This window comes from Ylistrum balloti, unplaced genomic scaffold, assembly GCF_031769215.1.
Source record: "Ylistrum balloti isolate Yb309-2 unplaced genomic scaffold, AGI_CSIRO_Ybal_v1 Utg370258, whole genome shotgun sequence".
In the NCBI taxonomy this organism is placed as follows: Eukaryota; Metazoa; Mollusca; class Bivalvia; order Pectinida; family Pectinidae; genus Ylistrum; species Ylistrum balloti.
Genome location: NW_026782204.1, coordinates 353,525 through 475,000, shown reverse-complemented (window position 1 = coordinate 475,000; position 121,476 = coordinate 353,525). Strand labels below are relative to the sequence as shown.

At 36.2% G+C, this 121,476-nt stretch overlaps 4 protein-coding genes across 8 annotated transcripts; 3 read left to right on the top strand and 1 right to left on the bottom strand.

The window, feature by feature from the left end:
* The first annotated feature begins 43,673 nt into the window (after positions 1 to 43,673).
* LOC132552567 (sodium-dependent dopamine transporter-like) lies at positions 43,674 to 79,841 on the top strand. Its single transcript, XM_060216747.1, has 15 exons — positions 43,674 to 44,000; positions 54,046 to 54,151; positions 66,787 to 66,945; positions 67,229 to 67,363; positions 68,148 to 68,475; positions 69,212 to 69,350; positions 70,214 to 70,348; positions 73,346 to 73,449; positions 75,288 to 75,412; positions 76,225 to 76,337; positions 76,654 to 76,782; positions 77,286 to 77,385; positions 77,957 to 78,057; positions 78,708 to 78,875; positions 79,737 to 79,841. The coding sequence occupies exons 1-15, from the start codon at positions 43,674 to 43,676 to the stop codon at positions 79,839 to 79,841; spliced, it is 2,274 nt and encodes a 757-aa protein (XP_060072730.1).
* An 11,500-nt stretch (positions 79,842 to 91,341) lies between these two features.
* LOC132552570 (mitotic-spindle organizing protein 2B-like) lies at positions 91,342 to 95,264 on the top strand. Of its 2 annotated transcripts, none has more exons than XM_060216751.1 (3): positions 91,342 to 91,382; positions 93,240 to 93,400; positions 94,381 to 95,264. In XM_060216751.1, the coding sequence occupies exons 2-3, from the start codon at positions 93,273 to 93,275 to the stop codon at positions 94,703 to 94,705; spliced, it is 453 nt and encodes a 150-aa protein (XP_060072734.1). In that variant the 5' UTR covers positions 91,342 to 91,382; positions 93,240 to 93,272; the 3' UTR covers positions 94,706 to 95,264. The 2 variants fall into 2 exon arrangements, with proteins under 2 accessions (XP_060072734.1, XP_060072733.1); XM_060216750.1 differs by lacking the exon at positions 91,342 to 91,382 and adding an exon at positions 91,808 to 91,936.
* An 896-nt stretch (positions 95,265 to 96,160) lies between these two features.
* On the bottom strand, positions 96,161 to 117,438 carry LOC132552572 (nibrin-like). Of its 4 annotated transcripts, XM_060216754.1 has the most exons (15): positions 112,873 to 112,908; positions 111,492 to 111,625; positions 109,659 to 109,801; positions 109,095 to 109,254; positions 108,502 to 108,605; positions 107,367 to 107,484; positions 106,344 to 106,534; positions 105,950 to 106,041; positions 105,113 to 105,179; positions 103,376 to 104,567; positions 101,871 to 101,930; positions 100,947 to 101,144; positions 100,267 to 100,380; positions 97,471 to 97,520; positions 96,161 to 96,949 (listed from the first exon to the last, which is right to left on the bottom strand). In XM_060216754.1, exons 1-15 carry the CDS (start codon positions 112,901 to 112,903, stop codon positions 96,907 to 96,909), a joined length of 2,697 nt encoding a protein of 898 aa, XP_060072737.1. In that variant the 5' UTR covers positions 112,904 to 112,908; the 3' UTR covers positions 96,161 to 96,906. The 4 variants fall into 4 exon arrangements, with proteins under 4 accessions (XP_060072737.1, XP_060072738.1, XP_060072739.1 ...); XM_060216755.1 differs by lacking the exons at positions 111,492 to 111,625; positions 112,873 to 112,908 and adding an exon at positions 117,287 to 117,438; XM_060216756.1 differs by lacking the exon at positions 111,492 to 111,625 and having other exon boundaries at positions 112,873 to 112,915.
* A 131-nt stretch (positions 117,439 to 117,569) lies between these two features.
* Positions 117,570 to 120,439, top strand: LOC132552573 (bis(5'-nucleosyl)-tetraphosphatase PrpE [asymmetrical]-like). The gene is made up of 2 exons (XM_060216758.1): positions 117,570 to 117,650; positions 119,302 to 120,439. The coding sequence occupies exon 2, from the start codon at positions 119,443 to 119,445 to the stop codon at positions 120,247 to 120,249; it is 807 nt and encodes a 268-aa protein (XP_060072741.1). The 5' UTR covers positions 117,570 to 117,650; positions 119,302 to 119,442; the 3' UTR covers positions 120,250 to 120,439.
* The last annotated feature ends 1,037 nt before the right edge of the window (positions 120,440 to 121,476 follow it).

Here is a 121,476-nt window from a genome sequence, read left to right as displayed (position 1 = left end):
CTTCACTAGTGTTAATGAGTAATATTAATGGAACTTTTTTTGACAGAGATTCGGGTCACAACAATGTAGCATACACCCTTAAAATAACTACAGCGTTGAAAATTCTCTTCGCAGCAAAGTACGAGTTGATAATTGGACGGTTATATAAAGTTATGTCGCCCATTGATCATTACTGGTGGTGATACTGTACATTACTGATACATTATTGCTAGGGTGGAGTGGAGTGCTTAAAGGTCATCTAGATTCTCGTAAATTACTCGCGGCAGTGTTGTAGATATACAACCAGTTACCATCACCCATCTAAGCTTCATAACGTGTTTTATATACCCAATATACGTTATTACACTATATGCTATATGCACGCAGAGTAAAGAAAAATAAGACCAACAATTTCACTAATAATTATGATAATCACCTTCAGAAATAGTATCGCGATTTATTTGTGTTTGTGTGTGTATGTGTGTGTGTGGGGGGGGGGGGGGTTATTATTATTAGCGAATTCTGGAGCATTTTCATATAAAGGTGAAACCTGTCTGGACTGACAACAACGTGTTGATCCGGAATAGACAGGAAAAAGAACGGTTTGAAAAAATGTTCAATGTTTACATAAATCGATTGAATGATTGATCGCTAAACACAGGGGAATCGAATTGCAGGGAATATGAGCTAGGATGAGAATTTGGCCCTACAGAGAATAAGCGTGACAATGATGCAGATTGCGGGATATCTCGAGCGCGCGTGAGTTCGGAACTACTGGAGTGTGTATAGTTTGTGTAATATAGATGGTTTTAGCCCAATTATCTATGATTAGCAACACGTCTGTACATTCTATAGCGGTCAGATCTCATAATAGTGCCACTTACGACACGTGCACTTCACGTGCACTTAGTACGATGCAAGACCGAGGTAAGGGAAAGGGAAAAATGAAGGGGTGGGGGAGGGGTGTCAAAGCGCGCAATGTTACCAGGAGTATGATTAAAAGATGGCAACTTGTTTGGCATAGTAGACAAAATAGGACGTCTCGCTCACTGTAAGCAAAATCGAGCGTTCCTGTAACGAAAACAGCATTTTTTCTAAGTGAATGAGGAGAATGTGCTTTGAATCGTTATATAATCCAACTATAATTGTTTATAGAGTGTTGAACGAGTGTTTACCACAAAAAAACCACGCTGGTACTCAATTTGTAATGTACAGAAATAATAGCATATTTGGCGGGATATTAAGTACTACGGTCATAGGGAGGGAAGCAGACATATTTCTGGAAATTTGACCGCCCCGTGATTGTTTAGGCGGTCGAGATGTTTAGACGTGTTTCCTTTCATTACGTGTGAGTGCTCGTGATTAACAGACTCACTAAGGATGTTTCAGATTATGACTTTGCTTGCACATAATGGTGTCCAGCGTAAATGTATTTTCTTTAAATGTAGCTCGCCAAAATTCTGATTGAGAATAACCCTTCTATATGCTAAACCTTTGTGTAGGATATGCCCATCACACATACGATGACGTCCTTGTCCAGTAGCAGGTAACCTGCTGCACGCGTTCCAAATGGAATATTTACAGTAACATGTCCACGTGATTTGTAAATTATGGGACAAAACCTTTGACGTCATATTGACTTTTCCCCCTGACAGCATTCGCAATTTCTGCGAGTTCATCCTCCACTCCTGTCAATCCGGTTATCAATACGCTGTAATTCATACTCCACTCTTGTTAATCCGGCTATCACTACGCTGTAATTCATACTCCACTCTCGTTAATCCGGATATCACTGCGCTGTATTTTATACTCCACTCTCGTTAATCCGGATATCACTGCGCTGTAATTCATACTCCACTCTCCTTAATCCGGATATCACTGCGCTGTATTTCATACTCCACTCTCGTTAATCCGGCTATCAATACGCTATATTCATACTCCACTCTCGTTAATCCGGCTATCAATACGCTGTATTCATACTCCACTCTCGTTAATCCGGCTATCACTGCGTTGTATTTCATACTCCACTCTTGTTAATCCGGCTATCAATACGCTGTATTCATACTCCACTCTCGTTTATCCTGCTATCAATACGCTGTATTCATACTCCACTCTCGTTAATCCGGCTATTACTGCGTTGTAATTCATACTCCACTCTCGTTAATCCGGATATCACTGCGCTGTATTTCATACTCCACTCTCGTTAATCCGGCTATCAATACGCTGTATTCATACTCCACTCTCGTTAATCCGGATATCACTGCGCTGTATTTCATACTCCACTCATATTAATCCGGCTATCAATACGCTGTATTCATACTCCACTCTCGTTAATCCGGCTATCAATACGCTGTATTCATACTCCACTCTCGTTAATCCGGATATCACTGCGATGTATTTCATACTCCACTCTTGTTAATCCGGCTATCAATACGCTGTATTCATACTCCACTCTCGTTAATCCGGCTATCAATACGCTGTATTCATACTCCACTTTCGTTAATCCGGCTGTCATTACTTTTTTTACCGATTTATTCACAGGTACAGTTGTTTGTATATCGACATTTGAACTCGAATTTAATTGTTGTGTCCGTTCAACTTAGAACAGTCATTTGAAGGGGTACTTTCAAGTATCTACTAAGCAAGTGTTTAGTTTTAAATCAAACTTTTAAAAAGTTTGTTTAATATATTTGCCATAACGAACACTTCCTATTTGTTACCAACGCTTCATCTCATGCAATGGTAACCAAGGCTCAAATCCAGATAACAATCTCCGTTGTTTTCGTAAAAAAATAACCTAGATCTGTCTTAGTTTTAGCGAGCGCAGTCTAGCAGAGAAAAACTGTTCTCATAAAGAAAGAATGAAAAGGTTCGATGTGCTCCGAATGAACCGTAATCTTGTCACGCGTGTTGGAATGATAGTTACTGATAATAATTCAATCAAACGATTTCACTTTATAATTTCTGTTTTTGGTCGGACTGTTTAACTTTGATATACAGATACGTTCAAAATATATCAATTAGTTAATCAAACACCATTTAAAATCAAGCCAGAGATATCAATTATTTATAAATCAAAAAATTCCGGTAGCGAAATGAAACAATTTGCTTTGACCGAGTCTTACGACCGTAGAACAGATCGAAAATCTCAGAAAGTCTTTGTCAGCGGATTTGATACACTAGAAATGCGATATTTATTTTCATTTAGCGAAGCATTTAAGCATCCAAGACATTCAACAATCTTGAGTTCCTTTCATTCATGAAATATTAATTATTCAAACAGAAGATCACTGGTGCTATGGTTGTTAGGAGGATTTACTTGGAGATTACATACTAAGAGTAAAAACATCAACTTATCCAGTCAAGGAAAACATCCGTACATTTAATAACAATATTTCTATAAAGACATTTTACCGCCTTTCCTAATACATCAAAGCAAACGGGCCGATTGGAATGTCGATCAAAGGATTCGCGGAGAAACGGCACGGACAGAAAATAAATCTATTTCTTTGAAATATGCTCTACGTTTTAAAACAAACTATGAAATCCTTCTTTTCGAATGCTCAAGTGTGCTTTTTCGCTAGCAATTTACAGAAATTGATCCAGAAGGCACTGTTCTTAAAAATCACGTAAACTATTAGTTTTCCTTTCGAATTTACTCAATGATTTCAGTCTTGACATGCAGCCTGTGAATGGGCAGAATCAAGAGATCCCAGCTTTTAGTTCAAGAGGGAAAACCTCAACCTTTTGGTAGGTAGATTGAAACCCTTTAAATGATTTCCAAAGTTTGAATAAAATCTGGTTGGTTTTATCTTTATGCTGACACGTGGTACCTTTTGTCTATATCAAATATTTAGCATCAAGTTTCAGACTCGTCAGCTGGTATCAAAAGTAATGTGTCGTGTGCAAAACGTCCATTTTCGCCATGACATGTCCCAAATTGAGAGCGGAGACATAGCATTTCGAATATGCCGTAATCTAGCTATCATTCGTAAAAATTTAAGGTAAAAGTGTACTTCATTAAATAACGACTTATTCGGATTCACTCATGCGTGTTTCGTGAAAACGGTATTCACACCAAAATAGCAGGTCACAGCCTCACGTAAGCCATAGAGTTATATTTGTATATAGTTTCAAAATGGTTTGAACACAAGACGCCGGAAATGCCGTTACAATTAATCTGGTGTCACACAATCTTAAATCGGTTCTTGATTTCAGGCCATGTCAATTTCATTGCATTTTGGCGGATATCAACATTGTCTGTGTCCAATCTCTTGTGACCGCTGTGTCTATGACACTATCTGTTGTCAATCTATTTTGTTCCTCGGCGGCACTTTATCCCTGTCTTGTCTGTCTAACACAGCATCGTCCTTCAGATTATAGCCAGATATCTCAGATTTTCCCGCATTTTCTCACGTATAGCACGCGCGAAATAGACACATGCTACGCCCATTTATGCAAATCAGGAACATATGATATGACATGATTTCTCTGTTCTTGTCAATGTTTATGAAATTAAGCGTGATTTTGATGGTTTTTTTTGTAACTTGATTTTTGTCCTTCTATCGAAGGTTTACTTTCATTGCAACAAACACTGTAAAACATTCAAATTAGCACAGGAACTTTGCCAATCAAACATATCAAAGGTGCAACGTCTGAAAAATGCTGGAACAGGGTTTAGATTTGTACTTGATTCATACCCCAATTTTGTATTTTAGCTTTCAAAATGTGACCGATGAAACAGTACATGGGGATGAACCCTCTCTTTTAATGAGATTCGCATATGATTTCAAACTTGATCGAAAAAATATATATCTAGAAGTATTCAAATAATTCTATATCATTTTGTTTGATGCCTGTATACAGTATTTGGGTATTAAACAAAGTTCAGTGGATGTTTACAATATTTGTTACGTTTTATTGTCTATTTATCTAATTTTTACTATTTCATATAATTATTTGTCTGTTTTACTTCAACTTGTTTCTTTGCTTTTTTTCACGAAAAGCTAATGGTATACCATATCGGTATTAATCGCCGTTCTGCTTCATTAAACGCGGGCTATCAATACCAAAATGACGGAAATTCTTTACGGATGTCATTTTACAGTTTGAACATAGCGCTGGCCGTTGTGAGGAAGTTGATAAAGACAGAAAAAAAAAATCGACAAACAAACAAACAACTAATCTTATCAGGTAACCAACAGAGGAATGAAAAACTCTTTCGAGTAAAACCGTTTTTTTTCAGCAGGGGGTTAGAGAATTTGGATATGAAAACAATCACGAGTTAGCTGTTATCTCTAGCAAAATAGAAAATGCAATATTTACAATCATTGATTTGATATTTTCACATATGTGTATGTTAAAATGAAATATATCTTATTAAAACAAGCTTGTGAAATCGATTACCCTTTCTCATTTCGGAGTCTTACTGGTACATGCAATCATTTCACCCTCGTTAATATATTTTTTTATATGATTTTTCCATAACAATGCAGAGTTTTAACAGTTTTATTATCATTTTGTTATATTTTATTCTTAAAGAAAATAAAACAAAAACAAAATATGAGAAAAAACCCCAGATGTTTCAGAAGTGTATGCGTCTTTTGCTTCATCGAGGACACCTGTCATATAATTCTTGCTAATGTTCTTAATATGACATGCTGTTCACACGTCAAAACTTACTGTGGTGTCACTCAAGTAAATTGTTTCCAAATGAAGACAACTCTAGGACATCGTCCAAACATAGAGTGGTATTCTTTATCAGTCGAATTGTTACGCAATTTTGGAAGTTTCCCGTTCTACGAAACTGTCCAATGTATACGTTCGTCTTCCTTGAATTGGATATAAAGCAATATTATGCTTCACATCTTTTCTATCCTATAGATCTCCATTCCTTCAAGCTCAGGTCTGTATTCTGGATGTTTTTCACTATCCTTATTCTCGTGTTTGTAAAGGTAGCTGTCTCGTCAGATATTTTCTTATCCACTGCCGTAAACAAGTAGAGGCTAGTAATGGTATTTGGAAAATCTTCAGATTTCTTTTTGGTGGAAAAGGAACATCTCTTTTTTTAATTCCTTGGCAGCATGTAGCGTTTAGAAAATTTGATATTACAATTATGTAAATACTTCTAAAAGAAGAAAAAATACACTGCAACCATCCAACCGCTTTTGGACTTTCTGAGAGTAATCAGTTTTGCGACAGAAAGAAATATGGAATTGAAGAAGCAGCGTTGATGAAATCGGAAGAAAACATTAAAGTAATGCTCTGAAAAAAGTAAGGTTTTTGAATTAATAAGGTTGAGTAATAATGTCCTTTATGGGGTTTTTTTCAGTATATTTTAGAGTTTGTTTTGGACTCGACGACAATTTCCAGTAGACTTGTGTTTCGTTTCACACCTTCCGAACTGTTCTGCTTTTTTCGGTATTTAGATTTTGTTAAACCGCCTCCGAGCTTTGTGGTCTGTTTTTCTGTTTGCTGCTCTCCATTTCATAACAATTAAACTTACTGTCCTGTGTAATTTTCTGTCTAATATATGACGTTTGTGGCCATCTCTCACCTCAGTTTTAGTTAATATTTCATTTAATATTGAAAACAAAATATACACCAGCCTGTTATATATCTCGATTTGGTTGACATTGTCAGAACGAGGACATCGACTCAGCAGTCCTTGACAGTGTGTTACGTGTAAACTATGTATTGAATGATATAACAAATAGTTCACGAATGTGATAATAAATGTGTCAAACATGTTATCGGTTGACAATTTTTTTTATGAAGCCCGTTTATCATTTAAATCATTTGAAATTATATTCGCCTCGTTCAAAATTCACATGTCAACGTTTAGTGTTTCCGATCTCGTTTTCAAGATTTCGAAGATTTTGGTATCCCTATGATCTTTAGTTATTGTGTTTAGAAATAATCTCTTGTTTCTATGTGAAACGTAAATGATGAATCTGGTCGGTGTTGTATTTTATCCCAATACACATTACATTGTCTCCGGGAATTGAAATTGACGCCGATGTTAATTGCATAGTGAAATGTAGATTAACACTAACTATTGAACCTCACGCTATCTGGAAATATATTACTGTTATCAAATTTGAGCGATCTTTTTTTAGTTGTATTTTCACAACCTGCTTGTAATTATCACAGTTCTCCGAGACCAAACAATGCTTGGCCTAAAGAACTGAAAGGTATTTGCAGATGAATATTGTTGCTGCCGGAAAACCCGGATTTAAAGAAGCGTTGACAGAGTTTAAAGTAAACTAGATTTTAAGGTCGAAAAAGGTAATACCGAAATTATATTGTGGTAAGGTCTTTTTTACAATATATTATGTTTTTACAATGTTCATTTTATTTATTGTTGTCTTCTGTTTTCTGATATTTGCTCAAACAGTGGTCAAAAAGAGATTTCCTGACTTCATTAGGTCAAAATATATTGTGCAATATGAAATTGGAAATTTCCACGTTTGTTAGTATATATACCACTATCCATGTTTTTTTCCTTTAAAACGTGACATTAATTGGACTTTGAACGCCAGACTAACAGGATGTTTTAGCTTGTTTTACAAGCCTCTGCTATACATGTACGATTGATGTTCAATATTGTTCATATTGTGCACGATTCCCATTGTGTTTTATCGCCTGAGGTCGAACAACAAAAATATGTAGGGTAGTTGGTTAGGCTGTTGGCGAATTTCTTTGCTAGACGATTTGGTGCTGTAGATCGCGTGTCCGAGGCTCGGTTAGGGCAGGAGACAAAGCCTTGTCTTCCTTCGTCAGTTGTGTTACGGTGTTAGATATACAGAAGTGTATGTTAATTCAAAATTCCCTGATTTGAATTGTACCCGTGTTTAATGCATATCTATGTACCATTCGTATCCATGTGCATATATGTATATATATACATTGCGATTCACGTGTTCATATCACAGAATACATAATTTACAACTATGATCATGGCAAAAATTTCCAGCTTTCTATCACTTAAGCTTCCAAACATCCTTTTTTAGGGAGGTCGGGGGGTGTGGTCGGTTAAGCACAAGTCAAAATTGTCTTCCTATGTCAGTTGTGTTGCTATATTCGAACTGTTGTTGATTAAATTGTCTAACTTTAATATTGTTATTGAATATTCACTTTTAAAAAATCTGATTGATTTTACTCTGCTTATTTCGAAGCATCGAGTTATCGAGAAGTTATGTTTTGATGTCAATATCTCCTTGGTCTATCTTTGGATGAAGATTAAGCGATGTATGAATACTTGATACTTGTTCTGGTCAAAATATACTGATTGACCAAAACTCCTACATTGAATTAATTATTCATGGTAGATAATTAAACACGTGGTGTATCTTGGTCTTGCAAATGTTTTGTATTTTCGTGATATGGGTTCATTTGGTACGAGTCGCCTGTCAATCATAATCATTCATATCAATTGCCTTATGTATGTGACACGTGTACTGAATAATTAAACAAACTTCTACCTATTACTATTATATACGAAATAAAACCCGCATCATTTGTAATGCAAACTTTTTATCATTTTAGACACGGAAACGTTTTGTTTCGTTTTTCTGTGTATATGTTGTTTATCTATTTAAGCCCCACGTGGTCTTTGCAATATCCAAGGTAGCTGTAGCATAAAATATTAAAACTTTGATTTTCGACAGACGAATGTGTGAAATATATTAATCGTTATAATTTGATTTCAAAAACGAAAAAAAAAGAGCACACGTGATATTAAACAAAGTTGTCAACGGTAGTCATACTTAAAACAGGTTCTCTGTTTTCACTGACAATAAAAACGCAGCTTATTTAATTGTTTCAAAAATTGACGACATTATGTAACAGTTTCAGCTTATTCAAATAAATATTTATTTGCAATTTTATTTATAACTTCTTGTGAGTTATACATATTATATTAAAATCTATTTGGTTTATCAGTGATTTTTCGGACTTGCGTTCTTGAGTTCTGGACTCCTGACTTTCCTGTTGGACCCAATCAAGTTTTGACGATTCACTTTATAGGATAGGGCGCATAAAAACTTTGGAAATGATGTTCTGGATTCGCCTGAAAAAAAATCCTATAAAAATTTAAGATGGCACATATTTCAAGCTTGTTTTCAAATCTCTCTGTCGTTTAAGCTAAACAATTGTTCCTAAATTTAGATATCACATCAAAACTGTACAGTTTGTATCAAAAGATTCATAAAAATTGAAACGACGGAATCGATGACAGCAAAACAAGATATCGAGGTTTGGTTGAAGAATTTGAATCATAAGAAATGTAAACTTTATTCAGTTAAGATATAAATGTATGCGAACGTATATATTTTTCCTGGACACATTTCATGTTTTCGAACTTAAACTCGTCGTTGTATTTTGAAATCAATAGGTACAATGTTACGAAGTTCTATACATACAAGTGTGAAATCATTGACAAAGTGGCAAAAACATTTAAGATTTTAATGGAAACAAAAACATTTATTAATGATTTGCAAATTATAACTCAGCGACATGTGGCTATGTTTCTTCGCGTTACGGTTACATACGTAAACCATATGTTCTTAAAATTTCTTTGATAATATTTCCGAACCATTCTGTATATTTTTTAACTTTTAATATAAATATATCTGCCTCTTCTAGTGCATGACTGTTCACGTGCTTGCCTCGTTCTGGGGTCAAGATGCCATAAATATCAAATTAACTTCTTGAGTGTTTATATTAGCGCGATAAGTTTTTTAGTTTGCCCCTGAAATAGATCGGTCCACAATGTTGTAAGGTGATAAAGTTTTGTTGAATGAACATTCGAGGCTTCGAAAGGGGATTTACATTTATTGCAAAACAGATTTAAATCAGTATGTGAATCGTTTTTACAAGCATACTATTTATGTATTTAAAAAAAAAAAATTTCAATATGACATTTTCAATTTTTTCATATTTTTTTTATATGTTTCTCCATTTTAATTTCTTTTTGATTTCGTTTTAATTTCACGATTTTTTAAAATTTCTTTTAATTTCTTTCAAAATCTAATCCGCTCTGTCTTTAAGAATGATTTACATTTTTACACTATAAAAAGGCGTACAAACATATACTTACAGGATCGATAATTGATTAATGTATTGTTTTGCTGCACGTTGTTATGATAAACATCAATTTAAAAAAATGTGTGTGGTGAAGGGGAAGGGGAAGGGGAAAGGGGAGGGCCGCGATAGCTCAGTCGCTTAGAGCGTTACTCTAGTTCGAGATGTCCCGTACTTAGCAGACACTGACCGCTGTGGATGGCACGCGACGGGCTTCCCTTATGGTGTTAAGTGAGGTAGACATCAGTCACTACAATGGCAATAGCTATTCATGGAATGATAAATCCAACAAACAAAACGTTTTCTACTGGAGCAAAAACAAAAAAACAGAACAAACGGGCCGGTAAAACATTTCCTTGGTGGGACCCCCTAATTATCCACATATGTTGCATCATAAGTTTATTATGTAAATAACATCCCTTATAAATAGGAAATTTGAAATGGCTCGTTAGGAAATCTGAGGTGAAGGTATCAGGGTGGTACAGCTGTTGTAGTGTTTAACGTAGAGCGGGAGAAACAAGCGTGACAGGAAAGCATGTGTTTGGCCGGCTACCCTGCCGCGATTTGACCTGTATTAGCCAAACAGATTCAGTGCAAGTTCTTTGTAGCTATTGAAGAAAAAAGATAAAGATATAGTCGGCATTTCTTTTACAGGTGAAACGTATTATATGTATCTATCCAATAGTTCTTTCTTTTTTCTTTATTCATTACTGTTATCCCGTTACGTCCAATAACATAAGGAAACATTATAATGCCAACAGGCTGTTATTTGAAAATTAGATGAAACTAGGTCCGTGGCCCTTTTCTAATACCTGGTTCTGTCCCGTCCGTCATCCTCGTTTGACTTCTTGTACTGTCCCGACAGAAATCTTTTCGTTTTGTTCCGTCCGTCGTTCCCGTCCAACTACTTGTTTTGTAACACCTGGCATTCCCATCAAACTTCTCGTCTTGTACTTTAAGAATTATCAGACAGAGTGGAGCTAAATAATTAAGACAACATACAGCTGTTTCGTCCTTCTAGGACTGGTCAGTGATGCGACATCATACAGCTGTTTCGTCCTTCTAGGACGCGTCAGTGATGCTACACCATACAGCTGCTTCGTCCTTCTAGGACGCGTCAGTGATGCTTCACCATACAGCTGTTTCGTCCTTCTAGGACTGGTCAGTGATGCTACACCAGACAGCTGTTTCGTACTTCTAGGACGCGTCAGTGATGCTACACCATACAGCTGTTTCGTCCTTCTAGGACTGGTCAGTGATGCTACATCATACAGCTGTTTCGTCCTTCTAGGACTGGTCAGTGATGCTACATCATACAGCTGTTTCGTCCTGCTAGGACGCGTCAGTGATGCTACACCATACAGCTGTTTAGTCCTTCTAGGACTGGTCAGTGATGCTACATCATACAGCTGTTTCGTCCTTCTAGGACTGGTCAGTGATGCTACACCATACAGCTGTTTCGTCCTTCTAGGACGCGTCAGTGATGCTACATCATACAGCTGTTCTGTCCTTCTAGGACGCGTCAGTGATGCTACATCATACAGCTGTTTTGTCCTTCTAGGACTGGTCAGTGATGCTACATCATACAGCTGTTTCGTCCTTCTAGGACTGGTCAGTGATGCTACATCATACAGCTGTTTCGTCCTGCTAGGACGCGTCAGTGATGCTACATCATACAGCTGTTTCGTCCTTCTAGGACTGGTCAGTGATGCTACATCATACAGCTGTTTCGTCCTTCTAGGACTGGTCAGTGATGCTACATCATACAGCTGTTTCGTCCTGCTAGGACGCGTCAGTGATGCTACATCATACAGCTGTTTCGTCCTTCTAGGACTGGTCAGTGATGCTACATCATACAGCTGTTTCGTCCTTCTAGGACTGGTCAGTGATGCTACATCATACAGCTGTTCTGTCCTTCTAGGACTGGTCAGTGATGCTACACCATGCAGCTGTTTCGTCCTTTCAGGACTGGTCAGTGATGCTACACCATGCAGCTGTTTCGTCCTGCTAGGACGCGTCATTGATGCTACATCATACAGCTGTTTCGTCCTGCTAGGACGCGTCAGTGATGCTTCACCATACAGCTGTTTAATCCTTCTAGGACGCGTCAGTGATGCCAAGCTCAACGATCACCATTTTCATAAAAAAAAGTCCTCTCTTATTTGTCTTTGAGGTTCAAGTGTATTTGTCATTTTCAAATAAACGTTTTTTGTCTCCTGGAACGCTGATAATCGCTATCGCCAGGAGAAAAAACATACTGATTGCGTCTTAATTTTAAAGGTCACATATGAGAACTTTTATCATTATGTTGGTAAGTTTTTAAACTTGTGTTTTATCCTGTTTGATTTCGTCAATAGAAGTATGTTTAATCTAATTTGGATTGTTTTCTACACTAATATGTTTATAGATAAGCAGGTATGGATCCCAGTGAGGTTAGATGTACATGTATGACGTTTTTCTCTGAATATTTTTTAAATTCCTATGTTTCAAAGGAATTCTTTACCGTTATCGTTCACGTTCCAGGTCCCCGTGTCTTTCGATTTATGATGCTTTACGTTTCAAACTCCCGTTTGCACATTGTATATACTTTGTTATCAAGTTAGTACACTGAAAGCATCTGTACCTGAACAATTACGGGTCGGCGTTTTTTGCTTTTGTTTTTTGTTTTTGTTTTTGTTTTTTTTTTCTTGTTTTTTGTTACATGAGCGAGTAAATTATCGACGCATAAAAAATGGGTCTCCGTGACGTCACGCGTTATCTGGAAAACAATTCAAAGCGCGTGCAAAATAGACAAGTGACGTTAACTGATGGACAAGGTTTGCGGGAAGTTATCTTTTTCGAATAAAAAAAATGTTTTAGAACCAGGGGTCGATGACATTCGCACCAATATAGCTTCCTTATCATCTTGGAACATTGTAGTACATAAAAACGGAAGTCTGATACTCGCGCCTAATCATACCTAAGAATGCTTGTTTGTTGGCGGGATTTTTTTCGCGTAGTACCTAATTTTCACCTTATATTTTAGAGATAGGAAAATGATCATTGAAATTGGAAGAAAAACAGACACGTGTTTGTCGATAAAGTCTAAGGTTTCGACACCTGTTGCAAATAAAAACAGACTCATTTGAATTCTTCAGGAAATAGTTTTTCGAGGTTTTGTTTCATGAATTAAGAAGCCAGCATGCCGTTATATGATTGCTTAGTTAAGCCCATTTACATCACTGACACGTTAATAAATTAATTAATTGATATATTTGTCATTTTTTCATTTTCTGTTATTAGATTTAGTTTTGTTTGTTTGTCTTGTGGTGTTTCTTTTTTTTATGATTATTTTTAAGTTCATTTCCTTGATTTTGAATCAGATAATTTCCCATTGTTTAAATTTCCACTTCACAGTAGTGACTACTTCCGGTCACGCGTCCGATTCTGATTTTTTAAAGTATTTTTTTGCGCTGTTGTATAACCTGTTTCATATTGAGCAGGAAATGTAATTGATTCCTAGAATACGTTTCCAGATTTATTTCATCATTGTCGTGTGTCTCTTGTTAGCAACATCGTAATTTAACATTGAACAGACGCTTACTGGACGATCCTGGTACAAATTACATCGATTTGAATAATAATAAAACGAAGCAGTGAAAAATCGATAATTTGCGGCCATTTTTTTCGATTTAACATGTCTTATCAGAATAATCGATTAACGAGTTTACACTGCTGATGGTTATTTTTTTTCATCGAGGTTGACAATTTGAAATTAAATAGCGATGCACAGATATCAAGAAGTGAAATATGCAAATAAATTTTCTACAGACGAAATTATAGTTTTTTTTTCACAATATCAAAATGGTTCAGAAATTCATTACTTGAAAAGACAATACTGTTGAAGTGGTGTTTTCGCCTGCGCATAACACTCCGATAACCGGAATGTGGTATATTAGTAGTATAACTATCTATGGCAGGTACTGCGGTGTTTAATCTAAATATAGAAACATCTAACCAACCATAAAAGGGAATGCTACCCTGCAATCCAAATGCTGGTAACATCCACGTGGGGAGGTATATGTTAAGTAACCTAGGACCAGACGTAAGCGCACGAAAAAGATATCTGTCTCTCATGATTTAAAGTTTTCGTTAGATTTACGTTAAATGATTCTGTGAATTAATTGTTTTACTTATAAGTATGCCATTACATGATTGGCAGGGTGCAAGAATAATTTTCGTTTACAATCACGACCGCCATTTTCTACCTAATGCAGGTTTTTGATTTCCCTGTAATTTTTTATTAAACAAATCACGTGTCGATATAGGTAACGGGAACGCTCAGAGAAGCTCGGGTCTACCATACGGAAACATTGTCTTGAAATTGAAATAATAATAAAACAATACAAATAAGCGTGCCTGCACTAACGGGCTTCCATACATTTTAATTTAGTGTAGACAAGTGTTTCCATAGTTATGTAGACAGACCGTATGCCCCATTTCTCATCACGAAATTAAAATCAAGAAATGAGATAACATTTTTGTTGTCTTGCCTCTAACAAACATCAGGTGAAATCACCATGACACGAGTTTGTCCTGGTACAAACCGCAATAAAAACACACGGGACTCTAAAGCAAATACCACTCAGAATTTACTTGTTGTGGAACTCGTAAGTTGTAAGAACCGTCATCTTGACCTGGAAATGCCGAAAACGGTTAAAACGTAGTAAGACATTTTTATTTCCTAAAAAAAAATCTCGAAATAAGTTCTGTTTTTGATGTTTGATATGTTTGTAAATTATAGAATTACACAGTTTAATGGTTTGATTAATATCACTTCTTTTATTAGTTATATTGCTTTATACGAAACTATCGAATCTTTTCCCAACCGGATGCAGACTTCGGTATGTTGACAAAATCATTCTCGTAGATCGCGTGACAGAACGAGATTACATGGCCACTAGATAACGAGACACATCACGCATGCCCAGAGAGCTGGAATAGTGTCAACGTTCTGTCATCGCTAATAAAATGGGGTAGCAAGATTTACGTTTTAAACACAAACGACTTCAGACACGCAAAGAAAACTATAAAACAATTTATCATACACATTGAATCGTTTAGGTCAAATAAGCAAATCGCAGCTCAACAACACCGGAATTTATTGTCAGCTCGATACATGTAACACCGGTTTATGCCATCTCGTGTATAAACACACAAGTTGTTGTTATTATTGATTACATGCCATCACTTGATGAAACATAGCGGGATTTTTACAATATTTCTTACGCCCAACGTTGTGTTTTTTCCATTGGAGCATGACGGAATATTATATAGTTGCTTCCTAATTATGTCGTTACATATTTGTGCAGCTGATTAGTCTCGGTCAATGCTTTTTTTCGACTTAAGTCCAGAATTCAGTTAAATTTTGATATATTTTCGTAATAAATGAATCATTTATGTTTCAGGTTACGCATATAATAGGATGATTAGAAAATTACCAGACATCGATGACTAAAATTGCTCCTATGTTACGTCATAACCATAACTTAAAAATAGTAACAGGAAATCAATCATCTTTTTCTCAAGAATGCCATTTTTTTACACACGACTATAAAGCTCACTAATTCTACTTAATATCAAATATTTCTCTTACGCTCTCCTCAAAGTTTAACATCATTAATATTGAAATACATTATGGTGTTTTAAGTGTATAATTAAAAAAAAGTGGCATTAAAAAATAAATTCGGTATATTTTTTATGAATTTTATTTTCTTTATCTGAAAAGGGGAATCCATTTCGATCGCAGACCTTCTTCCGCATATATGCTGCGGTGAATAGAGGCATTGAAAGATTTAGCATCCAACATGTCTGGCGGAAATCCCTCAGGGGAACAGTATGCTAAATGAAGCATTCTACACATACTATAGAGCTCACTCTATTTGGTAATGTTAATCCTGGAAGACGAATGTTGAAAAAAAAAACATGATCACGACCTAACGTATGTTACATTTTCGTTTCTATGGCATAAAACCATAAAACCTTTCAGATTCATCTTATATATTTACTATACAAGGAAAAATTAATGAAAAGACCAGATTATTGATGACGTCCCTATCACTCAGACGCTTTTATGTGATGGCTGATCTATATAATAGAAACGCTTGAAACGTGAAAATGGATCGTGTTAAAATTTGTCTCAATTATTATTCGTTTAAATTGTGAAAGAAATTATTTCATTAAATCATTATTATAACGTAACATAAGCATATTATTACAAATTCTATCTTAAGATCACGGAAGCGCGCTCTTTGAAGAAAAAGTTTGGATATAACGGAACTAAATTACTTTTTTTATCTGATTATGAATTTGAAATCAACGTGATTTCTTTTCGTTTTAGATTTGAACAATATGTTAAAAACAAACCTTATTATACTTTAAGAAACAGTAAATACAAGTTTTTAACAGTGGACGGTACGATCGTTTCAGCCATTTTGTTAAAACAGGAAGCACAAAGTGTACTGATGTCGCATTCGGAACATCTTCAAAATCAATACGGAACCTCTCGAAGCGTGAGGATGCTGTTTTCCGGCCAATGGATACAGACTAGTTAGTGAATAAACTACAATGCATAGCTGAAACGAATTGATGCAAGCATGGTTATCTTAAAAACGAATTCCTTAAATTTCGTAATTTCGATTTTATTTAAAGCTGTGGATGTGTAATTTTATGACAAAATTCAAAATTATGATTAAAAGTTATGTAACATGGCTTGAAAACATTTGTTAACATCTCGAAAAGAAAATAATTTTATTATTCCTATTCTAAAACATGTATTGGTCTTGTAATGTTTCTATATATTATACCGAGTCAACGTGAACATTAAATAGCAATCGACAGATAACATGTCTGATTGTGGTCAGTGTCCATCCAGTCATTGTCCATTCAGGCATTGTCACACGCGGCAACCAGCTGACCAGGCGGCATCCGTCATACCGATCCGTCAAGTTCAGTCTGACTTATTCGGAAGGGAAGGGAAGGGAGGGAGAAGGTAGAATGGGAAGAGATATGACTTAGCTGGGGTTGGATGGGGAGGGTTGACGGACAGGAATATGCTGGGGGATGGTAGCCGAAGGGAAATGTCTCATACCTTTTTCTAAAAGTAGGAGGAGTTGGACAAAATAATTGTTTTATATAGTTGAGCTTTATCGGTTGTTGCATATCTTCTTCTCATTTTGAGAACGTGACTTTACTTACTTGAATTGACCAAGATTTACATGGCGGATGTCGTCGATAAAGCATAAGAGGCTTTCTCTTCCGGAACACCCGTTTTTATTACTCTTTTACTTTTTCAGGTGTCTCCGTATAATTTCTTTTTATCATATTTTGTCCTGGTTTTATTTACTTCAGTTTGGGTTATGAATTTGTTCTCATGTTGGTATTTTCTAGTCGTTTTCAATAACATTAATAAGGCCGCTATACTGTATTGAACAATATTGGGTCCTTGGGGGTGTTTTCTAAGCGCCTCTCCTAGTTACTACTGATACTATGTGAGGTTTTATATATGTTGTGGTATTGTTCAGACTAAGATCCGTCATTCAAACCAATGACATTTATTGTTAAACGTCTTTGTTATTTCTTCATACTGAAAACAAGTCAGCTGTGACGCTTTTGTCTCAACTGGTGAACAACGTACATATTGCTTTTACAGGCGAATCTTTCTTTCTTTTGATAACTTTCATTTAAAACATATTTTGAGTATGAGCAATGTATAGGTAAAACCACATGTAACACGAATATTGTCTTACTCGAACAACATGCCAATAAGAAGGAAAGAAATATTTTGTGAGTTAGGGAATAGAGGAGTCGTTTCGAGGCGGGCAGACATTCTCTATTAACTCAATATACCAAACGGACATACTAACGGACATAAGAAAAGACAGACTGGAAAGACCGTCGGTGTAACGTTGAATCTCCATGAAACGACGTTGAATATTTTGCAACGCAACGAAATTTCAGTGTTTTTCACTAATCTTATAAACACCCAGTCTTTCAAGTGGTCGACTGGAAATTATTTTCTGATGACAGGAAATCAAATGGTTCAATCAATTCATTTTGCAATTTCTACCAATTCAACTTAGCAACAACCAGCCTCTTACACTGAAAAAGACAATTCACACTCGCGGAAGAATACAATTTCATAATCTGAGTAAATCGGCACAGGCTGGCTGCCAGACTCATTTCCTGTTTCTTGATATCACGCGAAACAAACCTCATAACGATTTTTTTATTTATTTTTAGAAAAGTGTTCTAATAACAAAGCTACAAGTGTTGTTTTATGTATCAGACAAGCTTTCAAGACAGCAGTTATCAAGTGTGTTTATTCACATCGCATACATAAAAGGACATAATTTAGCACATTTTCAAATTTAATGTTTTCATTTCATAAGTTCATTTCACTTTATGTGGACGATTTTATGTTTGAAGCAGGAAAGTAGAAATGTGTTAATTCTCTTACCGATTTTCCTCCGTAGTTTCTTGATGAAAATCACAATTCCATATCTAATGTAACATGGTTGATATTTTCATGTCGGTGAATATATCGTCATTAAAGATCAAAAAGAAATTAACAGAGGCGAAAGGTTCATACAACTGCATATGTACCTCCACACAAGTCTATAATTGACAATTATTGTGTAAATGGATTATCATGAATAAAACTAGAATTACATCTAAAGTTATCAGATGGAACGTGATGCCAATTTACTACTGTAAGTTACGTTTATAAATATTCATTTTCCAATAGTCGGGTATGTTTATTTCTTTTGTCGCTGATAACCATATCAGCAATCATAATCCGTGGACAGTTTTACGAGCACGGCTTGTAAGGACAAGCGTATTTATGACAAGTGTGATGTCGATGACATAATTTTGTGTAACTATGGAATCGAGATATTAGCTTCCCAATTGAGTAGTGTACAGACCACAAAATTATCAAGCGTGACCTGTTTAGCAATAGAAATCTCGTCTTAGCTGTCAATATGCTAATTAACAAAGCAGTGTATAAAGCTAATTTATTATTAACATCTTGCTACTCTCAAGACGTTCGTAATGAAAACATAAAATTCATTCACTGTATGGGACTAGAACCGTGAGAGATTCCTGTTTATACAGATCTATACTTAACATAACTCAGCCGCTTGCATCAATTGCTACAGGCGAATTTAACATCACCCTTAAAACATATTCTTTTTTTATGCTAGAGTTGTCCCTCGTATTTTTTTATTTGAAATGTTCTACAGTTATTAGAAAATATATGAGCTGTTAATGTGTCACTTCTTTTGAGTTAGGAAGGCAACTTCACAAGTCGATTCGTCTCTCTCAACTGTCACTTGATATTCCAAGTCAGTACTTGATCTCTCTGAACTGTCACATGACATTCCAAGTCAGTCCTTGATCTCTCTCAACTGTCACGTGATATTCCAAGTCAGTCCTTAATATCCCTCAACTGTCACATGATATTCCAAGTCAGTCCTTAATCTCCCTCAACTGTCACATGATATTTCAAGCCAATCCTTAGTCTCCCTAAGCTGTCACATGATATTCCAAGCTAATCCTTAGTCTCCCCCATCTGCCAACCCTTGGTTTCCTTCAGCTCCCACATGATATTCCAAGTCAGTCCTTGGTTTCCGTCGTCCGTCACGTGATATTCCAAGCTTACGAACATCACCGTCTTTAACATATCTAACATTTTCTCTTTACTGGTATTGCTCAGGATACAACAAACCTCCCGCATGGTGTTTGGCGAGGTAGCCACCAGATACTACATGGAAAAGCTGCTACAAAATGACACTGGCTGTTCTTGGGGCTGAATAACAAGGTGTGCATGTGCAAATTCACTTCCCATAACACAGATATGGTCTTTAAGACGTTCAAGGACATGGGATATATACATTTATTCTTTGATAATTTTTTAAAGAAACACATAGGTGCATGAATATGATCTCAATTTCACAAGTGACAGGTTGTAAGAGCGTTGGTAGAAACTTATGGATATCTTGTAATACTAACATTTGACAAAAAAACCTATTACAAAACTAAAGTCAAGACACTGATAGATTATGATTGGTAATTATGCTGTGTAAGTATTCCTGTATGTTAACCATAATACAAATCGTCATTTAACAATGCATTCTTCCGTCGTCTCTTGTAACTGACTCTGCCGGAAGTATGTTTCAAAACTCGTTGCGAGTCTTCTCATAAATTTCTCATTTTCCACTGAAGTGTACATTTCATACGAACATTCGTGATGCTGATGTAAATGAACGTGACATAATGACGTAAAACGTTTGATTGCTGAAATAACATTTTTTTGTAATATGAAATCGCTTTAATAGAAATTTTATGACGCTTTCAGTCTAAATATAGTATGGAAAACAACAGAAGTATGATAATGGAATTTCATCTCTCACCCTGAAAAAAAAATCGTGGCCTATGCAGTGGAAATGTCGTCATGGGTATTTTACATTTTAAAGTCTCAAACTTCCGTCCATTTCTGGATTTATGATGTCTGTAGGCCAGTCGTGGTTTTATCCCACACTAGGGGTCGCTACCAGGAGCCTGGGACGAAAGCACGTGCCATGGCGTAGTGATATTAGTCGAGAAACGTGACTTTGATGTGACAATCAATTGAATGAACGCTTTAATTCCTTCAAGGTTGTTACCAAATATTGCTTCTCGACTTCTAAACAATATATTTCACTGTCCATATTTCGTTGACGCAGCTATATTTGGCCCTAATGAATGAGATTTGGAGAAATAGATCTCCCAGGATCTAGTAAAATTGCTGTAATTGTATAAATTTTGGCGATTATTATATCTATTTATAATTTCAATGTAATTTGTGTGCTTAATTTCAATATAATGTAAAACTGGAGAACTAAATGATTTTAATAAGTACAATATGAGTATAATATTTCCCACGTATAAATCAGTCTGACATTGGTAATACATCTCGTCTTTGGTCTCGATGTCTAAAAGTTGATCAATTGCATTTTACATTGGTCTCGATATGTCGAAATTGATATTACAGTAAAGTGTCGTGTCTCAATACAATGTATGTTGAATTAGTTAATCGACCAAAGAATCTCCACATATGTCGATGATACTACATTGTAACGTCGGAAATCGCTATGTAGAAGTTGATTTTACGATGTACAGTTGAACTTTGATATTTGGAAATTGTTATGTACCATTTGGCTGTTGACTAGATATGTCGAAGTATGCTTTCGTGCTTGTGTCCTTCAGACAGACATTTTTCCACTGTTTATCGCCCTAACTGAAATAACTATGATTGTTCATTAGGTCCAAAACCAAACAAACAAATAAAATTTGACACCCTTTGTGTCGAAACTGATCTACCCTTCGAGTCTCTATATTTCAGAGATGATGCACCAAAGGAGGTAGTACACTGTTGAGTCAAAATATGTCAAATTTGATTTTGGAAAAGAAGCGTGACTTCGGGTCTCGATATGCCGAAACAGTCATTTCGATTTTGAAACAATGTTAACACAGTTAATTCTCGATATTTGAAATTTATTAAACAGAAAATCATCAGATGATGTCGAAATAAAAATAAAAGTACATCATTCAGTGTTGATATGTCGAAGTCTTTATGTTGTAATAGAAAATGTATCATGGATATTTCGAAGTTGACATACTACATTTTACCACCAAGTCTCAATATGCAGTCTAACTTCGTTATTGTGGGGCAGTTGAAAGAACACTTCGAGTTATCCTTGCATTCGATATAAGTGAGATCGAATGTTTGATGAAAAGTCTGGCCAGGCCAGACGACATACTTCGAATTAAATGGGATCTTCGAGCTGCACGAGTTCGAGATAACGCGGTTCGGAAGTATATTAACAGTAATGTCCTTGTGGGGCAGAATCTGATTATGTTGAGGTTGATATTCTATACTTGAAATCAAGTTTTATTATGTCGAAGTTGATTCTTAAGTATAGCCTGAAACCTTGTTATGTTGCAGCCTTTTAAGCGCAACAAATAATTTATTTTATGTCTTGCAAATAGTTATCCTGCCGGGGGCCTCAATCGATCTGCTAGGAGATGATGACCGTTAAGCTTGGAGGTCTATGGTACTACCAGTAAAAGACCCCTCTTGGGTTTTAGTGTCTATTAATTGAACCAGACGAATAGTAAATGATTTAGGTTACCTTATAATTGTGCTGCTAGGTCCAGCTATACACTTGTAACAAATTACCTAACACTTAATTACGACTGTTAACAGGTGTTTGTTTAAAGCACAATGAGATCCCGTGTCAACTCGGCAAACACAGACCACGATAGCGGGAATCTGGTTTTGATGACAAACCTCGATGCTCTGAGAGCAAAATCGAAACAAAATCTATATCTGCAATCTCATCGTATTAAGTGGAAACATATTACCCTACAGTTATTAGAAACAATTGTTGGTTTTTTTCACGATTGGATTTTTTGCTTCCTGTAATGAAACGAGTTCTTTGATCGTTATCTATGTGTTCTTCAGATGAATAAATGTGGTTAAAAAAGGAAAATGGAATACAATTAGACATTAGAAAAAATATTTTAAAAAAGGGGGGAGAGGGGCGGATGAAATTAGAGGATATATTTGAAATAGAAGGGAAAAAAACAAATTCGGATATATATAAAACAAACAGGTTTTCACTATAGCGAGCGTAGCCGTTATGTGCCGCTTGAGAAGCCAGCCTAAAGGCAAAGAATTAAAAAAATCGCACGTGCAGTCAGCCTAGAAGATATGACACTGAAGTTTTGCGCCAATTGCGAATAGCAACATGACGGACATAGCAACAGATAGTCTCACTCACCAAGAAGTTTGATTGTGCGCGCAGACAACAAGGGTATGGCTGAACAAGATTACGTGATTGGTATCTTACACAGCAAACATACTGAAATCCTCCTAAGTGATAAACTAGGAAAAATAAAACACCATGAACACAAATAAAACAAAATAAAAACAATATTCAAGGGAGGAAGATTTCCTTAAATATTCGGTTAAATGGTTATTGTCGTCAAATATTTCGTCTCGTTTGTTTACCACAATAAAACAGTTATAATAGTACGCTTGCTCCAAATACTTTTGCCTTTATTCATATTTTTTTTTTTAAATTTAATTTTGGACAAATGAAGACCACTCTTAATTCAATAAACTCACCACTGATAGATTCTATACCACATGTATCGTTATTTGTCTAAACAGTTGGCATTTTACTGAAGCAAATCATCATTCTGAGAATTCAAAAGTTTCCAAATATATTTGTTTTTTTAACTGATAAATCAAATAACTGTACACTTAACATTTTATAAACGCTGGCGAACATATCCTGGTACAATGATGTCCAGGAACTATGACGTTTGTGAATTACGTCACGTCACGTCACTAAGTACATAGACGACATTTCATTGTCATTAAAGTATGTTTTATGGAAACACAATTTAATCATCATCATCATCATCATCATCATCATCATCATCATCATCATCATCATCATCATCATCATCATCATCATCATCATCATCATCATCGTCGTCGTCGTCGTCATCGTCGTCGTCGTCGTCGTCCTATATATCTTAGGAAATATACACTTAATGTACTACTATCATGTTCCAAACACACACAACTAATTAACATCTTACAGTTAATTTTAGACTTTGATAAATTAGCCACAAATTAAACCGAATCATTGTTTCGTCATGGTAGACCTCGACAGTGGCAATAGGGGCCTACAATGTTGAAACCAAAGAAGCGATTAAGGGCAAAATCATATCGGTTGAATCAGAAACCAGCATGGAGGTGCACTGGGCCCAACAAGTCAATATATTTCGTAATATTTGCTATTGAATGACTTGAAAGTTTATGTGTATTCCCGTCCGTACCATCGTTTGAATGCATTTACACATGTTGTTCGGGTAATGACAAATCTCCAAGACTAAATTTAAACCAGCGGTAGCTAACATCTGCAATCTTGAAGACAGTTCAAAAAATAAAAAAACACATTAATTATACATTTTTCTATACACAAGACGAACCGGATAGAGGGTCAATTCAGTCTTTAATACACTAAATCATCAACATTGTTCATCTAGTTCACCCTGATGCTCAATGTAGCAGCGGCATCCATTCATGGTAGGAGGAACATCTTTGCTATTGCTAGGCATGTTCAATTATTCTCAAATTTGAAAGAAAAACTCTGCCACAGTCCCTTTAAATCGATATTTATTTCTCTGTTTTCAAAATAATGCTTTAGTTCACCTGACTGTAGAGATTGTCTCGATTATACTGGGAAGAACATCTTTGATTAACCGGCGTTCAACAACTCTCACAGACATAAAAAAAATCACTTATCCTATGCGGCACTAAACAACATGGGATATCCAATATCAAGTTTGTAACAGTGGCAGTGTTTAGTATCGACTGTTAAATCAATTGTGTACTGATCCAGTTAATGTTTTTATTTGTTTATTTTTTTCTCTCTCTTTTGTTGAGTGCTAGTGTTTTGTCCAACTCCGCTGCAGTGACTGGCGTTTATATAGATGAGAATGCTAAACATCAAAAGGAGTATGTCAGTGTTTTATTTACATTGTTTATCGTGTACAAGCCTTACTCTAAAAATCGCGTACTCACTCATATAGACGACGAAGTCAAACGTCGTAACGTCATTACGTCCGGCCGAGCCGCGATTTAATGGTAAGTGTATGATATTAATCAGAGCAGAAACATCACGAATGTCTTGTTGAGTTCCGAGTAACGCTATCTAAAACAGCACATAATACTGGTCTATTGCTGTAATACAATGTACAATGTTTGTCGTTACATTCTCGTGTCTACTTTTCCGTTGTCAGCTTTAACCTTGCCCGTAACTATTGCACCGTAAGAGGCAGGGCTTTCATATTTGGCATGTGTGTCCCTTGTAATATTTTTTGACCATGTGACCTTGACCGTGATCTCTGACCTACATTTGAAAGTTAGAAAAATCATTATCACACAGAAGACTTAAGTGTCCACAATTCTACCTGTTTCAGTTTGTGTTTCTCGGGAAACTGAGAAATGAACCGGTCGGTGCTGGCATGGCTGTAGCCTTGAGCAAGACACTTTATCCTTATTGTTCCGGATGACATGTGGTTGGCCTCCTGCATGTTGTTCAGTGCGGTGTCTACCAGCTACTACAAAGAGACTCACTACAAAATTACCCTGACTGTTGACAGTGTAATAAATAAACAAACAAACAGATCAGGAGTATGTGGTTTCGCTGTAGTTCACTCATTCAGGCGTGACATTATTTACTTCGCCTTTCCAATCGACGCTTGACTGACTCCGCCCCTAAATTAAGACGAAGTTCTATGTATTTTGGCATAACTGATAGAAACTTTTTATTAAAAACCAATGCATTGATGACGATTAGGTGACAAGGAATCATGATAAAAGAACAATAATTTGACGTCTTTAGGTAAGTCAGAAAACAAAAAATCCTTCTGTATCCCACCACAGTCTGTTGTGGGAGGCGACTTATGTGGACACACTTGCTATATTTGGAACGTGTCTGGTGTTCCAACTGTATGACTTAATCTAATAACTTCTATATCACACTTACAACGTACCCTACAGTTATGGTCTGGTGTTCCAACTGTAAGACCGAATTAGGGATATTGTTTCGAAACAACTACTTTTCCTAATATCCTCCTTGACACTGCCTAACTGTTGACATTTAGTTAAGTGTTCGGTTGTGTGGGGGAAGGCTTTTGGACATGTCTTCTGTCTTCCCACAAGCAAATACACTCACATTGCATAAACCGGAACTTCATACTTAAATTTCCATAGTTGTTGATAATACGTTAAACAATATAAACTCAGAGCTTGATTTGAAATAAGACATTTTATCATTTCTTATCTACCTGAAATATAATATTGTTTCCTTAAAAAAGACAAAGAATATTTTCTGTACACTTTACCCTATATAAGGGTTTATCACCCTTTGTCAAGGGTAATTGAAGGCGTGGTCTTTTGGAAGTAGCTGAGTGTTTTGGCGGAGGACACAACAATGATAGTTCAGAGCGACATGTTTCTAACCTTCTTGAGAAATACAACCCTGTATATGACTGTTTAGTGTTGTAAGAGTTATGCATTTTTATGTAGAAATCATACTATTGTGATAGAATTTCTATATGACCTTTAGTAATGACGCCTTTGAAGACGGTTACACGTGCTTTTCAAACATAACGGTTAAATACGCTATACGTTATTGGTAAACTCTCTAATTAGAGGTGGTCTTCATAAAACGAATTCCGTCGAATGTTTGTTCCAGCTGGCCGCTTAAGAAGGTAAACAGTCGTTTATTCCTGGAGTATATTAGAATGGCTGTTTCAAACAGGAGTCCGTAATACTCGGCTTTATTAGATGTGAAATATGAATCATTTTATTTTCAAAAGAAGTCAGTTTCCTGAACCTGATACTAAATATCACCAATTATATCATTATAAGTTGATAGATGGAAAAGATCACTTTAAAATACTCCCTGGTGTAATTCTTAAAACCATGTATCGGCAAAAATATGTTCCTTAAGCTACGTGTATCACTGACTCAAATACATACAGTACAAGGCAAATGTAAAGCTATTTTTTCATTTTCTTTTGCCTTAAAAGCCCATCCCTCCTCTTATCAAAGCCTAACTTGACGATACCTTGTTGTTGGCACGACAAGACAGCTGTCCCAGAAAAGAAGATTCCATTCAATTTTATTCGGTAAACTTACTGAACACATAAATTTTTTACAAATGGCATATAACATAACATACATTCAACGGTCCTGCTTTAATCACCATCATCAACTTGTTGAAAAGATTCAATTTTACAAATGATATTACATAACATGCATTCTAGAATAGTCGTGCATACATCACCATAGTCAACTAATGTGTACATAGTTTTCAAATGACTAAACATATTAAGTGCATCACCATCATCATCATCATCATCATCACCAACAACAACAAATACGGTGTTATTACAAGAAATGACTACAATATATATTCGTCATAATCTTATAATTTACACACAGGCGAGTTAAGATAGTTATGAGCTGTAGTAGTTATTATGTCAATTATGGTCGAACTTTATTGGCCTCAAATATATATTTAGCTAGTTTACGAAGGTCGTTCATGTTATCGACACTAAGCAATGGTAAAAATTTTAACATGGAAGGAATTTGCCAGTAAAAAGTTTTCATATTCTTAAATTTCGGTAATTCTTACATATCAAAATATATTCTTCTTCTGTATTTAAATCATAACTCGCGCAAAGTTTTTGCTCTCTCGGTATATCATTATATCTACCAATTACAATAGCCAAATTATGTGCGGAAAAACGAAGTTTAGATAAACAAATTCGATATTTTATAGGGAAAAAACTTCGTCAAATAGTGTTGTAGCGTAAAATTATTTGAAATGTGCTTATATTAAGTACATTTAGATAAGGACTCCAGTAATCCTCTCAGGTGTTGCTGACTTTGGTCAGAAACTCTTTTTTTATCAAATACAAAATACTTTTACAATCATAAGCATAGTGGTTTGTCAACACATCTCCGAAGTAGAGAGAAAAAAGACAATGTGTAACATGATTTACGCAGTTAAAACAATTACCTACATTACTACTACTTCAAAAGGAATACGCAGTGTTCAAAATACAGTTATTTGAATACATCAGTTTTGACCAGTATTTAATCATTCTATACTTTCTGATGCATTCGAATGGATATCGACCTATTTCAAAATGAGCCATTGCGTTACACGTCGACCTCTTAACTTTAACTTATGGTTAAGGGCTCTGTACCTTCAGACAATGCCTTAAAGTTGGTATATGTCGCTGTTCATTTGATCGTTTAACGTTCATCTTTAAACAAGCAGACGTGAAAATATAGGTCTATTGTCAGTATAATCTGACAGATTCATTTCCCCTTATACCATGTCTAATGTATGACATTTCAGTGTGATAACACTATTAAATGACCGCCAGTGGTTGCGATATCTGTTGACACCGTTTTCATAGGACCGTAGTTATTTCACGCTTAGAAGACGAAACAAAATTAACCGTATTCAGAGTATATTTCATGAAGAAATAGTTGGATGACATAAGACTGGAATAAAAGTAACAAATAAACAAACGAAAGTAAAAACTTGAAAATGACGAATATTGTTTTACTTTGTTTTATGTTAAATGTTATACTGTTATTTATTTTAACATGCTGAATAAAGTAATAATTGTCATCAAACATTTCAGAAGATTAGTCCGCTAACTACGCACTTCATGCTGACCGGAAGCACAATTTAAAAACAAGTAATAAGGGAGAAAAAAAGGAAAAAACAAACAAACAAAAACAAACAAAAAAAAAAAAAAAAGTTAAATGTTCTTTATGAAATTATATTACGGAATATCAACTCCATTGTTTTTCCTAAAAGACTCAATGTAAAAAAGCAGAGCTTTCATTTATATATATTTTTACATATTTTATATAAACATGTTAATTACCAAGGGGGTGTTTAACATTGGTAAATAATTATAGATCCACTTGTTCAATTATTTCAGGAAAAAAAAATATCTTCTCGCTTACTTATATCCCTTCTGCACTATATTTCCATGTTGTAATTATCCATTTACGATCTGAATTTCTGGAAATATCTCGTGTATTGTTAAAAAAAACTAAAAAAAAAAACCCACTCTTACCACATTTGAAAATTAGACTATACTGCGATACTGATGTATTTTATGATTGTTATCAGCTTTTTGTTTCGCAGTATCGGGTTATTCTGGTGTTTAAACATTTGTTTAACTCTTTATTGGAGTAACAAAAAATATCCAGACATATAGAACGCTTCATTCCTGACCAACAATAATGATTTATGTAAAGTAACACATTGTTTCTCGAATATTACCTGTATTTTACAACAATTGCGAATGAAGTTTTTCCCAACTGATATTAATCAATCATCGTTGTTGGTCCGACTGTTAGAGAGCTAGGGGTCTTACTGTGGGAGGAAACAGGAGTACCCGTGGAAAACTCACGTGAACAGGCAGGTGACCCGTTACCTTTTCACGCCCTTTGCGGGAATCGAACCGCGGACGTCTAGGCGAAAGACGAAAGCGTTACCGCAAGACCATCAATTACTGCTTATGGTTTTTTATTTGAGAACCTCACATTTAACTATTCAAATTGATACTACCCTGGTGATTTTAATACAGAATTAGGCCTTCAGATAAACATTGTATTCCCCTATGGCAGCTTAATATTCTGTAATTGATAATGTAAAGTTGTTTACATTCTGATACAATTTGCGCTGTAGAGATTAATCGATAAAACAATCCGTTTGAAATAATATTTTGAATAATGTCGATATTAGGTAAAATACACGATATAGAATTAATAAAGAGACACCTTTTAGTTCACTTTTACTTTCTATTGTTCTGATGTTGTCTGTATTGTCATTGGTTGATTTCGCCAATCCATTCCAACGGTAGATTGTTCTTTTATTGTATGTAAACGCTGAGCAGATAAAGACCTGTATCAAAGGTTGAAAAAACACTAAAGATCCTATGTACGAAATCGTAGAATTGCCGATATGACTTATCGACTGCTAATTCTGAGGCGACACAAAGGAAAATCGATACTTAACACATTAGCGATAAAAGATCCTTTCAAAAAGGCCAGTCAGAAATAAATTGAGTTAAAGTGAAAATAGATTATAATTAAAACAGTATTGATGCTGCTCAGTCTTGTTAATATTCAAAACTTTTATTTCATCTATTACAAAAACATTTGAGAGGAAATTTCCTTATTTTTTTCGATGCTTTGATTCTTTTTCAGTATCTGTGTAATTTCCCTGTGGGGAGCCCACGTTAATAACACCACTACCTCCAAAGAGCCGATAGTTCGCTTGCTTGTTTGTACGGCATAAAGTGGTCACGTGATTTATATCAATACCATCACGACTTCATTAGTTAGATTCACAGTAATGCTAAAGTATGCTTTAAAAAAAACTCATTGCATCAAACTTCACGGAATTTACCATCTGTGTTTCAGACATTGTGCAAAAAAGTTCCAGATGGACAAAACGTATGTGAACTGTGTTAACGTGACCATTCTGAGACGGAGGACACATTACTGATCGCAGAGAGAGAGTTAAAGAGGTATATTACTTTCATCAAAACGTTACTCTCAAATTCATACGATTCCTATAGATGGACTGAAAATAAGAGTTCTTTCTTCCATTATCTTGCCTTATTCGAGAAAGTATTTCTTAACAGGCACTTCACTGGCAAACATAGATAACTTTGTGATTGTAACAAGTTCTCGGTGCGGCATTGCTCTGCTCTCTTTGCTTCAGCAATTTTTCTCTCCCGTTACGTCATCTTTCTCTGTTCTATATTTCTGTCAGTCAGTCAGTCAGTCAATTTTATCTCTCTGAGTCCTCTCTCTTTTTTAATAGAATTTCATTCCGTCTCTCTATCTTTATTGATGTTAGTGCGCCGTTTCTCGCTGATGTTTCTGTATTTCAGTGTCTTTTTCTATCTCGTTTTCTCGCTTTCTCTCTCTCTGTCCAAGTTCTCTATCACTCCTTTTATATAATCTCTCTGTCTGACAGCTTATGCTTCTCACGAAAACAAGTTCTGTCTGTCTGTCTCATTACTGTTTTCCTTCTCTCAGTTTTTGCCTTTTATTCAAATCTTCGCAAACAATATTAAAACCGTTCAGGCGATACTCAAAGATGTGTGCTTTGGAAAGTTTAATTTCGGGATGTTCAAATTGCATTTATTCTCAGAAATAAATCGCTGCCGTATTTCTGATAGATACCAAATAATTACTAAACACGTCAAACAAATTAGATGGTAGGATCTGTTTCACGCTTGTAGAACCAGCAGCGATCTGTGTTACCTATAGTTGTATAGTCACACATATACCAAACTGTATTGTAACTGAACGCGGAGTGGTAGACAATGATAGACTTTAAAATCCAATCCACTGACTGCTGTTAGACGGCGTAAATATTTATTTAAGTCTTAAAATACACTTAAATTTGTAAATAAAATCTAGGAGGACACAAAAAAGATCGATTTTCGTGTTTTCCTAAATGAATCTACAGCGTTTGCCTGCTGATGTTGTTTATTGGGTGGTACTTTGCTATCGAATTTAGCACTAGGCATAAAATTAAATCTCGTTATGTCGAATAAATGTTGAGATAAAACATTATTCGAGACCTACAAATGAATTAACGTGACGGTTATCACTTAACAGTACTTTGCAGGCTACCATAATTTTTAGGCAATTAATGCGACTACAAAATGGAAAATTTCTTCGTTTTATGTTTCAAATTAACCCGCAGAAATTTTGACAAATTTGATTATAATCCATTAATCGACATTAGAGTCCAACTATCACTGTATAGCATTGAATAATACATTTAAATACAAAGTTGAAACAAGATAATGTACTGGCAAATAAGGATTCCAACGCGAGTCCTTTTTGGAAGTATTTGTATAACAGTAGCTTTGCAATATTACAAGGTGCTGCTGTACACAAGCTTGGGTAAAGATCCTGTGTGCGTTGTTCTTCGCTCCCATCCTATGGCAGTTTGTGACTTTCTGAAAACTGAGAAATGGAGATTTTTTACCTGTAGAGATTGTTTTCTTAGACATTTTGCCAATGATTGTAAATAACATGAGATGGGCCTCCGGTACACTGTTTAGTTAAGTTAGCAATTTCTGCAATGAGGTCCCGCCTCAAAATGACCCAGGGTGATGACGAGGTGATCAATTTCGTAAAATAGGTAATGTTATAATTTAAAAAAAAATAATTGAAACCAACAAAACTTTCTGCACATAACGTACTATTTTTGCGTGTGATTTAATATTTTTGTATCCTCGGGAAGAGGTAATGTCACATCAGTTAAATTACTGAGGATTTCTAATTCAGCCGTATCGTCTTTATACTTGGATTACAATACTGTTTAAGGTTATACTATATATCACGCATTGTTTGGGTAACTCGACTTTACAGAATCTGTAACAAGTTTGACAACATTGGTCCTTGTTACCGACTTTACAGAATCTGTAACAAGTTTGACAACATTGGTCCTTGTTACCGACTTTACTCTGTAACAAGTTTGACAACATTGGTCCTTGTTACCGACTTTACAGAATCTGTAACAAGTTTGACAACATTGGTCCTTGTTACCGACTTTACAGAATCTGTAACAAGTTTGACAACATTGGTCCTTGTTACCGACTTTACAGAATCTGTAACAAGTTTGACAACATTGGTCCTTGTTACCGACTTTACAGAATCTGTAACAAGTTTGACAACATTGGTCCTTGTTACCGACTTTACAGAATCTGTAACAAGTTTGACAACATTGAATCTGTAACAAGTTTGACAACATTGGTCCTTGTTACCGACTTTACAGAATCTGTAACAAGTTTGACAACATTGGTTTGACAACATTGTTTGTTACCGACTTTACAGAATCTGTAACAAGTTTGACAACATTGGTCCTTGTTACCGACTTTACAGAATCTGTAACAAGTTTGACAACATTGGTCCTTGTTACCGACTTTACAGAATCTGTAACAAGTTTGACAACATTGGTCCTTTACCGACTTTACAGAATCTGTAACAAGTTTGACAACATTGGTCCTTGTTACCGACTTTACAGAATCTGTAACAAGTTTGACAACATTGGTCCTTGTTACCGACTTTACAGAATCTGTAACAAGTTTGACAACATTGGTCCTTGTTACCGACTTTACAGAATCTGTAACAAGTTTGACAACATTGGTCCTTGTTACCGACTTTACAGAATCTGTAACAAGTTTGACAACATTGGTCCTTGTTACCGACTTTACAGAATCTGTAACAAGTTTGACAACATTGGTCCTTGTTACCGACTTTACAGAATCTGTAACAAGTTTGACAACATTGGTCCTTGTTACCGACTTTACAGAATCTGTAACAAGTTTGACAACATTGGTCCTTGTTACCGACTTTACAGAATCTGTAACAAGTTTGACAACATTGGTCCTTGTTACCGACTTTACAGAATCTGTAACAAGTTTGACAACATTGGTCCTTGTTACCGACTTTACAGAATCTGTAACAAGTTTGACAACATTGGTCCTTGTTACCGACTTTACAGAATCTGTAACAAGTTTGACAACATTGGAATCTGTAACAAGTTTGACAACATCGGTCCTTGTTACCGACTTTACAGAATCTGTAACAAGTTTGACAACATTGGTCCTTGTTACCGACTTTACAGAATCTGTAACAAGTTTGACAACATTGGTCCTTGTTACCGACTTTACAGAATCTGTAACAAGTTTGACAACATTGGTCCTTGTTACCGACTTTACAGAATCTGTAACAAGTTTGACAACATTGGTCCTTGTTACCGACTTTACAGAATCTGTAACAAGTTTGACAACATTGGTCCTTGTTACCGACTTTACAGAATCTGTAACAAGTTTGACAACATTGGTCCTTGTTACCGACTTTACAGAATCTGTAACAAGTTTGACAACATTGGTCCTTGTTACCGACTTTACAGAATCTGTAACAAGTTTGACAACATTGGTCAGTATTACCGACTTTACAGAATCTGTAACAAGTTTGACAACATTGGTCCTTGTTACCGACTTTACAGAATCTGTAACAAGTTTGACAACATTGGTCATGTTACCGACTTTACAGAATCTGTAGCGTGACCTTATTCGACACATGCATTCCATGACACCGAGTGAAGGTATGTTTGTTAATTACAGTGTCATCCTTCATAAAAAATCAGATATCCGGTGAAACTGTTATTATAACTCTTCATAAACTTCCGATGTACAGGCAAGCGTACACAACAGTCTGAAAAATATATCTACATGACGTATGTGTGTGACGCATGGACAATGTGTTTCTTGTGGTCGATTTGTCAACTGAAAATTTAAATGTGCAGCTTTTAATGTTTTTGTCTTAGTTTCCTACCCAGGTATACCGGTTTATGAGATAATCTCTTAGTAATCACTTATGATATAGCCTTTCATTTATTGATGGTTTTTTTTTTGGTTTTGAAAGTCAGGTATTAGATACCGTGGTATAAATACGAAAGATGATTGACTGTTCTTGACGCTCACCTGAGGATGAATTTACCGTAACTATTTTCCGTGAATATCTCTCGTAAAGTGAGTGGATCATGAAAATCTATCGCATTTACCTAGAATGAACTAGAAACGGTCTCACCTTTAATTAATATCAACTCGTTTTATCTCTGTGATGAAATTCTATTTTCAGGCTTCGTTAAGGGAAAGTTCCAATTACACTCAAACCATATTGATTTATACGGAAAAAAAACATAGCACATAGGTAGTAATAGCGTAGCGCCAACTGTTTATCAGTGATGGTAGCTGAGTGGCTACCTCACTGAACAACATACAGGAGACCCGTCGCATGCCATCCAGAACAATGAGGGTAAAGTGTCTGAGTCAAACAGTCACTATATATATGTAAATCACACGAAGCTTATTACCGTTTTAAGTGTAGTGTTATTTTCAATGGTTCAAAGTTTGGTTGTTTAACCAAAAGTCTTATTAAAAGAGGAACAAGTTAAGATATAAAGGTCACTTAGATTTAAATTCAGATATACTGTAAATATATAGGTCAGATAGACCATTACATATATATACTGTAAATATATAGGTCAGATAGACCATAATACGTATGTACTGTAAATATACAGGTCACATAGACCATAACACATATATACTGTAAATATATAGGTCAGATAGACCATAACACGTATATACTGTAAATATATAGGTCAGATAGACCATAACATATATACTGTTAATATATAGGTCACATAGACCATAACACATATATACTGTTAATATATAGGTCAGATAGACCATAATACGTATGTACTGTAAATATACAGGTCACATAGTCCATAACACGTATGTACTTTAAATATATAGGTCACATAGACCATAACACATATATACTGTAAATATATAGGTCAGATAGACCATAACACGTATATACTGTAAATATATAGGTCAGATAGACCATAATAGGTATATACTGTAAATATATAGGTCAGATAGACCATAACACATATATACTGTTAATATATAGGTCAGATAGACCTTAACACATATATACTGTAAATATAGGTCATGTAATGCCGTAACAAAGCTACTCACAGCGGAAAGCGTCATCACTTACACTGTGTAACTTTGCCATTATTGAATAGCATCACCGATTTTGAAAAAAAATCATGAAGCATTGGTGAATCAGTAAAGCATACAATTCACGATAATAACTTATTTTACAAAATACTGTGAGAAAACTAATCGAACACCTCTGTGTGTTGTGGACAGTGTTATCTCAAATCTCATGATATTTTATCTTATGTTTACCCTCTCGGTAAACTGGGTGATAAATTCTAAAAAAAAATACCCCTGGGTTTAGATATCTATGCCCACATTACACAGGGGAAAATACTACACACTTCTTCTTGGAGATATAAGGATAAAGATGCGAGTACATGTAACCTTTCAGGACTTCACTGAGATTAAGTTTCAGGGAGTATCTACGACCACACCCACAACTTAGATCTGGGTTACCGGTTTCCCCGATATCCAAGCGACAGCAAAAGATTGAATGACAAAGAATGACTTGTATTTCCAGTGCTTTTGAGAGAAAATGTCTGTACTATCTTTTCTGTCTAGGTATTGTGCCGATTCAATGTTGAAGAGTTGAAAGTGTATCTCTTTCTGCTTACTTTAAAAGAAAGCGTTTGGCAAAGGCAATGTTCTGTTTTGAATACGTTTTATATTTTAATCAGAAACACTAAGTACAAAGGGTATTTTGTGTAGTTGATCATTTAATGTAAGGATGCATGCGTGAATTTTTTTAAACATTAAAACCTATTTCAAACATCAAACAAATTGGGTCATCTTAAGGTCATTTAGTTATAAGTTTCTTTTTTTCGGTGAAATACATTTTAGTCAGTTTGATTCAAACTGGAGGCAATTAAAATGAGAGTTTTATTGTTAAAACACCTGCCTTTACCAGAATTGATGTATAAATCAATATTTCTAATCTTATTTCCTTTCCTTGGATTCTTGATCCAAGTCTGAGGCGCCACATGTGGTCATCAGACCTCGACTATATGAAGTGGACGTTTAATCCCTAACAAACAAACAAACAAGAACATAAAATATTTCCGGATTGGACACGCTATTCTGACAATGTCACAGATGTTTATGCTTGCCGGCATATAGAAGTAAAGCCGGCCAACGTCTACCAATAAAAATGTCCACGAAAAGTTTCATGCGAAGCTGTAGTGATCAGAAAGGTTTACACAAATAACAAAAATGTGAAGCTGTAGTGATCAGAAAGGTCTACACAAATAACAAAAATGTAGTGATCAGAAAGGTTTACACAAATAACAAAAATGTGAAGCTGTAGTGATCAGAAAGGTTTATACAAATAACAAAAATGTGAAGCTGTAGTGATCAGAAAGGTTTATACAAATAACAAAAATGTGAAGCTGTAGTGATCAGAAAGGTTTACACAAATAACAAAAATGTGAAGCTGTAGTGATCAGAAAGGTCTACACAAATAACAAAAATGTGAAGATGTAGTGATCAGAAAGGTCTACACAAATAACAAAAATGTGAAGATGTAGTGATCAGAAAGGTTTATACAAATAACAAAAATGTGAAGCTGTAGTGATCAGAAAGGTTTACACAAATAACAAAAATGTGAAGCTGTAGTGATCAGAAAGGTCTACACAAATAACAAAAATGTGAAGATGTAGTGATCAGAAAGGTCTACACAAATAACAAAAATGTGAAGATGTAGTGATCAGAAAGGTTTACACAAATAACAAAAATGTGAAGATGTAGTGATCAGAAAGGTTTATACAAATAACAAAAATGTGAAGCTGTAGTGATCAGAAAGGTTTACACAAATAACAAAAATGTGAAGCTGTAGTGATCAGAAAGGTCTACACAAATAACAAAAATGTGAAGATGTAGTGATCAGAAAGGTCTACACAAATAACAAAAATGTGAAGATGTAGTGATCAGAAAGGTTTACACAAATAACAAAAATGTGAAGATGTAGTGATCAGAAAGGTTTACACAAATAACAAAAATGTGAAGCTGTAGTGATCAGAAAGGTTTATACAAATAACAAAAATGTGAAGATGTAGTGATCAGAAAGGTTTACACAAATAACAAAAAAATATGTAGTTGTAGTTATCCATTCGAGTAGAAAGACTGAAAAGCACATCGCACGTTAAATAGTGAGTAGTTTACTTATATCAACAAAATTTTAGACTGTAATACAGCGTACAACCATTATTGAGTTGATATAAAATTGACCTCGTGTAAAACCCCCTTCCTCTCCTTCGCCGGTCCTCATGCTGCTATGTGTTAAGTGTTACTAGGTCTACAATAAAACCAGGGGTTCGGGTCCTAAATTCTAGTTTTAAAACAGGTCAAGTGGCATAGACGGTCCATCTCTACCTCATCTCTGTATCCTACTCTCTCCTATCAATCCTACGTTCCCCATACTCTTTGTCATATCATTTCTCTTCCGCTGAAAAGACCGGAAAGATCGTAAGAGTGGACGTAAAACCCGTTAGATAAAGACATATCTCATAAAACAGTGTCTGCCTACTATGGCTCATTAGTGACACTAGGAACATATACTACTGAAATGAAGGAAGCAAGTTAGACAAAAACCAAGGTGAAAAACTTGCATGTCATTCACCTAAATGAAAGTGTAAAACACGTGAGATATAGCCATAAGGTTAGAACGGATAGAGATGCTGTTTTGTTAAAAAAAAAAATAATATAACGTCTTTAAAAAGGTTTTTTTTTTTTGTCGTCGCGGTAATGTAGGGCACTGTCCTACAGTCTATATAACTCTGAGAAAGGTACCGTATTTAACACATTAACCGCTCGTAAACCGGTCCACTGTGGTCATAACAGTGGTGTATGGCAGTGTAGTCTGCCTTTAACTAATGGATTATTGTAGAAACCACGATCGATTTGCCGGTTCCATTGTCCGAATAAGGATATTCATATTTCTGACCTTCAATACAGTATTCTATTACTAGGCTGGTATCAATATTAATGGTCCTGAGGAGGTGTCGCTTTTGTTTTGACCACGGCGGTATTTAAGTGGCATGACACAGAACAAAATCATATTAAAACCAATTCCCTGGTCAACACATTCCAGTAACTCCTAACCTGATCCATCATGTAGGGATATCATCTTGGATTTTGACATTTAACGTTTCGATTCGTATAGGCCATATTGAATTTTAACGTGTGAAGCTTTTCAACAACGTATGATTACGCTTTAAATTTTAAAAATATATACTTTAGTGTCTGAAAAAATCTTTTTCGTGGACAAATGATTTAGCGCACAAATAACTATCAGTAAATCCACGAATACTTATTTTAACAGCGCGTGGACAAATGAGTTCATGGACTTAAGAGACTCGCGAAAAATGAATGATTTCAAAGTATGTTAAATAAGATAAGACTTATATAGAGGCGATTTAAGATCCTACGATTTTGAACGCCACGGGTAACTTTTGTTTCTTGAATGTACATCCTTTAGATTTGAATCGATGATTAGTTTGTTTACGGAAAATACGAAGAAGACGACAAGAATGACACAGCACCTTTTTTATATTATTTCTGCGATTGTTTAAAAACACGTTTATATAAACTGTGCCCTCTTGATATCGTCTCCACATATATCGAATTTATCTAATCAACCAAACAAATTATCGAACTTGTCGATTAAATGTGTTTTAATAAACTCGAAATCAAGGACTATACACCAATTTCTATCTTTACTTGCAAAGAGAGGAATGTTTTAGTTTAACGTGACCATAACTCCTGATTGGGTGTTATTTTGAACTTTGAAACATTTGAAATACTGAAAAAAACTGATACTTGAATCTGATTAATCTGTTTAAAATATGTAAATCTTGCGAAATTAGGTCTGTACTCCGAAACGGGCATTTCTTTTTCCTGTGAAAGAGTTTGGGAATACTGCAAAAGCGATATTTTCGAGTTTTCTAATATTCACTGTTTCAGAGGATGGCACGAAAAGAAAGAAAGTATTGTGAAGAAAAAAATGCATGACTTTTGTGAAGATAGCATCCTTTTTTTCCCCAACCTTTTGCTAAGACCGCGAAAATTTGAACCATAGGAAATAATTCCCTTTTCAGTATTTCAATGATGATATCCAATCATTAAATGATACAAATGCTACAACAGAAATGTACCAAAGGCTGTATCGGGATTATTCCGAGCAAATTAAGATATCACACTTTTTTTTTTTTTTTTTTTTGTTGCTTGTCCAACCTCACGTGCATACTTCCTCCTTTATCATACGTGCATCCTCCGACTGTAGTTTTAGAGCCAAAAACAAATTATGCGTACTTTTATCCGAAAGCAAATCCACGTTTTTGACTCCCATAACCTCAACAGGAATGTTTCAAAAAAGTTTTCAAAACAGGTTTTTATTTTAACTTTAATGTCGATCTGAATTGCCTTGAGAAGGAAGATCAGTCTTGTTTAAAGTGTTGAGATAAGGGGATCTAGTTCTTGTTTGTATTGCTAAAAATACACGATTATAGAACTTATTCAACCATAACGGAAGTAGATCTCTTTATAAAATGTGTCCTGAAACATGGGTTAGGCTTTTACATCATATGATGGAATTCAAGATAAAATGATTTGAGTTAAATCCTTTATTACAGATACAGAGAGAACTGTGAAGTCAAAAAGCATTTTTTTTCTCAAATGATTACATAAACCCGTAAAGTGGTTTTCTTAATGCCTGTGTATCTATCTTTATTGACATTTATAAGCCATATATGAGATCCTTTCATATTCCAAAAGGATTCGGTGATACAATTTTCATAGATAACAATTGTTTACACGAAGAATATAGCCTAGATATAATCTGTGAAAAAAAAGAGTTCGACATATTTTGTCTTACATCGTTATCGTGAATGATAGATCGACGTGGCTGGATTTAGAAATCGGATTTATGACGAAGTTCAAACAATATAACTAACACACCGTCCACTTTGTCGATGTAAAGAAAATCCAATAATTATGTTCTTTTGCGTACATGTATTGTGTATGGTTATTTGTTAATATACCGTAATATAGCCTTTAACAATCACACATTATAATAAAGTTTCTCTTAAACAACCATTATGGTCTAATGCTGTAGCTCTACCTCTGTGAGAGACCACTCCCATTAAGCAATTTCTCTCTTGGGCGACCAATGCTTTATATCAAAGTGTATATATTATGTAACTCTGCTTATTTATGAAAGACGACTGCCAGCAGTCCACATTTGACCTATATCTAAGGGTCTAGAATGATATAAATTTTATCTAATCACGTGATAATCGTTTTCTTCAGAGAATATTCCCGTGTATGTTTTCTTTGTATCGTTTTATGTCATATAACCAACTATGACATCATAATTAGAAAATGACGTCATATACTCGCAGATTGCATTGTGACGTTACAATGGATACCATTGTCATAAGTCGTAATGACATGACTCATCACAGAAGAAAGTGTCTTTTTTTCTAAATATTTGATAAAAAAAATCATTAATCATTGATAAATCATGTGATGAGTGGGATATTAAATTCGTTTCAATTTTCTACGTGACCTTTCCAATACGTCACAATTTTTTTTTTAATTTTGAAGTAAGGTTTGCCAAAGTGAAAAGTTCCCTAAACTCGTTGCATGCAAGATACTAAATGTTTAACATGGTATTTGAGAGATGGTGTATCGTTTTTTATTTACCATGTATCAATCATCTGGTTTAGCAAGTTGTAATAATTATGAAATTTATATAGAAAAATTAACTGGCCTGATATTACTATTTGTTTACACATTTTAGACTTTTTCAGTACAGAATAACTTTCGTCCTTAAACAAACTGAAAATTACTACGTAAAGTGATATAAATTCTGTTTATTATTTCAAAACAAAAGTACACCAACAATAAACAAATATCAACATTCAGGAATCAAATTTAGCAACCGGAAATGGAAACAATGTCATTCACAACATGAAGTAGCCGGTACAGTTTGTTCTTGATTGGAAAATGAATTGCGATGAACATATCGAAATTTGAAATCTCCATCCAGTATGACACGTGACGCATTTTTCACTTCAGCACAAAAATAATCAATATTTTCATAATGGATCGTATTTTGCATCTCCATTACAAAATACTTTCCAGCTATGAATATATATATAATATAGCCCCTGTACTATAATGCACACTGCATGTGTCCCCGGGAACTATACAAAAGTTAAAGGGCAAAAATCACGATACTCTCATCATGCTGGCTGTTTTCCAAATATGGCATGACTGTTTCCACTATGCAGCCTTATTTATTTGTGAATAACATCGCCCAGTTTTACGACTTCGTAACTGTGACGTACCACGTGGTCATTCTAGAAAGAAGTGTCTTTGTTGTTCATTATCATCCACACGGGGTATTTATATTTATTAAATATTAATCAAAAATTTTAATTTATCAGTTTAAACGTTTAAATCATATTAGTCGGTGTCCATGGCTACGATGGAGGTCAACATATGGATAAGAAATCGCTTTTGCTTAAATGACAATAAAACAAGCATATACTGTTTGTGAAGATGTTTGAAATAAGGTCAGAAATGACATGGTTTGTCATTATACCTAATAAGTCAAGCTGTTTAACTTCAATTCTTGTGGGAGCTTCTAGCGGGACAGTATCTTTCATTATCCCACTGAAAAATGCTCAAGAAGACTTCAATCTTCCTTAATCTGATTTGAATTGAAATGATCGAGAACTGGATATTATCTTGAAGTCATGAAGACAGTTGTTGATATTCTCAAAGCTACCTTTGAGGTTTTGATGTATTGTTAAATGTAGATTTTTATTTTAGTATTTCTGTAATGAAAGTGACCTAAGCTTGTTCAAGGTCGAGTTTCGATGTAATCTTACCGGTGGAGGGTAGGTTAGGATGGGGCGATCAACTCTCACCGGTGGAGGGTGGGTTAGGATGGGGCGATCAACTCTCACCGGTGGAGGGTAGGTTAGGATGGGACGATCTACTCTCACCGGTGGAGGGTGGGTTAGGATGGGGCGATCAACTCTCACCGGTGGAGGGTAGGTTAGGATGGGACGATCTACTCTCACCGGTGGAGGGTAGGTTAGGATGGGACGATCTACTCTCACCGGTAGAGGGTGGGTTAGATTGGAACGATCTACTCTCACCGGTGGAGGGTAGGTTAGGATGGGACGATCACTCTCACCGGTGGAGTGTGGGTTATGATGGGACGATCTACTCTTACCGGTAGAGGGTGGGTTAGGATGGGACGATCTACTCTTATCGGTGGAGGGTGGGTTAGATTGGGACGATCTACTCTTATTGGTGGAGGGTGGGTTAGATTGGGACGATCTACTCTTATCGGTGGAGGGTGGGTTAGATTGGGACGATCTACTCTCACCGGTGGAGGGTGGGTTAGGATGGGACGATCTACTCTCACCGGTGGAGGCTTGGTTAGGATGGGACGATCTACTCTCGCCATGGAGGGTGGGTTAGGATGTTACGATCTATTCTCACCGGTGGAGGGTGAGTTAGGATGGGACGATCTACTCTTATCGGTGGAGGGTGGGTTAGGATGGGACGATCTACTCTCACCGGTGGAGGGTGGGTTAGGATGGGACGATCTACTCTCACCGGTAGAGGGTGGGTTAGGATGGGACGATCTACTCTTATCGGTGGAGGGTGGGTTAGATTGGGACGATCTACTCTTACCGGTGGAGGGTGGGTTAGAATGGGACGATCTACTCTCACCGGTAGAGGATCTACTCTTACCGGTGGAGGGTGGGTTAGATTGGGACGATCTACTCTTATCGGTGGAGGGTGGGTTAGGATGGGACGATCTACTCTCACCGGTAGAGGGTGGGTTAGATTGGGACGATCTACTCTTATCGGTGGAGGATGATTTAGGATGGGACGATCTACTCTTATCGGTGGAGGGTGGGTTAGGATGGGACGATCTACTCTCACCGGTAGAGGGTGGGTTAGATTGGGACGATCTACTCTTGTCGGTGGAGGGTGGGTTAGGATGGGACGATCTACTCTCACCGGTAGAGGGTGGGTTAGATTGGGACGATCTACTCTTACCGGTGGAGGATGATTTAGGATGGGACGATCTACTCTTATCGGTGGAGGGTGGGTTAGGATGGGACGATCTACTCTCACCGGTAGAGGGTGGATCTACTCTCACCGGTGGAGGGTGGGTTAGGATGGGACGATCTACTCTCACCGGTAGAGGGTGGGTTAGATTGGGACGATCTACTCTTATCGGTGGAGGGTGGGTTAGGATGGGACGATCTACTCTCACCGGTAGAGGGTGGGTTAGATTGGGACGATCTACTCTTACCGGTGGAGGGTAGGTTAGGATGGGACGATCTACTCTCACCGGTGGAGTGTGTATGGGACGATCTACTCTCACCATGGAGGGTTGGTTAGGATGGGACGATCTACTCTCACCGGTAGAGGGTGGGTTAGATTGGGACGATCTACTCTTATCGGTGGAGGGTGGGTTAGGATGGGACGATCTACTCTCACCGGTAGAGGGTGGGTTAGATTGGGACGATCTACTCTTATCGGTGGAGGGTGGGTTAGGATGGGACGATCTACTCCCACCGGTGGAGGGTGGGTTAGATTGGAACGATCTACTCTTACCGGTGGAGGGTAGGTTAGGATGGGACGATCTACTCTCACCGGTAGAGGGTGGGTTAGTTTGGGACGATCTACTCTTACCGGTGGAGGGTGGGTTAGATTGGGACGATCTACTCTTACCGGTGGAGGGTAGGTTAGGATGGGACGATCACTCTCACCGGTGGAGTGTGTATGGGACGATCTACTCTCACCATGGAGGGTGGGTTAGGATGGGACGATCTACTCTCACCGGTAGAGGGTGGGTTAGATTGGGACGATCTACTCTTACCGGTGGAGGGTGGGTTAGCATGGGACGATCTACTCTCACCGGTAGAGGGTGGGTTAGATTGGGACGATCTACTCTTACCGGTGGAGGGTGGGTTAGATTGGGACGATCTACTCTTATCGGTGGAGGGTGGGTTAGGATGGGACGATCTACTCTCACCGGGACGATCTACTCTTACCGGTGGAGGATGATTTAGGATGGGACGATCTACTCTTATCGGTGGAGGGTGGGTTAGGATGGGACGATCTACTCTCACCGGTAGAGGGTGGGTTAGATTGGGACGATCTACTCTTATCGGTGGAGGGTGGGTTAGGATGGGACGATCTACTCTCACCGGTAGAGGGTGGGTTAGATTGGGACGATCTACTCTTACCGGTGGAGGGTGAGTTAGGATGGGACGATCTACTCTTATCGGTGGAGGGTGGGTTAGGATGGGACGATCTACTCTTATCGGTGGAGGGTGGGTTAGGATGGGACGATCTACTCTCACCGGTAGAGGGTGGGTTAGATTGGGACGATCTACTCTTACCGGTGGAGGGTGAGTTAGGATGGGACGATCTACTCTCACCGGTGGAGGGTGGGTTGAGGTTTGGCGATCTTTTCTCTCTGGTGTAGGGTGGAAGATGGATTCTCTCCGAACTCTGTCTTATGTATTTCCTTTCTCTAGTTATTTGGGACATTGGTACACCTTGGAAAGTCGTTGTCCCATTTATCAAATGTAGGTCACTCTCACCTCTGTTTAGACCTTTGACCTAAATAAAAGAAATTACATATGACGTTTGGGCTTAATCACCTACGCTAGTTGTCACTGGAACTTCTTACTTGATGAAGAGTATTGTCTTGGTAAGGCGTTGTGTAGTCGGGAACTGTAACCAAATTTTCTGTTTCCTACCCTCTCAATGTATTGGAATGTTGTTTCTGCAGTCCACACAAGGAGATGTACCCTATTCAAGCCTAGGAAGTGGGGTAACAAGGTGAAACATTATCATATAAAGGTATAAGTCGTAAATAATTTAAAAAAATGGGAGAGCACCTTATTATTTGTAGTGTCGTGTCAGTTGGTGCTATCATTGTACATGTATGAGATAGTGGTATGTATTAAATCGATCAACTCCTTCTGAAGAACTTTCTGATAGTATGTAGTCAAGTTAGATTTAAAACTTTATTAGTCGAGGTATGGTATCATCGACGTCTTTAACAAAATGGAAAGAAAAGTCAAACGTTGACTTAATTTCGTTTTCAATTTCTATTCGTTAACTTTCGTTTTCGCAGCAGCATACCAATCAGTTTCACTCAAGAAGTTATCACTTCAAGTTACCATATAGGTAGCTGGAATATCTTTGACGAATGGATTGCTTATAAGTAATGTTTCTGGACCCTTTCAATCTTTGATAAGTTTATCATTTCAACTTGTTTTCTTTGTCTGTTTCCATCATTTTTTTTCTTTTCCCTTATCATTTTATTTCGTTCTTAATCTCCGTTTGGAATACAATGTTATATATTTCATCACCATAGAAAGCTGACCAGCTCATTATGGTATATAAATAATTTACATGAAAGATATTTAGGCGAAAAATAGGTGTACAAGAAAAACAAATTAACATTATGTTTTAGTGAAAATCATTTTCTTCTTGGAAGTAAATATCGATACAAAAAGTATGTCAAGAGGTTCATCAAATGTTTATTACGATATGTGAAACTTTAATTGTAATCGTTAATTTCTTTTGTTTGTTTCACCGTGAAATGTTGTTTACAATCATGCTAATCTCTTATATCTATAAACAACACAAACCAATTTGTTGAAAAAGCACTCTTCGAAAATTAAAGTCTGTTAGATCCGGAGATATCTGCATTTTCCATAATCATAAACATTGCGAAGATAGCGACACCTACCGGAAGAATTGTGATGTAAGGGGATGTTACTAATTGCCTTAGGCATTATTTAAACAATAAGTACTACAAACTTGCCAGGCAGGAAGAATTGATGGGATTGATGTGGCACGAAGTTTGTGTTGACAAGGCCAAGTAATTTATGTTTTTGTCGCCTATTATGAGTCCATACTGGATAATTGCTCTCGTTTTTGATGTCGGTTGGTAGCAGACGACAACTCAGGTACTTGTACAGTGAATGTTTGTGCATAAATCTGTCAAAGCTAGGGATTTAGTGTGTTAAAATCTCTGGTAATGACTAAGATAATCACCAAGGAGCATTATGATTAGTGCTAGACAGCTTTACATTGTAATTTATATGCAATCCAGTATCACTCTCTCGCTCGGGCCAAAACTCCCGCCAAATTGATTCGGATTGATTTATTCATAGCTTTGGTGATACGCACAGATGTTTATACGTTGTGGTCTATAGAACACCAACTTCACATGTACAGAAATCAATGTTCAAAGTGGATTATACACTAAGTGTGTAGAAAGTGAATTACCATAACTTTTAATCAAGTTTATAGCACATATCATCAATGGTTTAGAGTGTATGGTTCACTGCAATTCGTTAAGTGCTGAGTATCACTTGGAATATATTTCCTTTAATCGTTATGTAGAAACACACAAATTAAAGGTTCCCTGAAGGTTAGTTTTTCTACAAGTTATAAATGACTTCATTTGACAATTGAATTTACAATCATAATAAATGTTTAGGTTACCACTTTCCCTAAAATGGCCTCTTTTACCAATACACCACATTGAGTATCATGCTTGACTTCCGGCGGAAGTGAACGTTCCTATGCTGGAAAACGATCGAAGCAAAAGGATATATTTAAAAGCTTGTAAAAGGTTGGAGTGTTGTATTGATTGAAATTATGTATGTCTATATACAATGTTACTCGACTTAGCACCTGTCGAAAGGTCCATCAACGCAAATAACGAATTCTCATTCAGCACGAGACTTCGTAGAAAATTAAACCTCACTCATCCTATGAAACACGATAGAAAACAGGGAAAACAACCACAGCGGGGAAAAAGCTTTTAAAAGGATTTCAGAGAAAAATGCTTTGGATCATGTTGGTCCCATGTATAGTTATATTGGTTTGAAATAGTGTCATACAATGGAATTTATTGACAGTTTTTTTTCAAATTTAAAATGTTATCGAAAGGATCATTCAAGACAGAAAGTGATAACTTTGTTATAAATTTGAAAGCATTTAAAAAAAAATCTTGTGTTTACATTGATTTAGACAATTCAGGAGCATAATGGTGTTTCACTTTACAAGCTATGTACTTCAGGTTGACGCATAATAAGATAATTTTGACCAACACTTTCAGGCATTAAGCAAAGACAGATGACGTTAATCAGTATCTTTGCATGAGGCTTACAATCAGCTCTTTCAATCAATAATGAACAAACCATATATCCCCGGAACGGTTACATAAAGGAACTTTATGACAGAAAAGTATGTGGACACGTAAACTTTGTTAGTTTGACAGTGATTAAAGACGGAAAATGAAAAAATAGTCATAAACGAATTGAATAGGACTGAACAGATTGTCAGTAGTCACACAAATGTTACATCAAACAAATATATACCAGCACATGAACACAATTATAAACCAAAGTGTCAAATTCAATTCAAATAAGACGAAATGTGAACAAAATAAGCGACTTCTCCTGAAAAGATCAAAGAAAATAAGACCAGGTGTTCGTGAAGAGTAAGCGTCTTCTACCTGATCGACGATACCAATCATGTAAATTTTGATCAATTCAAGTAATTGCTGTTACGTTTTGAAATGATATCCAAGGTATGTAACAACGGATTGAACAGGCAACTTAACGAGCATCAAACATATCAAGCTCATATCGCACAAAGAAGGGAAATATTCATTATCTTGACGACCCTACAACTTCCCAAAAGTTTGATCCTGTGCTGTGTCCCATACATCAATGATACAATTTGTGGAATTCAATTAGAAATTTCGAAACATTATTTCTACACTTATGTTTATTTTTAAGAAATAATTCTGCTTTTTTGAAGGTATAGAAAAATAATTATATTTTTAATTTATACAATTTTATTTAGACAATCGTAACTTATCAATGACATTAATGATTATGATGCATTGTTTTCTTGGTAACAGGAAAAATAACAATGAAAGACAAAACAAAAGACTAATTGCCACTAAGAAATCTTCTGCATTTGATAAAAGCAACATCTCTAAAACAGACGCAACGGAGTAAAAATATGAAGAGATCGGCGATATCGTCTGTCCGGCTTTATGAGACCGTCCGGCTCCTAAAGTGCATTTATTATACGCTATATTGACTAGTTGGTCTCCAGGGATGCAAAGCAATACTGCACAGTACTCAATGATTAGTGTACAGTTTCGAGTAAGTTAGCATTTGTATAGCCCTAAGCTAAGTCACACACTAATGTATGATCCGTCACTACGGGCCGAAAATCCGGGAAATTTGACGACAATTATTTGAATACACAATGATGTAAGATCAGATTACCAATATGCTTTGGTATTTAACTGATCAAACAGTATTTCGTTGAGTGTCGTATTCCATTGAGAATACAAGAGTCACGGTCTCTATTAATGTCCCATCTTGGGTCACATAACACCATGCTAATAGCCAAACACTCGTTAGTTTTATAAAGCAGGGATGCACCTCTCGGCTTGTCGACATGAATATTCTATAAGTTTGAGTAGTGTGATTAGCTGCTGACAATACAACATTTGTATTTGCCTCTGTTTAGAAATCTCGACCACTTTATACTGCGTTATTAGGAGACATCGATTATTTCTGTCAGCGTGATATGAAGTGTTTATTAGAATAGACGGATTCGACAAGGCTCTTTGTTTACACCTCTTGTATTTTTTTTTTTTTTTTTTTGAAAATTCAGACACATATTAACCCTAAAATAGATTAACCCAATATTTTATTACAAATGTAATATTCGTAAATAAAGACCATGTGTAGCTTGTGTAAGAGGCGCTGACATTAATATTCCAAATGGCACTATTAACCCTGGAGAAGGAAGCATTTGTATTGTTGTGAATAAAATGAGCTCATATTTCAGACCCGATACGAGTTAGTATTTTACTTAGCAAGCTTTTATCATTAAAACAAATGCCGTTCAATATTAAATCATCTCCAAAACATGAAATTAAAAAACGGAAAATCAATTAAAAGCTTCTGAACCGCTTTTGCTTCGATGTACTTTTGAATGGACGCATGTTCAAAAAACATAGTTTCAATAGATTTAATCATCAATGTGTATAAATACCAGGGATTATGTAACTGATATTCTCCCATTGTTTTACTAATTGTAGCAGAATTAATACTATTGCGTTTTATTCCTTGGATACAAAGCACTGTTAGCTTAATGTATGTATTCATTTTCATATTTACTTTCAAATGAACATTTTTCAAATTTTACAATTTCAAAATTTTGACGATGTCTCAGGTAATCAGTTGTGATGCGCGAGTCCGCTGTCAGTTGGTCTTCCGCAAACAATCGATATTTTCGATTTAAAAAAAACGCCAAAAAAAACCTTGCCTCAAATTTTAATGAAATTTTGCTGAAGCCTTTTAAAGTCAAATTCGAACAAAAACTGTTAATAATACGACACTCAGAGTCCCCAAGGAACCACAAAGAGTCCTTTTGACTGAAAAATTGTTCTGAAGATCAAACTATTGTAAAAGTAGATATTGTTAAGATACTTTAACAAAATTGTGAATTCCTTTACCCTAGGATTTCACATATGTCCCTAATGTGGCGTTAGAGTTAAATTGTGGTTTACAACTGTTCAGGTTTGCACACTTTGACGCGTTTGATCCGTTACGTGAATGGATCAAGGCCAAAATGGGTCAAATTGGTTTAAATTTCAACACCACCATCAGAAACACCAGAAATTACAATAATCCATACTAATGTTAACATCACTTTTTTATAACAATGAAGAAAGGTATGGACTAGAATATTGTTATATTGGCGATTGGTATTCGAATTATTTCTGTAATAAAAACATGCACTGCTTTGATCAATTGTGCAATTACATGGCCAGATTTACGACGCCATCACTCAACATCAGAAGAGGCGACTAATGTGAGGTATGCAACAGATTTCTTGGATTAGAAAATATTGGAGAAACTAATGTTAACTTTGTCACTCTACGCTTTTGATACAAACATACAAACGAATAAAACAACAGAAAACAAACAAATAAAGTACAGAAAAAAGACATTAAAATTAAAAAAAAACAAAAACAAAAACGGACAATCAACAAAATTATCAGGAAAGAAATAAAACGTTAGAAAACAAACAAATTTAATTCTAAGTCTCTCTTCATTTTCTGTGCAGGTCACTTCTTCAGGATACATTGTTACCTGTGTAATTTAGGTTTGGTTTAAACTGTATTCCAAAATAGACATATTTTGAATCTTGCATACAAAAAATTGACGTGGTTGCCATAGTGATCTCATTAAGAAATATCATATTTCTTTGTGTGATATGAAGCTGGACATGTTTGATGCTCGTTAGTTTGCCTGTAGGTTCTGTTGTTGTATACTTTGCTCTATTTTGAGAACGTGACAATACTTACTTGGACTGACCAAGGTTTATATGGCGGGTGTCATCGATGAAACAGACGACGTTTACTCTTCCGGAACAAAATCTTTTTTTTGTTTATATTTTGCCATAGTCTTATGGAATCTGAGTTTGAATTATGATTATGTTGCCATGTTGGTATTCTCTGGATGAAAACAAGTACGAAAGTACGTCTGAATAACAGTTCTCGTGAATTAAAGTAAATTAGTTGTGAACAGTTAAGGTATGTACTGTATACTTTTAAGAGATGAAATAGAAATTGAAAATGGAGAAAACTACAGAGATAACAGTAACAGTGCTGATTTGTTAATTTTGTCTCAGAATATCTTTGAATAACAAGTTGTATATTTAAATTCAGATAAATAAATATAATTTATTCAAACATGAAAAAAAGTATATTTGTGTTCAGTTCACTTCCTTCGTACATGTACAAGAAACAAGTCTTTGTGTTGAAATAAAAGGTGGAAAGGGACACATCAAACCACTCCATCCACAGATAAGTTAAAATGGGTATCTGCGTTATGAGAAAATATGTGATGGACTGGCGTCCTACTCGATATGAATCAACGTGTTAGACAGTTAAATCAGACAAAATAGAATCCAAACTAAAAAAACAATCCGAGAGGATATTGACTCAGGGAATGGTTGAAAAAATCACGCCTACTATCTGTGGAAATTCTCCTCAGCTATTAAAACACATAGCGGTTATCTCCTGTTAGCACGGAATTTCACAAACGAACAACGATCAATTTGCTTCAAAAGACAGCAATAAAATGAGGATTAAAACAATTAATCAAATGTTATCACCAGATGTATCTAATTTTAACTACACAACAGTTCAGTGGGAGTTGACTTCTTGTTCCGTGGCTGGTAAAGTACGGAACCGAATATTTATAAAAAAAAAAAACGAAAAGAAAAATAAAATAAAAATGATTGAATGCGATTTTGATATCAATTGCAATAAAAAAGAAGCAGAAACGCTAATTTATGACCAATGTAGCATTCTTGTTTATATCGGTAGATTGAAATTTCAAAAATATTTTTATCTAATCTATCTTATATTTGGGACGTTTCTAGTTTTATTTGAGTTTTTTTTCACACAAAATGTCAAATACGTGATTTGGAGTGAACATTTCAGGACGGAAGCATATAGACGGCTGAATAACTATGTTCTGTATTTCAATTAATTAATCTGGTGTTTCATAAACTGTTCTGATCAAATCGTTAGGCACACCTTTAGCATAAGGTTTGATTTACATAGGCACATAATCATTGGCAAGTATTCCAAACTAAACATATTAACATCTTTACCGAATTTTTTTCATTTCTAATGTGACACTTGTTGCCATGAACTCATATAGAATTAAGATAAAGTTTATATTGAAATCGTTATTGTTCATTTGAAAACGAAGCACTTAATTTCCTGACAAAATCGTGTGTTCACGTAGTGCACATAAACAACCAATAATTAAAATTCCCATTGAAATGACCCATCCGCTGCAAAGCTTTCAGTTTTAGCCAATATGTTTACATCTGTCTTGTAAATAAGATACAAATTGCACACAAATGATTAGCATTGTCAAGGTACAGCTGTTCATGAGATTTTGTTAAACGTTTAAGAAAACTGTTATAAAAATGAAAAATCCTCGCATTTTAACCAAAATCAAATTCTCATTTACGATCAACATTATCTTCGGATTAATAATCATGGATTTCGAATCTGGTTTGTACTTTTCGCGTAGATGATGATATTCAACACCTCTATCAGAAAATTGCATATCTTATAGGTAATATAAGGTTGGGGCCAGACTGTCGCTTCTACCATACAATCTACTTCGTCGCCGCCATCTTGAGTTGTCTCATCCGGATAGCGACAGCCTACATACTCCAAATACTTCAAATACAAACACTGTTACAAGATTGTACCAAAGACTCACTAGATAATAAAATATTGAAATATATTATTTTATCTGACAGTAGCTAAGACAACATAGTACCAACCACAGTTTAATGAAGAAATAAAACCGGAAGTACAAGCATTAGAATCGGTCTCGGCTCACGTTACACCTTTTCAACTTTGAACTCTTGTATTTGTTTATTTTCGTCATATCTAATACAAATTAACTTTCGTTATTTCTAAATTAGGAAATGTAATGTGGAATAGGAAGAAACGTGTCAATCAGTGCATCAATATATATTCATGTAATAGATTAGAGGGTTCAAAGTCTATCTGAACTCTCGTTCGAAAGAATCGTAAAAGAAGTAACTTGAAAATCACGTGAATTTAAGGAAGATATTTCCATAGATGTTACAAACTCCAGTGACACAGAAAGCACCCCCACACGCCCCGCCAAATACAGACAATTGTTACCTGTTTAAATATTCAACATCTCAGAGCAAACTCTCGTCAAGAGAATTGTCTAATAACGAGATGATTGAGCTCATTTAAACTCTACCGACAGGTGGAGCTCTTCTACAAAATTGTAATTTCAAGCGTCTGTGAACAGTGATTATTTGCTAATGATGATAGAAATATTGACAACAGAATGCGATGTAGAATTTGTCGCGAGATCGAAGCAGGAGCATTTTTCAAGAAAAAAGGGAGTTTAGAAGTTATGAGTTAAACTGTTTCTTAAGTTAATAAAGCTCTTATTTCAGTAGATAAAGAAAGTAAGGAAAACGTATATAGCTGGCTTGGAAACTTGAAATTAAGAGAGGGGAGGTTTAGTTCCTGAAAGACTGGAAGACTGGCCGCAAGATTGTGACGGAAGAAAGTAGATTGGAAATCTATGCAGAATTGGGATGGGAAAATGTAATGAGGGAGGAAAATGGAAGGGCAGCGGTTCGATTTTGAGGGTTGCTGGGCATTAGTTAGAAAATAATAAATACTTACTAAGATTGGGAGAATGAAAGGACAGCCGTGTATAGCGAAGGGAAAGCATAAGCTTATACCGAGGGGGGAGATTGGAAGGGCCACCAGGTTATAGCGAAAGGAAAGTAACGAAGGATACCAAATTGATAGGGAAAGGAGAGAATGGAAGGTCAGAAAATAGATATTGAATGAGAGATATCACAACAGTTCGGGAGGAAAACTGAATGACAATATCCAAAATGTAAGTTAGGAGTATTGTATATCCTGCGTCACTAGATAGGTACTTGATGTTGACAATGGTCTTAATTGCAACAGAGTCAGATCAAATTTCGAAATACATTTAGTACAAATATTTGCAAATATTTTGAAATGTGTGTATTTTTTTCTTTAAGATTGACCGGGTGGATGACGTGTGTATGACGAAAGGAACAAGCATGGGAGAGAAGGGATCTTTAGAAAAGGAGCAAAATACTCCTATAATGAATATACCAGTCCAAGGTGAGTGATCCCCCTTGATTTGTTTGTCCGCATGTTCGCCTATCCGTCCTGACGTCAATGTTTGTTATAAGAACGTCTCAGCAAATATCATACTAACCATGTATGGTTGTTCTGTTGTTGTTTACCTGGTTTACGTGACAATATTAACTTGGGTTGACCAAGGTTGACATGGTGTCGTTGATGAAACAGAAGACGCTTACTCTTCTAGAACACCTGTTCTTATCATCTTTGTATTTTTTCAAGAGACTGCATTTGTTTTCAAAAGAAAAAAGAAAAACAAACAAACAAACAAAAACAAAAGACCACGAAAATAACAAATTCTAACTTTAAGTTTGTTGCTCAACGAGTGTGGTCAAAACACAAATAACCAACAGTATATAAGGTCAGCTTAAGTTTGAATTAGTGACTGTTTAAAGTTTTGAGAACAGCTTGTAGCTAAAGACAACAAAGAAAATATCCACATGTCAGCAGAATACAAGCTTCTATTCGATGGATCTAGAGCAAAGCGAAAGATTTACCACGTGACCTCTGAAAAAGTACAAGGAGAACAAGACCAGGCCCCACTTGTATAAAACATGTCAACTTGAGATTTCCTCGAGTCGAGATTTTCCTCAGCTGATATCTCCTCAAAAACGGCTTGTATAAAATTTTCTCAAGGAACAGGAGGAAGGCATCGACTAGGATGTCCTTGAGGAATTTTCATACAAGATATTTTCAAGGAGATATTAGCTGAGGAAAATCTCGACTTGAGGAAATCTCAAGTTGAGATGTTTTATACAAGTGGGGCCAGATCTTTCTGAAGAGTAGGTATGTAAACGACATCCATCATACAGTGCATAAATCTCAGTCCAAATAAGTAATGCCAAGTTTCAAAAATCAGAGCAAGGGTGACAATAGCGTGACTTACAGGTATACTAACAAGCATGAAACTTGTCAGACTTCAAATCGTACAAGGAGATAAAATGTTCCTCGACGTTACGTCCGTAAAGCTAACTCGGAGGCTGACAAGACGTTGGTGATGTTTAGAGTCCCTGATGATAGCAATATTTTGTTCAATACGGATATCGCTTAAAAACGGTGCAGTTGCTTCAATTTATATCTATTTTGTTTTCAAAACATTGGAGTATTGAGCTTAAGTTAGAGAATGTAGGTGCGACGTTCAGAACCCAGCTAGACAAGTTGTGTACAACAGAGAAAATGTTGGGGTAACGCACTGGAACCTACCATAGCTAACTCAAAGCATAATTCACTTGATGGGTCCTCGTCGTAAACTTTGAAATCGGTTTTTCAAAATATATGATAACCATGAAACTTCTTTGTATGTCTTTCTTAACATCATATAGCGTTCTCAAAGCTAGATATATGATTTCTAAACCGTGAGCTTCCAATGTTTCAATAAATTGTAGAATTGAAAACATTGATTCGATCACTGTTAAAGTTGACAAATTGTTGAACGGTTGAACCTGCCAGGCTATTTCAGATCTCTACAAATGGAAGTTTGTCCGTCGTGTATAACGAGATTTGTCCCATGTGACAATTCTAACTTGTATCGTCTCGTCCCATTAGTTTTCTCGCCTGGCTGCCTTACACAGAAACTGTTACACGTTTTACTAACCAATGTCCATAAAACGGTTCCGAACCGCCTGTCTAATAACAAATGGAGTTTCCCGGAAAGTTTAGTATCGTTGTGTGGGAACAACAGATTGTTAAGACGTCTGTTTTCCTTGTGTAATGAAGGGACACGACTTCGAGTGTTTTTCACGAATCTTTAAATCTTTGTGAAGATGAAAGTAAGGTTGAAGTTGTTGGTGTTTTTGTTGTTGTTGTTGTTGTTTATAAAGCAATATGATGAAGTGTTACATAATTAATTCTCAGCCACGTTGCGTACGCCTGGCTTCACTGATGACGTCGTAAGTTCAAAATCTAACATAACCGTCATGTTCGGCGTCTAGAGTAACTTTCAATTGCAAGCTCCGCTGGTGAAATTTAGCTGAAAATTGATACTGAAATTAAGGAAAGGAAGCTAAATTTTGACATAGCAGACACAGCGGCCATTTTGTAACGTGTTTGCGCAATCGTGGTTTTCCTGAACTACACCTTTTCAAAGCCTCTTCTCAAGATCCACTTGTGGAATTCAGAACAAACTTGTCTGAAATATCCTAAATGGTTTGAACCATGTCTTGTTATTTTTCGGGTCGGTCCGAACTCAAATAAAGCTGCCATCTTATCTGAACATTTCTTCAAAGTATCCAGAAATTAGATGGCAATGTTGAGAAGATGAAGTGAAGAAAGCGTTTTTTTGTTCTAATTAGAACTGTTTGATCATTCATTTAATTGTTTTCTCTATTACTTTTATTATAATATTTGTCAGATATAGGGCTTTTGTTTGTTTGTTTTTCTCATGACTATCAACAGAATCTGATATTTACAAAAGTAAACAGATATCCTATAGTCGAGATAATGGAGAACTCTTACACATCTACATCGGTTCAATCTTATCGACCTGCTTCATAAAAGATGCAGTTGATTTATTAATGAATCAGCCTTAACAGATCATTCATTGGTATCAATCGATAAATCGGATAAGAGCTGAGTTTTCAACAGGAAGTCATTTACACCAGACCGGAAGTCTTCCACCTTCGTTGAACGCTTACAAAGGTAGTTCACTGGGTTGGGTATTTCAATTAACGGATAAATTCTTGTTAGTGAATCATATGAATGACACACACGCCCTCACATACAATTTACACCACGGATGCATCAAAACGAGTTACACACACACACACACACACACACACACACACATATACATGTACCTCTTGTCAGAAAGAAAGGCCCTAAAGAAGAACCAATTTTAACATTACCTTCTTCATACCAGTCACAACTAAAACAAAACTAGGGCTGGGTATGTTTAGCACACCTTAAGTTCATATACAAGACTAATATGCATGAAATAACATACCGAACTCGTTGAACTACCTTTGTTTGCGTTCATTGAAGGTCGAAGACTTCCGGTCTTGCGTTCCTGACTTCCGTTGGCATGATGAACTCTTTACAAATTTATTGATTCATTTGAAAATCATTAATGAATTGTGAATGTTCACGCGTTTATGAATCAACTTTACGTTTGATAATGCAAGTCAATCAGATTTTATTATAATCGCAGTATTGAGGACATTGAACGAGCCCGGTTTAATCCGGCTTGAGCGATATTTCTTCCTTTGCTATTAAACGGTAGCATTGCTATTAAAAGGTAGCATTTCTATTAAACGGTATCATTGCTATTAAACGGTAGCAAAGAAAGATTGAAATGCAACAGGATAGCAATTAAAGAAAATGTCAGCGATTATTTTCCTGTAAAGAACATTGACGAAGAGAGGATGGTGGGTGTTTGATATACCTGAATTATGTAAGAGAAAGCGAAATAATTAAGATTATACAATGTATTTTTAAGAATGAAAAGTGCGAAAGAAGAAAAAATCGAGACATGTTAGGATATAAAACAAAAATTGATGCTAGTACTTCACTGTGAGTGCTGTGATATGCTGAAACAGGTAAAATTTCAGCGAATTAAACTTTAAATCGTAAACACATTTCTAAAATGTTGAAAAGTGATAGGACCACTTCAATGAAGTTAATGTAATTTGCTGATTGAAAGAGGAATAATTTCTACCTATGGGATATGTTTAATTGGGCTTTGATGATAAAAATGAAAAATATTTTTTTGATGATTTTGCATTAAAACTCTTTCATCTTACATCAAAGAAAGAAATCGTCTATTTCTTTATCATAAATATAACCTGGTTTTTTTTTTAAATAATCTAAAACTCGACAACAAGCCGACCTTAAAGATAATCTTATCATGAAAATAAGGTTTAATTTCTTACTTAGCAAGCCTTTATTATCTTGCTATTAAATAAAATAAGTCGCGTGTTATTTTCGAGATTTTAGGGCAGGTAGTTCGTGTTTTCAATAACGTCTGTTAATATCTGTAGCATATGTTGGTCATTTTACCACTGAGCCCCTGAAACCGGAACTTGTGAATTAATCTAGTCAAAAATACAACTTATCATTTAATGCATGTATGTGTTTTGATTGGTATTGTAGAAATGTTTTTTAAACACATTATTTTCATATTACACACGTTGGTTTTTGAATTTTCAATAATTAATGATTTTGATGAAGAAAGCAATAAAAAAAATTTGTGGCGGATGAAAAATGCGCAAAGGTGCAAAACTAGAGAATTCATCCTTGTGGGGCTAATCAGATAGAATTCGCTATGACATCAATCAGTTCGTTGTTCTATTAGTTTTAAGTTGAGAATAAAATGCAATACACATCGGTGCATCAGCAAAAGTTCTTTTATAAATTTTTATAAATTAAACACAACCAGTAGAAAATTTCAGGTGAATCATTTCCAGTAGAAATTTTAATGTGACGTTTTGATTTCATCTTATAACACAACCAGTAGAAGATTTTAATGTGACGTTTTGATGACTACACGGTCACCTTCATCTTAAAACACAACCAGTAGAAGGTTAGAGTGTGACGTTTTGATGACTACACGGTCACCTTCATCTTACAACACAACCAGTAGAAGGTTAGAGTGTGACGTTTTGACGACTACACGGTCACCTTCATCTTATAACACAACCAGTAGAAGATTAGAGTGTGACGTTTTGACTACACGGTCACCTTCATCTTATAACACAACCAGTAGAAGATTTTAATGTGACATCTTATCTTAAACACAACCAGTAGAAGATTAGAGTGTGACGTTTTGATGACTACACGGTCACCTTCATCTTATAACACAACCAGTAGAAGATTAGAGTGTGACGTTTTGATGACTACACGGTCACCTTCATCTTATAACACAACCAGTAGAAGATTAGAGTGTGACGTTTTGATGACTACACGGTCACCTTCATCTCATAACACAACCAGTAGAAGATTAGAGTGTGACGTTTTGATGACTACACGGTCACCTTCATCTTATAACACAACCAGTAGAATATTAGAGTGTGACGTTTTGATGACTACACGGTCACCTTCATCTTATAACACAACCAGTAGAAGATTAGAGTGTGACGTTTTGATGACTACACGGTCACCTTCATCTTATAACACAACCAGTAGAAGGTTAGAGTGTGACGTTTTGATGACTACACGGTCACCTTCATCTTATAACACAACCAGTAGAAGGTTAGAGTGTGACGTTTTGATGACTACACGGTCACCTTCATCTTATAATACAACCAGTAGAAGGTTAGAGTGTGACGTTTCAATAGCTACACGGTCACCTTCATCTTATAATGCAACCAGTAGAAGATTAGAGTGTGACGTTTCAATGACTACACGTTCACCTTCATCTTATAACACAACCAGTAGAAGATTAGAGTGTGACGTTTTGATGACTACACGGTCACCTTCATCTTATAACACAACCAGTAGAAGATTTTAATGTGACGTTTTGATGACTACACGGTCCATCTTATAAACAAACCAGTAGAAGGTTAGAGTGTGACGTTTTGATGACTACACGGTCACCTTCATCTTACAACACAACCAGTAGAAGGTTAGAGTGTGACGTTTTGATGACTACACGGTCACCTTCATCTTAAAACACAACCAGTAGAAAATTAGAGTGTGACGTTTTGATGACTACACGGTCACCTTCATCTTATAACACAACCAGTAGAAGATTTTAATGTGACGTTTTGATGACTACACGGTCACCTTCATCTTATAACACAACCAGTAGAAGATTTTAATGTGACGTTTTGATGACTACACGGTCACCTTCATCTTATAACACAACCAGTAGAAGATTAGAGTGTGACGTTTTGATGACTACACGGTCACCTTCATCTTATAACACAACCAGTAGAATATTAGAGTGTGACGTTTTGATGACTACACGGTCACCTTCATCTTATAACACAACCAGTAGATGATTAGAGTGTGACGTTTTGATGACTACACGGTCACCTTCATCTTATAACACAACCAGTAGAAGATTAGAGTGTGACGTTTTGATGACTACACGGTCACCTTCATCTTATAACACAACCAGTAGAAGATTAGAGTGTGACGTTTTGATGACTACACGGTCACCTTCATCTTATAACACAACCAGTAGAAGATTAGAGTGTGACGTTTTGATGACTACACGGTCACCTTCATCTTATAACACAACCAGTAGAAGGTTAGAGTGTGACGTTTTGATGACTACACGGTCACCTTCATCTTATAACACAACCAGTAGAAGGTTAGAGTGTGACGTTTTGATGACTACACGGTCACCTTCATCTTATAACACAACCAGTAGAAGGTTAGAGTGTGACGTTTTGATGACTACACGGTCACCTTCATCTTATAACACAACCAGTAGAAGGTTAGAGTGTGACGTTTTGATGACTACACGGTCACCTTCATCTTATAACACAACCAGTAGAAGGTTAGAGTGTGACGTTTTGATGACTACACGGTCACCTTCATCTTATAACACAACCAGTAGAAGGTTAGAGTGTGACGTTTTGATGACTACACGGTCACCTTCATCTTACAACATAACCAGTAGAAGGTTAGAGTGTGACGTTTTGATGACTACACGGTCACCTTCATCTTACAACACAACCAGTAGAAGGTTAGAGTGTGACGTTTTGATGACTACACGGTCACCTTCATCTTATAACACAACCAGTAGAAGGTTAGAGTTTTGATGACTACACGGTCACCTTCATCTGTGAAGTTTTTTGATGACTACACGGTCACCTTCATCTTATAACACAACCAGTAGAAGATTAGAGTGTGACGTCTTGATGACTACACGGTCACCTTCATCTTATAACATAACCAGTAGAAGGTTAGAGTGTGACGTTTTGATGACTACACGGTCACCTTCATCTTATAACATAACCAGTAGAAGATTAGAGTGTGACGTTTTGATGACTACACGGTCACCTTCATCTTATAACACAACCAGTAGAAGATTAGAGTGTGACGTTTTGATGACTACACGGTCACCTTGATCTGACCTCAGAACCAGCTGAAGATTAGAGTGTGACGTTTTGATGACTACACGGTCACCTTCATCTTATAACACAACCAGTAGAAGATTAGAGTGTGACGTTTTGATGACTACACGGTCACCTTCATCTTATAACACAACCAGTAGAAGATATAGTGTGACGTTTTGATGACTACACGGTCACCTTCATCTTATAACACAACCAGTAGAAGATTAGAGTGTGACGTTTTGATGACTACACGGTCACCTTCATCTTATAACACAACCAGTAGAAGATTAGAGTGTGACGTTTTGATGACTACACGGTCACCTTCATCTTATAACACAACCAGTAGAAGATTAGAGTGTGACATTTTGATGACTACACGGTCACCTTCATCTTATAACACAACCAGTAGAAGGTTAGAGTGTGACTTTTTGATGACTACACGGTCACCTTCATCTTATAATGCAACCACTAGAAGATTAGAGTGTGACGTTTTGATGACTACACGGTCACCTTCATCTTATAACACAACCAGTAGAAGATTAGAGTGTGACGTTTTGATGACTACACGGTCACCTTCATCTTATAACACAACCAGTAGAAGATTAGAGTGTGACGTTTTGATGACTACACGGTCACCTTCATCTTATAACACAACCAGTAGAAGGTTAGAGTGTGACGTTTCAATGACTACACGGTCACCTTCATCTTACAACACAACCAGTAGAAGGTTAGAGTGTGACGTTTTGATGACTACACGGTCACCTTCATCTTACAACACAACCAGTAGAAGGTTAGAGTGTGACGTTTTGATGACTACACGGTCACCTTCATCTTACAACACAACCAGTAGAAGGTTAGAGTGTGACTTTTTGATGACTACACGGTCACCTTCATCTTATAACACAACCAGTAGAAGGTTAGAGTGTGACGTTTTGATGACTACACGGTCACCTTCATCTTATAACACAACCAGTAGAAGATTAGAGTGTGACGTTTTGATGACTACACGGTCACCTTCATCTTACAACACAACCAGTAGAAGGTTAGAGTGTGACGTTTTGATGACTACACGGTCACCTTCATCTTACAACACAACCAGTAGAAGGTTAGAGTGTGACGTTTTGATGACTACACGGTCACCTTCATCTTACAACACAACCAGTAGAAGATTAGAGTGTGACGTTTTGATGACTACACGGTCACCTTCATCTTATAACAAAACCAGTAGAAGATTAGAGTGTGACGTTTTGATGACTACACGGTCACCTTTATCTTCTGTGATGCTGATATCAGCACAATAAAATTGGGATGCATTTTTTGAAGAAACTAGTAAATGGTATTCAAAATCGAAATTTGGTAATTTTGTGAAACACAAACCTTTCTTGCTCCTCTAGAAGTTTCAAAAGAAAAAAAATAATTAAAAAGATAATACATTGGCTGAAACGTTGCTTTCGTGATTTTGACACATGTCTTCGATTGTATATAGGTACTTAAAAACGAAATTGCCCTTAGAAAATATTGATATGATATTGGTATGGTAAATGGAAACATCAGCTTAGCATGTTTTGAGCACTCCTTGACATCGGTAATGGTTTATCAATACTATAGAAATAAAATTTCCCTTAATGATTTCAATGATTCTTAGTCTTTATCATCCGTGTACAATGTTAGCGATATGATCACTAATGCCGACAGACGGCGCCCCGCTGGAAAGATAACTCAATATCCCGGGAATAGATTAGGCTCTATACAAAGACCGGTCGAGTTGTATCGTTTTACAGGTAATAGAAGGTGTTGAATGGAATTGGTTTGTTACCTTAATTAATCAATGAAATCTGAGTATTCCTTTTTTGTTGTTAGAGATGACAAGCCATTAGTTTATAGACTTTTTTCTCGTATTGGTTATTGACCTGTCATCTAATGAAGGTTACTCTCAGATAGCATTTAGTGTGTATTGTAAATGCTCGGTACCGCGCTGTCACCGCGACAGAGGGCTTTTAGACCGCTCTAATTTGTGGTAGAGAAGATATTTGTTGTGAAATCGGGATTTTTTTATTGTTTCAAATAGAATAATCATGTTATCAAAAATCAGGCTTTGTCTATCAAAAATCAACAAGAAAATACCAACATGTCAACATGATCATAACCCAGACTTAAATTCACTAAAACTAGGACAAAATATGAACAAAAGAAAAAATACACGGAGATATCACAAAAAGTGCTTGGTGAATAAGTTCAACTTACTTTTTAAAAGACACGTGGAACAGCATATTGTTGTCCAAAATATTTAATAAAATACATCATTATTTCTCGAAATCCCTTTGGTTAGACTCTATACACATGATCCAAACCTCTGCTTAACCAGTTTTTTCATAAACAAGTGAATTCTTTTGTAGAAAAGGTTTCAATGGAAACCGTTTATTATCAATTACTGGTTATCACGTAACCTTAATGAGACAATACCATTTATTTACTCGAGACCCAAATACTAATTCAACCGTGACATCTTGGAAATAAAAAAAGAATAATCAAATATTTCATTTCTTCACACGGGGAAACTTTCGCCGCCAGTGAATCTCCGTTCTTTTCTCCCTTATGTTCAGGTATTCGTTGTGTAAACAGCACGCCGTATAATACAACATTATGCAACAAACATGCAGATAAACATGAACGAAAAAATAAACAAATAAACAAATAAACAAATAAACAAAAAGCATTATTATTAAGGATTTTACCCGAATCAGTTCAACCGTGTCCTCCAGTTAATTATTGCTATCTTTCCAATTCCAATATGACCTGTTGTTGCTACTCGCAATCTGTCACACAAACGATTTTCATTATAACGCAAAAGTTTTCCTTTATGAGAATTTGTCCCGTTTGTAAATGATGTACCTGAAGAGGTCAAACTGGGCGTGGTCATTGTAGTGTTGTAATTAAGTATAGATATGTATTTACAGAAACAGCTGTGTGTAATTTACGCAACTCTAGACAGTAGCCAAAGATAGAAAAAAAACACCTAAAATTGTCTAACACAATACCCGGAGTTGTCCAAACAAGTCTACACACAATCGAGTTTTAAGTGTGATCTTATTGTACCGGTATAGGTGCATAATTTGATCACCTGCCGGTGAGAATATAGAAAAGTTCAAGTATCTATGAAAATTTAGTAATCAACCCCTCCCCCTCTCCCTCCCCTTAAAAAACAATAATAAGGTTTGTGTGGGAAAAAGTTCAAACAATTACAAAAACATATTCGAAATACATTAATGCTATTTATGGTGTGATGTGTTATTGATTTTTGATGTTGCTTTGATAAACGATCATTGTAACTTTTCCTTGAATATTCATAGTCGCCGTGATCAAACATGTTTGGAATGTAACATAAATTAGGTTTCAGCCAGCTGGAGAGATTTTGGCTTCGGTGCTTTACTTTAAAAAATGTCATTGTAAAACAGACAACATGAAGCTTTTCATGTTTGTGAAAAAACAATCTATATTTTTCATCCATGTTTACATATTGATTTACACGGTGTTGAACACATTGTTTACACGGGAAGGTTGAACACATTGTTTACACGTGAAGATTGAACACATTGTTAACACGGGAAGGTTGAACACATTGTTTACACGTGAAGATTGAACACATTGTTTACACGGGAATGTTGAACACATTGTCTACACGGTAAGGTTGAACACATTGTTTACACGTGAAGATTGAACACATTGTTTACACGGGAATGTTGAACACATTGTCTACACGGGAATGTTGAACACATTGTTTACACGGGAAGGTTGAACAAATTGTTTACACGGGAAGGTTGAACACATTGTTTACACGGAAAGGTTGAACACATTGTTTACACGGAAAGGTTGAACACATTGTTTACACGTTAAGATTGAACACATTGTTTACACGGGAAGGTTGAACACATCGTTTACACAGGAATGTTGAACACTTTGTTAACACAGGAAGGTTGAACACATTCTTTACGAATAAAAAACGTACTCCTTCCCCACTCCCGCCAGTAAACATTAACGCATACATACAGTAACGAAATCATGTTTCACTGTCGTCTTTATGGGAAAAATATTTCAAGACTTGTAACCTGCTCTTCACAAAAGAAAATAACTAAATCAAGTTTTATCTCTCTAATATTTTCATTGCTTGGTTCGTCTGCAAAATTTATCTTTAGATAAACAGTTTTGTTATAGTCTGAGATTTCTGCACAGATAGATAGTTTTCCATCATTTAAACAAATAGTCGAGAGAGAAATTATTTACAACAAGCCAGACGTAACCAGCGAGTTAATCTCACGATTAAGCTGACAACATTGAGTAAACAATTTAACGTATTTATTGCGATATTGTTAAAAGTTATGTTTTTGAGATCGTTATACGCTCGGGGGAGGCCCAGATGGCTAAACAACTTGCGGGTATTCGGATACAAACTTCTACCCGTGGTTGCCTGTAACAACTTCACATCTTCAACTTGATTGAGTTTGCTTAATATTTCTTAAGAGACATTCCATAAATTTCTCTTTTAAGGTGGTGAATTTTGACTGAAAAAATATTAGGTGTTTTATTCTGAAGCATTTACCAAAGATATATTATTTTCATATGAATATGTGTCGATGTCGTTATTAGAGAAGAGTTTGAGTAAGATTATTAGTTATATGTGAAGTTGATCAGGCTTTGGCAAAATGCGTTGTGGTGGAAAGTCTCCCGCGATGATTGTGATTTCAATAATGTCGAAACAAATATTCTTTGTAAACAAACCCTTTAGAAACCATTCGATTTAATTGTCATTTGATTTTGATTGTGGCAATTCACTTCGGGCGATTAATCAATTCTTTGTTGGATAGAAATATATTGCTTTAGATGAGAAAATAAGCACTTTGCCCATTTTGCTTGTTTGTTCTACACTGGAAAATTTTGACGTCACTTCCTGATCAATACCTAAATGGCGGAACGCATTCGGAATTCTACGTTTAATTGTTTTGACAAATATTTAACTCAATACAACTACAAATGATATTGTTAAATATCAGCTGGGGATGGGGAGAGGGTTGTTATGGTAGTCTAACGTCTATCACGTTAGAGATGTAAAGCAAGGGCATTAACTCTGACAGTTAAATAAGAGGTTAACTTGATTGCTCCTTTTCAAACATGCTAGCAGGTTTGATCTTTGCAGTCCGTGTCGAAATTAGAATTAAAAAAAAAAAATTAAAAAGAAAGAAAGAAAAACTAATTGATATTCAAGACACGCAATACTACATCTGTATATGCTAGAACACGTTTGGCTTTATACTGTAAAATGGTATATTTTCGTGGGACTTTAATTTCGTGGTTTATTAAGAAAATATACATTTTCACTGGCATTTTTGTGGATAAAGCCCAGTCACAATATTCACTTGTACAATAATCCATGTCAACTCTTATCTGTTTATCATTTCATTAACATACATATTACTGTTTAGAGTGTCCACGAAAGCTATGCTAATTGATCTCCCACGAAAATGAATGAGTTTACAGTAGGTTTGCCACATTTCAAGGATCACAAACAAAACGAAAGTTAAGGAGGTTTTGTATCATTGTTGTTTACTCGTGTTTTAGGTACACTTCTGGAAAAGTCTCCTGGAATGGAGACGGATCACACAGAGGAGCGGGAAACTTGGGGCAAAAAGGCGGATTTCCTTCTGTCTGTGATTGGTTTTGCTGTAGATTTAGCCAATGTGTGGAGATTTCCTTATCTATGTTACAAAAATGGTGGCGGTAAGAACGACACTTTCCGGCTATCTAAATATATAACAAAATTTACATATTGTGTGAATGTCCTTTATATTCAATATTTACAAAATGTTGGAAGGTTTTGGTACTATCAAAGTGAGTGTACTACAGAAAAACACTTTAAAGCCTTGAATATCTCAATTGTTTTTTTTCCCTGTAGTACGTCTACAATTTCATCGATGGTTTCGGTTTTGAGTATTTGGATTTGTAAATGGCCAGATCGTTCTGTTTGTAACACATCTCAAGGATATATTTTATACTTTTGCAGGGGCCTTTTTGATTCCGTACGGTTTAATGTTGCTAATGGGAGGTATACCGTTGTTTTATATGGAACTGGCTCTCGGTCAATACAACAAGTCCGGTGCCATTACCTGTTGGGGAAGACTGTGTCCTCTGTTTAAAGGTAAGCACGCTTCGTTAACTGTGTCAACTTTATAGATGAAAGTTATCTAGTATTTCTTTATGCAGATAAGGGTAACACTTGGTGTGGCAGAGTGGATTCTTTGTTCGACAACAAAGAGATGATAAATGTTATGTTCTTTGATACCAAGGATTCTCAGTTACTGGATTCACCAAGATTTTCAAGTGTCAATTTTCATGATGAAAAAGATAAATGTTCTGACACAGAATGCCGAAATACTAATAAAACAATGAAAATTCTCGTGCAAAAAGATTTAGAATACAGAATAACAGAGACAGACTTTATTGTTACAGTTGTGGAATCGCACAACGTTACACGATGTGCGCACGATGTGAGCACGATAGGAAATTTATGCGCACGCTATGCGGTTCTACCTTACAAATGTACGATACTATAATTTAAAAATAAATGTGGAATAAGGTTTATTTATTGTCTAAATACATAATAATACAACTAAGTAGTTTTCCTAATTAAGCCATTAATATATAGGTTTAACACTTGTAGATATGTCAGATTCACGCTTAATAGTTAGATACACTCGTAATTTTAAGTGCTTGTTTACATGTGCAATAATAATACTAAAACATCAGAAAATACGTTTCATTGTCGGACACCATTTTAAGCGTTAAAAGTTAGAATTGGGAAGGAGTATTACGCAACTTAGATAGCTTGCACACGTGTTAGGTGAAAACGATAACTTTATTTTCCGCGTATATTAAATGCGTTCCGTGGAACTTATCGTTCAAATATGAATCTATTTTCACAGGAATCGGATGGGCTGTAGTGTTGATAGCTTTTTACACAGACTTCTTCTATAACGTCATCATTGCCTGGGCTCTTCATTATCTGATTAAGTCATTCACGAGTGAGCTCCCTTGGGCGTCATGTGGAAACGAATGGAATACAGAATTCTGTTATGACGGTAAAAATAGAACGAAGGCCAGTAACTCTAGTTTAAATATGACGGACGATGAACCTATCTCCTCTCCGCCAACGATTGCCGTTGGAGTGTCCACAGTCGGATCGTTGTTGAACGAAAGTATGATCAACATTACGAAAGTTCCTAGATATTCACCAGCTGAGGAATATTTCGTGTGAGTATACAAATTTAATTGCTTATCCCCCTTTCTTTTTCCTTTTCTTGATCGTGATAATAAATAAGCACACTGCAAAGTATTATGGTTATTTTTTTTTCGCACAACACTGCATGCAACACACTAAAAACTAACGAAAAACTGCAGAAATACCAATATAATCATAATCCAAAGTCAAATTCAATAGAATTTGGGCAAGACATGAACAAAAGAATGATTGACACGAAGACTTGTGGAAAAAAGGTACAAGGAGAATAAGACCAGGCGTTCTGAAAGAGCAAACGTCCTCTTCTTCATCGACAAAACCCGCCATGTTAATCCAAGTAAATAATGTCACGTTCTGAAATGAGAACAAAGTATACAACAACGGAACCAATAGGTAAACTAACGAGTTTCAATCACAACCAGTTTCACATTTCACAACGGAATAGAATATTTCTCAAAGAGGTTGTAGCTCTAGTGTGTTATTTGTATTTTTTTCATATGTTTTTCCAGCAATAATTCATATCATCATAATTGTTTATCAATAGTGAATATAAATGGAAACAACAAAAACAGTCACTACCACAATAAAAAAAACCCATCAAAAACAAACTAAAAACACACAACCGAAAGAAAGAAAGAAAGAAACAAAAAAAACCCCAAACAAACAACAAACAAACAAACAATAATGAATATGATGACATAGTTCTGATCTGGTTTTAATATTATTTTTGGTATGATTGTTTTATTCCAGTCGAAGTTTCCTTGGACTTCACCGAAGTAACGGTATATTTGAGGCCGGGGCTATACAGTGGCAGATAGTTCTTTGTCTGCTTGGTGTGTACGTAATATGCTACTTTAGTTTATGGAAAGGAATCTCCACCTCGGGGAAGGTCAGTACGAACGATTTATCTGTGTCTCTCTGTCTTTGTATCATAACATCTTCTTGTTTGCCTGTTCGTAACAGGTGTAACGTATTCGCCTTTCACCTAGTGGCCCTGGGTTCGATTTCCGAAATGAACGTGAAAAGGTCAGGGGTCAATAGCCCGACCACGTGGGGGTTTTTTTGGGTGGTACTCCAGTTTCATTCTACAGATAGCCCAACCTCGTGTTTCCATGCGGGCAATCAACAATTAACGATAAAGAAGTATGATTAATATCAGCTGATAGATAATTTATATATTATGCTCGGAGAGCATATAGTGTCCGCTTTGTCCGTCCGTTCGTCCGTCATAATTTTGTTCAGAGCATATCACAAAAACTATACGAGGTATCAACATAAAACTGCATAGGTATATAGATCTCGATAAGGAGAAGTGCAGTATACAAGAACCATAACTCTGTTTTACATAATTTAGGAGTTATTAAAACTTGGTGTATACATTGGTTACACTAAGAGAATGTGCAGTATACCAAAGTCAGGGCCTACAACTTCTTAATTACATAATTATTGCCCTTTAATAAAATTAATAAAATACAGTCGATTTAGAGGATTATTCATCAGTTTCACTTTTCCTGTTCGTACGGTAAATATAGACATAAGTCTCTGTTGTGATTTGTCTTCTGTTGTCGCTGAGCGATTTTAAATATATTTACAATTTAACGATGTCTTTTGAAGTAGTATCACAAAGAGTAATAAAATGTAATCATGCGAAAAAAAAAAATAAAAAGAGACCGTAAGAGTCCAACTCAAAGACAAAAATAGTGATATTATATTTTCAAGTTTACTATGATCACAATCGACTCTGAATTTCAGGTGGTGTGGTTCACTGCCCTCTTTCCATACGTTGTTCTTTTCATCTTGATGATTCGTGGGGCCACCCTCCCAGGAGCGGGAAAAGGTATAGAGTACTACCTCACTCCAGACTTTGCCAGACTCGCCAATTCAGAGGTGAGTGGTGTCTTGTAGAACGGTGTCGTTTGGAGTGGTGTGGTGTGGAGTGGTGTCGTGCCAAGTGATGTCGTGTGGAATGGTGTCGTGCGAAATGATGTCGTGTGAAGTGGTGTCGTGTGGAGAGATGTCGTGTGGAGTGGTGTCGTGTGGAGTGGTGTCGTGTGATGTGTAGAGTGGTGTCGTGTGGAGTGGTGTCGTGTGGAGTGGTGTCGTGTGGAGAGATGTCGTGTGTTGTATAGAGTGGTGTCGTGTGGAGAGATGTCGTGTGTTGTATAGAGTGGTGTTGTGTGGAGAGATGTCGTGTGGAGTGGTGTCGTGTGGAGAGATGTCGTGTACAGTGGTGTCGTGTGGAGAGATGTCATGTGGTGTGATGTGTAGAGTGGTGTCGCGTGGAGAGATGTCATGTGGAGTGGTGTCGTGTAGAGTGGTGTGATGTGTACAGTGGTGTCGTGTAGAGTGGTGTGGTGTGGTGTGGAGTGGTGTGATGTGTAGAGAGGTGTCATGTGGAGTGGTGTCGTGTGGAGAGATGTCGTGTGGATTGGTGTCGTGTGGAGTGGTGTCATATGGAATGGTGTCGTGCCAAGTGAAGTCGTGTGGAATGGTGTCGTGCGAAATGATGTCGTGTGAAGTGGTGTCGTGTGGAGAGATGTCGTGTGGAGTGGTGTCGTGTGGAGTGGTGTCGTGTGATGTGTAGAGTGGTGTCGTGTGGAGTGGTGTCGTGTGGAGTGGTGTCGTGTGGAGAGATGTCGTGTGTTGTATAGAGTGGTGTCGTGTGGAGAGATGTCGTGTGTTGTATAGAGTGGTGTTGTGTGGAGAGATGTCGTGTGGAGTGGTGTCGTGTGGAGAGATGTCGTGTACAGTGGTGTCGTGTGGAGAGATGTCATGTGGTGTGATGTGTAGAGTGGTGTCGTGTGGAGAGATGTCATGTGGAGTGGTGTCGTGTAGAGTGGTGTGATGTGTAGAGTGGTGTGGTGTAGAGATGGTGTGGTGTCGTGTGGAGTGGTGTCGTGTGGAGTGGTGTCGTGTGGAGAGAGAGATGTCGTGTAGAGTGGTGTGTGATGTGGAGTGGTGTCGTGTGGAGAGATGATGTGTGTAGAGAGGTGTCATGTGGAGTGGTGTCGTGTGGAGAGATGTCGTGTGGTTTGGTGTCGTGTGGAGTGGTGTCGTGTGGAGTGGTGTCGTGTGGAGTGGTGTCGTGTGGAGAGATGTCGTGTAGAGTGGTGTCGTGTGAAGTGGTGTTGTGTGTTGTGTGTGGAGTGGTGTGTTGTATGGAGTGGTGTCGTGTGGAGTGGTGTCGTGTGGAGAGATGTCGTGTAGAGTGGTGTCGTGTGAAGTGGTGTTGTGTGGAGTGGTGTCGTGTGGAGAGATGTCGTATGGAGAGATGTGTGGAGTGGTGTCGTGTGGAGTGGTGTCGTGTGGAGAGATGTCGTGTGGAGTGATGTCGTGTGCAGTGGTGTCGTGTGCAGTGGTGTCGTGTGATGTGTAGAGTGGTGTCGTGTGGAGAGATGCCATGTGGTGTGATGTGTAGAGTGGTGTCGTGTGGAGTGGTGTCGTGTGATGTGTAGAGTGGTGTCGTGTGGAGAGATGTCGTGTGTTGTATAGAGTGGTGTCGTGTGGAGAGATGTCGTGTGTTGTATAGAGTGGTGTCGTGTGGAGAGATGTCGTGTTGTATAGAGTGGTGTCGTGTGGAGAAATGTCGTGTGGAGTGGTGTCGTGTGGAGAGATGTCATGTGGTGTGATGTGTAGAGTGGTGTCGTGTGGAGAGATATCATGTGGAGTGGTGTCGTGTAGAGTGGTGTGATGTGTACAGTGGTGTGGTGTAGAATGGTGTGGTGTGGAATGGTGTGATGTGTAGAGTGGTGTCGTGTGGAGAGATATCATGTGGAGTGGTGTCGTGTAGAGTGGTGTGATGTGTACAGTGGTGTGGTGTAGAGTGGTGTGGTGTGGAATGGTGTGATGTGTAGAGTGGTGTCGTGTGGAGTGGTGTCGTGTGGAGAGATGTCGTGTGGAGTGGTGTCGTGTGGAGAAATGTCGTGTGGAGAGATGTCGTGTAGAGTGGTGTCGTGTGGACAGATGTCGTGTAGAGTGGTGTCGTGTGGAGAGATATCGTGTGGAGTGGTGTCGTGTGGAGAAATGTCGTGTGGAGAGATGTCGTGTAGAGTGGTGTCGTGTGGACAGATGTCGTGTAGAGTGGTGTCGTGTGGAGAGATGTCGTGTGGAGTGGTGTGGTGTGATGTGTAGAGTGATGTCGTGTAGAGAGATGTCGTGTGGAGTGGTGTGGTGTGATGTGTAGAGTGATGTCGTGTAGAGTGGTGTCATGTGGAATGGTGTGGTGTGATATGTAGAGTGATGTCGTGTTGAGTGGTGACGTGTGGAGTGGTGTCGTGTGGAGAGATGTCGTGTGGAGTGATGTGTGGAGAGATGACGTGTTAAGTGGTGTCGTGTGGAGAGATGTCGTGTGGAGAGATGTCGTGTAGAGCGGTGTCGTGTTGAGTGGTGTCGTGTGCAGTGGTGTCGTATGCAGTGGTGTCCTGTTGAATCAAAATTCAATGGTAGCAACACAGAATGGATCATGGTTTAGCTTATAGTTTCCTGGATAGTATTGGAGGAATTAGGAATCTCTGGACGACAATGCATTTTATTACCCTGCAGAATCGAGGGTATTTGTTTTTGGTGCAGTTTAAACAAAGGACAATCTGGAAATATCGTAACATTCTACTGTGAGATATGGTATATCATTTGTAGCACGTAATGTAGAACAACCTACACATATAAGTATTTCTTATTGTTTATGACTCTTTCAAAAGATCAAAATACGACTGTTTACTCCATTGTACCACTAGAATATTGTTCTTTCTTTTGACATTTTCTCTTTATTTCTACCGTTTGTGGTAACATCAATAATTACCTCATCAGAATATTTCAGTATGATAACACTGTAATTTGTATTTGATTGTTTGTTACCGCTACTTGAGGCTGTTTTGATTTCTCAAGGTTTGGGTCGATGCAGCAACACAGGTGTTTTTCTCTCTCGGACCAGGATTTGGTGTACTGCTTGCGTTTGCTAGCTACAACAAGTTAAATAACAACGTTTACAGGTAGGATATTTTTTGTTTCAAAGTGATATTCAAAAACAAAACATTTTGATACATTGTACCGAATTCTAAATTGGTAATGACAAACTACAAAGAATATAACAACAGAAGCCTAATTCAAACTCAAATTCGCTGAAACTAACAAATATTGGGAAAAAAACTAACATGGAGACTTTTGAAAATATGCAAGGAAAACAAGACCAGGTGTTATTTTTTGTATATTTGAAGACCATACGTTATTCCATTGCAAGGAAAATCTTCTGCCATATAAGAATAATGATCGAAATTTGATCGTGATTGTTTCCGTGTAAAAGCAGCTGTCTGACTATTCAACCTTTTCTCAAACAATTAATTCTGAATAACAACATAAGATTCCTGAAATATCTAGTCTCACTTTTCTGACGATTGTCCAAGGAGCAGAAACAACTATTTAAAGCCAAAACTACGGAAGCTAGCGACATCAGTATGGAACACAAACTGTTGATATCGACACATCGTACTTTCTTGCAGTGTAGGATATTTCATATAGAATAATACTGCAAACTTAAAATATTAACAACTTTGCCTTTAAAAGATTGAAGAAAAAAATATATTTTCGCGATATTCTTGATACGGATTTTCGTTGTCTTTATCTGTCTTATTTTGGAAAAAAAATGTTTTGCTAAAAAAATGAAATATTGAAATAACCATATTAACAGTATTTTAAGAAGTTCCTCTGTCTTTCAAGTCCAGAAGCTGGACAAATAAAGCAATGGCTCTTTACAGAGCTATACAGAACATCCACATACTTATACCAAGTATTTAAACATTGCAGATAGAAATATACCTACTAAACGCTAAACAGTGAATAATGTGTCTAAAAGTCATTCTAAAATCACTCGATTATTTGAACCACTATCATTACTGTATCGTGGCCATTACGTCTTGCTTAACTATCCGTAAAATAGACTTGGCCCAGCCTTAACAGTGTCCTAAAACACTAAATCGACATTGCTGTAGTACACAAGTGCTTGTCGATAGATACTAAAACAGAATTAACACATATTTCTTTCGCCTCAAACCTACCGAGTCTAAAATGTCGACTAGATACAACCGGAAACGCTCCCGGAGTATGCTAACAAGATTTACAAATGAATCCTTTTACTCCTAGTTCCGGTTCGTTAAACAAAGCGCCGTTTTAACCATGATCCACAAAATCCTCTGAACGTTTTATTCCCATCATATTATTGCTTCGCGGCATTTAAGTCTATAACGCTGACTGAGAATTCGTTAATCCAAACGGTCACGACTATCTTAGATAGGAAAATCACATCATGGTTACAGGGAAACATTGCTTCCGTTTTTTTAAGCAATTAAATTTTTGTTAGAGAGGAAAACTGTAAGATTAACATTGAACATCACCTTACACTTTAGACTGCGGACGGCATGCAATTTGCTGATTTGGTAAAACATCTATTTTATGTCGTGTACATGTAAACATGCTTAGAATTTCATCGTAATTTTTCATGTTTTAAGGAATCCTGTATATATTTTTTTCGTTGATGTGTAATTCAACCTGTGATATGTAGCTTATCTGCTACAGTGATTGGCGTTAGATATAATCGAGTTGACTTTATGAATATAATACTTCGTTATCAAGAAATTCAAAGTAAAGAATGTTTCAACAGTGTTAAGCTGTTGGTTTTCATTTTTTTTTCATTTACATGAAAACCAAAAATCATATGCAAAATCAAACATCGAAAATATGCCTTATATATTAATCTTAATAGTGTTGTTTTGAAACACAAAATGGGGTTATCTGTAAAACTCATTTGAGAATGACATTCGCATTTTTATTTCAGAGACGCCTTGGTCACGAGCGCCGTAAACTGTTTGACCAGCTTCTTCTCGGGGTTTGTTATCTTCATGATACTTGGGTATATGGCACAACGGACCAATCAGAATATCGAGGACGTGGCAACGGACGGTTAGTGACGTCATCCTGCTAACAATGACGTAATCGTTAAATTATCATATCCTGATATCATTTGTACTTTCTCATTCGCTTAAGACTGATTTGTCAAAATGTATTTGTCTGTTACGGTTTCCGTGCCTTTTACTGACATACCAAATTGGTAAAATCTCGGTATCTCAAACTCGTATAACCCAAAGAACCTCTTTTTATTCGAATCATTTCTGCGGTCATACTAAACACCAAACATTAGAAGCCGTTTAATCGAATATCCGCATAGATCGAAGCTTTCCCACGGTACCACCGACTTCGAACTAACGACATTCGACTGTATAACGAATTATTAAGACTGTGGCTGCTTTGAAAGCCAGCACACGAAATATTTTTTATGTGACCCTTAAAAAAATAACTGTATATGTTTAACAGATGTCAGGCCATATATATTTGGTATTCGACATAATAATTCTACTTATTGTAAAACGTCATGTAGCTCACGATTTAAAATAAAACTTGGAAAATCGATATTGTAAAAGCCTGATCCAAAGTTTACCGAAACAAATGAGGTTTGATATTTTGTTTTTCTTCAAATGTCGATCAATGAGTTTTTTTATTTTTTGCGCAATTCCAATGTTCAAGGCAATACACTGTATTTCTATATAGTACGAAATTTTGGTAGAAAATTCAGTCGTGTGAAGTAAAAAAACAAACCAGAAAATTAAAGTTTTGAGACGAGTATGTGCAGTGTATGCATAATGTCACAATTTAAGCTTGATAACTTTCAGTGTGTTTAAACTGTGTCTCTCTTTGTTTTTGTTTTGAATCTACAGGCCCTGGCCTCGTTTTCGTAGTTTACCCAGAAGCCATTGCGACATTACCAGGAGCACCATTTTGGGCAATAATATTTTTCCTGATGTTGTTGACTCTTGGTTTGGACAGCTCGGTACGCTATGTTTTCAGTTCTGACATACATGAATACCAAGAGAATAAGTAATTCGTAACCTTTATCAAAATACATTCTTCAGACCTCAATTCTTCAAAAATCTTACATTGGGTTTTAAATAACTTTTATGATAAGATAAGTTTAAATATGATTCATAATTGTAATGTATTCATTATTTGTTTGTTTGTTTGTACTAAGGAGTTTGAGTGTTAGCTAGATTAATTTCGTTCTAAAAGTTCTGTACCACAAACATGGTTACTATAATTCAACTGGAGTTTGTTGGCCACATTCATACTCGTGTTTGTCTTTTTTACAGTTCGGCGGATCTGAGGCAATACTCACAGCTCTATCAGACGAATTTCCAATCCTGCGCAGACACAGAGAACTTTTTGTCGGGGCACTATTTTCCGTCTATTTCATAGTTGGTTTATCGTTCTGTACAGAGGTGTGTATTTCATGCAAAGGTGTTGTCAAAAGTAAACATGTTTGAAAACTGAAATTTAAATATATTTAGATGCAGTATTTACTTGTATTTATTTCAATTATTCGAAAAAAGGACACATAATTAGACAATCCATAAAAAAACCTTTTAATTATGACGTCACAATGGTGTAATGTAAATCTGTTTTATCGATATCATGACACCGTGTTATCAATATGATCATGGATTTTGAATTAAAATGATTGAAATCATCCCGCTTTCTACAACAAAACAATAACCTTACAAATCACACATCTTGGCTGACGTCGTTGCACAAGATCAAAATAACCTAAATTTAGACACATCGCCTGATACGACCGATTTGTAAATACAAGTAAAATTTTTTGATGATATTGCCGAATATCTTGCAGCGGTGATTATATATTTTCATTAGAATGTAACATAAACACAGTTGCATCACATTTAGCAAATCCCGAAACTACATGATGCTTTACTCTTTACTTCAGGGCGGAGCTCTTGTGGTACAACTGATGGACAAATTCGCTGCGGGATACTCCATATTGTGGGCAGTGTTTTTTGAGACTCTAGTTGTTTCTTGGGCGTACGGTAAATATCGTTGTCAGATTTCAACCTTTATCTTTAGATATGTTTTAACGGTAAGATGGAAGTGTCCTTTCAGAATGCGCATGTTACAAAGACTTTACAACTATCTTTTACTTTCAGACAAAAAAACAAAATCAGACAACGTACATCACGAAAGATTTTGCAAGTAATGTTACAAAAGATATAATACCATTATGAAATTGTGGAACTTGATAAACCCCCTCTTCTCGAGTCATTTTAATAATGTATTGTGGTATTTTTCCCTGATCTATATTATATCTCGGTAATGACAGTCGGACACTAAACGATTTTTTAAAATTGTTTATATTTCGTTTTCCCTGCTGGTGTTCTTAAATATAAAGAACATAAATTGCATTTTTCATTCATGATTTATTCAAACAAGGATCTATAAATAGTAAGTAAAACACTGTCATCAGGAAATCCGTTTGGAATTCGCGGTTGCCATTTAAAAAGTTTTCTGACTTTTTTGTTTTGTGACGTTGTAGATTTTAATTATGGTGAACATAGATATTAACATAAACCAGACTTACAGGACCTTAATCGATTTCTGTAGGTGTCGATCGATTCTCTGAAGACATTCGATTGATGGTCGGGTTTCCCCCGGGTCACTACTGGAGAATCTGCTGGAAGTACGTCGCTCCAGTGTTTTTACTGGTAAGTATGTCACCCCAGTATCACCGATCAGCTTTCCAGTAGTGTTTTGTCTTTGTATTTTATATAAATTAGTATGTAGTTACAACCAAACGTGAACAATAGTTAAACTGCCTTGAAAAAAAAATCAAAATTCCTTTTTACAACAAAATTTAACAAAAAAAAGTAAGCATTTTCATTTGCGAACATTTATTTTGGGCTCAATAATTTCCGAATGAACATTGTTTTTAACAAAGAAGGGGATTCTGCGATGTAATTAACTGAAAGTGTCATAATTTCTCGTTCAAACACGTTCACACAAAGAGAATGAAACTTTAAATCAATGTTTTCAGAACAAAGTGGTGTATGAAAATGTCTTGTATCATTGCCTCATGAATTAAATTCCTTAATCTAATTTTGGGGAAAATGTCAACTTTATTTAATTATGGAGCCAGGGCGCTTCCCGTCTAGATTTTGACTATATTTTCGACCAACTTGGTCTTTTCCTCATTCGCATCCTAGGTTTCAACACTTTAGGCCCTTAGCATTACTGAGAGTCCTAGAAGGGCGAAACAACTGTATGATGTAGTTTAACGTATTTCTCGGCGAAACTGTATTCAATTATTATTTTATTTGCGTGCCTTTCGTCCAATCGACATTTCGATATATTTCAGTTCATCATGATATTTGGCCTAGTGATGTACCAGCCCCTGACCTATGAAGACTACACCTATCCGTGGCCGGCTAACATGATCGGGTGGTGCGTTGCTCTATCCTCAATCTTATGTATACCAGGGTATGCAATCTATGGAATAGTAACAACTCCTGGTACCATTGCAGAGGTATGTTTACAATACTAGACAGCTGGTAGTTTTCACCGCTCAAAATGTTCGCTCTAATGAAACGAGCGAATTATATTTTAACGAAGGAAAATTTTGCGATCTGGATTTAAATGAACATTTAGTACACACGTATCTCAATAAATTTTCGCGGTCACGTTACCGTGACATAGCGAACATATCTTTTTCGCGGAAACAACCTGTTATATGATGTGAATAGGGAGTAACTATCTATGTACTTTTTGTGGTATGCAAAACATACCAGTACTTATTTGACATACTTAAAATGTATTTTCAAAAAGACTGACGTATTTTATTACAAACGAGCAAACATTTTGAAATTTGATTTATTCACAGCTATCAGACAAATTATACATATATTTCTTCTAAATTTTGGGTAACTATCATTGAAACATTTTGAGTTGTGACTGTACATAGCTGTTGTCACATTCATTGTATATATTATTGTGGAGAGGGCTCTTATAAGTTGTGATAACTTGTGCCCAATCCATTTGCTTTCGGCAATAAAATATGTTTAAACTAAAACATTTTACGCACACCGTTTATACTCGCTGACGTCATCACGACCCATTGACGTCATCACGACCCATTGGCGTCATCACGACACAATGACATCATCATGACTCACTGACGTCATCACAATTTAACTTGAGCCAAAGGTAGGTTCAGGTCTGTTGAGCAAAACGCATGTATATAATTTGGATGACTACGGTTGGAAATATTACAAGCTGTTGAAACATTATATACTTACATGAAACCATAATTCAACTTTAAGTACGTTTGAAGTTAAACCGTAAACTGTAGATAAAGTAATTCAAAAATGCATTTTTTTTTTCATTTCAGAGAATACAAATTTTGGTTACGCCTAAAAATGACAGAAACCGGCAGACGGCATCGAACTGGACTGACGTCAGATTGAATGGTGGGACAGTCGGAGATCGAGTATGAATCATTCTCATTATTCAAACGCCGTTGCACCAACAGGAATGGAAATCGTGCCTGAAACAGCATCTCTATTGTGGATCATCATGATGTCTAATCACAAGATAGATTATATAAATATCAATATGTATAATTTTCGTCTTCATCGTATATAAGACTTTTAAAGATGTCCAAGGGAAGGGGAGTAACTCATTCCTTTACACGACGAGAAATAGACAGCTTTCAGATTTTGGTAAGCCGTCTTACAGTGGAGATATATATATTTAAAGGGGGACAACTCCTTACTTCAAACATAAGTCTTCTTTTAAGGCTCCTCATCACTGAAAAATCGCAGTAGTGTTTATGAACACATATGTTCATTCCTACGAAAAGGTGACGAAGAAGACAGCAGAAGACAACCTTAATTTGATCAAGGGAGATAACCAAACTACGTCCCACAAAGGACGAACATTGTAGTAGCATTAGGCGTATAGATGTGTGTTGTAACTGTAGTACTATGCAGTTGTGTAGTTATGCAAAGGCCATTAGACTTTAGTCTTCAAATAGCATCATTTGCATCCAATATGACATCATTCATAATGTGACGTCATTTAAAAATTTGTTGTAAGCTGCGTCATTTACAATTATGCCATCAGGAATATTGTGTGACATAATTCAGAAATCTTTGTGTTCGGCTGTACTTGACATACAATCAGGTTTATGTGAAGTTTTTCGTTAACATTTAACGTTATTTGGAAGCATTGTGATCAATATCGTTGATAATATCACCGACACCCTGTCAGCTGTGACGTGCTTACAGACCGAGGCGTGACTTACGTACCACCATGACATCATCTGGATAACCTGACGTCATGTATACTCGATGTAATGCCATTCCTTTCTCTTTGTGTTGCTAAAGAATCGTGTGACCTAATTTGAATGATATTTATTGATTCCATATGACGTAATCATGACAAATATTACGTCATATGGACGTTACATACTACAGATTAAAATAGTCTTAATTTTCACTGGGTAGTTTGAATTCAGACTTATTTCCTATCTTACAGATTCTTACAAAACACATCCCCATAATATACTTTGGTTTACCTTCAACTAATAAAAAAATGATATGTTTTAAGATATACTCTGTAATTATGCCATCAGGTATTCGTGCTATTACAAGAGATGTAATTCTCGAGAGTGACCTTAATATATATATATTCGGGGGTAGAATAAAAATTTAATTGCCCCCTAAATATATAAATTGATAACCAAAATATTTGTCATTTCCCTGGCTTCCGCAAAGAATACCTCTCATTTGTTACAATCTTTGATAAATCAGAAAAAATGAACAAATGAGGTAGAAACTAGCAAACAGTAAATAAATAAATAAATAAATAGATAAAGCAAAACAAAATTGTGCAGTACGCTTTTGTTTCTACTGAGGATGAACATTACCATACATAACAGAATACTGAAGGACCAGGATTTTTAAGACTGTGTAAATGATATCAAAATCAGATAGCATACCTCCTTTGAAAAGGCAGGGGTCATAGACTTCAGTGTGTCAGTTTCACATCACGAATCGCATTTCCTTCTTAGGTTCGGGGAAAGTGAGAAAATATTATTGTCACATAATTTTGTGATATTTTACAACATACTTCAGAACAAATGTTTCATTTTGTGAAATTTGTGCATCAGTATATCGAAAAATTACATTATGAAAAACATGGCATGGAATAAACATGATTTAAAGAAGCATGTTTGACCGTCGTTTTATTCTATATTCATATATTCAATTGTTTGATCTAATAACTTTCATCGAATTTTGAAAATATGTTCTTGATTTGTTTTTCCTCAAAAAATCCATGTTTTGAATATCATGGTTTTCTATATTTTTGTGTCACGACTTATTGAAATGTAACTTCAAATCAACTATAATCTATTTCTATTCGATGTTTTTTTGAAAAAATTCACAAGTTTTTTTAAAAGTAAAATGAAAAATCTTGTTTATGTAAGCAGAAAATATATACAGTGATCAGTATTGATTAAATGAGAATTAATTTGCATAACAGTCGGTAAGATGCTGTCAAAAAGTATGAATATTCAGTATTAGGATTTATGGTACATGGTAAATATTCATTATCTGTTTATTTGATAACTTGTGACAATTTTTGTCTGTAGAAATCCTAAGATCTGGATGGATGATGTTGGTGGACAAATAAAATGAAATAAAAACAGGATGTATATGTATGCTTGTAAATGGTGTTGTAATGTTTGGTGTTTCTATAGATGATTATGTGACTTCGATGATACAATATTGTAATACTTTGTAAATACATTGATAAACAATGTAAATATATGTTTGTAATTTAAATATTGTAAGAGAATAGTATGATTATATATATATATATATAAATGTATCTGTATATGAAAGTTCATGTTTATACACGTTTATATGGATAATAAGCGATTTCAGAGGAAAGGTGACGTCATGAACTATGACGTCATTTCAGGGGTCATTGTACGCCATGAATTAACATTCACATCTTGACATAATTTCAAGAATACATGGCGTGAATGAATTCGAGATAACAACAATTTTAAGTTATATCTGCATAACATATACTGATCTACTGATATATACAAATGAATGACATTATTCAGGTCAACTAATATAAACTGGTTACAAATCTTTAACTCAGTGGTCAGAATTTCCACATATGTATATTTCATCCTCTGTTCTAAAGTAGGATGTTATGTATATTCATACATATGTTGTATACACTTACATATATAGATACAAATGCATGAACATTTGTCAAATTTTGTACCTATGAAAATCATCTAAGAAACCGAATGATTGCGTTTTGTACAAACATTCTATCGTGTTTTGCAGTAAAAGATCAAGTTGGTCAGACAAATTACATCGCATATTAACATGTTCTTAAATACTGAGGATTGTTTAATGATATTTTACACATAATCTGAACAGCTGTTCTGAGTAACTGATGACATGGAGTTATATACGCCGTAATCGATTTCATCAGAAAGCTGACACCTGTTGTCAGTTTCCTTTACTATCAGATAACATTTCGTGCTAGAGAATGATAGGAATCTATTAATTAATTTATCAATTTAAATTTAAATTTGATTTTAAATTAAAATTCTAATTTAAAAAAGATTATCATTTCTTTTTAAAAAAATATATCTATTCTCATTGCACTAAGATATCGTCTTAAGTTTTATAATGATGATATAACTTTCTTAGTTTAATAATTTGGAGCAGTTTCCTAGTCACTAGCAATTTTTTTTATCTGAAGCGAAGGTTTAATAAGTTGGTTTCCATCAAATGTGTCTCATATATACAAATTTATTTCAGGTTTTGTCTTATTTGGTATATGAATCAGTTTTGTTGGCTATTCAGTAACAGTATAAAACGATAGAATACAGTCGTACACCAGCTATTCAAAATGGCGTCGTCTTCACGTCAAACTATCTGACGTGACCTACGCGCTTATACCATTTGATACCTTGTTACCATTTCGAACGCCGATCTATATTATATTTGGATCGGTTTGTTAAAATTCTTTTTCCCCTTTTAAAATGTACACGTAATGAAAAATGAGTAATATTCCGTTAAATATCGTATGCAGCAAATATTCCAACATTTTCGGGTAATGAATTATCATATTTAGCGTAAAACTGCTAAATATCCCCTATGTATATCTTTATTTCGGTTGAAATATTGTAACAAATTAAGAAAGTACATATAAACTAAAACAATAGCATAGATATACCGATATTTACATAATCATTAATCACATATGCTTTTTGTTATAAGTTAAACTTTTCACTTTTTTATTATGAAGTCCTCATTTTATTGGAAATTTCACCATGTTAACGATTGCCAGCATCACAATTTCTACAATGAAAGTTATTCTGTTATATGCCTAAACATTGATAACATACATCAAATGCTTGATAAATGTTTATGAAAAACCTACCTTGTTTATATCCAATCTCATCATTTTGAAATTAAATATATGAAAACAAATCTTTAGACAATACACTTCTTCCTGCGTTAGAATTAGATACACTAAACTAAATGTCAAATTATGAATTCCCTTGTATCATACAGACTTTCCATCTTTCATGGGCTCAAAGGTGATGATATCGAGAGAAAAATAAGGACATGAATTGTGTAAACATAATATTTGTATCTAATAGCTATTATATAAGTGTATCGGTGAGGGAACTAATGTGGACTATTCCCTTCGTGATTGATTGAAATAGATTAGTGGATAGCTGTATATTGTATTAGTGATTTCAGTGACCCTATATATATATATAAACAACTGTGAAGCGTGTTGCGTGTTGATTTATATAGATATGTATCAGTAGAATATATAAGTGTCATATTATAGAATTTTGTACATCACACGGAATAAAAAAAAATCGTCAAAAATACTTACCATTTTCTTTGTTTTCGATTTCTCGTGTGAGGATGTTTAATGATTTCAGTGGCAAATATTGTGTTTCCTTGTGCGATATCAAGTTGCTTTGAAATGTATTTGAAGCTCGTTGGTTCTGTTTTTTTTTTTTTTTACCTTGCTCTCAGTTTGGAAAGTGACATTACATACTTTGATTGAATAAAGCTAACATGGCGGATGTCGTCTATAAAGCAGAAGACGTTTGCCCTTCTGAAACACCTGGTCTTATTTTCCTTGTACTTGTTCAAGGGGCTCCGGACTATTCTACTTTGATTTCCGTACATTACATTGCCTTCGAGTGTGATCTTTGATGTTGTGTTTTATTGTCGTTTTTGTATATATATATATCACTGAAAATATATTGACAGGTAAAATATTCACTGTATTTTTTAACTTGTCACTGCATTCGCATCGATTCTACTTCTCTAATTGACCGTTCGGTGTTACGAGCTGATATCACTCCGCAAACCACGTTACACGATGACCAGCAGCTGCGGGCTATCTCTACAAACAGTTACTATTTTTTATGAATCAAACATTTTGTAAATCAAATGAAACAGTTAACTTGTATTTTCAAATTTTCTGATAAAGGGAGGACATATTTAGGTTGTATAAGAAAATTAATCCTATCATCTTTTTCTCGTCACCTAAATTCAACTACTATTGTTACCAACATAGAAAGGGGCAGTCGGGATATGTATTTCAATAACAGTTATTTTCCTTCAGGTTTATTCCCGATTCCAAATGATTGATATTTCGTAATTAACTTTGACAACATTCAAATCACTAGTGATTTCTATCATTCTTCAATTATCATGTGGAAGAGGTTTTTAAAAATCTTCAATGAACAAGAAATATAAACTATGAAATCATGTATTTTCATTTATTTTAATTTCGTGGGTAGATTAAGCTCAATTATTTAGTTCGATTTATACAACATGGAAGTAAAAAATTGTTCTCAATTGAGTTCTCATCAAATCAATGAAAATAAATCCTCCTCGAAAATTAATGATTGAACAGTAGAATGTTGACCTGACTAGATATACACACTCATTTGAACAGTATAATGTTGGTGTGACTAGATATTCACACTCATTTGAACAGTATAATGTTGACCTGACTAGATATAAACATTCATTTGAACAGTATAATGTTGGTGTGACTAGATATTCACACTCATTTGAACAGTATAATGTTGGTGTGACTAGATATTCACACTCATTTGAACAGTATAATGTTGGTCTGACTAAATATTCACACTCATTCAACACTCCTTTGAACAGTATAATGTTGGTCTGTCAGATATTTACACTCATTTGAACATTATAATGTTGGTGTGACTAGATATAAACATTCATTTGAACAGTATAATGTTGGTGTGACTAGATATTCACACTCATTTGAACAGTATAATGGTGACCTGACTAGATATTCACACTCATTTGAACAGTATAATGTTGGTCTGACTAGATATTCACACTCATTTGAACAGTATAATGTTGGTGTGACTAGATATTCACACTCATTTGAACAGTATAATGTTGGTGTGACTAGATATTCACACTCATTTGAACAGTATAATGTTGACCTGACTAGATATAAACATTCATTTGAACAGTATAATGTTGGTGTGACTAGATATTCACACTCATTTGAACAGTATAATGTTGGTGTGACTAGATATTCACACTCATTTGAACAGTATAATGTTGGTCTGACTAAATATTCACACTCATTCAACACTCCTTTGAACAGTATAATGTTGGTCTGTCAGATATTTACACTCATTTGAACATTATAATGTTGGTGTGACTAGATATAAACATTCATTTGAACAGTATAATGTTGGTGTGACTAGATATTCACACTCATTTGAACAGTATAATGGTGACCTGACTAGATATTCACACTCATTTGAACAGTATAATGTTGGTGTGACTAGATATTCACACTCATTTGAACAGTATAATGTTGGTGTGACTAGATATTCACACTCATTTAAACAGTATAATGTTGGTCTGACTAGATATTCACACTCATTTAACACTCATTTGAACAGTATAATGTTGGTCTGACTAGATATTCACACTCATTTGAACAGTATAATGTTGACCTGACTAGATATTCACACTCATTTGAACAGTATAATGTTGGTGTGACTAGATATTCACACTCATTTGAACAGTATAATGTTGGTGTGACTAGATATTCACACTCATTTGAACAGTATAATGTTGGTGTGACTAGATATTCACACTCATTTGAACAGTATAATGTTGACCTGACTAGATATTCACACTCATTTGAACAGTATAATGTTGGTGTGACTAGATATTCACACTCATTTGAACAGTATAATGTTGGTGTGACTAGATATTCACACTCATTTGAACAGTATAATGTTGGTGTGACTAGATATTCACACTCATTTGAACAGTATAATGTTGGTGTGACTAGATATACACACTCATTTGAACAGTATAATGTTGGTGTGACTAGATATTCACACTCATTTGAACAGTATAATGTTGGTGTGACTAGATATAAACATTCATTTGAACAGTATAATGTTGGTGTGACTAGATATTCACACTCATTTGAACAGTATAATGTTGGTGTGACTAGATATACACACTTATTTGAACAGTATAATGTTGGTCACACTAGATATTCAAATTCATTTGAACAGTATAATGTTGGTGTGACTAGATATTCACACTCATTTAAACAGTATAATGTTAACCTAACTAGATATTCACACTCATTTGAACAGTATAATGTTGGTGTGACTAGATATTCACACTCATTTAAACAGTATAATGTTAACCTAACTAGATATTCACACTCATTTGAACAGTATAATGTTGGTGTAACTAGATATTCACACTCATTTGAACAGTATAATGTTGGTCTGACTAGATATTCACACTCATTTAAACAGTATAATGTTAACCTAACTAGATATTCACACTCATTTGAACAGTATAATGTTGGTGTGACTAGATATTCAAACTCATTTGAACAGTATAATGATGGTGTGACTAGATATACAAACTCATTTGAACAGTATAATGTTGGTGTGACTAGATATACACACTCATTTGAACAGTATAATGTTGGTGTGACTAGATATACACACTCATTTGAACAGTATAATGTTGGTGTCACTAGATACTCACACTCATTTGAACAGTATAATGTTGGTATGACTAGATATTCACACTCATTTAACACTCATTTGAACAGTATAATGTTGGTGTGACTAGATATTCACACTCATTTGAACAGTATAATGTTGGTCTGACTAGATATTCACACTCATTTGAACAGTATAATGTTGTTCCGACTAGATATTCACAGTCATTTGAACAGTATAATGTTGTTCCGACTAGATATTCACACTCATTTGAACAGTATAATGTTGGTGTGACTAGATATTCACTTTTATTTGAACAGTATCATGTAGTCACCTACCATCACCTCAAATTCACAACGTCACCATCACCTCAACATCACAACGTCACCATCACCTCAACATCACAACGTCACCATCACCTCAACACCACAACGTCAACTCAATATCACAACGTCACCATCACCTCAACATTACAACGTCATCATCACCTCAACATCACAATGTCACCTCAACATCACAACGTCATCATCACCTCAACATCACAACGTCAACTCAACATCACAACGTCACCATCACCTTAACATCACAATGTCACCTCAACATCACAACGTCACCATCACCTCAACATCACAACGTCACCATCACCTCAACATCACAACGTCAACTCAACATCACAACGTCAGCATCACCTCAACATCACAACGTCACCATCACCTTAACATCACAATGTCACCTCAACATCACAACGTCACCATCACCGCAACATCACAACGTCACCATCACCTATACATCACAACGTCACCATCACCTCAACATCACAACGTCAACTCAACATGACAACGTCATCATCACCGCAACATCACAACGTCATCATCACCGCAACATCACAACGTCAGCATCACCTCAACATCACAACATCACCATTACCTCAACATCACAACGTCACCATTACCCCAACATCACAACGTCACCATCACCTCAAAATCACAACGTCAACTCAACATCACAACGTCAGCATCACCTCAACATCACAACGTCACCATCACCTCAACATCACAACGTCACCATCACCTCAACATCACAACGTCACCATCACCTCAACATCACAACGTCAACTCAACATCACAACGTCACCATCACCTCAACATCACAACGTCAGCATCACCTCAACATCACAACGTCACCATCATATCAACATCACAACGTCACCATCACCTCAACATCACAACGTCACCATCACCTCAACATCACAACGTCAACTCAACATCACAACGTCAGCATCACCTCAACATCACAACGTCACCATCACCTCAAAATCACAACGTCAACTCAACATCACAACGTCACCATCACCTCAACATCACAACGTCACCATCACCTCAACATCACAACGTCACCATCACCTCAACATCACAACGTCACCATCATATCAACATCATAACGTCACCATCACCTCAACATCACAACGTCAACTCAACATCACAACGTCAGCATCACCTCAACATCACAACGTCACCATCACCTATACATCACAACGTCACTATCACCTCAACATCACAACGTCAACTCAACATCACAACGTCACCATCACCTCAACATCACATCGTCACCATCACCTCAACATCACAACGTCACCATCACCTCAACATCACAACGTCACCATCACCTCAACATCACAACGTCACCATCACCTCAACATCACAACGTCAGCATCACCTCAACATCACAACGTCACCATCACCTCAACATCACAACGTCACCATCACCTCAACATCACAACGTCAGCATCATATCAACATCACAACGTCAGCATCACCTCAACATCACAACGTCACCATCACCTCAACATCACAACGTCAGCATCATCTCAACATCACAACGTCACCATCATATCAACATCACAACGTCACCATCACCTCAACATCACAACGTCACCATCACCTCAACATCACAACGTCAACTCAACATCACAACGTCAGCATCACCTCAACATCACAACGTCACCATCACCTCAACATCACAACGTCACCATCACCTCAACATCACAACGTCACCATCACCTCAACATCACAACGTCACCATCATATCAACATCACAACGTCACCATCACCTCAACATCACAACGTCAACTCAACATCACAACGTCAGCATCACCTCAACATCACAACGTCACCATCACCTCAACATCACAACGTCACTATCACCTCAACATCACAACGACAACTAAACATCACAACGTCAGCATCACCTCAACATCACAACGTCACCATCACCTCAACATCACAACGTCAACTCAACATCACAACGTCACCATCACCTCAACATCACAACGTCAACTCAACATCACAACGTCACCATCACCTCAACATCACAACGTCACCATCACCTCAACATCACAACGACAACTAAACATCACAACGTCAGCATCACCTCAACATCACAACGTCACCATGACCTCAACATCACAACGTCAACTCAACATCACAACGTCACCATCACCTCAACATCACAACGTCACCATCACCTCAACATCACATCGTCACCATCACCTCAACATCACAACGTCACCATCACCTCAACATCACAACGTCACCATCACCTCAACATCACAACGTGAACATCACATCAACATCACAACGTCAGCATCACCTCAACATCACAACGTCACCATCATATCAACATCACAACGTGAACATCACATCAACATCACAACGTCAGCATCACCTCAACATTACAACGTCACCATCACATCACAACGTCACCATCATATCAACATCACAACGTGAACATCACATCAACATCACAACGTCAGCATCACCTCAACATCACAACGTCACCATCACCTCAACATCACAACGTGAACATCACATCAACATCACAACGTCAGCATCACCTCAACATCACAACGTCACCATCACATTACAACGTCAACTCAACATCACAACATCACTTCAACATTACACAGTCAGTATTCTATTTCCTTCTCAATTTGGCCATTTATTTTATCTGCTCCGCTATTCTGTGATATGAAGATGGGCGTGTTTGGTGCTCCTTAGGGTTAAAATGTATACATGAGGGCATTTAATCCGGTTTTTTTTTTATTTCACTTTCACTGATGAAGTGAGCGGCCTCTGACAATTATCTTGAAATGCACACATATATATATCACATCAAGCTGGACACTTACGTACATAACATTTATATACTGCGGACTACAGACAATGTGGTAACATCGATACAATTAACGTCACGCGAACACCCTTATTACCCTAAATGATGATACCATTGTAGCCTTGTCCTCATTTGGGAATGTGACATATAAGATGTACATGGTTTGTAGCGTCGATGCAAAAGAAGGCGCTGAACGTTACAGAACACCGGAAGTTATTTCATTTTTTCAAGTTTCCGTGTAAATCCTTACTTTATTAATATTTTGTCCCAATATCATCGAATTTTAGTTTGAATTAAGAGGATGTTGGCACGTCAGTATTTTCTTTTTTTGTTTTTGTTAATATTCGTTCAGGCTCAATCAATTTTTGATATTGAATAGTTCTTGAATGACTATATACAGCTCATGATTCGTCTTTTCAAATGTTTATTTGTAAATAAACGTATCTGAATACGAAAGGAATAAATCACGTTTCATCAAAATTGAAAATTTCACGAAGATCATGAACGATACTACCACACTGCAATAAGAGGTCCTGACAGTAGACCTTGCCATTTAACCGCTTACAATATTAAAAATCAAATCCTTGTAAAACAGATGACTATAAAACAGATTTTCAAACCCAGAATCATTTTGGAATACTGTATTTACGAACGCATTCACGTCATGACTTTAGTTCAATCAATGTGCAATTATTTGAAAATATATACTATTGTTAATGGCATAAGCGGCGTTTGTGGATACCAGATTCGACGGCAATGATTTCCGTGAGTATTTTCATTGTATTTTGGTGTCGAAAGAAAAGCTTGGTAAATATGATATCACAATGTTGGAAAAACAGTCTTTCGTTGTTCTTTCCTAACCTGTAAAGGTCATTCTAAGCCCTATCGCTTGACATAGTGAAACGAAGGGCAGTACATTCTGGAGATCACAATTGGTAAATAGCTTAGCTTAGTATAGCTTAGTAGTTACTGAACGGAGACCTTATGTCTCTATGTTCAGATCCGAAACCTTGTCACAATCCATTGGTTTAGTGTTGTCACTTCTGGTTGGAATAAAGATGTTATATGTTCTATCTACACTTTTCCAACTTTTATCAAGTCTGTTTTCAAATGAGTTCAAAGTTGGCGCCTGTACGATATCTACTGGTAGAGAGTTCCAATCATTTACACCCTGTGAGAGAAAGAAAACTTCCTGAGATCCAGACGTGATCTAGCTTTTTCCAGGCTGTAAGAATTCCCCCTTGTTCTTTTGTTCTGAACTCTGCTGATTAAAGTAACAGATCCTTCGTTGTCATACAAACTCTCAAGATCTTGAAAAGGTAGGCAATGTGGAAGGATAAACATGTACGTTCAGTTATTATAATATGCTACATTTCTGTCACATGCAGCTGACATGCACAGGAGTTTAGACTATCATAGAAATAGGATGTATTTATAAAGACACGTGCAAACATATGCCATTTTAGTAGTATAATAGCTGTTTCATATATAAAATGCCCTGTACCTGTGGTTAAAGCCATGCTGAATTGTTGATAATATCCCTCAGTGACATGACTTTAACCCAACTTTTGGGATAGTGTGAAACTCCTGTCAGAGTTTAGCTTGGCATATTTAGAAATATTGGTTACTTTGGTCTGATAGAAATCCTTTTTAAGGTCTTCACGCTGAAAGATAACCATATACATTTAGTACTGAATTATGCGATTGAAGCAAAAAAATACATGACAAGACTAGTACTGATGCGACATCTTCTGATCTGGGAACTCTAGACAGACATGGTCTATCAATATTATATATGTACCTGGATTTTAGAGACAGAAATTTTCTGTTCAGTACCTGTCCCCACTAGGGTTCAAACTGGCAATGCCCTCAATCCTAACACTCTACCAAGGACATAGACATGCATACTCTGATGAATCAAAGATGCCACATCATTTTATTATCTTTTTAGTTCAGTGGTGATCAGGTGGAAGTTAAATTCAATTTATTGCAATCATGATGAATATTCCTGGGATGGAAAGTACTGTTACTTATTAATACTGAAATAAAAATTGATGCAAGTTTTAGGCCTTCTTCAGTCGATTCTGAAATTATTGATTGTAACAATACATCTGTTAAAAGTTGCACAACGATCACATTTAGAATCTGTCAGAAAGACATACATAGATTTAATTGTCAACTTTTGTTGTAGATGTGGTTTAATCCTGGAAAACTTCTAGTTAGGACTCATACAGATAGTAATCCTTACTGTAAATAAGGCTCCTCTTGTTTATACAAGGTTTATGTATTTACTGTATAAAGGATGATTAAATATACAACGTCTTTGTGACCTAGCAGGCTTTACTTCACAACCCTCAGCTACTGGCCGATGGCTAGCAGTTTGAAAAGTAAAGATGAATTTGTGATGTATTATAAATGCAATTATGGATTCATTCTAGTCTGGCAATGTCTCCATCTGCTGCTCGACTGTGGGTTAATATAAATCTGTAGAATTTTGGAGTAGTTTCTGATAATACATCTTATTTAAATTGTCCATAATAAGTATACATTTGTATGTTATAGACTAAGAATCAAATCTATGGTTTATAACTGTTTTGTGTATTTTATAATTATATTTTTCAGTGAAATGACTTAAAATCACAAATATATCTGACAATGTCACTTCGAACTCCAACCACCATGCATTTTACTCTGTTGAGTAAAAATGTTCTGTCACCAGAGGAACAGGAGCTGTATGAACTAGCAGATCTGGCAGGTGTTGTTGTAGATCCATCAGTCTTCAAGTACGTAAAATATTGAACCATATGCACATATACACTGAAGTGGTCCCTCAGTATGCAAATATTATAAAACAACAAAAAGTTAAGACTGGTCACAAGGCCTTCCTTCTTTACCTGCCTTCTTCAGCTTCTTTACACCTGAAGATGCCAACAAAAGCAGGTCTTGGAAAGTCTTTGTGGTTTTGGTTATTTACTCATTTTTTCTCCATTTCAATTTTATCTACCAGGGCTCTCGATCTGCCAGATTTGGGGATGATGTTCGACCCCATTCCAAATGCAAAATAGTATCATTTTTTCCCAATTTAGACCCCAAGTTTTCCCAATTCTAAGGAAAACCATTATTTTTCCCAATTCTAAGGGCCCCGGGCCCCAGTCCCAAAATGGGGTGTTAGAGCCCTGTCTACATTGAATATCATTTATATTTTATCTTATTAATTTATTATATTTCACATGACTGAACATCAATACTGTCTACGTGAAATAAATAGCAGAATACCTGGTATAACTTTGATATTCATAAGTGTAAAAACACACAAGTCATTTCAAAGCAGTTCTGTAATCAGTCCTACAAATGAAATATATTCAGCAATTTTGAAAAAGAAGTCCTAAAGCATTGAATGTATAGTTGATGTGATACACAAATGATAATGCAATATTCAACATTTTAAATTATACTGCACTTGAAAACCAACTTAGTATAAGGTGTACATGCTATTTAATAAGATTTGTCGACAATATGCCAGTCTGAGTATGAACAGTATAAAAATTCCTGAATACAAATTCAGATATTTTTCCATAGACCAAAGTGAAAGTAACACGATGAGAGATGAGGATAAAAACTTCACATACCCTGTCCATTCTGTATGATATGCACAAAACTTAAATGGTTACGTTGTTAGTTCTACATGTCATTGCCATTTCTGTATTTACATTTCTCATTTTACAATCTGTAATCTGAAAGGTTTTATGATTATCTGTCTCAGAATCGTCCTTGACCTCCTTAAGATGAATGTGGCCCCAACAGCCGTGCTGCAGATGCTGAAGTCAATGTGTGGTCAGAGACGGAAGAAAGCTCAAACTGTAGGGGGTGATCATTCAGCTCCAGATCCATCCTCACATCTCCCTGCCCGTTCCCGGGACGAAGGAAAATCTCAACATTCTTCTCATCGTGTCCGGTCAGGAAGCCCAGATATGACTTCCAATATCCCAGCCCGGACCAGGGACGAGGGAAAATCTCTTCATTCTTCACATCGTGTCCGGTCAGGAAGTCATGGACGGACATCATCTCGGTCAGACCCCAGAAAATGATTCACACTACAATCCCTAGCCATTTACATTATTCTCAAGTAGGAGCGGAAGATATTGAAATCAGTGTAAAACTGGCTCATTTTAGGTGTATAAGATAGGTTTGTCTCCGCTACAGTCCTCTTCACTAGAAAGTCAAAGGAGTGACGTTTCTTGGCAATTTTGAGAAACAGAACCTCAAGTGTGAATGACTCCTTGAAAGTTGAACAAACTTCTGTTTTATGATGGCAAAGCTTTGAAGGTTTCTTTTGATTATATGAAAAAGGTTGCAAGATATTGATGAGAAAGTGTGAAACATGACTTTTGTCAGTGTATATTGGGAGCGACATATTGACACTGTAAATTTCATCAATCATTGTATTGAAAATATCAGACATGAAGATCTTTTCAATGTTAAGGGAATGTGATATACACATTGATATAAATGGATTTCATTTATTCATACAAGTCCAGAGTGGCTGTTTGAATATGTCGGTCTAATCATAAAAGTATTAAGGATGGAAATATGATCTGATATGTATGATTATACAGGTAAATATTTTAAATAAAGTTTTATATTTCACACTTTTGTTTCCTTCATTTAAAGAAATGTCAGTGCTGACACACCAAGGAAGAACGCTATCCTCTGGGGCCCAAATTTAGATTTAAATTTTGTATAGTGTATAATCTTCAATGGGTTTAAGACATGTACATGGAGATCAGAGATATACAATTCTAATCCCATTTTGGCCCACACTCTCTCAAGTCGTGGTGCTGTGACCAAGATCTGAACCTCCAAACTCCAGAGGGATTCATCCATCAAAGCTGTGTGGTCTCCTTTATTTGTGTAGCATTTAAATCATATAAGAAACTGTCAAACTGCATGAAAATCTGTCACACTTGTACAACCGGCTTAAATAAAATGTTAGGAGGGAAACATCTCTCGTTGATCAAATAAAATGTTAGGAGGGAAACATCTCTCCGTGATCAAATAAAATGTTAGGAGGGAAACATCTCTCCGTGATCAAATAAAATGTTAGGAGGGAAACATCTCTCCGTGATCAAATAAAATGTTAGGAGGGAAACATCTCTCCGTGATCAAATAAAATGTTACGAGGGAAACATTTCTCCGTTGATCAAATAAAATGTTAGGAGGGAAACATCTCTCCGTTGATCAAATAAAATGTTAGGAGGGAAACATCTCAGACTTTGACTATTAAACTGTTGTAAATGTAGAATTCCATGCATTTGTTTTCCCAAGGAAAGATAGAAATAGCAAACCAATATGACAGGCTAAATGATTTATATGAATTGCTTTATACTGAAAACTTAATAAATGCTTTAGTTTTTAATTTGTTTAAAAGATATTTTTAATTTCATGATGTTATGTTACGGAATTAACGTACAGCAAATAAAACCCAACCGCTAGGTTTACAATTCAACAGTTTAATAATAACAAATAAATTATATACAGTAAAATTACAAATTTTGTGATGGTGTACAGAGCTAGCTACTAACTATCAAAAGTCAGACCTTATCTTTCCGTGGAAGGCCTCCAAATCCAGAAGAATTCACAACAGATTGTCCAGGAAACAGGGTAACCGCAGAATAATCCAAGAATGGTTTCCTCACTTCGTATATATATAAGTGCAAGTCCACACTTTACAGACTGAAGTCTCAAAGTAAGCTCACTAAATACATCAAAAAGGCTGCTCAGACTCAGTTTCATCATGTTTATATACACTAAAGGTTTCTAGAAGGTTCTTTTCTAGATGATTCTAGACTAGCAGGTACCCAGCTTGTTTACATGTGTCTCTAGAAACTTCCAGAAACACACAGGTCTTTCTAATAACCGAGCTTTCTAGAAAAATCTGCCTAGCACTATTTACACATATTGTGACAAATAATTATAAACAGGTTTTTATGTAAACAATCAATATGATGCAATGCATGTAAACACAGCACATCTGAATTTAGATTAATACACAATATATATACATAACAATGATGACTTGTAAAGACATTAAAAATTATCTCTTAATGTCTTTTTGATGATAACAATCGTTAAGTTAAACAAAAATGTGGCTAGATTTCATTTCATAAAATTTACAAACACTGATAAAATTGGCAGACAGTTCCAAGGTGATCAATTACACGACTGGTGGAAATCCTTGTATGATATCTTGTTATGCAGTGACCAGTCACGTGACTGGTCAAATATTTTGTTATAAGCGAGATCTGTTGCTGGAATGAGATCGAGGTTCCCATCTGAAAAAAAAAGGACAAAAGTGTCACAAATCAACATGAGATTCATTATGTAAAACATTCATACTGGATCTTGATCAAACTTATTGATACTAACGTTAATGACTCATCCTACAGTCTGCTTCAAATATCAGAAAAGTTTGTTAAATCACATTTTTGTTTAAAAAAGTATCATCAAGGCTGTTGAATATCATCATATTAATCAGTCTGCGAAGCGTTCACATCACACAATGTCTGAGTGATGAAAGAATGTACAACATGTCCGATCCCATGATATATGTCCAGTCCAGTCCGTTAGGGAAAAATTTGCCAACACAGCAGAGCGATCATGTCATCTAATTGAAAGCTCATTGTTAATTTATGGAGAATTTACTTTATTTTTTTTTTTTTGTATACAACACCATGTTAATGTACCTTACTGAATGCTATATCTGTTCGTAGTACACAATCAAGGTCAAACCATCGGTAGACCACAAATCTATTATAATTTGTGCTGTTGTGTAGATAAATTACGTTCTACTTACTCAAACAGTTCCTGTGCACGTCTGTTTGCCTCAGATTGTTGGCTCTCTGCCTATATTGATACAATAACATGTCAAACACAACATTTATCACAGAAGTTTATTTATATATCAATTACACTGTGCTTGCTACTGCAGCTTTAAATAGAGTTAAGATTTGAGTGTGACGTTTCCATGACTACAGGGTCACCTTCATCAGACAAAAGACCGGTGTTGAGTCTGCTAGCACTGACATAAGTAGTGTATGAAATGGTAAGGACCGATATTGTTTGCTGTACTTTAATCAAATGTATACTAAGGTTGAAAATAGTGTGGCAAGATGTTAAACAGATTATTGACCAAAAAATACACAAAATGGTAGCAATGTACTGTTGTTGGCTACACTTTCTTTAACACTCGATCATAGATGTGGGAGAGATTCTTCCACTGCATGAAAACTTCACGAAGGCAGACAACACAAAGGACGCTTGACCGTTATCAGAAGAAAAACTTTTTTGTTTTTTAAGGGTTTCAAAATGACTTACTATAATAGCACTGTGGTAAAGTTGATGCAAATGTTTCAACAGATATATTTTCATCTGACCATCATACATGGTAATAAACCGTGCTTCATTTTTCTCTCTTTTATCTATTGTAGATCAGTACACAAAGCAACATCCCCAATACTCCAGGGTTATGATCACTATCACTCACCATACCCCTGGAACCATCCCCGATACTCCAGGGGTTACCATCACTATCACTCTCTGCACCGATGGAACCATCCCCGATACTCCAGGGGTTACTGTCACTATCGCTCTCTACATCCCTAGAACATTTTGTGGCATAATTGAAGGTTCTATGTGCGACAACTTGTGTACAAGACAAGAAAAAGTGTATCAAACCAATCATAAGGTCACAAGAAAGTATGTTGTACAGGCTTTGAAGTTGGGTGTTGCTCACTTCTGATCTTCAAAGGAGGGTATCAGTTTGACTGGTCACTTTTTTTCTCCTAAAACATGTTCTAGACAAATCAAATTTCTTACTTGGGCCATAAATTTTGCCATGAAATGTTCGAGGAGTGCAGAGAGCGAATGTGATTGTAATCCCTGGAGTATCGAGGATGGTTCCAGTGGTGCAGAGAGCAATAGTGATCATAATCCCTGGAGTATAGAAGATAGTTCCAGGGATACAGAGAGCAAAAGTGATGGTTACCATTGGAGTATAGAAGATGGTTCCAGGGATACAGAGAGTGAAAGTGATGGTTACCCTTGGAGTATAGAAGATGGTTCCAGGGATACAGAGAGCGAAAGTGATGGTTACCCTTGGAGTATAGAAGATGGTTCCAGGGGTACAGAGAGTGAAAGTGATGGTAACCCCCGGAGTATGGAAGATGGTTCCTGGGGTACAGAGAGTGTAAGTCATCGTAATCCCTGGAGTATCGAGGATGGTTCCAGGGGTGCAGAGAGCAATAGTGATCGTAATCCCTGGTGTATAGAAGATGGTTCCAGGGATACAGAGAGTGAAAGTGATGGTTACCCTTGGAGTATAGAAGATGGTTCCAGGGATACAGAGAGCGAAAGTGATGGTTACCATTGGAGTATAGAAGATGGTTCCAGGGATACAGAGAGTGAAAGTGATGGTAACCCCCGGAGTATGGAAGATGGTTCCTGAGGTACAGAGAGTGTAAGTCATCGTAATCCCTGGAGTATCGAGGATGGTTCCAGGGGTGCAGAGAGCAATAGTGATCGTAATCCCTGGTGTATAGAAGATGGTTCCAGGGATACAGAGAGTGAAAGTGATGGTTACCCTTGGAGTATAGAAGATGGTTCCAGGGGTACAGAGAGTGAAAGTGATGGTAACCCCTGGAGTATGGAAGATGGTTCCAGGGGTACAGAGAGTGAAAGTGATCGTAATCCCTGGAGTATGGAAGATGGTTCCAGGGGTATAGAGAGTGAAAGTGATCGTAATCCCTGGAGTATCGAGGATGGTTCCAGGGGTACAGAGAGTGAAAGTGATCGTAATCCCTGGAGTATGGAAGATGGTTCCAGGGGTATAGAGAGTGAAAGTGATCGTAATCCCTGGAGTATCGAGGATGGTTCCAGGGGTACAGAGAGCGAAAGTGATGGTAACCCCTGGAGTATCGAGGATGGTTCCAGGGGTATAGAGAGTGAAAGTGACTGTAATCCCTGGAGTATCGAGGATGGTTCCAGGGGTATAGAGAGTGAAAGTGATCGTAATCCCTGGAGTATCGAGGATGGTTCCAGGGGTGCAGAGAGTGAAAGTGATGGTAACCCCTGGAGTATCGAGGATGGTTCCAGGGGTACAGAGAGTGAAAGTGATCGTAATCCCTGGAGTATGGAAGATGGTTCCAGGGGTATAGAGAGTGAAAGTGATCGTAATCCCTGGAGTATCGAGGATGGTTCCAGGGGTACAGAGAGCGAAAGTGATGGTAACCCCTGGAGTATCGAGGATGGTTCCAGGGGTATAGAGAGTGAAAGTGACTGTAATCCCTGGAGTATCGAGGATGGTTCCAGGGGTATAGAGAGTGAAAGTGATCATAATCCCTGGAGTATCGAGGATGGTTCCAGGGGTGCAGAGAGTGAAAGTGATGGTAACCCCTGGAGTATCGAGGATGGTTCCAGGGGTGCAGAGAGTGAAAGTGATGGTAATCCCTGGAGTATGGAAGATGGTTCCAGGGGTACAGAGAGTGAAAGTGATCGTAATCCCTGGAGTATGTAGGATGGTTCCAGGGGTACAGAGAGTGAAAGTTAATGGGGTTGACTAATTTCATCAAGTGTATAAGATGAGGAAACCTACCTGCTGAGCTTCCCTAAACCACTCATCCAGTTCTTGACGCTGAGATGTTACATGTGGAATGAGACCACTTCCTCCAATGATCTTAGGAAGTCTGTCAAGGCTAGCAACACCAGCCTACAACGAAACAACCTCAGGAATGCAACAGCCGAACAGAGTCTGAATGATTCAACATTGATCTTATGACAATGCACTTTACATTTTCTATGGTTGGTGCTCCGATATGTAAAACATGATAAGGATAACCTCAGAATTTAAGAACTATTATTCGGTATGTCAAGGCCTGAATGCCCCCATCGTGGAGGCCTTGACCTTTGGCCCCTGAAACACAACAATGCCCAAAGTATACTCATACTTGATCTTCACAGAAAGTTTGACCAAATTCAATGAGAGACTGCAGTTGCTTTGTGTTTGAATTTAATCAGTTGATGATTTTCTACCTATAGCAAGGGTGACCTTGAACTTGGTCTCCTGAAACACAACAAAGTCCAAAGTATACTCCTAAAGGAACTTTGTAAAAAGTTTGACCAAAATCTGCCAAAGAATTAAATTGCTTGGTGCTTACACTGAATCAGGGTGAGACAGGGCAGGATGGACATGACCAACACTATAAGCCCCCACCCCCAGTCTGGAATAATCAATAAATACAGTAATGATTTAATCATTAGTTCATTCCATAATACCTTTTTGAACTTCTTGAAATTTTTTACTATGCAACCTTTCCAAGGTGAATATCCAGGAGGAACGTCTGTATTTGACCTTTGAGGAGATTTTTTAGTTTGAGAAGGTCGTCGAATCATTAAATCGACAAATACTGTCTGCACCAGGTCAGTTGGAATGCCTTCCTCCTTGACATAGTTGCTATGGTGATTGTACTCGTCCTGTAACAGAGAAACAATGCTCAAGTACTCTCAAGCAAAACAAATAATCATAGTGCCTGCTCTGTACCATTAAGTAATCAAAAGACATGGTTTAACAGAATATAAGAGATACTCTGTGAAAAAAGGGGAAGATTTGGCCTATCTTAAGAAATGGAGAAATTTTGGACAATCCATTTGGTCAGGAGGCAAAAGAGAGATAGGGTTAAAATATAACATACATGAAGAATAATTGAATAAAATATGACAACGCTGAGATTAGATTGATATTTCAATTTCTTGATAGCACAATTTGAAAATATTTACCAGTAAGTAAAGATATACTGATTAGCTCTGTTTCTGAGGAAAGTTTGCCTTTCTTGAGGATTCCGTTTTGTACTGAACTTGAAATAATAACATTAACCAAAAGACTGCTCCTCAGACAAAGAGTTCAGAACCTGTGATGAATTGCCTGCATTTTAGGACAGTCCATGTAAATGGACACACTGAAAAATTGAAAATGATGTTTACTGAAAGCTCATAACTCCAAAGTTTTGGAGATGAAACATAGATGGACATTCTGCAGAATATTCCTTTAATTTGTTTTCCTGGGTAGGTTTTGATATTCCTTGCTCTTTTATTGTTTCCATTCAAATTTTGATTCTTGCAGGAAATTAAGAAAAAACTGTTCCTAGTGTGACATATTAATGAAAACCCCAGACACACGTGTTATTCAATATTTGATGATACCTTGGCTTGTCCTCGTACTGCTGACAGAAATCCAGAAACAGATGGGAGTTCTCTCCTCTTCTACAAACAAATTATCATTATAAATTAGATATGAATAAGAAAATGGATCTCAGGAATTGTATGAAAAAAAAACTGTATTTCATGAAATTAACTTACAGATATAAACACAAATGACTCTTACATTAATTTAATCAATATGAACATCCATGACCTAAAAGAAAAAACATTTTCTTTAAATTTTATTTAATTTTTTTTAAAAAACAAATTCGGGTTAACACAAATCATATCAGAACTTTTTATAACCTGTACAGGATTATCCACACTTTAATGGTGAGATTTTCTTAATAGGTGTTCCCATGATTACCATGGATATTATAACACAATCTCACATGTGGTAAGGAGAGACAGCTGTCATGCCCAATCACCTTACTTACAATAATGTAACACAATTATTTTATGTAGCATAACCATGTCACCAATTGATGAAATGAAACTCCAAACACATTTCATGGGGCATTGTAGATGACAGAAAGGTTTCACAACAACAAATTCTTGCATTTTTTTTCAGTGTGTGAGAAAAATAATCCAGCATGGGCCTGCGTCATGAAAAGGGTTATCCAAACCCTTGTGTAAGAGCTTGGCGAGGTCAGTTCTCTGCAAGCCTGGTGCTAACCAGCCAAAGTCTTACTCTTATACTGAGATATTCCTGTCTGCAGGACAAAGAATTGAAGAACTATGTTTGACTTCATGTCAACAAAACAGTGGGATAACAACCCACATTAAAGGTGGTCATCAGAGAACAAATAAATTATTTACAACCATAATGGTGAGATGGAGGATCTCAACCTTCAGGGAAAGATAATTAGGTAGCAAACACTAGATAAGCCTAGTATTTGTCAACTTAAAATTCTTTCCCTTTGGGTTGTGATTTTGAGGAGGGGTTTGTGTATGAAACATTTTAATAATCTCTACTTAAATTTTATACATATGCTACGGAGAAATATCTAGTATAAAAATAATAGGACGAATTTGCCAGATCTTTAATGAAAGCCAGTATCATTGTATATATAAACACACTTTGAGATGTATATATTAAGGCTTACAATGCCACAAACAAGGTAAGCGTCATATCTGGTGAACATTCGTAACTTTTTATCTGGTCTGTAAAACTGACAAACAACATTTCCAGAATGATCAAAGCATATCTTATCTAATCACAAAGTAAAATCTCCATAACCTCCATCAGTCATAGCAACTTTATCAAGGGCATTACTGAGGATTACCATCATATAATTTCAAAATCACAAAACACATCTGAAGCATTTTAAGAAAAAAAATTTTTTTTTTAATACCGGTATATACCATTGAAATTATATCAATCAGGGATGAAAAGATTAAAACTTTTAAATGTGTTGAGTTCCTGGCAAAGTGGTCACTAATTCTTTCCTTTCAAATTCTCATTATCTAAATATTTCCTTTCAAAAACATAACAAAGTTACGTTTACCTCCTGCTTTTGTGTTGTGGTCTGTACTGTTTCCTGGTCCACAGTTCTGTCTACAGCAGTTTTGCGTGGAGTTATCCTCTCCTGCTTAGCATTCACTTCCTGTCTGCCTGTCTGCTCATGCTCTTGTTCCTCCATCCTTCTTTGACCTTGATGACCTCTAGTGGAAGCTAAGGGTGGGCTTATTCCTGGTTCTTGTTTGATTTTCCTTCTTGACTTTTGACCTTTATCCTCTTCATCTGATGAATCATCTAACTTCCTTTTTCTACAACCTAATTTTTGTGATTCACCTACTACTTCTACTATGCTTTTTGCCTGTTGACCTTTCTGACCTATTGGTGACCTACTTTTACCTTTACCTGCCCACCCTGATCCTGAATCAGAATCTGAATCAGACACCCTCACCTCCTGACACTTACCAGACAACAAAGTTTTACCTCTGTTGTCCTCCGTCTCAGAATCGGGGTCCAGTATGATAAAATCATCATCTCTTTCTTTCTTCAAACCTTTTTCAGAATTTGATGCCATCTTAACAGTGCTTTTACGACTTGTCCAATCAAATGGGTTGTCCTCATTACGGACCTCATCTGAATTGTCTCGCTGTTTTTTAGATTTTCTCGTAAAACCGTAATCCTCATCCGAATCGTCCTCAATAATCTGCTGTTTTCCAGGTCGAGACTTTGTCTTCTGAGCATTTTTCTCCTTTTTAATATCAACAATGTCTGTCTCATCATTTTTATCCATTCTTGGACTGGGTTTAACCCCTCTCTTTGTCAAAGGTCCTCTTGATGTTGAGGTATCTGTTACAACTTCAGGAACAGGAGATGACCTCAGATTTAACCTTCTTGAACCTGGAGATGCTGGTGACCTTGACCTTAGATTGAAAGATTCATCTTTATCAGGAACTGGAGACAGTGATTTTGACCTTGGACTTCTTCTGGTGGGCGAAGTTGCAGATTTGTCTGGTTTTCTTTTAGGAGGAGGTGATTGTGCTTGTTTTTGACCAGAATGTTGCGACCTGTCTATGTGTGAACTTTGACCTGAGGGTTTATAAGTCACATCTGTGTCTTTGTGTCCTTGACCTGGCACTTTTGTTCTTTGTGACTCTTTGCTTTTCACACTGAGAGTTACACAGGATGATTTTATTCCTGCAGGCTGTGTTGGAGATAGAGTTGTCTCCTCTTGTATCACTTTCCTGTTTCAATGAAACCGTATAAAATATCAACACGTTACAACATAACACAATTCATACATAAACTGACAAAAAAGTCAGCATAGGCAGAATGTTAAGCATCAAAGTATTGTAAACATGGTATTAACTTTTTGTAATCCAAGTGCATTCTGATATAGAGCACAATGACAGGCAACATACACAAACTGAAATAACAGTAACACACACCTGCTGTTTTTGAGGCATATTACCGTGATTGTGAAAATTGAATTTGCTGAAAATTAAGACGAGTAAATTTCATCCTTGATATAAAGTGCTATATCTCCAGCTGTTATCAAAAGAACAACAAACTCTGGAACAATCAACAGAAACATCATTTCACTTTCAATAGAATTTCCTTTCCTCAAAATACTTTCGAGTCTCCATAAAGGTTTTTGTCAACAACAGGAGAAATTGATGAGATTTTAACAAATTGAGGGTCAGTATTAATGGAGATCGATATTTTAATGTTAAATTAATGGAATTTTTATAAGAAAAGTTACAGCATTGATATACTGCTGTCTACTTACTGTGTCTGTGTAAATACTGGTGCCTGGGACAGAGACTGACTGGGGAGTCGTAAACCTCCCTGACTGGCTATAATACAGAAATATGTTATGTTATCAAACTGTGACCAGTTTAAGACAATTTCATCGTCATGGAAATCAGTCAGAACTACATATGTCATGAGCAATCACCATCATTTGTCAAACATTTAATTAAATCATTATATCTGTTATCAACTTCCACCATCTATATAACATTAACTGGCACGACCCAAGAGACTGGTAGCATACAGCTCATCGAAGACTGCACAGGGACTTGTAACACACAACTTATCAAAATCTGTACAGGGACTTGTAACACACAATTTATCAAAATCTGCACAGGGCCTTGTAACACACAGCTTATTAAAGTCTGCACAGGGACTTGTAACACAATTGATCAAAATCTGCACAGGGACTTGTAACACACAGCTTATTAAAGTCTGCACAGGGACTTGTAACACAATTGATCAAAATCTGCACAGGGCCTTGTAACACACAACTTATCAAAATCTACACAGGGACTTGTAACACACAGCTTATTTAAGTCTGCACAGGGACTTGTAACACAATTGATCAAAATCTGCACAGGGACTTGTAACACACAACTTAACAAATTCTGCACAGGGACTTGTAACATAGACCTTAATAAATTCTACACTGGGTTTAGTAACATACAGCTTGTGACATACAGCTTGTCAAAATCTACATAGGGGTTTGTGACACATAACTTCAATTACCAAAGTCTACACAGGGGTTTGTGACACACAACTTCAATTACCAAAATCTACACAGGGGTTTGTGACACACAACTTCAATTACCAAAGTCTACACAGGGATTACAGTATTGGTCTGTATCACAGTGTAAAACTGCCAATCCCAGCTCTGCGTCTTGACTCATGTGTTGTTTGTGTCTGAAATGAAGAATGTCCTCAATCATCAGTTGATATACATATTTTGTTGGGAGTTCAAATACATTGATGTTAAAATAGAATGTTTACAAGAAATCATTGAAAAGATAAAAGAAGACAAAAAAACAAAACAAGAAAAAGAAATAACCCAAACAACTGATAGCAATCACTGGAAATTTCAGGTAAAGGTCACAGTGACTTCATAAGTGAACAGTGCATGAATACTAGGACCAGGGAGGTGAACATTACATAACATGTCATATGGTTTAAAAACGAGGACCTTTCCAATAAAAATCACTACATACCTAGCAAGTGTCTTTTCCACATATCTGTACCATTCTTTCCACTCGCTTGCTGCACCAACATCAAGGCCACAATTCATTACAACTGTGTTTTTATGTGTGAGGATGGCCTGATCACTCCGTTCTTTAGGGCGAGTTTCCATCAACAATGGCATTCCTCCCCCAAGTTCAACTGCTAGACTCATCTTCTGGAACTAAAGTAAAAACACATACCAGTAATATTCCCTATTTTAATGACTTAACACCAATATAGGATATCACCGACTGGATATCAGTTCTGATGATATGACAATGGCGAATTGATATGACAATGGCGAATTGATATGACAATGGTGACTTAATGTGACAATGGCGAATTGATATGACAATGGTGACTTAATGTGACAATGGTGACTTGATGTGACAATGGTGACTTGATGTGACAATGGCGACTTGATGTGACAATGGTGACGATAATGTTGACTTGATATGACAATGGTGACTTGATATAACAATGGTGACTTGATGTGACAATGGTGACTTGATATAACAATGGTGACTTGATGTGACAATGGTGACTTGATGTGACAACACTGAATATATATACCACAATAATGACTTAATAATGATACAAACTTGAGATATGACAATATTGACCAAATAAGGAATTTATTACATCAGTCCTGGATAAACCCAAAGCATTTTTTAAAACATATAAGGAACTGTTTAAGGTGAAGATATCTTCATCAAGAAATCAGTCTTATCAGGCAAGACAAACATCGAAATGCTTCCTAATTACATCTTTTAACATGGAAGGTTTTTAATATAACAATGAAGTTAATAGAAAATCTACAGAATCTGGGAATTGTTTCAACAAAACTAGTAGGATGGAAATTTTTACAATGTCAGAACTATTTTCAATTGTTTCTACAGGAAATATTGATCAATTGATTGATAATGAAGACAATGGCTTTATTATTCAGAGTAAAAAGATCCTTTAAATAATTATACCATAGGCAAGAAGAACTCACCCCGCTCATACAATACCTGTTTTTGTTGAAGAAATATGAAAGTTTTTCCCTCGAAAATTTTCTTGCGCTCTGTATTATTGGTGAAGCTCACCTCCGTAGGATCTATCTGAGATTCTGACACTGTAGGAAGGTAGCTATGGTAACCAAAATAAACATCATTGATAACTACGTCAATCCTGTTTCATAATCACTCCTGGTACCTATAGCTATGTTAGCATTTGGAGATGGTTACAAAAATGTGCCTCCCTGTTCTGTGGATAATTAAGACTAAAAGACTACATGAGTACAAAAACTGTTATAACAGGTATTTCTGGTAGGAGAAGAAAAGTTTTATAAATATTGCATATACACAGGTATTGGAAAATTCCGGTAAACCTGTATACAAATGCTCAAGTTCAAAATTTTTAGTTTTTTTTTTTTCATTTCCAGAGACGGAAAGGCTACATTATTGTACATACATGTAAAACTAAAAAGATGTGGTGCTGCTTAAAGAGAGCATCTAAAGAATGTGTAGACAGATCTTAAACATCTAAGCATTGTAAAGGAGATGGAAGACCTGTCTGATATAAGATATTGATAAAAACTTGATGAAATGATTGACTGACAGATGAGAAGCCAGTATCCGAGTGACAGGGAAAGATTAATCCTTTGAGGCCCTATATACCGGTATGCATAAGGCTGATGGTTTTTTCAAATTTTGTAATCTGGATGTGGCGACCCCGAGAGTTTCCCCAATATGTTTATGGATAATATGGACGAAACACCTGTTTGGCAGTTATATCGACGTTAATTGTGTAGGAATGTAAATAGACGTGTGTTTTTCACTTTTGGGATGTAATTGTTCTTTGGATTTTCCTGCATGGATATTTGGCACAAGGTATTCTTTGTGATCTTAGTTGGAGAAAATCAATGAGAAAAGATGGTAGGGGGCGTTTATTAGAGATGGGGTGTTTATTAGAATAAATACAGTATTTATACTTTCATCATTTGCTTTCCTAAAGAGAGAATCAGCTGTTAAAGTATGACCTAAACAATTATGATTTTAATAATTAATTATTTTTTCTACTAAATACCACTCAGGAATATAATTAAAATGAAAATATGCATAAAAATAGGGAAGCTATATTTTACAAGTAGTTTATATAACTTACCTCTCAGGATCCGGCTGTTCTTTACCACTTTCTAGTGACTGCAGGTAAGCAGCTAGATAGTCAGGGGAGACAATCGGTTTTAGGGACACCATTGCACACACCACCTATAAATAAAATCATTACAAAATTCTTATGTTTTTTACAATTTTTGTCCTCGCTGTACATAAAAGATATTGATATTCTTACATATCAATATTCAACCTTATTGAAAAAGTTTTTAATTCAATATATATTATACATTAGAATAAAAATTAATGCTAATTTTTCATCTGACCTGACTTTATCTACATGTATGACTTCAACTAGTATTTATTTTTAAAAAATAAAATATTTTTCATTTTGTGTTAACTTTTATCTCTGTATAACATACGTGTAAATATCAAATTATTTCTTTTATTAGGAGAAGTCTTTAAAAACTACTAACAATTATATCATTGAATAGCTCCTAATATTTCATTCTCTCTTTAAATATATCTTATGATATCATTTTTCTTAGCTTATTGAAAACTACTTATTGCATATTAATTTGCTTTAACATATTAACAAACCCTTTTAAAATACCTTAGAAATGGCAGTGTAAGGTTACACTCTACCTTTATTGTTACACTGATAGACGTCATAACAAGCAATGTGCAATGACGTGACCATTCTGCTACAATATGACCACCCAATTTCATTACAGACTGTTGGACCTGCTTCTTTAAGGTTGGACTGAGACAGGAAGTAGAAACAACCAGTGGTTCATACACAGCTCTGGTAAAGAGATAAAAATCAAGAAACTAAGTATATATTACACCAGATTGTTGACTCATGATATTCAGTGATAAAAACCAGTTGTAGATAACAAATACTTGGTCATGGCCCTTTAAATACAAGGATGAGGGTTTTAAAGGGACAATTAAGTAAAAAGGACTTTTCTCCAATTCTATTGTACAGTTTTAAGATCTCCTAGATGATATTCCTTATGATGATTTTTACTTTATTAACAAAAAAAAAAAAAATGAAATAGGATTTGATTCCAGTATTATTCTAGAATTCAGCAGGTTGAGACAATAATTTCAAAAATTTTAATTAATATGTATTTGATATCCAAAACTATGGTAGAGTTTCAGAGTTCCAATGTAAGGTTACTGAATGTCACAATCTTACATACTCACATGAAGACAGACTTTGGTGACCCAAACATGACCTCGTCTCCATCCTTGACAGTTGTCTGACCTTGAACTTTGCTAGTATTAACCATTGTGCCATATTTGGAGAGATCCTTGATGGTTAGTGTGGGCAACAGTGTGGGTTTATTCTAGAAAAAAATTGTTGTCTCAATTCACATAGAAGATATTTTTGTAACAAGTAAAAAACAACCAGATTCTCAATACATGAGATCCCAGAGGGATCTTGGCGCCCACCATTGTTTGATCTTTATTTGTTCTTTGAAATTTGGATTTTTCCCTTCTTTTCTCTGATAAGAAATTTGAACAATCCTATGCAGAAATTGGGATGATAATCTTTAATTGCAAAATCCAAAATGGCTGTCTGGAGGCTATTTTTTTTATTTCTTCTGATCAGTCCCAAAATCAATTGAGCACAAGGAGAGACCAAAGGGAACACACATAAGAAATTTGAGAGATAGCCGCTTGTGGGCCATTCTATATCTTCTAATCAGAACCAAAATCAAACAGGCACAACTAGGGACCAAGAGGAACCTACATAAGAAATTCAATAAAAATCCATCCAGTACTTCTTTGAAAAAATCCAAGCTGGCAACCTGGCGACCATTTTGCTGTTCTGATCAATCCCATAATTATAATTATAATTTGAGAAAGATCTATACAGTAGTTCTAAAAAAAATAGCGATATCAAATTTTCAAAATCAAAATCCAAGATGGCTGTCTGTCGGCCATTTTAGTTTTACTGATCATACCCAAAATTAAACAGGCATAACTAGGGACCACCAGGAACCTACATATGGAAATTCTGAAAGATCCATCCAATACATTTCAGGAAATAGCGAAAACAAACTTCATTGAAAAAATCCAAGATGGCCTGTTGGCCATTTTGTTCATTTGATCAGTCCCAAAATCAAACCGGCACAACTAGGTACCATGGGGAACCTACATGTACAATTTGAAAAAGATCCATCCAATATTCCTCAAGAAATAGCCATAACAAAAATTGTTTACAGAAGGCCAGACGACGAACGATTTGAATAGGTGTCCATCTGATGACTGTGGGCTGATAAAAAAAACCTAAATGGATGACCAAACCAAACAAGTTTAAAAAGTAGATTCTAACCCATGTTTCCTTTCTCTCTCACATCAGGTGTAGACATTTTGAAAAACAAATGTCTGGTTTATTTGTAGCCATCCTAGATAATCCAAGGATTACAATTACTTTCACTCCTTCCGTCCCTGCAATATTTCAAGGCAAAGTTTAAAAGCACAAGAGAAGAAATATCATTAATATGTTGAGGTGTTGGTCTGTTGACAAATAAATCTTTTGAAACATTTTGTGTTATATAAGGAGCTAGAGAAAACTCATGGTGAAGTATCCTGCTCAAATGGTATACTACATGTACCGATCAATTCAAGGTTCTTTCATACCAGTTTGGAATACTGCCACCTTGCAGAAAAATTAGTTTTTCTGGGCAAAATTGAAAAATTGGGGTTAACATAAGGGAACAAACAATGTTGCATTTCATATTCTCTCATAAAAAATAAGATTTAATTGAACTTTTCAGTGATTCTTCTGACTAAAGTGGGAAAAATTATCAGCATTCACAACTGGTAATGGGGCCTAAATGCGACTTCAAATATGCATTAGTATACATAAAGATACAAAAAATACTGAACATGCACTGAAACTAGATTTAATTTGACAAACCAGTAAGATAATAAATCTAGATTTAGTTAAATCTAGTTACATATTACCATATCTAACTAGATTAAACTCATTTTTTAATGTTTCAGGAGAATGATTTTTTCTGATGTTACCAGATTAGTATCAGGATGAGTCACTGTCAGCTCGGCATGTTTACGACTGACAGCAGCATCATTCTCCACAAGGATTTCACAGTCTTTTCGGCCAACAATGTAACTCTTTCCAACCAACAATACATGACGCACATCTAGAAGAAAGTGATTGGCATGATCAGAAAGCGTCTGACAAAGATTTTAAAAAATACCTTTAAGATACTTCACCAAGTATGTCTATATGTATGTCTGTAAATATATTTATTATCTATATAAGTATAACTGGTATATGAGAACAAATGTGTATTGGAAAAAATACATCAAAGAGTTTAAAGAAAAAAAAACTTTGTAAAGAGAGTATGTGCTGGACTTCCAACAAGGCCTGCATAGTCCTGCATTTAAGTAGTAGTCCTACATTTGAGTAGTAGTTCTACATTTAAGTAGTAGTCCTACATTTGAGTAGTAGTCCTACATTTGAGTAGTAGTCCTACATTTGAGTAGTAGTCCTACATTTGAGTAGTAGTCCTACATTTAAGTAGTAGTCCTGCATTTGAGTAGTAGTCCTGCATTTAAGTAGTAGTCCTACATTTAAGTAGTAGTCCTACATTTGAGTAGTAGTCCTACATTTAAGTAGTAGTCCTACATTTAAGTAGTAGTCCTACATTTGACAGTTGCGGCTCTGAGTTATCTATTAAGTATTCAATTGCAGGATCATTTGAAATAGCGTCACATATAAAGTTCTTCAAAACTTTTTCAACATATCGTGATCAACTTGTCAAACTTTACTACCACAGACTGCGATCTGTAGCAAAGGTCATCATGTAAACAAGACCTTTGATATCGGAAGCTGACATGTCGACTGTGTCTGTCAAAACTTTAATCAGCAGGTAATATAAACGGGAAAAAGTTAAACACCCTTCAGTATATAGAAGATGCAAGGAGCTATACTGCTTGACTAAAGCAAATTCCCACTAGCCGAGGCTATAGTACATTTCTGTATTTAACTATAGTATATGTATTAAATATAGTATATAGAATCAGTGGTGCAAGCAAAAACTATTATAAGTTTTGAAGCAAGACTGGATAAATTTTGGAAATACCAGGAAGTAAAATATAACCACAATTTGGATATAGACAACACCGGAAGATGTCACGTGGTTAACATTACAAATGATGAAACTGATGAATTAGATGCGGACATAGTGGTCGAAGAGATCAGCGTCCATAGAAGATGCTAAGCCTAAGGTATGACTGCCTGTGCTCTGTCATCAGAAATGACTTTAAGTTGTCGTTTGTTTCCATGTCGACGATTAACACGCATTTTTAACACCAACCAAGTGTTGTTCCTACGTACTTTAGAATGAAACAGACAATTTTCCGTCGTACTTATCTACATACTTACCTGGATTGACGAGTGAAGTAAGAAACCACATTGCTAGTATTTACTTCCGGAAGTGGTTATACCCGCTAAAATCATGATCGATCGCTATCACCTAAACGCTTGAAGAAGCTGTGAGTGCATTTGAAATAAAATTTCTAGATATTGTCGTGGTGCGTCGGAGTTGGTATCGGTGATGTCATTTGAGTGTCTGTGATGGAACCAAATGATAAGATGCATTAGTGGATAGTCAACCTGCCATGACAACCACTTGTATCTGCCGGCGACCCCTGGCCATAGTTATATTTTTTTTGTACAGCAGCAAGTAAACAGGGACGTACATATATATTACTTGCATCGGGCCGCTTGTATCATACATTGTATTGTGTATTATGTACGTCCCTGAAGTAGACAAATGAGACGAGAAATCTCTGATAGACAATGTTCCTGGTCATCATGATGCAAATGATTCATTCAATTCAGATAAAATTTTAATTGGCTCCAGTTTGATTGTGCCATGTTATCAACAGCTAAGGTAGTGCTTGTGCGGAAATTAAACCGAACTTTATAGTGCTACCACACCGAATCATACTCTGCCGAGGACCCCAGCAGGACATCTCACCTTGTCACATATGTATTTCATTAATAGATGATGTGAATAGACATTGAGAGAAAAAAGTTTGAATGACTGAATTTCAAGTGTTTTGAGAGACATGGGTTTACAACCGTTTAGTGACATGGATAAAAACCGTTCTTGTGGTCTTGTCTTACGAGCGTGTAAGCACACACAGATTTAGAGAAAAAAAGTGGTTAATGACCATGATTTCCAAGCACTTCAATGAAAATAATTGGGAGGGCAGCGGGTAAGGTGAGGGTGGAGCAGCAATGTATCGAGAGGGCAGATGTTTAGGTGAGGGTGGAGCAGTAATGTATCGAGAGGGCAGATGTTTAGGTGAGGGTGGAGCAGCAATGTATCGAGAGGGCAGATGTTTAGGTGAGTGTGGAACAGCAATGCACGGAGACTGCAGCGGGTTAGGGGAGGGATGAACAGCAATGTACGGAGAGGGCAGCGGGTTAGAGGAGGGATGAACTGCAATATACGGAGAGGGCAGCGGGTTAGAGGAGGGATGAACTGCAATATACGGAGAGGGCAGCAGCGGTTTTAGGGGAGGGCGGAGTGGCAATATACGAGGACGACAGCATTTAATGAGAGGTTACCTGGGGCAACGATACATGGCATGTAATGTGATTGTTTGGAATACAGTTATCAGTTTTCGAGTACAGCAATATATGGAGACGAAGCAGTATAGTTAATAGACTTATCTTCCTGAAAAAAAAAGGGTCGTGAGTATGAACGAATGGGCAACATTGTACTATTTCTTATACTATTGAATTGGATGGAGGGGATGAGGGGATGAGAAAAAGTCCTATATATAATATTTTTCAAATGTTTTTTCTGATATCATCTCCTGACTTCAGAGAATTGTGTGAATATGAATTTACACTATACGGATAATCAGCTATCTCTGAATATTGTTCTCCATAAAACATGTCCACAACAAACGACATGCGAATGCACGGCTTTGGCTGGTTACATCGAAACTGAGTATTTGTCATCGGTATGTCAATTACGTGACAATCACGTGATATTACATTACACATGATTTTTTGTTTATGAAATTGAAACAAAGCAAAGGAAATCATTCCCTTAAGAGATCACGTGTCATCGAAAGATACTACATCGCTACGGTTAGATATCTGTCTATAATCATATTGAAATCTACCTTTGAGACCACATGTCTATAACGACATTCATATCTACATTAGAGACCACCTGTCTATAACGACATTCATATCTACATTAGAGACCACCTGTCTATAACGACATTCATATCTACATTAGAGACCACCTGTCTATAACGACATTCATACCTACATTAGAGACCACCTGTCTATAACGACATTCATACCTACCTTAGAGACCACCTGTCTATAACGACATTCATATCTACATTAGAAACCACATGTCTATAACGACATTCATATCTACATTAAAGACCACATGTCTATAACGACATTCAAATCTACATTAGAGACCACCTGTCTATAACAACATTCATATCTACCTTAGAGACCACCTGTCTATAACGATATTCATATCTGCCTTAGAGACCACCTGTCTATAACGACATTCATATCTACATTAGAGACCACCTTTCTATAACGACATCCATATCTACATTAGAGACCACATGTCTATAACGACATTCATATTTACATTAGAGACCACCTGTCTATAACGACATTCATATCTACATTAGAGACCACCTGTCTATAATGACATTCAAATCTACATTAGAGACCACCTGTCTATAACGACATTCATACCTACCTTAGAGACCACCTGTCTATAACGACATTCATATATACATTAGAGACCACCTGTCTATAATGATATTCATACCTACCTTAGAGACCACCTGTCTATAACGACATTCATATCTACATTAGAGACCACATGTCTATAACGACATTCATATCTACATTAGAGACCACCTGTCTATAACGACATTCATATCTACATTAGAGACCACCTGTCTATAACGACATTCATATCTACATTAGAGACCACCTGTCTATAACGATATTCATATCTACCTTAGAGATCACCTGTCTATAACGACATTCATATCTACATTAGAGACCACCTGTCTATAACGACATTCATATCTACCTTAGAGACCACCTGTCTATAACGACATTCATATCTACATTAGAGACCACCTGTCTATAACGATATTCATATCTACCTTAGAGACCACCCGTCTATAACGATATTCATATCTACCTTAGAGACCACCTGTCTATAACGACATTCATATCTACACTAGAGACCACCTTTCTATAACGACATCCATATCTACATTAGAGACCACATGTCTACAACGACATTCATATCTACATTAGAGACCACCTGTCTATAACGACATTCATATCTACATTAGAGACCACCTGTCTATAACGATATTCATATCTACCTTAGAGATCACCTGTCTATAACGACATTCATATCTACATTAGAGACCACCTGTCTATAACGACATTCATATCTACCTTAGAGACCACCTGTCTAAAACGACATTCATACCTACATTAGAGACCACCTGTCTATAACGATATTCATATCTACCTTAGAGACCACCCGTCTATAACGATATTCATATCTACCTTAGAGACCACCTGTCTATAACGACATTCATATCTACATTAGAGACCACCTGTCTATAACGACATCCATATCTACATTAGAGACCACATGTCTACAACGACATTCATATCTACATTAGAGACCACCTGTCTATAACGACATTCATATCTACATTAGAGACCACCTGTCTATAATGACATTCATACCTACCTTAGAGACCACCTGTCTATAACGACATTCATATCTACCTTAGAGACCACCTGTCTATAACGATATTCATACCTACCTTAGAGACCACCTGTCTATAACGACATTCATACCTACCTTAGAGACCACCTGTCTATAACGATATTCATATCTACCTTAGAGACCACCTGTCTATAACGACATTCATATCTACCTTAGAGACCACCTGTCTATAACGAAATTCATATCTACCTTAGAGATCACCTTTCTATAACGACATTCAAATCTATATTTTCTCATGCTAGTTTTGAAAAATATTGAAATTTCAGAATGGAAATTTATAAGCATATTTATGATTTTATGAAACTCTGTTCGTGCAGAGCTTTTGAAGAAATAAAAACTCTTTCCGCAATGGTTAGTGACAGGCCACACAGATGTCATCCTAATCACAGATCTGTGGACTGTCTTTGAGATATCATTCGACCTATCAATAAAGAAACAGATTAAAACATACTTAACCATAATAATTGATATTTATGGAGGTCTGACATGAATATGAATATTCATGAGTGTATGTAGGGTCAACACGTGACATGGAAACATAGTGTGAAATGGTGCTGTTTTGTTTGGTCTTTATATTATCTTAATAAAACTGGAATAAGTTACGCTCATTTAATGCCATCTTAACGAGGTTTCACGTAGATTTTTGTTATATATATGGAGAGGAATTGTCCTGTTGTTGTTTATGTAGTTGTGACCAGAGGCGCCAATTTTGTAACACTGAAATTACTAAATTTGACTTACAATTGTTACACTAATTGTTTAGGTGAGTTTTTTTTTCTCTTTCTCTCTTTTCTCCTTTATCAAGACAGATACCTAAGATTTTAGCCTCCAACAAATCTTTGTAAAAAAAAAAACCACATAATCCATGAACTTGAAAAGCAAAACAATAGACAGTTAACAGAGGGCAAATATATATATTTATTTTCATTGCAAAAAGAGTTTCGGGTAAGAAAAAAAGACATCTTGGAACAAAATACTTACAAATTGATCCTTTATGCCTTTTGTATGTAAAATTCAGATGGCAATCATAGCAGGAATGCTCTTCATCGTATGTTTAAGCCACGGTCGTGGTGTGGTGACTAGTATGAACTTCCCTGGAAAATAAACATACTAGATAAACTAGATTATATGTCCCTGGATAAAGCGGTTAATTTTTTGTGTGTGTCGCTAAAGGTTTGGTGTCAATACATTTCCCCGCACTGGCAAACACGGAAATACGAACGACGTCAGTCAGAGTAACGTCCCTTTATAGGAAAATCGTCTGTTTACAAGGGTGTTGTGACTTTGATATGGTCATTGTGTTACTTGGTTTTCGGGAGGACATATGTGACTTGAGTTTTATAAGGTAAGTCTCTGGTAGTCAATGAATGTCTCTCAGCTCAATATGTTGCACTAGTAATTTCGCTATCTGCCACAGCTGATTTGGACCTACCTGTGTGATCGGACATGTCTGCTTGCGTTACTATAGGTCAGCCTGCTGAATACCAATAAATAATGTCTGTACACTTGTAGTTTATTGAATGGACAATTAAAAATTCATCAAGCTGAACGGCGATGTTTACTTCAAAGTGATTGAGTTGGAGAATATTGTGAGATAATAAGCCATAATGTAGACAATAGATATACGAGGTCATCATTTGTTTAGATGTAATGGGAGATAACTCTTTGTTAATTATCTGAGCACGAAGAAAGATAACTCTTATAGACTTAGAAATCTTCCCCTCTTTCATGAAAAGAAGTGGCATTACTCCTGTTTTTTTTATTTTTTGTTAGAAAAAACCCATTGAATAGTCAAAATCTTGTTATACTTCAGACAAATATTCTACCTTCGCACTGGAAACTGTTCATGTATTTTTGGATACTGTGCTATGACGTGACATCTCAGATTTTTGTGTCGGTAATACACCGTGGTCGTTTATGTCGGCTAAGGGAACTTATTTTTTAGAGGATTGAGTCGTTTGAGAATTTAAGTAACGTCACAGAACTCTCTTTACTTTTTTGAAATGTCGAGTAATCCAAGGGATCTGTCGGAACTTATTCTTCTTCTTCTTCTTCTTAGTTTTCTTTTTATTATCATTTCTTTTTTTCTTCTTTTTCTACTCTTCTTCTTCATCATCATTTTCTTCTTCTTTCTTCGTCTTCTTCTTCATCATCAATCATCATCATCATCATCATCATCATCATCATCATCATCATCATCATCATCTTCTTCTTCTTCATTTTCATCATCATCATCTTCATCATCATCATCATCATCAATCATAATCTCAATCATCATCATCATCATCATCATCATCATCATCATCATCATCATCATCATCATCATCATCATCATCATCATCATCATCATCATCATCATCATCAATCATCATCATCATCATCATCATCATCATCATCATCATCATCATCATCATCTTCTTCTTCTTCTTCTTCTTCTTCTTCTTCTTCTTCGTTCTTTTTCTTAATAAATTCAGTTCAGTTCTTCAATTCAATTCCATCAAAAGTACGATGATCATCCATGATTTCCACCCGAATTACGATAATGGTCCATGAATTCCATCATAAGTCATTTCAGTGGTTTCGTAATCCACTTGTTTAATAGAGGGACCCGCACTCTTTACACAGTCATTTTAATTATCATGTGTATGTGAGATCGTTAGCTTGACTTGCTATAAAAACAGGTCGATAACTAGCATTCTGCCTGTATGGGCTTACATGAAACCTCTTTAAAGAGCTTTGAAACGTCTTCCTCGGGGGTCTGATTATCCAAACACAAATTATGTGTTATTGTGTTCTAATAGTACCCCCCTCCTCTCAACGCCCTGAACACTTCTATATAGGCTAATAAGTTGAGAAGCTAAAGTTTAATTAGTTTCAATCGTTTATTGTTTTCTCTGCGTACATCTATAAAATGACACGTTGTTGATTTTCTTTTGATGTTTGCAGGTTTTCCTTATTTATTTATTTATTCGTTTATTTATTTTTTGTAATTCCAGATAATGTGTATATGATACCAGAAAACCCTCTGAAGAAACCATGAAAGCCCACCAGAGAACTCGGAAATTTGGGTACCATTCCACACATTTACACACAAGGCCTTCGAAATAAATTTCATTTGCCAAAAAGTATTTAAAAAAATGGCTGGCTTAGTTGCCTATATCTGTTCCTTCATCTTTAAGTCGTCCACTAAGAGGAGCTCAAAACACAATTTACCACTTCCGGTAAACTGCCATATTGTTTTGGATGATGATGTCATAGGAGATAAAAGCATCTTCATTATCGGGGATGTTCACGGTTGTTATGACGAACTTTTAGATTTATTAAGCCTAGCTCAAAGTGTAGAGCTAGACAGGTCCATTCTGCCTGTTTTTGTTGGTGATTTGATCAACAAAGGGCCTAAGAGTGTAGAAGTTCTCCACAAAATTAAAAACATGGACGGCTATGCAGTGAGAGGCAATCATGATGAAGCAGTTTTAAGACAACTTTTAAATCGCAGGAACGATCCAGATTATGTGTATCCGCCAAAGTACAACTGGTGCAAGGGTTTAACTGATTCAGATGTAGATTTTTTGACCGAACTTCCGTATACGATTGCTATCCCAGCATGCAATGCGTTGTTAGTGCACGCGGGTCTCGTACCTGGAATTCCGGTCGAAAAGCAGAATTTGACAGATATGATTGTAATGAGAAACGTGGAGAGGAATGAGGATGGGAGTTTCAGAGCGAGTGAATCTCGATTTGTAGGAAAACAATGGGCCTCACAATGGTCGGGTCCAGAACATGTATATTTTGGCCATGACGCCGTACGAGGATTTCAAGATTTCCCTTTCGCTACCGGTCTGGACACAGGGTGTCTCTATGGGAAAGAGCTCACGGGGGTATTTATCAACGGTTGTCTCAAACGACTTTCAGTTAAAGCGCGGAGAGCTTATCGCCCGCCATAAACGGTAACTCACCGAATTGTGATATAGTCGGAGTCTTATTCGAATCTGCAGAAATCTTGTCTCGTTTCTTGTGATGTTACATTTGTCTTCAATGCTTACAAGCAAAGTTGACAGCATAAAACTGGTGAAAATATTGCTATGTGTGAATGCGTTCATTATACATGTGTGAAATAAAAAAGGACCAAATTTGTTTTTTTTATTGTTGATTTCATAATTAATACATATTGACATATGGTACAGCATTTAGAGCAAAGCGGACATGACGTCAGACATTGAGATACATATAACACAGAAAACTACGAAGTTGCGACAATCCTACATTCTCAAACATTTCCATCAAAATCGAGAATACCCAAGAATTCTTGCTATGCGTGTATCAGAACAGATCCTTTTTTAACTGTCAAATGTAACACGAAAGTGTTAAAACTGGGGTACAGAATTTAATTTAAGTAAGGTGATTGGAAATACGCTAAATAATTTTGTGTTAAAAATATGTCAATGCTGAGCATACGACAGCGTAACTTAAAGTGAAGATACGAGGTACATGGTTTGATTCATCAGGACCTTTTGTGTTTCTTTTTAATCTGAGAAATCTGACTGCCCTGTTCTGCTATGATTGTAGTGTCGGGATATATATTTACTTCCATTGGATGGTATGTGGCGGACCTCCTCCCGAATGTTTTTCAGTGAGGTAGCACAAAATGACCCTTGCTGTTGTCGGAACAATATACTCATTAAATAAACCATGAAATTATATAAATTATGTTTAAGGAATGATTATGATAATTTTATGGAATTATAACTGAACTATTTCACTCTATGACCACAGAAAACAGACACTCAATGTAGCATGTTGGAATTGAGATTTTATTTCTTATTATAATTGAAATGTCGTATTACAGGTTTCCCTTAAAATAGTTATCTTACATATCTAAATGATAATTTGATTGGAGGAAATAGTGTTTTTCAATTAGGTGAAGGTGTCATATTTTTCAATGAGATGAAGGTGTCATTTATGATAAAAAAATTAGTAAACTAATAATTTGCAAAATAACCATATTATTTAAACCAATAATATTTGTAAATAAAAGATAATGAATCAAGTAATATACAAATCCACAGCATGCTTAAAATCATGGTGCTAAATAATTACACGTGGCATATTACAAGTGTTTTTTATAAAGCGAATGAAAAAAAAATCAGGTAAATGTGGTTTGACCACGTCTT

What these genes read in the sequence shown, in the direction of transcription:
- LOC132552570 (XM_060216751.1), top strand. Translation starts at nt 93,273, where the DNA reads ATGTCACTTCGAACTCCAACCACCATGCATTTTACTCTGTTGAGTAAA. An exon ending in GTAGATCCATCAGTCTTCAA is followed by an intron (nt 93,401 to 94,380) that starts GTACGTAAAATA and finishes TATCTGTCTCAG; the next exon opens with AATCGTCCTTGACCTCCTTA.
- LOC132552573 (XM_060216758.1), top strand. Translation starts at nt 119,443, where the DNA reads ATGGCTGGCTTAGTTGCCTATATCTGTTCCTTCATCTTTAAGTCGTCC.
- LOC132552567 (XM_060216747.1), top strand. Translation starts at nt 43,674, where the DNA reads ATGGGACGATCTACTCTCACCGGTGGAGTGTGTATGGGACGATCTACT. An exon ending in GGGACGATCTACTCTCACCG is followed by an intron (nt 44,001 to 54,045) that starts GTAGAGGGTGGG and finishes TTTTTCTTTAAG; the next exon opens with ATTGACCGGGTGGATGACGT. An exon ending in CCAGCTGAGGAATATTTCGT is followed by an intron (nt 68,476 to 69,211) that starts GTGAGTATACAA and finishes GTTTTATTCCAG; the next exon opens with TCGAAGTTTCCTTGGACTTC.
- LOC132552572 (XM_060216754.1), bottom strand. Translation starts at nt 112,903, where the DNA reads ATGTGGTTTCTTACTTCACTCGTCAATCCAG. An exon ending in TATTTCTTCAACAAAAACAG is followed by an intron (nt 106,535 to 107,366) that starts GTATTGTATGAG and finishes TTTTTACTTTAG; the next exon opens with TTCCAGAAGATGAGTCTAGC. An exon ending in GTGGAAAAGACACTTGCTAG is followed by an intron (nt 106,042 to 106,343) that starts GTATGTAGTGAT and finishes TCTTCATTTCAG; the next exon opens with ACACAAACAACACATGAGTC.